General features: G+C 42.0%; 3 protein-coding genes and 1 pseudogene across 43 annotated transcripts in view; 2 read left to right on the forward strand and 2 right to left on the reverse strand.

Moving 5' to 3' along the window:
• Positions 1-377: 377 nt before the first annotated feature.
• Positions 378-7,324, reverse strand: Commd6 (COMM domain containing 6). 4 transcript variants are annotated; one of them, XM_087586424.1, is made up of 5 exons: positions 7,059-7,115; positions 6,958-6,969; positions 4,053-4,168; positions 3,671-3,823; positions 378-1,218 (listed from the first exon to the last, which is right to left on the reverse strand). In XM_087586424.1, the coding sequence occupies exons 3-5, from the start codon at positions 4,134-4,136 to the stop codon at positions 1,168-1,170; spliced, it is 288 nt and encodes a 95-aa protein (XP_087442550.1). In that variant the 5' UTR covers positions 4,137-4,168; positions 6,958-6,969; positions 7,059-7,115; the 3' UTR covers positions 378-1,167.
• Positions 7,325-18,231: 10,907 nt separating this feature from the next.
• Uchl3 (ubiquitin C-terminal hydrolase L3) lies at positions 18,232-60,273 on the forward strand. Of its 9 annotated transcripts, XM_087586428.1 has the most exons (10): positions 18,232-18,369; positions 18,475-18,486; positions 30,053-30,181; positions 30,866-31,022; positions 31,399-31,484; positions 32,961-33,008; positions 50,202-50,393; positions 55,027-55,102; positions 59,069-59,127; positions 60,048-60,271. In XM_087586428.1, exons 1-10 carry the CDS (start codon positions 18,328-18,330, stop codon positions 60,129-60,131), a joined length of 885 nt encoding a protein of 294 aa, XP_087442554.1. In that variant the 5' UTR covers positions 18,232-18,327; the 3' UTR covers positions 60,132-60,271. The 9 variants fall into 9 exon arrangements, with proteins under 9 accessions (XP_087442554.1, XP_087442555.1, XP_087442553.1 ...); XM_087586429.1 differs by lacking the exons at positions 18,475-18,486; positions 50,202-50,393 and adding an exon at positions 37,937-38,059 and having other exon boundaries at positions 18,232-18,387; XM_087586427.1 differs by lacking the exon at positions 18,475-18,486 and having other exon boundaries at positions 18,232-18,387.
• Positions 60,274-66,727: 6,454 nt separating this feature from the next.
• On the reverse strand, positions 66,728-67,552 carry Hax1-ps3 (HCLS1 associated protein X-1, pseudogene 3; annotated as a pseudogene).
• A 38,788-nt stretch (positions 67,553-106,340) lies between these two features.
• The window catches only part of Lmo7 (LIM domain 7), a 202,842-nt gene continuing 194,430 nt past the window's right edge, over positions 106,341-114,752 (forward strand). For 9 of the 30 annotated variants that reach the window (XM_087586219.1, XM_087586222.1, XM_087586225.1 and 6 more), the window contains exon 1: positions 106,486-106,623. In XM_087586219.1, coding sequence (XP_087442345.1) covers positions 106,555-106,623 — 69 coding nt within the window. In that variant the 5' untranslated portion in view covers positions 106,486-106,554. 30 annotated transcript variants of the gene reach the window in all.

Genomic DNA, 114,752 nt, shown 5'->3' on the forward strand with positions numbered 1-114,752 from the left:
GAACCTGGCAAGGGTATTTAAAGCCTCACAGCACCTCAGTAACACACCTCCTCCAATAAGGCCACACGTGGTAGTCCTTCCCAAATAGTTCCACTAAGTGGGCATGGAGAATTCAAACATACGGGCCTATGGGGACCAATCTCATTCAGAACAGCACAGTACAGCAGCCTGGACATGGCAGAGATGTGTAGATACTACTGCGGGACGCTCCGGTGTAGATACTACTGCGGGACGCTCTGGTTTGTGCTGCCCTCTGCAAATTACTGGTGATGCATTTTCTACAAACAGCAGCAGCAGAAACAGCCGAATGCAAAGCTAATGTAAGGAGAACTGGTTTAGTTTAACCTGATTACAAATGTCTGAGGAAGAGAGCCTTATTCTTCTCATTAATTCAATAATTTCTTTAATTATTTCATGAGGCATGTCATAAAACTGAATTTGTAAAGCAGTTTTAATCGATTATTACTTTCTTAACTTCATATAAATTCTAGACAAGATTTTATTTATAGTTAGTTGTTATCAGTAAGATTTGAAAATTTTCTAATACACAGAACTGAGTTCGATTTAATAATATCCCTACTTATCTGTTTATGAAGATATAACACATAATTTACACACATTAGTGGTCAACGCACTCACTTTTAGCTCACTGACCAGGCTAAATATTGGTCAGCTCTAAAATAAGGGTTTATCTGATTTTTTTAAAACTTATTTTTAAAAATTAGAAGTGAAATAATTTTTTTAAAAAAAGATTTATTTATATATACACTGTAGCTGTCTTCCGACACACCAGAAGAGGGCATCAGATCTCATTACAGATGGTTGTGAGTCACCATGTGGTTGCCGGGATTTGAACTCAGGACCTCTGGAAGACCAGTCAATGCTCTAGCCCGAAATTCTTTTCTTAATTATTTTTACTCTATATGCATTGGTGTTTTGCCTGCATGTGTCGGGGCCTCCAGTACTGGAGTTACAGGCAGGTGTGAGCGTCCACATGGGTGCTGGAAATTGAACCTGGGACCTCCGGAAGAGCAGCCAGTGCTCTTAACCTCCAAGCCATCTCTCCAACCCGAGAAGCCAAATTTTCACCGTTTAAATATCCTGTGATCCATATGCAGTGCTCTTCTGGAAGGAAGAGTCCATCACTTTAGAATCATGAATCAGATCTCACACAGTCTCAATTACAGCAGCTATTTCCTTGAACTGTCTGTAGAAATTCTGGAGACAAAGGAGAAAATATTAATTTTGCTTTTAAAGGATATTTATGAAGTTTCTTTAAGTAGATCTAATCAGCAGATATATAGTCAGTATTTTAATGTTACATTCTTGGTAAAGACCATTGGGGAAAAAAAAATATTCCTAGGCAAGAGGGGTCAGAAAATATAGCTTAGTTGAAAGTTGAGACAAACTCCAGGATGACCATGTCTACAAAACAAACAAGAACTGTCTCCTCAAGAACACATTACACATTACACGTGTACATGCTCCTGTACACGTGTCTCAGTGTCCATGGGGCAGATTCAGAAGACCACGAATATCAAAATCTACAAATGTTCAAATCCCTTACATGTATACATGGTAGTCTCACGTAACATCCACATGTATGTGCTATTTGCCACATTGTAGGCACAGGCATATACACACAATGAAATCACTCAGCTATGAAAGAGGAAAGCCTGCTATTTCCAACCCAAGTGAAGCCAGAAGTTCGCTTGCTAAAGACCAACCAGACACAGCAAGGCAGACACTACATGGTCTCAGTCATATTAAAGACACTGAATTCACAGATACAAAAAATTGCAGGTGGTTGTCGGGTGCTGGGGTTGGGGCAAGAGAGAAGATTTTGAAAAAAGGGTGCTGACTTAGCTGTAAAAGTCCTGAGGATCTAATGTGCAGAATGCCAAGTATGATTAGTAATAGCATATTGCTGTGAGAGATCACGACCATAGAATCTTCTTAAGAATTTTTAAGATGTGCATTGGTGTGAGTGTGCCAGATCCCTTGGAACTGGAGTTACAGATAGTTGTGGGCTACCATCTAGGATTGAACCCAAGTCCTCTGAAAGAGCAGCCAGCGCTCTTAACCACTGAGCCATCTCACCAGGCCCTGAGAGCAAAGACTTTAAATGTTCTCAGTGCCTACACATTACACACACTATGGCTAGTAATGCATATGATAATTACCTTCATGGACATGGTCACTGAATAACACATATTTTTTAGTCAAATCACATTGTGTACATTGAAAACATAAAATTTTTATTTGTCAATTATACAACAACAGTGCTTCAGGGGACAGGTGATGAATTTACTTATTTATTTATTCCTGAAGAGAAAAACCTGTAGAGGTAGAATGAGGGAGAAGGGCCAGCCTTCTGAGGTACACGTGCATACCTGAGATGCTGAGCTGAGCTCTTTAACAGTCAATGACTACACAATCCACTTCCTTGGCCCGTGGCCCATTCCTTCAAACACTTAGCAACATTACTGAGAACAGAGATGTGTGGTCTTGTCTATCAAGAGCCCCTTAAAACCCAGTTTATAGAAGAGGAACTCAGAAGTCACGCAGTGGTATGGGAAAGACTTTTCCAGAGTTCATGGTGGGGAGGGAAAGCCTTGGCTTAGTGGTAGAGCATGAGCAAGCCTCTAGGTGTAACCCATGTCACACACAAATACAAAATAAAGCTCGGGGCTGGAGAGATGGCTCTGTAGCAATGAACCTGCTCTACCAGAGAACTGGGTTTGATTTCCAGGGGCGCTGACACAGTGCCCATTACAACCTCCTAAAACTCTAGTCCCATGGGGTCTGATGCCCTCTTCTGGTCACTGGGTACTGCATGCATACATGTGGTGCACAGACATACTAGCTGACCCATATATCCAAAATAAAACAAGTAACAATAAAGGAATTCCGTGACCGAAGCATTTCTATTCTCTTTCAAAAAAGTGACTTTTTATTTCCATTTCATTTACTATGGCTGCTTTTCTAGAGCATTCGACTGTCCTTTGAGAGCTAACTGCTTTGCTACTGAAGGTCTCATAGCAAACCAAACCCAAATTGTTAAATCAGCTAACAATGTGCGTCTCTCAGCATATACCCTCAAGAGGACATCAGACTTGATACTCACTCCCATTTCCTGCCTGGGGAAAAAGGTAAAAACGATAGCATGAACGGCCTAAGTTTAAGAATAAACTATTGAGTTACTTAAGTCTCTGGCTAATAAGACTGGCCAGTAAGTACTTGATCTAAACTGTGTTTGTAAATGTCAGCCTAAGACTTAATGTCGATGTTAGTCAAAGAAAAGATTAGTTTTGTTTAAAATTATCAAGCCTAGGGGTTGGGGATTTAGCTCAGTGGTAGAGCGCTCCGAAAAAAAAGAAAAGGAAAAAAAAATTATCAAGCCTAAAGAAAAATAATAAAAAGTTAATTACAAAGTAGATATCCTATAGAGAAGGTGAAGTATTCCTAAATATATCCACTGAATGCTGTTACAGTAATTAAGTGGTAAAAGAAAAAAAAACCCTTAAGCTCCCAGAGAAAATAACTTTAGAAATGACTACATGTAAAGTACATCAACTTGCAAGTGAATGAATTTTCCTTTAAGAAGGGAGAGTGCATACAGCTTTTGAACCAGCGATGACACTTAAATTCAGTGAGTTGAACCACAAACCTGAAACTGTGGGATTGTCATTTCGATGGACTTGCTGCTCACTTGGCCAGAATGATCTGCCACCTTCAGCATCACTGCCACGTACGGATACTTGAGAGATCTGCAGCTGTCGGAGCTCACAGCCATGCCCAGTTTCCACTGAAAATCTACAAGCTTTAACACAGCAGTGCAAATATCCCATGAGAAACACCTCTGCCCTGAACAAATGCTGCCCTCTGTCCCCAGTCTTGTATTCGCTTCGGTACTGGTCACAGTACAAGAAAATACCTTCCTTTACGTGGGCGAGCAATGGTCAAATGGCAAAGGAGAAAACACAGGGCATAGCAGAATCAGAAAACAAGCGAGAAAAGCAGAAAGTCAAACAAAGAAACCCGGTGTCTACCTGATGAGTAACGGAAGTAAAAGGGGTAGAAAGTGGCTTTTGCCACAGGCTAAATGTCTGCTCTGCTTCAGCGTTCTGGAGCATTTTTAACCTTTCTTCTATTCCATAGCCAAGTCCTAAAACAGAAGTGGGAGATACGGTCCTACAGTTGCATGAAACCGGACCATTGCTTCCTTACCACGGTATCCAGGTAAAACCCACTATTACAATGGAGTGATGTGGCTTTAGATTGCATCAGCCCTCATGACAGACACATGCCAGGTGACACACTATGCACGTGCTCAGTGCCTTACCACAGGATCATAGGTTATTATTTCCATTTTGCAGATGACAAAACCCAGTTTCCAAGAGCTTGGGTGATGGGCTCACCGTCACACATTCCAGGAGGAGAACAGAAACCCAGGTCTGTTGGGCGCCGAAGATTCCAAACTTACGGACTACTGATTTAATCTAGTTCCTATTACACATTCTTCAGTGTTGTCCTGGCATCAAACAGAACTGGATAAATGCAGCTCTTGATACTGACACTAAAACACGGGTGGAAAAAAATCGTCTTTCTTATTCCAAAGATGAGGTGGTGCCTGGCACTCAAACTACACTTACTGATTGATTCCATCTTTTGCAGTAAAAATAATGAGTGCCTTGTGACAACACTCCTTTGACAAACACAAGCAGTGCTAACTTTTTCGTTTCTAATTATTAGGACTAAGTGATAACTTCCAAGGTCCCTATACACCAAACTAGACATTAGAAGTTCATTGCTTTTCACAAATAAAAACATCTTTTTTTTAAACTCCTATTTTTTTTTTTTTTTGGGTGCATGGACGTCAAATGTCAAATTGAATTAAGTTTGTTTTCTGTTTCACCATGTGTTCCAGGGATCGAACTCAAGTCATTACGCTTGGCAACAAACACCCAGTGAGTCAACTCCCTGGTCCTCCAATTTCCCTCGTAATTATGTGAAACTGTTCATTACATGGTGGTTTGGTTTTTGGTTTTGGAGACAAGATTTTTCTATAAAGCCCAGGCTGCCTTTACAATAATGGTGGCCTTCTGCTTTAGCCACCCAGATACTAGGACTGCAGGTGCATACATGGACCTTGGTAGATTTACTTGCAACATACTGTATAGTTTGGTTTTTGTTAAGTTGTGAAACTTGTTTAAAATTATATTTTTCACCTCTTTGTGCCTGAACTATGCACATACACGAAAAAAAACTTGAATCATACTTTTAAATTTCATTATTAACTCTAAAAGTCTTATAAATTATCTTGGCTTTTCTTGTGTGTATATGACCAACCACTGGTGAATGAATGTATGGAAGGGATTTACAGCATACTCATCACTCAGATACGTCCATGTCCTAATCACAGAGACTTTCTCCATGTGAGAAAGCAGACATTAAAGATTTAACAGAATTAAGATCGTGGGCTGCATTTTCCTGGGTGTGCTCCCAATGTAATAACAGTTTTTCTGGAAGGAGACAGGGTTGGAACCATGCAGAGGCCACAAACCAAGAGAGGAGGCAGGCTCTAAGAACAGGAAAAAACAAACAAGAGACCCTCCTCTGCAGCCACACCACAACTTTCCTTCACCTTGGCCCTGTGAAACTTGTTTTATACTTCTGACTTCCAGAACTGTAAGAGATAAATTCATATTGCTTTAAGGTGGACGTTTCCTAATACATACATACATACATACATACATACATACATACATACATACCTATCTACCTATAGCACAGTACAGTTCAGTTCCAGGGCCTCTTTGATGGAACATATAAAACGAGAGGACAAAATAACTTGAGATTGAATAGTAATAGTAAACCAACACAGTTAGTTCTGGCTGGAGACATGGCTCAGCGGTTAAAAGCACTTGCTGCTCTTCCAGAAGACCAAGGTTCAGTTCCCAGCACCTATATGGCAGCTTACAACCATCCATAACTGCCATTCTAGAGAATCTGAGGCCTCTTCTGGTCTCTAGGGACCCATGTGTTATACAGACAGATAAAATCTTAAAACAAAAGCAAAACAACAAAAAGCCACTAACTCATACACTGTTAAGCAAAGCAGAGCAGGTTTATCCGTGTCACAGAGTTCCCTTGCAAGAATCTCGCAAAGCAACAGCAAGATAAGCAGGAGAGTTCTAAGCTCTAAAACCAGCTACTTGTGAATGCCGAGGTTAGAGGATCACAAGTTCGAAACCAGTGTGGGCTACAAGCTAAGTTTAAGGCCGGCATCAAAAGAGAAAAAAAAATCATTTGGAGACAAGTACTAGTCAGTTGACACTTCTCCCAGCCCCTGCATTCTCATAATGTTTTAACGTCAGCATTTTCGTATATTTATGTGAACTTAGGTAACCCCTGACTAAAACTCCCAATTTTCCGTCTTGGAAAAACTGGTAGTATTAATTTAGAAAGCCAAAAATCTTATTTATCCCTAATGTAACACAGGAAAGGTTAGAAAGGTTATAGTTCATCTTCAAAGTAACTTCTTCAAAGAAATGGCTGAGCTTGATGTCTCACATCTTTGATCCCAGCGCTTCAGAGGCAAAGGCCGGTGGATCTCAGATAATGTTCCCGGCTAACGAGGGCTTTTCAGTGAGACCCTGTCTCAAACAATCAAAACAGTTAAAAGAAAAAGGAAGGACGCTATCTTTGCAAATGTTAGCAATGTCTCTTGTAGCCCTCACTTTGTAAAGCGTCTTATTCCTACCTTGGAATAAAGGCTGCCTAATAAAGGTGGAACAACGCTCGGGCTGCACTCTAGGGGCAGGGCAGTTTAAATTACAGCCACAGCGGCTAGCCCTTCGGGTGCAAGACAGAAGCGCAGCCCGGGGAAGGGTCCGCGAGCAGGGGCCGGGACCGCGCGCACGCAGCGGCGGACCAGGCGGGGCGGCCACTCACCTGGCCGGTGACCTGCAACGGAAGCAGAGACACGATTTAGAGAAACGCCGTCTGAGCGCCAGAGTCCGCCCCAGACACTTCTCCTCCTAGCCCGTACTTACCTCCGACTTGGCGTCCAGCACCGGCTCCCTGTACTGAGATCCCTCCATGGCCAGAGTGGAAATCGCAAGCACCGGCCAGCACTTCCGCTTCCGGCCCGAGGCCCCGCCCATTCACGCTAGGTAGAGGAAAATAGGTTTCTATGTAATTCTAGTTTGTTCCCATTTAAACATCAGTTTTAGGAGATACTGGAGAGAGGGGAAGTTCTGTGGGGAGACAGGCCAAAGACGTGCAGGGAAAGGATGACGGCTCCCCCACTCTAAGAAGTTGCCTCCTCTCTGCGCAAGCGCAAAGTCACGGTGCCTATAGTGATTCTGTAGTGACAGCCATAGGCTTGCGGCCACACCCCTAGTGTGGACTCTGGTGTGACCATAACTGCAGTTGTCTGGAGAGGTCTTTCGATGGGGCCGAGTTCACCGGCCTAGCCTGACCTGAGGAGGGTGGAGCCTTTTTAAAATAGTAACAGACTATTATTCCAAATTTCGACCCGATTTCAGCAGCACCCTCTCGTCCTGTTTTCTCTTCTGTTGACCCCAGATGCTTTCTGCATAGAATATCCACGCTGGTTTTTATTCCGCTACCAATATTTTATTTAGAAAACAACTTGTAAATATTTTCAGACAAGTTGCAAATAATAACCATCCACATTTACCGAGGGTTACCGCGTCACTGTTTGCTTAATGCTGACTACAGACATAATGAGTATTTCTTACATCCACGAGCACCTGTCTCTTAAGAACACTCTAACCATAAGTCAGGAGACTTAACACCGGCCAATTCTTTTTGATCCTTAAAGTTCCACAAGTAAGGCATGAACATAGCTGGTGTTCCCTCAAGGGCTTGGGACAGAATCTGCTTTAAATTCATTGGAACTGTTGGTAGGACTTAGCGTCATATTTTGCTAAGTTTTTTTTTTTTTAAGGGATTCTCAGTTTTTAGAGACTATTCATATCCATTTCTTTGTGTCTTCACCACCACTTAAAAGCCAAATAGTAAACCACGTCTTCCTCATGTTTGCTAATCTAACTAGCCAATTTCTCCTTTGCTTTGCTTTTACCTACATTCTCTGTTTTTAAGGTTTCTAATGGCTAAATAAGGCATACTCAAATGATCTAGAATAATTTCTGTAGGCATTAAAGTATATGACTGAAGTTACATATTCTGAACAATATCTATTACAGTTTTGTTGACCAGAGATGATATCTTTGCAGGCTGAACATCTTTGGAGTTCCACTTGCCACGAAACAGCTCTCACAGGGTTGTTGAACTGTACTCGCTAAGATACCTGCAACGAACACCATCTCTGGCTAGTGTTATTGGGCTTGCTTAAATGTACTAATTAGCTTAGGGAAAGAATCCCTGAATGAAAGCAAGCCTTCACCCATGGAAATAGGATGAAAAGATAGAACAGTATTATAAAGCCAGCTGACCAATGCATTGGTTCTGGTTATTAGGATATTTTCCTTTTTTAAAAGTCACAGGATTTTTAAATCACTAGGAAACCCTGGCTAGCCTGAGATTCACTATGAAGACCAAGCTGGTCTCTAACTTACAGCGACCTATCTTCCTCTGCCTCTTGAGTGTTGGAATTAAAGACGTATATCACCATACCACAAAACATGCCCTATACACATATAACCCCGAGAGGCCAAGTCTTTTAAATCCAGACTTCATTGTAGAGAACCTGACCTAAGTTTGAATTCAGACAAACTAACAAGCTAGCATTAGTTTCCAAGTTAACCCCCAACAAAACCCTAGCCTAGCTCCAATCTCTAGGCTAATCCCCAATAAGACCAGCGTCTTCAGGTTATTGCCCAACAGATCTGCATCCCCAGGTTACAAGCCCACCCCCTGCCTAACAACCACCAATGCAGAGGGAAGCCAGAGTTAAGTTTATGATTGACTCCCAGCACCAGCCAATCATGTTAAAGGCCATGATAGCTCTTCAATTAGATGCTTAAACATCCACCCCCCTGCTTGTAGCTCCTAATAAAGCCTTGCCCTGATAGATACTGGGAGCTCCCCACCACCAAAAACATCCTGCGTGATAGCAGTGCCCTGGGAGCCCTCGAGCTAGCTGGAATAAAAAGGCCTTACTGTAATTGCATTGGATTGGCTCCTGTCTATTTTGGGGGTATTTCAACCCTTCCCTGGCACTACACTCCCACCTGATCCTTACAAAATGTTCCCATAGCAGAATGGACGAATATAACAGATAACTTCTGTTAGTTTACAATATTTTACCTGGATCTTTTTAAAATCTTTTTATTTATTTTTTAAATGTATATGAGTACACTGTAGCTGTCTTCAGACACACCAGAAGAGGATATCTGATCCCATTACAGATGGTTGTGAGCCACCATGTGGTTGCTGGGAATTGAACTCAGGACCTCTGGAAGAGCAGTCAGTGCTCTCAGCCCCTGAGCCATCTCTCCAACCCCATGTGGATTCTTTTTATTTTATCTTAATTTTTTGAGGCAGGGTCTCACTTTGTAGCCCATGCTGTCCTGGAACTCACTATTTAGACCAGGTTGCCTCAGACATCATCACACATGGCCAATGAATTTTTGATGATTATTATTCAATATGAGTGCCTCTTTCTGAAAATGAAACTCTTGAAAAGAAGCTGTGTCTGCAGAAACTGACTGGCTGACTAGAATTCCAGTACTGTAGAGAGATTGGAATGGAGCAGTCCAAAGGCTAATTGTCTTGGACTAGTTCTAGCCCCGCCCCCCCTAAACAGCCGTTCTCCACCCACTTCTGTGTCAGAAGGAACAACTTATGACTTGACAGATGGAAACCTTGTAGAATCTATTAATTTAGCACACTCCTTGCTTCCACCAATCAAAAAGCTAAGAATGCCGTCAGATAGCATCTTGAGGCAATAGAACAGCTTCTCTCATCTTCACGTACCTACTTTTGTGATGTAACCATCCATCAATGTATTCTGAACTTGCCTTGATTCATGGCATTGTTGTTGCTACAATTGTTGTGTTGTTGTGTAACACTATGGGAACCCCATGGGACTTCTTTTACATTGGAACATGGAGTTTGGGTTAAGCTAAATCTGTGTTACAGGGCTTGGCCACTCAAAATGGCTCCAGAGTAAAGTAGCTTTTATTTCCTTTAAGACAAGAGCTGTGTGTATGTACACTGCATACACACACACATACACACACACACACACACACACACAGAGAGAGAGAGAGATCTGTGATCTAACGGCTCTCTTTCTGTCTCTGTCTCTGTCTCTGTCTCTGTCTCTCTGTGTCTCTAACACACACACACACACACACACACAGAAAGAGAGAGAGCCATTAGATCACAGATCTCTCTCTCTCTCTCTCTCTCTCTCTCTCTCTCTCTCTCTCTCTCTCTCTCTCGGGAATCTGGCCACATGCTCCTACAGCCTCTCCACTGGCTCAGAGGCCTGATAAAACAATGATCCCATTTGGCCTTGAGGTTCTCTCCCTCCCTGTGCAGCGGTGTGCAAGCTTAAGACAACCTTGAATTGTCTCTATCTCCCTGCCTTGTGACTCCTGGTACAAAGGCCAGGCCAGGTCACATAGTCTGCAGTTTATGCTCCCTCTGAGCATTCCCCACCCCAACCTGCTCCTGAAAACCTACACGATTCAGAAATTCCCTTTGTCCTACTGGAAATTCCTGTGGCATGATGACATCTATGCTAATGCTCTCCCACTGGTGGACCTTATCATGGCCGGCTATGATGAACCTATAACTCTCCTGATATAATCCTTCTGAAGGTCTCCTTTCCTAGAAATCTCATTTCCTTTTATAAGTTATAGTAAACACATGGCAAACTGCTGTTTTCAGAACCTACATTTTCCAAGATAGCAGAATTTACACAAGACTTCCCCTTACAAAATGCAAATTTTGGGGGTCCGTGACATGACTCCTTTGGTATAAGAGCTTACTGCTGAGCCTTTCGATTTGAATTTGCTCCTTGGGACCCTTGTAGTGGAAGAAAGAGAACTAACTGACTGTCACAAGTTGTCCTCTGACCTCCACAATCACCTATGGCACTAATGCATATAATGTACACATTCACTCAATAATTTATTAAAAACACAAAAATGCAGATTTTCATAAAATGAAAAAAATCGCCATTATGTATCCATTGTTATAGCTTTTTAAATTTTATCTTGATGCAATGACATTTATATAGCTAGGATATATAAATCAGAAGGCACTTTTGGAGCGTTCAATAAGCCCCCTCCCCCAGTGTCATGCACTCTTGATGTAATGAAGGCTACTGTGGGATGGAGAAGACAAAAAGACATTTTCCCTTCTGGTTAAGCATTTATTTTAGTTGTTTTTTAAGTCCCCAGTAGTACAGATCTAAATCCAAATAGCCTAACCCAAAATAGCAGAAATTACTATCTCAACAGCTGTGGCCCTGAAGCGTGGGGTGAAACATACTGTTGTGCCAAGAGAATTGTGAGACTTGCATAGCAAAAAGAGCCCAACCCCTTGGCTCCCACCCTGGTTTGGCCTCCTGTCTGTGTCTTGGCTCCATTTTCTTTGTCTTCTCCCTTGGTTCTTAGGGCAGAAGGATGCGTCTGTAGACAGGGATGACCAGTGTCTTCAACATCACAGTCATGTGACTAATATTCCAAGAGGAAAGAGGAAGCCCTAAGGGGAAGCGGAAGCTGGCCTTGAATCTCAATTCTGAAAAGAAAAAAAAATCTGATGAACAAACCGAGTCGCATACCCACTCCGTGGCCCACTATTAGGTGCATTAGTTTACGTCTGCTTTGCGGCCCCTGCTGTGTCTAGAAAGCATATAATTACATGACTATTAAAGTCACTAGCGTACCAGAGATGAGAGATGGCACCCTAAGGAAAGATGAGGATGACTCAACCCAACTTAGGTTAGAAGATGTTAGGGAAACAAAACCACCGGAAGCCCACTAAACGCATCCACTAGAGTGTGCTGTGGTATCCTGAGCTGTCGGTATATGCAGTCTAAGTTGTCCACTTCCTAATCCATAGTCCGAGTAAGTTACATTACAGCATACACAGGAGTGAACACTGCCCATCAGCTAGCCAGCTGTTACTCAGGTGACAGCAATGTGATGACAAGTGCCCTTCAATGGGGAAGAAGGAGGTGATGAGCTATAGTCACAGGAAGAGTTTGTCACCGTAAAGCAATGTGACAAAGACTCGCCTAATTTGCTGGCTTTGTAGACAGAAAGGAACTAAGAGGCAAAGAATGCAGGTAGCTTCCTGAAGACAAAATAGGGAAAGAAAATGGGTTGTCCCACACAGATTACAAGAATATGACCCTCTGGACACTTGAAAGGCCAGCGATGTCTATTTCAGAATTCGGACCCTCAGTCTAGAGTATAGAAGCTAGCCCTGGCTTGTAGGATTAATGGGGTCCCACGTCCGCTCCATGAGTTTGACTATCTAATTATTAATTTGCATTTTTAAATCATCCCTAGTAGCTTGTAACTTGTATTTGTTTTAATCATCCCTAACAGTCTGTGATAGCAGCTTAAAAAAGCACTAGAACTTTATATAATACCTCTAAGAATTATATAAGTATAATGCCTCAGGTAAATGTTAAAAACACATACACTATCGAGTGTTAAATTCTCGTTGTTTTAAATTAGGAACTCCCGTGATGGCTCAATGGGTAAAGTCCTTGCTACATGAGCACTTGGGTTTGGATCCCCACTGCCTATGTAAAACAGACAGGCACCACAGGACACAGCTGATCCCCAGCTGATCCCCAGCAGTAGGAGGCAGAGACAGGAGGATTCCTGGGGGCACACTGACAACCTACTCAAATCTGTGAGGGCCTGGCTCAAGGAGAAATGCTGCCTCAAAAACACAGAGGCTAGCGATTGAGAAAGATATCTGATGATAATCTCTGGTCGGCCTCTGACCTCCACAAACACACACTCGGGGTTATGCACAAACACAAATTTTTTTTCAAGAGAATTAAATCGTTTATTGAGTGAGTACACATGATAATGGATGATACACAAGCTTCATTCCCATCTGTTATTTTATCTGAGACCATTATTCAATTTTGATATTGCATAGGGTGTGCCAACAACCATTTTATAACCAAATTGTGATCTTGCTTGGATGACCCTTTAAATGGTGAAACTCATTAAGTTACAACAGTAACTGGACAAACACAAATTTAAAAAAGAAAAAAGTCATCAAAGCTACACAATATTGACGGGAAGCCAACACAGTGTGAAGAATTACTGAAGTGCTGGGGGCTTCAGAGTTACTTAAGCCCACGCTCAGGTCTTTTTTCAACCATTCAGCTGGGTGACTTGGTAGATTATCTGAATGGTTAGCTCTCCTGCCTGTAAAGAGAGGGCTGTTAATGTTCCTCACAAAGTTTTTCTTTCACGTGTGTAAATGAGATCATATACATAAACACAGCAAAGTTCCTTCATGCCACAGGTACTGAAGAAACACCGGGAGTTCCTACCAACAGCACGCCACTCAAACTTCCAGAGTCCATATGATGCCCAGAACAAACATCCGCTTTATTTCAAATGCAAGGGAAGTGAAGTCCAGGTATGTTAAACCGTATCACTTTCCTCCTAAGTAAAACTTCTAGTAGTATCGCTTAATTTGCAGTTGACATTCTAATTTCAGAGGCCTGCAGAGGGATTCCACACTCCCTGAGTGCCTTCTGGAATCTTCAATTGGCTTTTTTATGGATTGAATATTATACTTCAGGCTATTCAGGGATATGATGTGCATGTATATAATCAGTAAATAACATAAACAAAGATGGATGCCTTTCATTAGACTTGATTGGTATTCCTTACATCATAAGGGATTTACAGTTTAAAGAAAGGCTAAAAATTCTTAACTCTTGAGCCAAATCTGACCGACCGACATGTTAAATTAGCAACAAAGAGAAGAAAATGAACAGTATTATAAACACAGGAATTCTCCTGGCCAGTTAAGGTCCAAATGTCAACATTTCACTTCTCTCGCTGTGATAAATACTCAGATAAAAGCAACTTGGGGTGGGAGGTGGGGTTACCTTAGCTTGCTGTTCTGGGTTGCGGTCCTTCCCCGTGGGGAATGATGGAGTCCAGAGACTGACAAAGCTGGTCACATTGCACCCACAGTGAAGAAAGCAGAGAATGAATTAAGGTGTGCATGTTAGTACTCTTTCTCTACGCGTTTCTCATCCAGAGTCCCTGCCTAAAGAAAGATGGCCCCCATAGTGGATGGTTCTCCCTACCATAAGGTAATTAAGATAATCCCCCACAGACTTGGCAAGAGGTCTGCCTCCCGGGTGATTCTACATTTTTGTCAACTTGACAATTAAAATAAACCATCACAGTTGTGAACCTTTGGCTAAATGGGACTTCCATGGTTTGGTTTGGTTTTCTTTCTTTCTTCCTTCCTTTCTTCCTTCCTTTCTTTCTTTTTCTTTTCTTTTCTTTCTTTCTTTTTTTGTGAGACAGAGTCACTAAACGTAAAGCTCACTGATTTGGCTGGCTGGCCAGGAAGCTCCAAAGATTGTACTATATGTCTGCCTCTCCAGCACTGGGGTTATAAGTTCATGACACCACACCAAAAGTTTCTGTTTTGTCTTGCTTTATTTTTGAGACAGGCCTCACTATGTAGCCCTGGGTAGCCTGAAACTAGCTATGTAGACCAGGCTGGCCTCTTAAAGTGCTAGAATTAAAGGTTTGGTCTCTCAAGTCACACACATTTTTTTTTTTTTTACATGAGTGCCAGGCATTCGAGGTCTTCATGTTTGCACAGCAACAGTGTACTCAACTGTCCTCCTGGATTCCTAGCGTCTCCTTTAAAAGAGATATAAAGGGGTGAATTGTCTGGCCTACGGGAACAGCGCCATTTTATTGTAGTCATCCTCTCTGATCATGTGTTGAGAATTATTACCTCATAGCGAGCACAGATGTTTTCAGACCGGGTGAGACCAGCGTGTCTTTACTTGCAAGGCTATGTTCAAGTTGACAGTTTGGCAGTACAGATGACATGGTACTTCACAGGCATCACAACGACAGCTGGCACCATTTCTTACAATGGAAAACAATACAAGCTGGGTGATAGTGGCGCATGCACTCAGGAGGCAGAGGCAGATGGATAGCTGTGAGTTCAAGGCCAGCTTGGTCTACAGAGTGAGTTTCAGGACTGCCAGGGCTACACAGTCAAACCCTGTCTTGAACACACCCCTCCAACAAAAAGAAAAAAAGGAGAATAGTCAAGGTGTTGTGTCATGGATGAACCGTGGTTAAATGGAGATATTGATCTCCTTGGGACAATTAAGACCTGAATCTGGGATGATTATAACTGTGGGCTAAACTTTGATCAGGTGTTGAAAAAATACCAAATTTCATTAATCTCCTCCCCCTCGGGCAGAATGGAGCTTATCTGTTGCTCAAGCTGGTATCAAATTTGCATTTCTCTTGGTTTAGCCTCTAAGTTGCTGGTTACAGGAGCAAGGAAGGCACTGTGCCCAAACTATATTTAATCAGTTCTTGAAAGCTTTTAATTCTACACTTAAAAAAATCTCAAAAAATGTTCCTGCTCATGCGATACGTTCTTCTACTGATGGTTCCCTATGTGGCATCGTGACTCAGTTGTTTTTCCAGAAGCAAGCACGAACTCGCTCATAGCTCTTTAAAATTACTCCTGAGTGATGAGAATCACAGCCTCTGTAGGTATCATATGTAATTGCCACTTAACCTGTCTTTTAAAAGATTATGCTGTGACTTGGCATAACAAAAGACTGCTGTTGGTGGAAAAGCGTGAAGACTGGATTTTAGGATACTATGGATTCCTGAGAGAATGAACCTCTCTCTCCCTGTCCTTTCTTCCGTCCTCACCTCTCTAGTCCATCCCTTTCTCTCATCATTCCTCTCTTCTGTCTCTTTCTCTCTTTGATCGTTTCTCATTACATAGCTAAGACAGACTTGGAGCTCGCTACGGAGCCCTGACTGGTCCTGAGTTCCCAATCCTCACCATGATTCTCCTACCTTGACTTCTCAAGTGCTGGGGTTACAGGTGTGCACCATCCCTTACACGTGGAAACTCATTTCAGGGGTGGGAGAGGTCTGTGCATGTCTGTGATTGACTGCAAAAACACAGCAATGTTGTAGTTACGACATTCATGTTGAAGACAAAGAAATCTTAGCAAGGAGAAAACCCCCAATCAATAAATAAGGCATATGGATAGGACTTTGTCCCCTAGGAGATAAAAAAAAAAAAACACCTCAAAATCATATGACATTGGGACATTCAAACATTGGAGGCAATGACACTAAATCTTGAGCCCCACTTTATTCGTAATGAATCAAAATCAGTGCTTCAGATTCAAGCATTCATATGTGTGGTCAAGTCTGAGGATTAAGGCTCTTTGTACTATGTAGGGACATCCATGCCAATGTGGGGTTAACCTAACAGACTGGAAGTAAGGAGACCGGAAGCCTGATATGTTTGCAAGGGTCTGGGCAGTGGCAGTTCTGTGGGGTGCTACGACCACTTCTCTATGGCAAAGGACCCGCTATTGCTATCACCCATGCTTGGAGAAGACTTTCCAGTGTGGATGCTTTGAGGTTGGCCAAACTCTTGCTAACAAGTCCCTCCTCCATGTTGGGTAGCTAAGTCCAGTTATCTCACTGGTTTTTCAAAGTAAACTTCGGTAGGATTGTATTTTGGTTTGCCGTTGGGATTTTATGAGGTGGCAGCCACAGTTTGTGTTTACCCAGGGAAGAAATTCTCATGGCAGGGGGATAAGGGTGTTGTGAGGAGTATTAGTCAAGCAGTAAGAGGAGAAATACAGGGCAGAACTGCAGGAGTCTGGAGAAAAGCAGGCTATCTGAAAATTCCCCTGGCACGCCAAAGAGCTCCAGTTGAGACTGAGAATGTAGCAAGCACCACAAGAAACCAGACAACTGCAACTACCGATCGTGAGCCCCAGGTTGCCAGATTTACCAAGTCACGATGTTGGGCAGATATGGCATCAAGCCATCAGACAGATAGGAAGGAGTCAAAGGATTGGAAAAGTCACCAAGTTATAAAAATAATAGCCAAAGCATGTGTGGGAGAGCTGGAAATTCTCCAAGAAAGACAAATTCGGCATAATAATATTTCCCCCACGTCTTAAGTGATCTCTCCCTGAAATCCTTCTCTCAGGTACAGAATAGTAATATGTCAGATCAATTTCTGGAGTCTTGATTCCTACCTACATATCAAAAGGATGGCCTCTTGTATCTTCTGCTTCTCTGTTTTCATAAATGCTACCTTGTGTCAACTTTCTGTTTTGCATTTCCCCACATAGCTGATAAATGATATTCCTGCATAGATGATTATGCCATTCCTCTCCTCTTTGTGACACTGAGATTGGGCCCAGGGCCTTAAGCACGCTAGACAAGCACTCTACAGCTTCCCAAAAGCCTTTGAGAATCTACTATGCACTAACCATTAGGTTAAATCCTGAAAACTAAACAAACAAACAAAATCATTACATCTGCCATCCTGAAATTTAGTGGGACAGAGAATGGACGTCCAAAATGCTGCTTAAAGTTTTTCAGTTTGTACCCAAACAGTATATTGCCCGATTCATCTTTGTAAGTGGTTCCATATTGTTTCTTAAAGCAGAACTGAGTATCTATCTACCTATGGCCTGTATCCATCATCTGCCTATTACCTGTATCTCAGGCAGTGCAATAACAGATAAGGCCAACATATCATTTCAGTAACCTCACAAAGGAGCAAGAGGACCATGATTCATTGCAAGGAGTCAACCTCTGGCTTGGCGGCCTTAAGGCTAGCAAACCGGTCCCACTCTCACAGAGTAGGAATCCATAACGCGCCCCCTAGAGCTTCTGGCTGGCATTGCAAGGAGGTGAGGGCGCCTGCAAGCACGCGGCCCTGGCCAGCGTGTGGCGCATGCGTAGAACTCGGGTGCTCCCTCTCAGGAAGGGAGAGTCCAAGTGTGAGGGGGATTCCCTGTTGATTCCGGCTCGTTTGTTTTCTCATGAGATAGGACATGGCTTCGGTTTATCATCTTAATCCGCTTTTTGATTTAATTAATAACTCTGTGGCTGCGTCTCCGTAGGGAACGATTAAGCATCCTGGGGGCCGTGGAACCTCACTCGTTGGTTTCCCCCGCGGGACGGCGTTAGGATGGTGCCGGCCAGAGCGCGCGGGGGCGGAAGCAGCGGCGGTGGTGGTGGTGGTGGTGGTGGCGGCGGCGGCTGCTGTCAGAGCTGGAGCGCGGCCGGCTGAGCAGTCATGGAGGGTCAGCGCTGGCTGCCGCTGGAGGCCAACCCTGAGGTGAGCGCGGCCGGCCGGGTTCCGCAGCCGGGGGCCTAGCGGGTCGGGAAGCCGGCGCCAGCCCGCATGCGCGCGTCTCTAAACTCCTCTACTGTCTCGTTTCAGGTCACCAACCAGGTGAGTGCGGTGTCTGTCACCCCGGACCCCGGAGTCCTCTCCGCCTTCCCCGCCAGCCTCCCCGCTGGCCTTCATCTCTGCATCCCCACGGATCCAGGGATCGCATCCCGGGAGGCCCCGCTCTGCGGCGGTGGGCGGCTCCGCCCCTCTCAGGCCAGCACCTGGCTCCGGGAGATGCGGGTGCAGCGTCCTCTGTCCCTCCGTCCCTCCGTCGGACCCCGGGTCGTCGCCGGCGCTGCCTGGGGCCTCGGGGTCTGAGGTTTGGTTGCCTCTCATCTGGTTCCCTCCAGCCCCCCGTGCCTTTCCCCTCTTCGTTCGTCTCCTTGCCGTTGCGGGTTCCATCCTGTCCCTTGACCCTGTCCCTTCTAGGTGACTAATTTGCCAACACTTCCTGACTCCCGGCTTTGTAAACTTGCCCACCCAGTTCTGGTAATTCCATCCACCTCCTGTACAATGAAATCACCTTTCAGTCATCTTCTCTTGCTCCATCAAGGTCCTGCTCTTCCCCGCCACGCCCCCTTTCTCTTCCCGTCCTTAAAAGGTGGACCTGGTAGTCGCCTCCTGTACCACACAAAACCCGGTTTAATCGTTGTCATTGCAGTTCATAGCCACCTGATAACTCTTAAAAGGAAGATTGTTTTGGATTCTGAAGGTTGGGGTTGGGGATGCCTTTCAGCCTCCAAATTAGGTGGCGTGGGGGTGGTGCTCTTGGCTATAGATTTTTTTTTTTTTAATTTGCACGGGTATGTATTAAGTAGCCTGTTTTTTTCTGCTCGCAAATTTAGTTCACCTTTGACCGTTCTCTTAGTTTTCTTTTCTTTCCTTCCATCTTTTTTCTCATAACCGAAGGATAAAGAGTTATTACCTACATTTAAAAACGTGTTTTGAGACCAGACATGGAGGCACATGCCTGTTGTATCAGCCTCTGGGAGGCTGAGGTAAGGAGGATTTCGAGTTCCAGCCCAATCTGGACTGAGACACTATCTAAAAACCTGCTCCCCTCCTCCAGTTATTTATTTATTTTTTAATGGTTTTTGGTTTTCAAAGCATTTTAGCAATTTTTTTTTTGTATAAAGCACACTTTATGTTAGAGGTGACATCCTTTTGGAATTTTTGAAAATGTTTACATTTATTTTGTGTGTGGACACTTGTGAAGGTGGGAGGACAACTTTCAAGATTCAGTTCTCACCGGCCCTCAGGTGGGTCCTTGGGATTAAACACGGGTCTTCATACCTGCTGGTGGGAGTCGCCTTTACCCACTGGCCTGACTCCCTGCAGCTTATGTGGGTTTCTTAGGTGTTTTTGTTACCTTCAATTCTTGTCTTAGAAAGGTGAACTGTGTAAAGTTTAAATCACAGCACTTCCCGGTTACGCTACTGCTCACAGCACCCTTTCTTGAGGAGACCAACTTTCTTTTGTTCTCACCTCTGTGGAATTTGCTCATCTGCCTTTATTTTATCTGTCAAGAGAAAAATCTTAAGGAATTTGCCCAGAGAAGTGTCTATTTTAGCTATAATCCAGCCTATAGCCGTTTCTTAATATATGTGCATAGCTTTTGTTCCACTGACCTGACTGTTCATTTTAACATTATCGTCCTATTTATTGTGGTTTTATAAGTCCTCAGATAGTAAGAATCCAAGAGTGTACCTTTTCTGAGTTGTTTAGGCTTTTCTAATAATTACTTTACCTCCCAGATAAATTTTATCATGCTTGTCAGTCTTTACAGAAACTTGATTGGTGAACGGTCCACTGGATAGATGTATTCTGAGGACTGAGCCTTTATAACAGTGGCTCTTGTAATCTCCGACCAAGGTGCATTGTCATCTAATTAGGCCTTTCATTTCTTCATCAGTGTCTGATAGTTTGAGTACAATCTTGGGGAAAAAAAATTGTTGGATTCCTACAAATTTGATGATTTGAGGTGCTCTTGAAAGTAGTAATACTTTAAAATTTCATTTTCGAGTTCTTTACTACGGATTGAATATAGTTTAAAAACGGGCCCATATCCTCAGCCTCGCTAAAATCAGGGAGCAGCTGCATGCACCTCTGTATTTAGTGACTTCTCTGTAGGTCCTGAGGATTTCCTGTGCAGACAGAAGTGCGCTCTGCAGTCAGATGCTCAGTCCTAGTCCACACACCGCTATCTTTTTCTCGTCTTACTACGCCTGCCAGTGTCCTAAATATGAGTCTGAAGTGCTGGCTTCTGGTCTTCGCTGGAGACGCATAAACTCCTCCACTCTACAGTGAGGCAGTCACTACAGTGAGGCAGGTACAGGTATCTTGTAGAGGCCTTTTCTCAGGCTAAGGAAGTTCTACTTTTTCCTGATTTGTAACGATTTTTATTATGAATTCATGTTCAGATTCTCCAAGTGATTTTTTTAAAAAAGCAGTCCTTGGTGATGACCATGGAAAGAATTATATAGAGTTATATGTAAAGATAAAGAAACAGATATTACCAATATTACTCTGGCACCCAAACTAGAAAAACAGTAAGAAAAAAATGCACACATACACATAATACACATATATATTATATATGAAAAAACTGGACACTTAAAGTTTGTGATTCGGCTGATACAGAACCTCATGCCTAAATAATTTTGATACATTATAAAATGCTCACTCTATGGGCTTGTATCCCTTGTTAATATGGCTCTAGAAGCCTTCAGCAATACATGTATTTTAGATTTATTTATTTTTGTATGTGACAGTGAAGACACTGTCCTGTCTTCAGACACACAGAGGAGGGCATCAGATCCCATTGCAGATGGTTGTGAGCCACCATGTAGTTGCTGGGATTTGAACTCAGGACCTCGGGAAGAGCAGTCAGTGCTCTAACCACTGAGCCATCGCTCCAGCCCAATACATGTCTTTTAAAAACATAAGAACATAACCAAGGGCAACCTTTTTCATATTGAAGATTGATTTACCATTTAAAAATCTATCAATGTAATTAGCCTTATCAGTTGATTTTAAAAAGAACCTTTTAAGGAGCTGTGGGAAGGCAGAAAGTAAAGCTGACAAGTAAACCGTTAGCCATTGTTAGAAGCACAACGAGGACATTAACAAGGTGTTGGGGTCCGAGCCTAGTCAGATGGATAGCGACCGGAGGCTTTTCTGGACTGACTGAGAGATGTCAGTGGATGCCGCATCTGCCCTGCTGTGGTGTGACTTGGTTTACTTCTGTTTTCTAGCCACATATGGTGGCACACACCTGTCATCCTAACACTGGGGAGACTGAGGCAGGAAAGAGTCAGAGACAGCTTGGTCTACAGAGAGAGAGAGACACTGTCTCAGTTTTTCATGTTGTTTGTTGTTGGGGACTATGTTTTTACTTAGAGAATGGGCAAGCATCTTAGAAGGAGTTAGTTTTAACCAGAGTTTGTGTTTGTCTAGTGCCCATGCTCTATATATGACTGAGGGTAGACAGTGAGCACCTTTGATCAACTGATTTGTGATTTGGAGAATTTTCCCAGCAGGCATGTAGGTGACAGGCCTGACACCTGGCCCAGCCCTGGGTTTTCTTATTTTATTTTTTAGCCTAATGGGCTCACAAGAGGAGCCTGATCCCGACTTAACTGTGCTACCATTTGGCAGTTACGGGTCTTATTAACACTTAGTTTGAGCAAGTACTGTTTTATGCTGTGACGATGCCTGCTGTTATGTAAGAACAGTCGTCATGTGTCTGTAGCATGAAGATTAGTAAGGACTGCTAGGCATCGTCTGGAAGAGTGTGTCATATACTACATCTGGTAAATAGTGGGTGATTTTTGTTAATATCCTGTCAACCTCCTTTAAGATACTTCATTTTGCTGCAGATTTGACTTAAAATAAAATAGTTTAAAAATAGAATTTAAGCTCTACCTTGTTTGCATATATGTTTAAATGGGTAAAAGTAGATGATTGAAAATTGCAGGTAATTGAGCATTAACAATTACAGCTCTTTAAAGAAGTATAGTTGATCTGGGTAACCATATACAAATGAGTGTACTAGGGTGTAATTTTTTTTTTTTTGATTTGAGTATGGTCAGTTGATTATCATTGGAATATATATGTGTATACACATATACATACATACATATATACACACATATATATGGAGAGAGAGAGAAGAGAAGAGAGTTATAACTTAGAAAAATTATGAATTTTTAAGTAGGGAACCTCCCTAGAATTATTCTTAGCGTGATGTTACTGAGGAAGTAACATTTTCTTATCTCATATCTAAAGAAAACCTAAGCATACCTTGACATAGTTTTGCTACTTATGTAAATGATTAAAGTTAGAAATAGAGCTGGGCCATCTGCGAGATTATTACCAAGAAAATAATATAGTAATTCTCTCGTAGGTGGATCCCACTTTTGGGAAAGAAACAAGCAGGCCTTGTGCCCTGTCTCTTGTAGCTTCTGCCTCACTTCTGTTTCACCAAGGAATCGTCCTTCAGTACTGTGGCTAGCATCTCATCTCCATCCTCTTGGTCTTCCTTGGTAACTTGCCCCCCCCCCCCCACCATTACCCAAATGGTAACATCCATCCCCACCATTTCCTAGTAACTGCTTTCATCAGTTCACACGAGACCACCACTCCTCTGACTTACCCACGGGTATCTCATTGTACCTCTTGGCCTCTTAGTGGCAGCCTGCTTTCTTGAGACAGCATGCTTTCTCATTTTTACTTTCCTGATAATCCTGATGCTTCTAATTCCCCAGTTACTTCTTAGGCTGTCCCCGCTCTACCTTCTCTGGAGTTCCTGGGGACTTCTCTGTGAGGTTACCCTCGATTGTCAACTTGGTGGGTATATCTGTGTGAGGGGCTTTCTAGATCACTATTTTGTTGGCGGCGCCATTCTGTGTTCTGAAGTCTAGGACTGAATGAAAAAGCGATGTGGTAGGTGAGGTGCTACAGCAGCGGATGGCGCCTGCCACCAAGCCTGGTGACCTGAGACTGCTCTGTGGGACCCACCTGATGGAAGGAGAGCACCAGCTCTTGCAAGTTTTCCTCCAGAGGTTGCCGTGGCATGCATGTTTTAAGTAAACAATTTAAACAATAATGTTTTAAAGTTTAAAACCAAAACCAAAACCAAAACCAAAAGGACAGCGGACAGCCAGCATTCTCCTCTCTGGTTCCTGAGCCTACACAAAGTGAGCCTCTGCCTCACGCTCCTCTACCAGGCTTTCCTACCTCGATGGACTGCAGCCTCGAGCTGGGGGCCAAAATAAACGCTTCCTTCTTTAAGTTGTTCTTGTCGGGTTTGTTCCTAGCATCAAGGAAAGCAATGCCCTTCCTTCTAGAGTCGTGTACTCCTCTGTGATATTTCCTGTTCTCCTGTTTTGATAACATTTGCATCACAGACGGCCACAGTGTCCCTCTGAGCTCTTCCTTCTTCACCATGTTGGAAACTGTGTATTTAACTACTACTTTGATAGTTCCCTCTGGATATTATCAATACCTCAAACAATATAGCTGCAGAAGGTGAATTTCTATCTGCTAAAGCGATCTCTTCCTCCGTCTTCCAAAAGCATTGCAATGCATCCTATGGTCAAGCCAGTGCTAATGACTCTTCTGCCTGGCCGTGCCATTGTGAAGATGCCATAGTGTCCCTTGGTTCTCTGAGTAAATATCTCGTCTACCGTATGTGTGTCTGAGACCATGGCTGTCTAGCCTTTTCTGTAGTCTTTCTAATCGTGTAGGTCATCTTCACAGCTCAAGTCCCTCACCTTGACCTGGTCAGCTGCTGTGGACTAATAATTAGTTGTGCTTATGTTTTCCCCTAAAGTCATCATCCCTGCTTTTATTTGGCTTTAGAAAAATGCACACAACACCTTGTGATTTCTGCTTCAGACACTAATGCTTCACGGGTGGTTTTTAGATTACAATGCAAGCTCTTCACTGAGTCAGATGAGGACTACTGCCTGTTTCTACCCCGGCTGAACTCAGGTTTTGAATGCTCCATCTCTTCTTGTTTCAGAGTCTTCAGTCTTTTATCCTCAACTTTAGTCACTTCATTTTAGTTATTTTATGGCAGTGTTTTTGTCTTTTTTGGGCATGTGTGGCATACTAAAGTATATACCTCAAGTCTCCCTTTCCTTTACCTGCCTTCCCCTCTCTTTCTCTTCTTGTTTGGTTTCCTTCTCCTCCCTCACTCCTACTCTTTCCTTCTCCCTGTTTTTCTTTTTGCACAGGGTTTCGTAGTGTGATTGAGGCTGGCTTTGAACTCTTGCTTCCTGTAAGCATGAACAACCATAATACAGTTAAATTTGTTCAAAATTTGCATAAATAATTTGTGAAATTATTTATGTTCCCCCACCTCCTCCCCGTCTCTCTCTGTCCCTCCCCCTCCCCTCTCTCTGTCAGGAGACTTGCTATGCAAACCAGGCTGGCCTTGAACTCAGAGCTCCACCTGCCTCTGCCTCCCGAGTGCAGGGATTAAGGGCAAGCACCACCACTGCTGCCACCACCACCCAGCTCTCCCTGAATATGTCAGTGAACAAAATTCTGTCTTCTAGGGTGCTTTAATTTTTTCTTTTTTACAGCAATGAGAATAACATTTAACTAGTAAAGTGATATTTATTTGTTTTTGCTGGGATATTTTGCCTTCTTAAAACTTCCTAAGTTGTTCCTCAGTCCTTCCATTCAAAGCATGTAGAGCAAATCCAATTGCTCTTTCCTGATACCAACACTCCCTTCAGCCAAGGTTCAGCCCTATCATCTTACCTGAACATGCGCACATGTGTTCCATCTGCTCATCTTCCTGGTGCTGTGATAAAGCAGCATTACCAAGACAACAGCTCAAGGAAGAAAGCTGGTTTTGGCTTCTAGATGGATAAGAAGCCATGGCAGTGGGGAAACATTAGCTGTAAATGCTAGGCATCATGGCTGGAGCAGCAAGCTCATGCTGGGCCACAGCACAAAACAGAATACAAAACAGAGGCAGGGGGAGACTGTAACCACTGAGAGCCTGCTTCCAGCGATGTATGTCCTGGAGCACGACTGCACCTCCTAATCTCCCCAAACAGCACCACCTCCTGTAGACCAGGAGGTCAGACAGGTATATAATGACTGTCTTTATTTGTTTGAGACTGCTTATGTCTATGTAGCCCATGTGGCCTTGCACTGTTGGTCTTCCGGCCCCAGCTGCCCAAGTGGGGACTTCAGCTGTGTGCTGCAATGCCTGACTTTAGCTGTCCCCAATCTGGGAGCAGGTTTGTGATTGGACTGGAGAGTACAAAGTTATTTTTTTAGTATTACTAAATTAATTATGAAACAATGATGCTAACAGTATACTTAAATGTACCAGTACCACCTAGATTTCTTTTATACCATCTTTTAAGAGCAGGCATGTTTTTAAAAAAATACAAATGTTTTTATGGCTGCATATTGTAATTTATAAATTATATTTCTTAATTAAACAACAATGTAAAGTTGTGGGATTTTAATGAACTAATCAGATCTTTATTGTTGATGTTATTTTATTATCCAGTATTTAACCCCCTTCCTGCTCTATCTAAACATAGTACTTCAGTTAAGTAGAGATAGTTTTATAGATACACATGTGGACAATTTCTTACATCGGTAATTGTGAGAACTTTTCGTGGGTCTTGTTAGTTTCATGGGGTTTTTTCTTTTTTCTTTTTTTTTTTTTTCTTCTTTTTTTTCGGAGCTGGGGACCGAACCCAGGGCCTTGTGCTTGCTAGGCAAGCGCTCTACCACTGAGCTAAATCCCCAACCCTTTTTTTTTTTTTAAAAAAAACACATTTTTTATTGTTTATTTATTTTATGAGTACACTGTCACTGTCTTCAACACACAAGGAGAGGATTCCATTACAGATGGTTGTGAGCCACCATGTGGTTGCTGGGATTTGAACTCAGGATCTCTGGAAGAGCAGTCAGTGCTCTTAACCACTGAGCCATCTCTCCAGCGCCAGGGTTTTTTCTTTGATTTTATTTTTAAACTGTAACTCACTGGTTTCTTTATACCGCCAGCAGAGACCTGGGATTCATTTGCCTGTCAGCCTGTTGGAGTGGCATTACAGTAATGGACTATACCCAGGTTTTTACTGAATTCTCAAGGATCGAGCTTAAGTCCTCGAGCTACAAGCACTTTTCCACCTGAGACCCCCGAAGCCACGAGTCTAGTTTTTAAGATTATTTTGCGTTTCCTCATAGTTTTGCAAATTAAAGTAAAAAGAATGCTGTGGTTCTGTAGATTTTGTTATTTACCTTTAAGCTGGACTATGGTAGAATACCACTTTTTTTTAAATGAGACAATAAAACTGGCTGGGTTTATACTATTCAACTAATCGTGGTTGACCGTTTACAAAATGTATCTTTTTAAATTTTTCATGTTTGCTTTAAGTACAGATCTGGTGTTCGTTTTGTATAGAAGCAGGACATTTTCATGATTCCTTTTTGTCTTTTGAGACAGGGTCTCACTGTGTCTGGAGCGCAGTTTGGCCTTGATCTCATAGAGCTCCTCCTGCCTCTCTCTGTCTCCCAAGTGCTGGGAGTAACAGTGCCTGCCACCATGGCCAGCTGTACTTATTTTTAAACTGCTTATTTCTTGTATTATGTGAGGCTCCAACGAGTGACTCATGGCAACCTGGATCCAGAGGATAGAGCTAATATATTTAATAGTTATTAATTGAATTGAATTTTTATAGTCTATCATTTCATGATAGGAGTCAAGAGTTAAGGTAAATTATAACTCTTGTTAAGATTTAATGATTTTTATGATTTATTACAATGTGCTTTTTAATCATTGTGTTCTTAGTGTGATCTTAATCAGTGTCATGATAATTGATGCCTTAAGATCTTGAATTTTGCTTAGTGCTTACTTTTGTTAGCTTTGCTTATATATTTGATTTATACTCAAGTCTCTTTAGAGTAACTTAGCAGTTTTCTCCAGGTTGCATTTTGTATAATTTTGTAATGGGTATAATTTTATGAGTATCAAAATTAACAGATCCTCTGATCAGGTCTTACAGTTGGAAACGTTACTAGTTGGGTACAGCTTGGTGTTTCAGATTCTTGACATCGTATTCAAAGCCCTGAAGCAATGCTCAGAGGTTTGCAAAGGTAGCAGGAAGACTTACCTACAGTGGAGTGGTGGAGTAAGTCAGGTTCCCTGTTGAGGAGACAGTGAGCCATGTAACTGAAGCCCCCCAGGACCCGTTGATGCTGGGACTTTATATGTTCAAGTAAGGGCAACATTTGCTTGCTAGGGATGGAATTGGGATGGCTCTCTATTTTGATTGACAGATGTTGTATGATCATTTTTGTACTGTATATATACCTTTCTACAGTGCATCTGATTTTAATCATATACATGCCCAGTTGTGCATGGACAGATAGTAAACAGGGTTTTCACTTTACCTACACACTTGCTTTACTGCACAGGTACCCCAGACCAGTTCAGACTGTACCGGCCTTTCTATTCTTTGCAGTGGGCTGTGCATGCTAACAGGTTGCTAAGTGCATTGCTCAGAGAAAGGGGTATGTGCATAGTACGTGTAGATAAGGGTCCCGAGCTGTCAAGTTTGTTTTCAGAAGAGGGGTGCTTAGATAGTCCACACCAAGTAGAGTCCCGGGTTTGCTAAACCCTGTGTGCTTGCCTACCTCAGAGATGCCAGTTATACCTTAATAATATGCAGAATTGATTTAATGAACATCAGACTGTAGATAAAGGAGTTGAATGTCTCAGTCTTCTTTAACTGGCAGGAAAAGGAGTATACCTTGAATGTGTATCATAGACAAGCTTGTGTACCATGCAGACATATAGATGGCAAGGTTATCTATTAAAGTGTATCCATCTCAGTTCAAGCACTGTAACTCGAGTGTCTGTGGTTTGGTCAGGTACAGTGCTTAGCAGTGGAGAAAAGATAAGTAAGAGTCCCTTCCTTTAACACTGAGCCTTTAAAAAAAAAAATCCTTCTCTGGTTTCCAGGTAGGATTGAATATTGACTGACCTAGACCAGTAAATTTGGAAGAAGAAGAGATTTTAAGATGTGCTTGTGAACCCTGAACTCCTGTGTAGTAATATGGTGATGAATGACATAGTGGAGGTGCCCTCGCTCCCTGTAGTTCTAGACCATGCACTTGATGGAGAGTGGGTGTAATACATGTTATGTACTTCTGCCCAAGAGACATTCTTGTCTGCCTTTCTGTCCATCCATCTGTCTGTCTGTCTGTCCGTCCATCCGTCTATCTGGGAAGTATTTGCCTGCATGTGTATCTGTGCACATGTAACTTTTTCTTATTGACAAAATGCTTAGCCATCTGTCTTTAAACTCCAGATGTTATTTTTGGATATCAGTATAAGTTGTTTGTTGTTGTAATATAAAAATAAAAAAGTAAAGGTGTCTTTTACCCGGCTGGGTCTGCACCACGGTGCCCAAGGTATCTGCTAGATATCTTGGCAGAAACACATCCCAACTCTGCGGCAGCCCAGTGTCTCTTGCTGCCACACACTTTCCTACATTCAAACCGTCACATAAAAGAACACACAACGGGGTTGGGGATTTAGCTCAGTGGTAGAGCGCTTGCCTAGGAAGCGCAAGGCCCTGGGTTCGGTCCCCAGCTCCGAAAAAAAGAACCAAAAAAAAAAAAAAAAAAAAAAAAAGAACACACAACACAATAATCTTTGACCCAATTGGTAAGATATAATTGCCCACTTAAACATACAAAGCCCAGTACCATCCATCCCTTAAGAACATTGATGACAACGTGTAAATACACAGAGCAGAATGTTAACATCACCTGCCATGGCTTCTCCCCTGTCTCTCTCCTCTGTCCTGTCTCCTCTTCCTCCTTCAAACTTCTCTTCCGCCCATCCTTCCTTCTCCAATGACAGGCTTCCTTCTATCCTGTACCTGCCCCTCTCCTGTACTTTACATATTCAATGGGGAGGTGGTTTTGGTGAAGTCATCTGACTTCTGAGTATGTGACTAGGTAGCTGTCCTTGGGGCAGTGGAATTAGCATCAAAATACAGATAACTTCAGGGCAAACCACAACAGTTGTTGATGTTGATGTACTAAAATAATAATTTGTTGTGTAATTGATGCATTAAGGGTGGAAATAAATCCCCCCCAGCTGGGGACCGAACCCAGGGTCTTGCGCTTGCTAGGCAAGCGCTCTACCGCTGAGCTAAATCCCCAACCCCGGAAATAAATTCTTAAGGTGACTTGTATGTCTTTGATGAAGTCCTGGCTAACATTTAATGCCAAAGTTAGGGATTTTGTAAACAGGTTTGTCTTCTCTGTTGTGGGTTTTAACTGTTTGGTACGTGGTATACATTGCTCTGCTCCTACCGTATGCATTGTAGACTTGCTTTACTGTGTTCTTGACCTCTCAGGCTCTGGTACACTGACAGATAAGGACTATATGTACTTCTGTGGTGCAGTCTGTGTCTGGTAGTGCTGCTTTCTGCGTTCTTACTGAACATTAGTAATATTTGATCGCATTCCTTCTTATATATTAGACACGTGATACACACTTGTTGGTCATTTCCTTGTTAGCACTCTGCAGGTTTTCTCTCACCACTTAACAGTTTGCTGCTTTTTCTTTTACTAGTTTCTCAAGCAACTAGGCCTGCATCCTAACTGGCAGTTTGTGGACGTGTACGGGATGGAGCCTGAACTTCTCAGCATGGTTCCGAGACCAGTGTGCGCCGTGTTACTCCTCTTCCCTATCACAGAGAAGGTAATTGTAAAGCAAGAAGTGCAGTTTTGGATAAATGCGGATTTTTGATGTTGATAAAAAAATAGTCTTTGGGTTGGGGATTTAGCTCAGTGGCCCTGGGTTCAGTCCCCAGCTCCAAAAAAAAGAAAAGAAAAAAAAATAGTCTTTAAGAGCAAATGATGCATTTGTTACATATAATCAGCAAATTAAAAAGGAAGAAAATCTTAGTTTCTTATTAAAATAAAAATATATAATTATAGATTGACAATAAAGCTTTTTCTGTTAGTCTTTTCCTTCAGCTTTCTTCTTAAAACCTTGGTTAGCTTGCCTCAGCTGGCTGCCGTTAACACTGGTGAGTGAGGCTGAGGGCCATGGAGTATGCCTGCCCCCTTTGCTTCCCGAAAGGTTGAGGCAGGAGAATCATTTGAGCTCAGGGGTTGCAGACTGGATTGAGCAATGCAGTGAGACCCTCGTATCTCACAGGCAAGCCCTGAGTGAAATGACATGCCTTTTCTCTCTCAGCCCCTACTGTAAGACAGTTACTGCTTCCTTTCAGTCTTCTGTCATTCTGGTGTACGATAATGTTATGGTCTTACTTAAACTCTATGTTACACCAAACCGCTTCGTTCCATGCCCTTCCTTCACAACTTGTCTTGTTTATTGTGTAGTTTTTGCACGTGGACTATTGACTTTTTCCCCCAATAGTATGAAGTCTTCAGAACAGAAGAGGAAGAGAAAATAAAATCCCAAGGACAAGATGTTACGTCATCAGTGTATTTTATGAAACAAACCATCAGCAACGCCTGTGGAACCATTGGACTAATCCACGCCATCGCGAACAACAAAGACAAGATGCACTTTGGTAAATCCCTTTCTGTTCCAGTTTCCCCCTGCAGATGCGTTAACTGCATTACACAGTAGGGGGCGCTCGAACTCTCTCAACGCTAAAGCCATGCTTATGGGAATGTATGTATGTATGTATGTGTGTGTGTATGTGTGTTTGTGTGTATGTGTGTATGTATGTATGTATACGCTGCCAGGAGAGAAAGACATCCTTCCCATTCTTCATATTGTTGATGAACAGGTTCAGCCAAAGAAAGTTTGACTTAATTACTTATCCCGAGACTCTTAGATTCTTACCAGTTAAAGAATTTTTATCTAAAAAAAGCTATACTATGTTTACTGTTAATTTTTTTTGTAATTAAAGTTAATTTTTTAATCGTTTTTGAACTTCTCAGAATCAGGGTCAGCATTGAAAAAGTTCCTGGAGGAGTCTGTAGCAATGAGCCCTGAAGAAAGAGCCAGACACCTGGAGAACTATGACGTCAGTACCTCCCTTCTCTCCCACCTCGTCAGGGCAGTTCACAGGACTGCAGGTTCTGTTAGTGGTTTGCTGTGAGGCCATAGCTTGGGGAAGCAGCACTGTCCTATCCATAAGAAAGGACTTCTGTTCTACTGAGGTAGCTGTACCCGGAGTATCTGCGATGTTGCTCAGTTGACAGTTCTGTGTCCAGAGTGGATGAATTACAAATTAAATCCTGGACCCTCTAATCCGGTTTGCGGTGATCGTTTTAAACATTCGTTATTTTTGAAAATCATTCTTCTGAAGCCTCTTGCCTTTTAATAACATCAATAGATGATAAGCTCTTTGAACTTGGAAGGAATACGATGTATATTTTTCATAGTTTGTTTAGTTTTCCAAAATAATTTATTTGCTTTAAGTTTAAAAATATCTGGAAATTTATAAAATATCCTTATTTTGCTTAGAAGTAAAGTAAGCAACATAATAGTTGCTAGTGATTACACCAGTGAAAGGCAGCTGTCACTGATGGTTTCATAGGAAACATGTATATATATATACACAATAGTTTTTTTATTTGATCACACTGTAATACTGTTTTATAACTTGCTTTTTTCACTTATCACAAGCGTATTAACACCAGTAAGTATATATTTAACATTATTATTTTAATGGCTGAGTAGCTTTTCATTGTGTATTTAACTAGTAAAATGCTATTTGAAATCTAAGAGTTTTCTCTCTCTTTTTCACTACTTAAAATTATTACAAGTGTATATTACTGTCCGAGGTTTTAGAACCATTCTTAATTTCATATAATCATTACATTAAATATATCAACATATTAATGCCTAGAAGAGAAATTGCTGATCAATTTGCATGTCTAAGGCTTTAATACTTATCACCAAATTGCTATACATAACAATTATACTTTTACCCCTGACTCTTTACTCTGTCCATCTCTCTGCATCTTTGACAGTAGTGGGTATGACTGGAGCACTTTTAAGTTTAGCTAACCGGATTCCCTAGCTTCTCATAAGTGCATGCCTTTTGCACCACGTTTTTAAATTGCCGACTGAAATGCATGGTGAAACATAAATACAGGCAGAGCTGCAGGAGCATGCCCTGTGGAGAGACAGATGGCTAAGCATCTTCAGTCCCTGTGAGATGCTCACTTTATTGCAGTCTCCAGTGAATAAAGTGTTAAATGTTGCTCTAACAATTAAGGAAGCTAAATGACCCTCTCCCTGCACTGTGCAAATTAGGAATGATGAGCTAGTCAGTTTCCTAATGCTTAAGGGATTTGTGGCTAGAAAGGACGGCAGTTGGTTTGCTTCCTGAGACACAATTCTGAAAGGTTTCCTGCTGAACTGCTCCTAAAGTTCTTCCAGTTTCCCGCCTCATTACAGGATTCTAGCTGGTTTAAAACTGAGCTTTGTCGCTGTTTTCATTTAAAAGATCTTGTTGTTTTGTTTTTGTAAATAGTTTATATTCTTATTACAGGCTATTCGAGTTACTCATGAAACCAGTGCACATGAAGGTCAGACTGAGGTATTTCACATTTCTTTTCAAAAATGTTGCTGTGTGTAAATTTGACCTTCTATTGTAGGACTTGTGGAAAAGTATTTCGCCATGTTTGTTTTCCTTTTGTTTTTCCTTAGAACTTGTTTGTTCAACAGCAGCATCCGTAGAGTGATAGCAAACGAAATATTTTGTCCAGGCCGCTAACATGGGCATTAATGGGTCCACTTTGCCAGATCTGTTTACAGGTTTTCGGTGGCTTGCTCCTTACTTTACGTAACAGGTGGCCTGCTGCTCCCCTGTCAGACTCCTGAGACTCCTGCATGTCCATTTAGCCTGTCTGGTCTTTGGACATCGTGGTCATGCCAGCTCCCAGAAAAAAATGGTGTGACTCTGTCCTGGGCCACCGTGATCTTCACCAGCTTCATGCTGGTCGGGAGCCCCGCTGGGTCACGGCTCTGCTCCTTCAGTTGCTTCTCTTTCTTTATGGACTTGTCCCATCCATTCCTTCTTTCTGCTTTTCTAAAGCACTTACTCTTGTGGGAACTTTGTCAGAAAATACTCAGTTAGAATGACTAAAATTTAATTAAAGCCAATGATACATTTAGAGCACCAGGCAACTGTACATTTTCCTCATATGTGACTTGAAATCACACTTTCCAGGGTGGAGACTATTTTGGAAGAAGAAGGGAGCCAGTGAAGGGAGAAGGCATAAGGACAAGAGGACAGTGAGGGACCGTATGATTCACTACATCATATAAAGTGCTGTTATGAAGATGCCATGATAAAACTCATCATTTAATACACTCAATGTATATTAATAAGCAGGAGGAAAAAGACACATTTCACACACAGGATGATATTGCCTATTCAAAAATACATGGACATTTTTTATAACTAAACTGATTTTAGATTAGTCTTAAACCCATTTTAAGGCTGAAATTCTTTGATACTATGATATAGCTGTATTATTCTTATCAGACTGTATGGCTGTGGGCGTTTGACTAATTGAAACACTGAGGTCCTTGTAATTATCCCTTCTAAGCTGCTCTTGGGTTTGTCTTTTAACGTTGTAAACAGTTGGTTTGTACTCAGTTTACAGTGGACCAATGTAGTGGGCGGCTTTGAATTAGTTCAGTGCTCTGCTGTTTACAGTGCTTGTTGTGAGCCTTAGGAAGTGTGGTTGGCAGTGTTGTTGGGTTGAGCTAAAACTAGTGACGAGGACCAATAGAAGATTATTGTAAGATGCCAGTTGCTTATAAAGCAACTCATACATAATCACTTCCAAGAATATTTGTCTTTGTGGTGCCTTCCTTTCGAGTCCCTTCTGAAGCTTCATCCAGTTTATTGGTTTCCCATCTAAATGACAGACAGAGCTCTTTTTGTCCAGACTGAAACTTCATCATACTTGTCATGTGATCCAGGAATGACCCACTCACATTTTAGAATACCCTTGTCCTTGTTCGAGGTTATTATCTGGGCCTTCTTTTCTGTCCCTTCATGTTTTTACAGTTCTATCTCCGTTACATTTTCCAAAGCCTAATTCACAGTTGTAACTCAAACTTTTGTTTTTCTAGTGCAGTCATTCTCAAAGTGGAGTGGAAGGTAGTATTTTTTAGAGGGCTTCTCCCAAGCCTTACTGCCACAAGGATTCATTTCTTCTATTGCTCTATCATGCCTCACAGTTGAGAATCACTGTTAGAGCTGTAATAGTTTCTGTGCACTGTAGCTCTGAGATACATCGGGTTGAAAACAGAGTTTGGGGCCATTCCCACATGGTCCTCTGTTAATGTGGTCCTCTGTAGCCTGACTGTCTTCAAGTCTTTTCTAATCCTGACTGCTTTGGCTATTTCTCTCTAGCAATCTCTTACTTTATTGCTATTCTTTTTTATAATTTCCTTTTCTGAAAATATTTCATATCACAGCATCTGCATTTCTCATTTCTCCTCAGCCTTCAGAATTATCTTCCGTGTGACCCTCTACATAAAGCACTCTATTACCTGGGTATATTTTATCTATGCTATGCACTCATTCATGGGACTTCAATGTTTTGCATTTATTTAATTTTCATATTCTTTTTTAGCTACTCAAATATATATTCTTAAAGCCACATTTGGTAGTATAACCTTAAAATTTTAGTGCTTCAAAGACTGAAGCATAGGGATCAGCAGTTTGAGGTAACCTAGTCTACTCCCTAGTTCCAGGCTCACCTACGCTGCACAGTGAGACCCTGTGTAAACAAACCAACCGTGATGCACATGTTCCTGCATTTTAACAGTTCTAATTCATTTGTTACTGTTTCTACCTTGGTATATAAAATTCCTCCTATAGTAAATAATTGCACTTTAGCTTATAAGGCAGGGAAATTTTACCTCTTCTTGCGGTTTTTAGGCCTAGGATTCATATCTGTTTGTTTGTACATTTCAAATTATTCAGAACTCTTTTTTATACATAAGGCTCACTACATAGTTACTGTTTCCAGTATTGAGTTAAAAATGTCTTTTTGTGCTATGAAAACTTTAAAAAAAAGTCATGAGCTAGGGATCTGGGTCAGCAGTAAGAGCACTTACTGTTGTAGAATAATTCTCCCAGAACTGAACCTGGGCTCAGAACCGAGCACTCACATGGGCCAGCTCATAGCTTCTCCTTACTCCAGTTTCAGCTTGTTTGAGGCCCTCTTCTGGCCTCTGTGGGCACCATGTGCATATGATACAAATACACAGTCAGACGCAACACTGTCACTCTCAGCTCTTAGGGGAGGCAGAAGCAGGGGAGTCTCTGGAAAGTCTAACCCAGCCTGGTCTCTGTAGTAGCTCTGACGAACTACCGATACCCAGTGAACGCACTTGCCCCTGTCTAAGGTTCGTATCTGGGCCTTCTTTCCTGTCCCTTCATGTTTCTACAGTTTTAAAACTCTTTCTACATGTTTTGTCTTTAAAACAAAAACAAAAAGACAAAATCTTAGATTTGTTGGAGTTCTACGGTAAATATTTTAATTAGAGCATTTTTATATGAGGTCAGTCTCTTGTGGAGTTGGTAGTTAATAGATTCCAAGATCATCTTACTACTGTCCCCTAGTAATTATATATTAATGTCCTCTTGGCACTGAAGAAAAAGACCCACACTGTATATATATTTTCAAATCCATTTTACAGCCAGCTTAAACCTCTACCAAGGATAATTTTTTTCTCTTAATCTTTCATTAATCAAGAACATGCTGTACAGGGTGACTGACCACGAGCCCAGCAGAACGAGGTGTTTCCCAGTTGCAGTTTCTCTTCCCAGATAATTCTATTGTGGCAAGTTAACCCACCCCCCCCCAAAAAAAAAAAACCAACCAGGACACTATCAAATGATAGAGATTTGGTAATAGAACTTTAGTTTTAGTATGATGATCAACCTAATACCATATTTGGACTTTCCATAACATAGTAAAAGCAGGAGCCTTCTGGTCTACCTGTTGTCAGTGCAGAGACGGCGTGGCCCCTCTCTCTCTCTCTCTCTCTGCTCTCGCCTTCAGTCCTTTCCCAGGAGGCCTTCTTTCACCTTCTACCTGTACTGCTGCTCCTCAGATGCCATCTCCTTCCCGGTCTGTCTAAAGGGCATAGCAAGCCTGTGCTTCCTTTCACTTAGTTTTCCGTCTTGCTCACTTATTAAGGTGTGGGCTTCATGAGAGCATGGACCTTGGTTGTCATACATGCTTCACGTTTCCAGTGTACGGCTGTCTGAAACAGGCTTCAGTAAATGCTAACATGGTATACAGTTTAGAGCATAGGGTGTAGGTTTCCATACTGACTCCTCTGCTTCTTCATGTGGGCAGGCTATTTCCCTTGTGTAAGCTAAAGCCAATGCTGCCTACCTTATGAGAAGACTGTAATGACTAGTGAGTTACTCTCCAGAGTTGCTTAAGAATGGTGCCTGGCATCTAACGGGCAGTCAGTGAGTGTGGATGGTGATGCTGTTTTACTAGGCATGAAGAAAATTCATCTGAATGCCAGTGCGAAGGAAGCCAAACCAAAGAGAGCTTGGACTTTACAGCAGAGGGACCAGAGACGCCATGTCTAGTGTTGTCAAACTGAGGTTATGAATTGAGTTTAGATCATGAAATTGTATTTTCTTTGTAATGGAATGTCGTGTGCTTGTCCTATGAAAGACATTGAGTTTATGTGTCTATGTTTTAAATTCTGGCAGATATTTTTAGGCTTTTGTGTTTGGGTAGGAGCTTGTGAACTCTCAGTAGACAATAATAGGGAGACAAATCTAAACTCAGGGTCACTTGGGTGTTAAAAGGAGTGGACAGAGGAAGAGGAGCCAGTAGTTAATAGTGTATACGGAAGTTGCTCATACACCCAGATAGCATCATTTGTACACCCAGAACATCATGGGAATGGAGGGGCCAGGGGGAGGCAGTATTGAATGTTGACATTTGTGAACTAAAGGAGAAATCCGTTAGGTTGAGCTGCTGATATTTCATGGTTTGGGTTTTAGAAGTTTTGTTTGTTTTCTTTTCCAGAAGACTGGCTGTGGTCTACTGCCTTAGCTGAATTGTTCCATAGATGTTTTTCACTATATCACCATTATTGTCTGTCAGACACTGGCTAATTCTGAAATTTGGACAGTAGGCCCACTTCACTTAGTTTTGTTTACTTGCTGAAAGATATTGCTTTTGTTTTTAAAACTAAACAACAACCAAAAAAAAAAAACCAAAACAAAACAAGAAACAAAACAAAACAAAAGCCTGGGAGAATGAGATACTAGTCATTAAATTTTCATCGGAGGAGTCTCTTTATCCTTTGATCTTTCACTTGCTACGTCACCATTTTGTATTCTATTCTAGATAGCCACAATAAAAGTGTATATAGGTTGCTGTCCCTTTAACAATGGTACAGAAGTGACTCAGTGTGTGCTGTTTGATCTGTAGGAGCTTTAGGAATTACAGGTATTATCTCCCTTTACAGATGAAGCAGCTGCCGCAAGGCGAGGTTCAGCCTCTGTCCCCAAGGCTTAGCCAGAACTTGAACTCGGGCAGTCTCGCTGCGTGGTCCACTTCTAGTCCTGCCAGCCAAGTGCTGGGATCACAGGTGTGTGCCCCCGTGCCAGGCCACACAACACAGTAGAAAGCTGATAGGCTGGTTGTGTAGCCACTTTATGCTCTGCACTAAAGTGACGATCATCCTGCCTTGGGTGGGAAATGGACTGACTGAGAAAGTAAATTGATGGCCCTTCGGTTGCACTCGAATTTCATCTCTGTAGTGATTTTGTGATTTTTGTCTTTAAAGTGCCATGTTAGAAAATTCACTGAGATTATATTAAACAAAGTTTTGATCAACAAAAGTTTGTTCTACATATGTGCTACCATAGTATATGGCTTCAATGCTAAATGTGTGGTCAAACATCTGAATAGTTACTGCTGTGAGAGGACTGTTATCAGATATAAGCATATTTGCTTAATTTGAAAAGGACTGTAAGTATCCAGTCCTGTCAGAATGCTGGCAGGTGGTTCAAAGATAATATAGTCTGAGCATCTACCAGATCACCTGGCAGAATAGAAGATTCTTTTTAGGCACAGTGACTCCGATAGCATGAACATTTTAATTATTAATGGATAGTCCACAGTGCGACAATGCACAAAAATCTGCAAATCATACATGAAGCTGAGAAAGGAAAACTCCAAGTATGTTTTGCCTTCAAACTCTACTTTAAGTCATTTGCTAAAATAAAAACCCTTGTAAATTATAGTAATTATTACTTTTTTTAGCTTATAAAAAGCATACTCTTTTAAATAAAGATGCTAAAATTGAAAGTATATCAAAAAATACACTTAGTATTAGTTACATATTTCATTCCAGTCTTTTGGAATAAGCTAAACAGCTCTTACTCAACCTTATTAGAAGTAAATGTGCATACTTTCAGATGAGTGAATCATAACTTACTCAACCTTATTAGAAATAAATGTGCACACTCTCAGGTGGGTGAATCATAGCTTACTTTCCAGTTCCTTAACCTTGATGATTTGATTTTCAGTTTTTCAACTTAAAAAGAGACTTTATTAAATACCCTTCTTTACCAAATGTTGATTGCAGGTTTTTCCAAAGAGTTTCCTCATAGCTGTGAGTACTGGCTAAAGGGATAGATAGACACGCATAGGGATTTCAACCCGCAGGGTATTGTCTTTCCTTCACTGGGTCAATTAAACAAGCGAATTGAACAGTTCTGTGCTAGAAGCTGTGCATTGTAAACAGGATACGAAATGTTTTTTCTTCAAAGGTCTTTTATTTCAGTCACTAATGGTATTGAGCATAGCCATTGCTAGAATTAAATTCTTAAATCTTCCCCCTTTTAATTGATTTTTTGACAGTTTCATAGTATATTTTGATACCAGTGTTTAAATTCTGTTTGAAAATTTTTCATTGCTGGGCAGAAGTAAATAATGTTTCCTTGCTAATGACTATTCAAAGTTCTTTAGTAAGTCTGTGAAGTGAATTTAAGTCACAAAATAAAATCAAATTTAATGTATAATGAAATATGTAATTTCATATTCACTGAGATTATATTAAGCAAGGTTTTGACCAACAAAAGTTTGTTCTACATATGTGCTATCGTAGTATGTGGCTTCAATGCTAAATGTATGGTGAAACATCTGAATAGTTACTGCTGTGAGAGGACTATTATCAGATATAAGCATATTTACTTAATTTGAAAAGGACTGTAAGTATCCAGTCTGGTTAGTGTTGTTGACGTCTACACACAAGTTTATTTAATCGCTGAGCAAGGTTCTGATTTCAAGTATATAGTCACAGATAGGTATATATAATTAAGGATCTATATATTATACACAGTTGGGTCACAGTATTTCTGGTGTATAGATTATTCCAGGAATACTCAAAAGAAAAACATTTCTTGCATAAAATGTTTATTTAACTTTTATTTATTGTTCATTTTATGTGTCCTTTGAATAGATTGGTTTATCGTTTGCATATAACCTATATATATATATAGCCTCTTGTGTTCTTAAAATCATTTGTAGATTTCTTATTGGCAGGTATTACATGTTAGGAAATTAAAAGAAAAACTATATTTTGTCAGCACACATACATAAAATGTAATAGTATTTGCAGCCTTTGATTAGTTAAATCAACATATTGAGTGTGTCTCTGTGTGAGAGAGACCCTCTTAGAATCTAGTTATTAATTGTGTAGATACAGTTTATGCTTTCGTTGCGAACTGAAGTGAAGATGTTTAAATTTTTAAGATAGCTCATTCATTACCTTTATTTTGTGTGCATCTTCATGCATGTGAGTGAATACCAGGGCATGTGTTTGGAGGTCAGAAGACAACTTTTTGGAGACGATTCTTCCTTCCTTTGGGTCCCAGGACCCTACATCTGTAGGTCATTGGGTTTGGTGGCAAGAGCCTGTGCCCCTTGAGCTGTCTCGCCAGCCTTGAGGTGTAGCAGAAATCATCCCACTCAGCGCAGAGCAGCTACTGCACATGAGGGGAAGCTCATTCGCATTTATAATCCTTTCTTGAGGGCTTTTCTGTCTCCTTCCCTTTGCTGTGAAGGAAAGGGCTGCTAGGAAGAACTCAGTTCTGTGTAGGACTTAAATTTCTGATTAAGATATGTCAGTCCAATTTTGTCAAAAAGTTTGAAATTGTAGAGGCTGGAGAGATGGCTCAGCAGTGAACTGGTTTGGTGCCCAGCACCCATGTCAGATGCTCCTGACTCTTGGCAACTGCAGCTCCAGCTTACGAAACCCTCCCTGGCCTCCTTGAGTATCTGCACCCTGTGTGCACGCCCACACAGACGACAGATACATAATCGAAAGGTCTGGAGGCAATTTCATTTCATCTTGTTTTCAAAATAAGAAACAGCGGGACTTCCTGGCTGGCTCTGTGTGGGCTCTCTCCTTCCACTGTTTCTCCACTGTGGTCCCTGAATGGAGGGAGGCCTTGCCTTTCTCTGACCTCTCTCCCCCTTTTCCAGTGTCCCCCGTTTAGAAATGGGAGTGGTAAGCTGTTCCTTGAAGGGAAACAGCTACACTGACCTCAGAAAATCCGCCCTTCACGTCTGACTGGGTGCTGTTCTCCCATGTGAACCTGCCTTAGCTACAGAAGCAGAAGTGACGTATGGAGACGGTGAGGTCTGAGTGTGCTGTGCTCTAACTGAACAGGTCAGAAGGCATTTTAGGAGAAAAGAACTTTGTACTTGAGAACTTATCTGGGGCTACTCTCAGATTATATGAAAAGAATTTCTGAGGCTTAGTCTAGGTAGCTGGACAACAGTAAGTTCACATTTCATGTAACATCAGAAATTAGGAGCTGAAGTGAGAACACGACTGTCGGCTGGGCGTGGGCGTCTGCCTCATGGTGAAGAGATGGCGCCTGTGGTCCGCGGTGCTGGTTCATGGTTTCTGGCCTGTGCTTGACTTTGCCATCTTTCCCAGTAGAACAGGAGAAGTTTTCATCTTTTGCATGGATCTGACTTTATTTTTCTATTTTAAATTCCAACTTTAAATTTCCTCTCATCCAGTGTATTGTGCGGAATCAAACCTACAATTTGCAGAAATTTGTTTAAAATTAAATTATAGTGCTGATTTTAAGGTCGGAAGCCTTATATGATGAGCATATGTTTCTCCACACATACACATATATGTATCGTTAAAAGAATATATGTTACAATCCCTTTTACGGTATTCAGCATCCCTAAAGAGGCTTTTGTTTCCCTGTCCATGTTTTAAAGACTCACTCAGTGGACATTCTAGTGTTAGAAGAATACCCTGTGAGGCAGACAGACGATGAGTCAGAGGTCAAGAGCAGTCGCTCCTCTTGCAGATGACTGGCAGCTCACAACTATACTGCACAGCTCACAGCCTGTACGTAGTCTCTGAGAAGCAACTGCCTCTTCTGTCCTCTGTGGGCACTGCACTAGTATGACATACATTCACACACATAGAGCACACACATGCAAATAAACATACCAAAAGGAAGTCTTTTATACTCAATTATGGGTGAGCGCATATTTTATTAATGACTCCTAATCATGGTATAAAGAAAGGAGTTCAGTATACTCTGTTTGGTTTATGGTCTTTATTTCCATAATTATCCCTTTTGAGGATCCAATTAGCTTCTCTAAGACTTCTCTGTAAATCAATCAATCAATCAATCTTAAAGCAAATCAGTCAGTGTCGGGGATGTGACACGGTCATAGAGCTTTCCTAGCACCAAAAAGCAAAGCAAATAAGTAAATAAAATAACTAAAATTTTACTCTTTAAAACCATTTCTTTGTTGCTTAATGTATGTGAGTGTTTTGTTTGGCATACGTCTGTGGACCACATGCATGCTTGGTACCAGCAGAGGTCTGAAAAGGGCACTTGAGTGCCCTGGCACTGGAGTTACAGGGCGGTGTGTGCTGTCATGTGGGCTGGCAATCAAGCCCCGATCCTCCCAAGAGCGCAGGTGCTCAGCACACAGGAGACTGAGGCAGGAAGAGTGTGAGGACAGCTCAGGTATGAAGTGAGACCCCATCTCTACCTCCCCTCTACTCCCACCTCCCCCAGATCCCCAGGAAATCTTAACCTAGGCTTAGTCCTTCAGTAATTATGTTGTATCTGTTGTGGACAAGAGTAATTGTTTTAAGTTATCTTTCATGTTCATCATGTTTTGATGTAATTATAAGCAGTGACAGGTTTCAGTGAAAAAAATGCTTTGGCTATAAGCCAAACTATACTTATTTTATTGTAGCATTTTATGATAATTTAGAATTCACTTACCAAGCATTTGGTTTTTAACAGGGAAAATATAGTAGAGAATCTACTTTTAGGCAGGTTCTCTGGCTCTGTTTTAAAGTTCTAGGCAATTTTTTTTGGCCTGGAAAGCAGTTCTAATTGCTTGGTGTTAAATTATCTGAAGAATAATTTTGTCATTTTTTTTAAATAAATAGAGTGTGTGCATATTATTTGTGAAAGGAAATTTTCCCTTTTAGAACCTGAGATTTTCAATTTTATTTACCTTCTTCCTGCAGATAGTTATGCATTTGACAGTCAGAAAGGAAATCAGAATTATGTTTGGGGGGGTACATGATGATAAAGATGCATCTGCGAATCAGTTAAATTATTGACAATGATGTGAAGTAGCTACCTGTGTTATGGGAAATACTGATCTTGGAGCCAGCTCTTATAAACCCAGTTTGGCGATTGATAAGCTCTACTTATATGGTATTGGCCCAGCTAGATACATCATTATTCTTAGATTAACCAGAATTATACTAATTATAGTCATCATCATCATCATTGTCCTCACCCTTTCTGTTTATTTTTTCTGTTGAGTTTAAATAAGAGTCTGAATGCTTGGTTGTTTGTTTGTTAGTGTCTTTAAGGCCATTCTGCTTGAAGAGTAGAATGCTTTCATCTCTGTAGTATCTTTGGATGTCCAGAAGGTGTCTGTTGGGAACTCTGAGGCAGAGGTTTACAGCTCACCTTGTTCTGTTTCTCTCCCCGTAGTGTTTTTGACAAATTGAAAGTGCCTGATAGTACCACTACCTGCCACTTCAGATGACTGTTAGCATTTCCATAGTAAAATGTTTTAATTATGATCTGTATGCGATACTTATAGATATAATATATTGTATAATTAATAGACTGTAGCTAGTTAAAACATGGCACTACACGTACTGAACAATTAAAAATTGCATGACTTTCTATTTTTATTTCATCACAGTAATCTGGAGTCAAACCCAATATCCTTAAAGTGTACAGTATCATTGCATGTTCTGTGTAGAGTGCTGTAGGTAGTCTCATTCCCCCATCAAAATACCAGTGTAGTTTGCCAGTGGGACATAGGGTTCTGTTAATGTCTTGGCAACCGTTGGTGCTTGTTACTAATTTTAATTGATGATTGCTTATATCTTTGGAATCCTTTATGTGAGAGATTATAGATATGAGATATAAGCAAGTATGAACAGAGTGAAAATTTAGTTACTAACTTTAAATATTTACTTATTAGCCAGGCATGGCGGCACATGCTTTTAATCCTAGTTAGTACTCAGGAAGCAGAAGCAAGATCCCTGAGCGCAAGGCCAGCCTGGTCTAAAGAGCAAGTTCCAGGACAGCCAGGGATACATAGAGAAACTCAAAACAAAACAAAAAAGTCACTTACTAAACCTTAAGACTGGCATAGAGGCAACAAGACCTGAATAGTAAGTAGCTTCACTGTCTAGGAGTCATTTAAATATAGGTTGAGCATCCCTAATCCAAGTTCACACTCTAAATGGCATGCTAACTTGTTTTTTTTTCTTTTTGTTTTTTTTTGTTTTGTTTTTGTTTTGTTTTGTTTTGTTTTTTGTTTTTTTTTTTTAATTCCACAGTGCTTGAAATCTGAAATACTTTGATAAGGGCCACTTGAACTGCTGTGACATTATGGGGAACAAGACAGTATAATAATACATCATCCACATTTAAATACTGTAGAATGCTAGCCACACATACAAATGTAGAATTCTTATGTTTGAAATATACTTAGCCAAGATAAGGACTTTGTTTTCCCCGTTCTTTCCTCTGTTACATACACTTACACTGAAAAGCATGTACAGAAAGAGAGCTAGAATTACACATAAATAATATGGCAATATTTGAGGAAAAATGCTATCTTCATGTTTAGAAATAATCAAACTTTTCATCGTATGGGATTGCTGTGGGAATCTGTAGCCTTAGTATCATTGAATGTCTAGTATGCAATATTGACTATTAGCTGTGGTTATTGTTGCCTGATCACGATATAGAGAGGTTTCTATAAATATTTGTTGGAAATCACTTAGTGTTGTAGAAAACTAACAACACTCTGAAAACACCTTGGTGTCTTCCCAGTGCATCATCTCTGTCACCGTTTAAAGAGTAGTGTGCTGCACTGAGAAGTGTGGAGATGCAATTATTGAGGTGTATCGGCACCCCAAACATATGACTGATGAGAAAGGAAACACAGAGTACCACTTTTTATTAAACAAGAGAAAAAGAAAGAGGTATAAACATTTGCAGATTTTGAAAGGCAAACTGCTATAGGCTTTCAGGTAACTGTAAAGTCCCTGTGAGCTCTCCGAAGAGCAGAGTTGCACCTACTCTCCACAGAGCTCATTGGATACTCAGGAGTTTGACTGCAGGCAGACAAGGCAGGAAAGGTCTTCATGGGACGGCATAGAGGAGGCAAACAGGACCACTGTGGGAAGGCACTCACCTGGGCTCCTCTCTTCCGGAAAACAAAGCTGAAAGACCCTGAACAAACTCCTTCTGCAGTTTCTCTATGAGAGATCCTTTTCTAATAGATGGAATCCTTGGAAACCCCCTGTGCTTGATAAAGAGGAACTAAGGAACTACGTGTTGGTTTGTTGAACAAGAACAGAGAAAGCCTTTTGTCACCACCATTAGCTTAGGAAGCGTTCTAAGTACTGATGTGACGGCGAATGAGTACATGAAGAAAGACCTCTGGGCACAGGCTTTAGGCAAAAGCTTAGAACTTTCCGCGCAACAGAGCTGACAAAGGAGGGTTCCATTAACCCCCTTCTCTCTCTTTACACACTGGGAATACTGGATCTTAACCTACTCTTACACCAGGAGCAACTGTACCAAAAGCAAAACCAAACAGCTCTACCTCTGCATGGATTAGACTCATTGCTCTACGTTAAGGTTTTGATGGGGCATGCCTAAATGTCAGTACTATTTGTCTTAGATACTATACAAGGTATCTAACTTTTAACCAAAAATAGTAAGAAGAAATATATAAGAAAATATTTTTTAAAAAAAGAAAAAGTAAGAAAATATATTAATATCCTGTCAGGAGACAATCAACAGAATTAAGCCCATATGCAATGCAGACGTTCAAATATCATAGAATTGTAATAATGGCATTAAAGGTTCAAGTAGGCAAGATGGACAGAATGTATCAACACATGGAAATTGTTAGTCGAGTTGAAAAAAATATAAGAAAAAACTAAATGGAGATGCTAGTGTTGAAAGTCACCGGGGGTGAAGAATGCCTGGAACAACTCTTCAGTAGGTAGAAAAAAAAGAAAAAAATTGCATGTAGGTCCTGGAGATAGCTCAGCGGCTTATATAGCACTTGCGACACCACAGAAAAGCTAGCCGTATGTAAATGTCCCAGTATTCATATGGTGAGATGGGAGGCAGACACCTTAGAAACCCGAAGATCATGAACCAGCCAGCCTGGTTTGTGGACAAGAAGACTACAGGAGAGATTGCCGCAAAAAAGGCGAAATATGTGGACCAAGATCAAGGTTTATCTTCATCCTCAGTCTTCCAGATACACAACATGGCACAAGTGTGTCTGAACTCATGCACATGTTTTTTAAAAGGCTTGGTGAACTTTTTGACAAGGCAATGCAAGTTTTTTACACCTACAAAAGAAATAAAAATGTGCTAGACACAAAAAGACAGAAGAGTATCTAGGAGTTGTGAGCAGTCCAATGGCTGATCCATGGAAGTGGGATCCTGGAGGAAGGGAGGCAGAGATGGAGTGGGAAAGAGTAGGCGAGGGAGGCCTTTGGATTTAAACCATTGGAAGACTTGATGGTTAACTGTTTTCAAAAGGAAGTGAAAACAGCAAACCACATCTTGAAGAACCTCAGAGGTACTAAGGCAGAACAAATATTCTTGTCATCAAACACCCTCTCAAATATTAAATGTGTGCTCGTATGGGAACAAAATATGTGTAAAACTGTTCGAGCTACTCAGAAGACCCAGAAGAAGCAGGTGTATCAGATACAGATAAAGAATTATAACAGATTTCTCATCAGAAACTATGCAAGTTAGAACACAAGATACTATTTTGAAATAATGAATTCAGAGAAAAAAGGCATTTTGAATGGAGAAATAAAACCTTTATAATGAACAAAGATGAAGAGAACTTAGTTTATTTTCACTGTAAGATATATAGAGGAATCTTTCTACTCAGAAACATTGTGATAACAGGAAAAAATTTGGACTAATGGAGAAAGTGGGAAGTCCTGAAGGTGAGGCAGGTAAAGGTAAATAAATATTTTTAAAAGATTGATTTTATTCTTGAGTGTATGTATGCATGCATACACGTGAGTGCAGTGCCCACAGAGGCCAAGGCATCAGGTCCCGCCTGGAGCTACGATTTCAGGTGCCTGGGACCTGTGTGATGGATGTGCTGGGAGTCAAACAAGACAACATCTGCTGGAACCATGATAAATTATGAATTCTACAGTAGTGCCTGACCTGTTCCATTTCTGACCCTCCTTAGAGAAGTTGATGGTGCTTCACTCGAGGGAAGTCATGCTGGTGCCAAATTTAATATGGACATCCTATCAGCACAGCACACTGAGGCCCAGAGCTTCTGAACTCAAGTGATCCTCCTGTGTCAACTTCCTTTATGGCGCTACCGATGTGCGCCACTGTGCCCAGCCTCCTACAGACCTTGGAGGAATCAGCTAAATGAGCATGTAGGTTGGAGGTGGATGAAAACATTTTGCTGGTAGAAAAGCTTGGGTGATGTGTGCACTGCTGTAACTGAGGGGTTTCCCTGACTCTCTACTCAGTGGACCTTTGTATTCCTCATACCTGCATCTGTAGATTCAACCAGTCATGGGTCAAGAATGTTCTTTAGAAATATGTGTCACAGGGCTGAAGAGATGACTAAGGTTGAGACTCCTCCAGAGTACCCAAGTTTGGTCCCCAGAACCCACTTCAGGCAACTCAAAACTAAGGTTAACTCCAGTTCCAGAGATTCTGATTCCTCATTGGCCTCCAAAGGTACCCGCACTATTGTGCATGTACACTCACACACAGTGAAGAGGGAAAATATATGTATATTAATTAAAGTGTGCCCGTGCTCAACGTCTATAGGTATATTTGTCATTATTCTCTAAATGACGCAGTATAATAACTTTCCATGTGTTGATACTGCATTTGGGTGTTAAAAGAAATAATTGAGGTGACTTTGAGTATATGGTAAGATGCATGCAAGTTACATAGAAATATTATTATAAGATTTTATATAAGAGATTTGAATATCCACAGATTTTTCCATACCAGAATTTCTGGAGCCTGTCCTTTATGGATATAAAGAGATATTTGTGCTTACATGTGAATATATTAGATACTATACCAATGAATGGGTTTTAGTAACCTCAGGAAGAAAAGCTAGGAGGGCAGACAGTACAAGGGCAAATGATAAAGCATAGGGGGCATCACAGACATAACTGGATATTTCCTTTAATTGTGTTTTTTTGTAACTTTGTACTTTGGAAATTACAAGTTTTACGAAACTGAAGAATAAGACTGTCATCACCTAAAGGCATGCTTATAGTAAGCAACGTAAAGGGATGAGAGAGTGTCTGCCTCCAGGACAATGCTGGTTTGCCTACTGCCTGTTTTAAAACAATGGCTTCCTCCAGCTTGACGTTCTTCTCCAGCCATATAGCCCAGTGCATATGCAGTATCCTTCTGGACCTTTTACAATATCCTTGAGTGACTTCACATAACTGTCCATCTTCCTTGTGCTACACGTAATAAAATTACATCTAACAGAAATCTGTCTTCTGCCAGCACCCGTGGAAAGATAGCAATTAACTTTTTAGATTTAAAGATAAGAATCAATCCTAGACCTGGTCTTGAGCATGTTCTACTTGTTCCTATTTGTGTGGGGATTTTTCTTACATGAATTCTTGATCCAGAAACCTCCTCCATTTCATCTCCTGACCTGCCATAATCTTCTCAATGTGTAACTGTCACGATAGTCTGGCCTCCCCAGACTCTGAGAAGGTAGTTTGTCTCCACCCCTCTTCAGTCTCTCTCTCCTTCCATTTCTCTCTTTTTTCCATTGCTTCCCCACTTCACTGGTTTGCCCTTTGTCCTCTTCCATTCGCCCCTCACTTGAGTGAATTCAGACTGACTGTAGCAGCCTGTGCGAGCAAACACTGTTGTATTCCTTTGTGTATTTCTGATGGGTGATTAATGTGAATGCTGACATGCTGCTGAACATTTCTTAAACCCTCATGGTGGAAATGCCAATTTTGTTTTTGGTTAGTGTGTTATTTACATACACCAAGAGTAACAACAAAGGCTTTTAAGAGTCAGAAGAGTTTCAGGCTAAAGTCACTTCCTTAATGTCATGGCTGGTGAAATGTATTATCACCAAAGAGCTGGTAACTCTTATTCTCTGTACTTACAGAGATGGTGGCTTTGTCAGGCTAGAAATAAATCGTATATATGGATGCTACCTGTTGAATGTGATGATTATAAGAGGACCTGGAACAACAGCATTTGGAAAATTGTCCCCCAGTATCCATCTTAAGAAAATTATCCATGGGTTCACTATAACCCAGTGTAAATAAAAACTGACAAGAGAAACATTCTCTTGGCCACATAGGCTCTGTGATGGTAATAAGACCACTGAGCTCTAGAATCTCTTCTCTTGGGTGCAGCTCCAGTCCGCCAACATGCTGGTAGCATGACCTTGGTTCTGTCATGTGGCTCATCTGTGCTCTGCTTCCTCTGATTGCAAGCTGTATGCATAGTTGTAATGATCTTCCCTAGGAGGTTAAATGAATGGATAGATGTAAAGTACTCAAAGAATACCTCAAATAAGTGGTACACATTCTATTTAATGTTACTATTTACTCAAAAGGCGGACAGCAGACTATGATGCCTTCCTTATAACTTGTCAGCTGATGACAAGGGCAGTTGATTCGGGTCATAATCTCCAGAGAGATTAGCTTTACTCTTGTTTATAATTGTAAGGGTTTACTCCTCTCTTATTAGAGTTTATACTCTAAATGATTGTTTTCACCAGTGCCTATTATGATATGTTTTTTTTTCATTTTTTCCTCTATGTTGTCTTGTCTGTTGTGTAATTTTTGTGTGTTACATTTTAAAAACCAGATATATATAAATATATAGTGATACTATTTTAGTGGCTTTTAAATCTTTAATTTCATGAGTCTGTGCAATGAAAATGAGGATATGTAAAATTTCAGATGAACCCTTAAAAGTTATGGGATATAACCTTGTGCTTGGTTATAAATTCCCATTTTACCCATTATAGCCAACATTCATATGTGATCTTTTACTAGAATAAAATTATTGACAGTACTCAACCATATGAATACAAGTATGACCATACGTTGCTTTTAAAGATACACGCTCACCCAGTAACGTGGTCTAAGTAAAATATTCTCTCTTTTAATTATGTAGTCCTCCTCGCCATCCTCATCACAGCCTCATTCTAGCCACTGCAGAACGAAGGCCTCATCATTGTGTCACCATGCATCCCTGCCCTGGGTCAAACGTAACCATGTAGGCCCTGCAAAGGCTACCAGTCCATCTCTCCGTCTGCGTCGCTGGCGACCCTTCTTACGCCTGCCATCTTTGGGTCTCCATGCTGTTGTAAGTGTAGTCAACCTTCCATCTCCTCTCCCAGTGACAAGGGCAGTCTCTTGTTTGTGTGTTTGCTTTTCCTTAAACGTCTTCAGTCTTTACGGTGCTTTTCTCTTGGTTCACTCAACCATTTAGCTTTCTCTACTCCAATAAATTGCAAGCATACCTCCATGCTCTGCAGTCTGGCTTGACCTTTGCCTGCCCCTTGGTGGATATCCATCTCTGCACTCCATAGTCTGTGAATGTAAGGGTCCCTGCCTATTGTTGAGTACTAACTGGCATTTGTGATAACACTAAGTTTCTGGGAATTGGGAACGTGAGTGCGTGTTTCTTTACCCATCACCGTTCTGATCTCACCTAGATAACTTAGGTCAGCAAATGCTAGGTCCTCCGAGTCCTTTGCCATCTGTGCCTTCATTGTTATGTTTCATGTTTCTGAGCATGACTAGTCTCTTGCCATGCTCTGGATTGCTTCACTTAGTCTGTCCTCCGTCTAAACCCTTAATGTGTAGTGTGTTGCATCTAAGCTATTTTATTCCTTGATGGGGCTCAGGTATTGGGCTTAATCTTGATCCGATCTTTCCTGCCAGCTCAGTGTCTAAAGATCTTTTCCAATTAGGAGGCAGAACTTTGTTCCTTGTGTGCTGTTCTAGGTGTCCAACAAGTTTTATTTTTTCTCTTGTAAGCTAAAGTTGTCAGTCAACTATTATAATATGCATATATATTGCCGTAAATATCAAAGTTAATAGAATTCCAATAGTTCTCCCACATTAAAATAAATAGCAGAATTAAGCAGCCAAGCTCTTATCTTCTGACGTTTTAAGCTCCTGAAGGCAATGGGTGTGCTTTGATAGAGCCCCTCTAAACACGCAGTATCTGAATGCTTCAGTGTATACCGTACATCCACAGATACTTGCTGTCTCTATAAATTGTTTTGGCATTTGAAGCAAGAGGAGTTTAATTATGCATACATTTTAACATTTACAAGCAGTGAAATGTCCCTTTCTTCACCTCATTTACCTTTTGAAGCTGCCTTCAAACTATCACGACAACCGTTTCTTCAAGCATTTGCTTCTACCAAATATCAGTATGGTCCTTATATACCTTCCGTTTGTACTGAATGTCAAGAGTGCTTGTTATTACTCTCTCCCTCTCCCCCTCCTCCCCCTCCCTCCTCCTCCCCCTCCCTCCCCCTCCCCCTCCCTCCTCTTCTCCCTCACCCCCTCCTCTTTCTTCCTTCTTTCCCTCCCCCTCCTCTACCTCCCTCCTCTCCCCCTCCCACCTTCCCCCTCTTCTCCCTCCTCTCCCTCTCCTCCCCCTCCCTCCTTCTCTCCCTCTCCTCCCCCTTCTCTCCTCACCAGATTACAACATTGATTTGTCATTTTTATTCATTCATCCATTTGATATTTATGCTTCTCTGCTGTGCTATGTACTGTTTGGCCCAGTGAAAGATACAGGGTGAATTGGAAGGACAAAGTACAATCTAATTTTGTACATTCCGACCAGGGGACAATTCACTTAATTTTTTTTTTTTTTTTTTTGGTTCTTTTTTTCGGAGCTGGGGACCAAACCCAGGGCCTTGCGCTTCCTAGGCAAGCGCTCTACCACTGAGCTAAATCCCTAACCCCAATTCACTTAATTTTAAGTATGAAAAATTTCTTCTGCGTTTAAAGATTCTAAACATAAATGAAAATGTCATAAATTTTGCCATTTCTAGTTTTATGTTTTTGTGTATTGTTATTGCTGCATATTGATTCCATTGCTTTGTTGCTTTGCAAACACTCCATAGGGTAGAGCTTAAGGACACGGACTGGAGCTATATTGCATGAGCTGTGGTCCGGGGCCATCATGTGTTAGCCATTCAACATGTTACTTCAGGCCTTTACCACCGTGTCCTTGAGTGTAAGATCATATATAGCCTACCTGACTAGATCTGTGTGATTAATTGGTCAGTACAAACATAGCATTCTGTCAGTGCCTAGTATAGATTAAGTACCCTATAATTAATTATATCTTAAATCTTTTCTGAATGTGAAATTTATATTTCATAGTTAATGAATGCATTGATAATTGATTTATATTACTTTTCAATTCTTTGGCATTAATGAGAAGCCTTCTAAATTGGGGATTTAAAAGATACAAAAATGTAATTGGTAAGGCAGAATTTACCAGTCTATAGCTTCTGTTTTTCATCTTTGCTATGTTGTTTGCTATTTGGACAGGCAGACATGCTGGGACTCACTGCTTGCTTACTTTTGGTTTTCCTGGAATACTTGTTGAGCGGTTGAATGATTGCAGGCTTAAACTCTCAGACTAATGAAGTTAGTCAAAGGATAAAGCTTACCAGAAATAATGAAGTCTTGAAGAAAGTTGACATTTACTTTTTATGAAAAGTTGGAAGGCTTTCATATTGTTTTAGAGGGTTTTTGCTTTTTGTCTTAAGACAGGATCTCACTGTGTAGCTCTGGCCTCATGCTCCTGATCAGCCAACCTTATCCTCTCAAGTGCTGGCATTATAGGCATGTGCCAGCACACCTAGCTCAATGCTGGCATTATAGGCACGTGCTATTATATAGCACACCTGGCTTGATATTTGTATTTTAATTTCCACTTTGAGTTAAAAGGGACATTGGTGAATAATCTTGATATATTAGATTTGATACTTGCTTATATTTGTGACAATATATTAATATAATAAATAAAGCTTATATAAAACTTAACAGTTCATAAATATTTTCACAATGTCATTTAAACCTCAATGGAGTAGGGCTAGAAAAATGGCTTAGTGATTAAGAACACAGGTTGTTCTTTCAAAGGCTCTCAATTCAGTTCCCAGCTCCCACATGGCAGTTCACAACCTTCTGGGGATAGTTGAACCTTCAGTCCAGCCTTAGGGGATCTGACATCCTCTTCTGGCCTCTGTAGACACTGCATGCACTTGGTACACAGATATGCATCAGGAAAAACACCCACACATATGAAAGAAAAATTAAAGTTTAAAAACAAAAAACAAACTAAAAAACCAGATGTAGTAGAACAAAACTATTAGCTTAATACTTAATACTTCAAACAGATAAGAAACCCAAAGCTCCCAGGGACTGGGTGCATATTCAGGTTTCCAACTCCAGTTGAAGTTTCTTAACCTCTAGTGACCTTGCACCTTACTGGGCAATATGAAAACTGGAAAGGGAATTAAGGAAATTAAATCACTGTCACACATGTCAAGTATTTGAAGGACTACTAGATTAAAAAAAGATTGGGCTTTTGTCCAGCACAGTGGAAAACACAAGATATTTTAGTATCTTTAGGAGATAAGACTTTACACAATTATCAAATTAGTGGACTAGATTGTCTTGAAGTTTGATGTCAGTTCCTATCGTGAGATGGTCTGCAGGAAAGAGTTGTACAGGAATGGAATGATGATAAAACTATAATGTTGTCTGTGGAATTCTTTAGTTCTAGATGGAATGGACAAGAGTTAGTTTGCCCTAGCAGTTAAGAAGACTTCCTTTCACTCATATCTCAAGGGAAATAATTTCAAAAGAACAAGATTAAATGAGTCATTATGTCAGTAAATATTTGGAGGCATTCTGGATGCTGTATAATATACAATAGTAATGAGTAAAAAAATAGTGTTTGTTCTGTAACTTTAGTTTCTACATCAAATGCATTTATATTAAACTATTGAAAAATATAAAATTATTTGATGGCGAAAATAACACCTTTTGAGTTACAAGCTATTGTGTTGCCTAAAAAGATACTAGACATCGTGAGACATAATTTGATTTGAGCTACTTCAATTAGCGTTCCATATGTATTAAGCTGTGATTACACTTCCTTTCAACTTACTTAGAGTTGGTAAATAGCTAACACATGTACTATCTGTCATAAAATGCCAGCTGATGTAACTACCTAAGTCGTTCAACTGTCTAAGAAATGTGAGTATTACTTGTGTAAATTGAGTTTGATAAAAGGAAATGCAGGTATAGTTCAAATAGTTTAAATGTAGGTGTAAGTAAAATAGTTTATTAGGAGTTAATGAAAAGGAGGAAGAAATAGAAGTTCCATTTTTTGTATATTAATTTTTTCTTTTCTACAGTTATAATCATCAGACTTTCCTTTCATCTCTTCATTTATGAGCTGTTTGGATCTGAAATGATTGTTTATACTGCATTGTTCAAAGCATGAGATTTTTAAGCTCAGGCAGCAGACAACTTACTCTCTGGTGTCCTAAAATTTAAGTTCAAAAGAGTTGCTAACTTTAAGAGTTCTGACAAATGTTTTAACATTCATAGTTTAAAGTTTTATACTTCATAAATGAGCTCAGTCATACATTTCACTGAACAATGTGCATTGTGCATATGCTGTGCACATGTAGAGCATCTTATGCTGGGCACTGGAATTTCCAAGTTAAGCAAAGTGTTCAGTTTCCAGTGTAGGTGAAACTAAAACATGTCTTCCTTGTTGATGGGAACATGGTGTCACAAACATACACATGGCCACTCTGTGCTCACATCAGTAATTGGCCTTGAATTATATTGGGTAAATGTTGTCTTCTGTCATTTGAAATTGTTTATATACATTGACTTGACTGATTTGTTTAACTACTAATGTGTATAATACATTTTCCCTCCTATTCCAGGCACCAAGTATAGATGAAAAAGTAGATCTTCATTTTATTGCGTTAGTTCATGTAGATGGGCATCTCTATGAATTAGGTAAGAACTGTTTTAATTCCTCCTGGGGAGAGTAATGACCAGGCTCTTGTTGTTGTAAATGGATGTTCTCACTTTGTTTCCCGAAATTGATAGCTCTAAAATTGGGTTGGCAGAATAATTGTTTTCTTTTTTAGTATTTTTTTTTAACTATGAAAAGATGTTTTTGATACTCTAGCAAATTATAATTCAAGAATGTTTATACCTCTTTTGCATTTTGGTAAAGCAGAAAATCAAACAAGAAACATTTATGAATTACTTTGGCAGTGTTTGATAGCCTATTAAATTAGTTGTCGTAGCTGAATGAACGGTCTTTACCTTTAAAATGTGTACGTTCAGGAATGAGTATCTTTTTCAGGCTTTTGTACTGCACTATGTAATCAGAATCACACTAAACTTAGAAGCAGTTGTTGTTGGGCATATAAACTGACCTGCAGCACCCTTAGAAGGTTGCTGCGTTGTACTGATTATTTCTACAAAGTCTGCATGGAAATAGTTGCAATAGTCACTGAAGACCTCATATGTCTGGTTCATTTCTGAAAGCAGAAGTTTGTCATACACATTCTGCTGACTTCAAGGTAAAGAAGTAGAACGAGGTGGTCAGGCTCTTCCCTGGCCTAAGCTAGGCTCTGGGTTCCTTCCTTGCATGCAAGGATGAAAAACAAAATAAGACAAAAGGAAGGAGGTTTGGAAAAGACCAGAGAGACAGTTTATTTAATATATAATCAGAGACCATAGAGTGATGGTAGCATTGAAAATGAGAGAATTTACAGAGAACACTGATAGACAGGATGTTTAGAAATAGCATATGTCCCCGGCAGTTATATCAGACAGCTCGCAACCTCCTGTCACTCCAGCTCCAGGGCGAGCAGCCTGCCCCATTAGCCTCTAGGCAAATACACAGGCACACACATTAAAATTTTGTAAAAATATGTAAGATTAGAAGCCTATGGAAATTAGAGTTTTAAAGGGAGTGTAAAGACATTCAGAGATGTCAAGCAAGCCACAGTCCTGGAGGTGTTGTAGAGAACAGAGATAGCTGCAAGCTGTAAATATATATGCACAGTTACTGATTCCTTATCACAGACTGGCTCTTACCCCAATGTGACTGACAGTAGCGGTCCTAATAGACGCAAAAGGAGTGTTGAGCAAGCTGAATAATTCAGACTGAACTCATGAATTAAAAATAGAGATTAAGAGGATGCCAATTTTAAGAAAACAACAAATTAAAAATCACTGTATTTATTGGTTCGCGGGATTGCACCTAGGGCCTCATGTACTGTAGGCAAGCAGTCTGACCGCGAGTCCCACCTCCAGCCTGTGTCATCTTGGTTCTAAAGCCATCTGATTGTGGGCAGTAATTCCTACAGGACAGTTGCTTAACAGGCTGGTGGCAGTGCTTAATTATTTACTTGTTACTAAGTTGTGGAGTTAACTCATAAAAAGGACCTAGTTATTTCTGGTTTTCTTTTCTTTGGGGCCTCAGAAAGTTTCTAGTATATGTACAAGGAAGTCCTACAAGTTTAAAAATGAATCATCACTCTTTCTGGACAAATTAGCAGATTGGAGTTCAGTGATGAATTCCAAGTAGACAATAAACAGACTTTAAAAATGTTAAACAATGAATTATTACCTGTTTAAAAGTAAGCTTGAAAAGCTTGTATTTTGGGATAATTTGAGATATTTAAGGAAACTAGAAGAGTCTATAGCGCTTTCATTTACCTTTCTCCTGGGTTTGTCAGATCCTGTTAGTGTTTCTGAAACATTTGAAAGTAAGTCACAGACATGACCCTGTATTGTCCTTAACGGCTCTCTGCGTCATAGAGCTGCCACATGTCAGCAGCATTGATGCAGCATCATGGGGGTCTGGCTCAGAGCATGCTTGGTATGACTGAAGTCAGCCGGGGTCAGCTGTGGAAATTAGGGGGCCCTGGTCTGGAACGTTGTCTTCCTCAATCCCTTTTATTGACTTTTGTGTTAGTGACATTTATCTTTAAGGAGCTAGGACATTCACTTTGAAGTGTCTGCTATTTCATCATGTTTTATGCACGTGGGGCATAAATACTGTGGCACTGATGCTCCGTTCCCTCTGTGCACTGTGTCAGAAGGCCACTTGCCCACTTGTACTGGTTTTGGTGATAGTAACGTTTGTCATTTAGTTTAGTTAGTATTGTTTTGGGAGATCCTTTGAGACTATCTATGTAAAAATGTAAGTTTTCATCAAGTTACTCTCCCCCTTTTTTAGATAGGGTTTAAAACTATATAGCCCAGCAGTCCTTAAACCCACAGAGATGTGCCCGCCTCTACCTCCCAAGTGTTGGGATTAAAGGTGTGTGTCACTGTGCCTGGCCAGTGGTTACCATTCATATAAAAATTGAACCAAGATTGTGTTACAGGCCTGTGCTCCTAGTGACTAGTGAGGCTGAGGAAGGATGATTTTAAGTTCAAGTCTTATCTGGGCTAGGAGGAAACTCAAGGCCATTCTGATCAGTGTTGTGAGTTTCCCCTCGAATTAAAAAGTATAAAGAGAATAGGGCCAGGGCTGAGTGAGAGGAGACTTTTCTAGCATCTCTGGTATACTTGGTTCAGGGCCCAGTACCTCACAACATCAGTAACAAAATCCAACTGAAGGCGGGCTCTCTAGCCTCATGGTAGTCTTTGCTCTAAACTGCTCTTAGAGTGGAATATGTATAGTTTCATTTTGCTATTTTCTTCAACATCTCAAGAACAGTGTTCAATATCTACTCTTAGTAAGGGGGGTTGAAATTCCACATTATGCTAAACTCCTGCACCCAAAGGAAAATTGTTCAGGAGGTTATTGCTTCTTAGAGTTTAATCAGAATATAAATGACAGAGCCCAGGGAAATATGCACATTAATTCTTTACTTAGCTAAGAAGGGGAAGCCTACATAGTTTTGCCTTTACATAAAAACTACAACATAAAACAATGTAACTGTGTGGGGTAGACTATAATGAATATTATCTATTCTTAGAACAGTAGGGCAAAGAGGCTACTGAGGAATGTGCATCCGTCATAAAAGAGTATTTTATTATTGTATTTATTTTATGTTTGTTTTTGAAACAAGATCTCATTGTGTAGGAGGTTATAAGGTTTGGATATGGATCAACTCACTTTGATTAGCATTGACGTCTATCATTGTGCTCATTTTCATAATAGAGAAAAGACTAGCTTACTGAAGATTATTGTTAATTCGCATAAGTATTTTAGTCAGTAAATAGTTCTCTGCTGAATTGTTGCCTTATGGTACTTTCATTGATAGTACACAATTAAACCACAACAGTACGGCTTTTCGTTGATAAAATCAATCATTCTTATGTAAATAAGATCCTCTGATTTAGCTTTAAAAGTGAAAAAGTGTTTATATCTCTAAGAGTAAAAATGGTTGCTGGGTGACTGCAGCTTCTAGTCCCAGCACTTGGGGGGCAGAGGCAGGGGATCTGTGAGTTCAAGACCAGCCTGGTCTCCAGCGTCCAAGGCTAAGTCATGTCTACACAGAGAAAGCTTGTCTCTAAAGCAACACAAAAGTAACAGGAAAGATTTCTTACAAGCCAGTTGGGAGTTCTCTTTTGGAGGGACCTGTACATAAAGCAGGAGACTGACTGGAAGATAAGGTGTGCCCCACCCAGAACACGTGTGGAGATTCGAGGGACCCAGAGAAGGGCAGCCCTGATGCATAGCGGACAGAAGGTGCAGCTGCATAAAGTACTTATTGAATGCAGAAACCTGCTCGGGTTGGTGTTAATCCAGATGTGTAGTTGCTTTAAATGTAAATGGCTACACGTGCCAATTGCCTATATTTGGGGGAAGTGAAAGCCTAGGTCGCATATTTGACAATCCTTATTTTAAGATGTCTTACTTAAACTATGTAACTTTCCTTGATTCACTGTTAAGAGGAAATGGAAGGTAAGAATAAGAAAGAATTTAAACTATGTGTCTATTTTCCACAGATGGACGGAAACCGTTTCCAATTAACCATGGGAAAACTAGTGATGAGACATTGTTAGAGGTAACAGTAAACAACTGGACAATTTTAACCTTTACTCACCTTCTTGTCGTCTTTAAGGGTGACTGTGTGCTTTCTTTCTGTACCTGTTTCTTGGTCCTTGGCCATTTTAGAACATCCCCAAACAAAATTGTGAATTCCTCTTAAAACTATACAAGCCAGAAGCTTTGCTCCTGAGCCCTGTGTGAACAGCTTAAATTTGAAAAAGGCAAAAGACTTGCTCATTATAGGCCATCCTTGTTGAATCTATGATATCATCAGTTGTGACTCGATCCCAGCTTTAGAGATCGATCTTTTTTTTTTTTTTTCCTTTTTTTCGGAGCTGGAGACCGAACCCAGGGCCCTGCGGCTTGCTAGGCAAGCGCTCTACCACTGAGCTAAATCCCCAACCCCTTTAGAGATCTTTTAATGGGAACAAATTGTGTGGCTTATTATTGAGGCATTATATAATTTGTAGGTTAAAAGTTGATTTTTAAATTTAGTCTTGAGATGGCCTTGCAATGTAAACACAGACTGACCTGGAAAGTGTCTGTGTGGACCAGCTGGTCTTGAACTTGCAGGGTTCTGCCTTCTGAGCAAATCACAACTACTTGGAGAAATTAGAGAAGAGGAATGGGAAATTACTTGCCTGGCTACACAGAGAGTTTATCTACCTAGGCAGCTTGAAACGGGGAGGATCGGGGCTTGAGTAGAATGCTTGCCAAGACTCTGGATTTGATCCCCAGTCCTGGAAGCAGGCAGAGGAACATGGCGGCAGTCTCTACTCTATTTTATGCTAAGCAAATTACTTTGCCACCTGTTTGTTCTTTGACATTTTTAGTTGTCATTTCATATTGGAAAAAGAAGTCTCTAGAATTAGTGTGAATAAAAAAAGCTACAGAATTTATAACTGAAAACTTACACTTTCCCTTTCCCTTCCATAGGATGCCATAGAAGTCTGCAAGAAGTTCATGGAGCGCGACCCTGATGAGTTAAGATTTAATGCAATTGCTCTCTCAGCAGCATAGCATCTTGACAGAAACACCAAATACTGTATTATTTGCAACAAAAGTTAAATTTCTGATGCCATAACTAACTCAAAATTTTTAATATTTTCATTAACTTGACTAATTAAACTTTATGTGAATAAACTTTGACTTTACCTGTATTTTGTGTTGTTTTTGCTGCAACTTAAAGGTCAATTCTCTGCCTTTTCCCCCTGAGTAGATCTCTTAGTGCAGTGCTAGTGAATGCTCTCTTACTCTTTTGATATTTTAAGAACATCGTGTATTAGAACATGGCTGGTCCAGAATTTCACTCCCAGAGCGAATACACATTACATGCTATCTTTCCTTATCTATGTAGGAAACAGTTGTTGAGCATTTACTTACAGCAAGATGGTAACTCTCCTAGACAAGAGGAGTTAGCAAGCTGTGAACAGTCGGCTGATGCCATGGTCATGGAGTTCGTGTGATCAGAGATAGGTAACAAGCACACAGAGAACACACAAAGCAGTGGTGGGGGCTAGACAATTAAAGTAGGGTTGTGCTGGACAGTCACTGAATGGTCTTTAGATGTCCTTGATAAAGAGGGCTTCTGTGAATAGCTGACCAAAGCTGAGACCTGAGTGTTAGATAATTGTAAAGTGGGAAGGAGCAGGCAATAGTTTTTTACAGCAACTCAAGTTCTATGTCCTGCTAGAAGGATCAGATGACCTTCACACAGAAAGCAAGAGATTTAGCAGGAAGCGGGTCAGAGAAGGAAGACTGCTATGAAGAGGACATTTGGACATACGGCCAGTGTGATGTTAAGTAGAAGAGTGAGGACTTAGAACTTTGGAAAATTGGACAACCATGAATGAATATGTAGGACAGAGGGGCTTCAGAATATAGACAAAAGGACTTATAAGAAGCCCACAGTGGCAGTTCAGTGAGTGGATGGTGTGCTTTGAGGAAGGAAGTTTTTAAAGACAATTATAAGACTCTAAAAAAGCAAAAGAACACCTATAGGGTTGGATTAAGACCCAGGGTTACAGAAGTGGAATGTTTTAGGTATTTGTGGGGGAGGGCCACTTGGCTGTGTACATTTCTCAAAGCTCACTGACTTTCACACTTAAAGTCTGTATTTCTCAGTATGCACATTTCTTCTCAAATGCAAGGCAACAAAAGCAGGTTAGGGTTGGACTGAAAGGGGTTGGGGATTTAGCTCAGTGGTAGAACGCTTGCCTAGGAAGCGCAAGGCCCTGGGTTCGGTCCCCAGCTCCGAAAAAAAGAACCAAAAAAAAAAAAAAAGAAAGGGTTGGACTGAAGAAAATAGGAAAAAGCCAAAAGTCCTAAATGAAATTCTGGACCAGCCATGGGTTATAGTTTATGGATGATCCACAGAGTGACTGTGGATTCCTGAGGCATTTATATGACAGAAATGTCTTTCAGCGAGTGTCATGGCAGTATGGTATAGAATGAACAGTATATTTATTACTAATGTCTAGTTGTATCAGCATCTCAAAACTTAGAAGTGATGTTTCTGACTCTGTCCCACAACCTGCATTTTAAACTAGGTCCAAGTGACTCATGAATGTTTGGGGAATCCCTAGGTTGGAAAACACAAGGTATAATCAGGGCCACAATAGAGGGTGGTTTGCTATTTCCACTCGTGTTAAACTGTAACTTTAAGTTTTCAGTGAAAAACTCATCTGTTTGAGGATCTATTTGCTTTCTTTTTTTAAGTTCCTGTTTGGTTATGTGCCATTTGGCATAAGTGACTCATTTTGGCTTGGTCTGTTGAGGCTTACTGCAGGAGGAGCTCAGTCTGAACAATAGCCTATAGTTCAACAATCCCTTATGAAACATCTTGAAAAATTTCCCTTCTTTTTCCTAAGTGCTTGCCACATCTTCTCTATACTCTTAAGTTCTGTGCTTAGTTGCTTTTTAAGGTTTGGCACTTGTGGGACAGATTAATGGTTTACTGTCGAAATCTGCAGAGACTAAGGCCAAGCAACTTGTGGCCCACTTCTATAAAGTGACTCACCATGATAAATCTGGAGGGATGGTATGTCTTAGTTATGGCTTCCATCACTGTGAAGAGACACCATGACCAAAGCAACTCTTATAAAGAATAGCATTTCACTGGGCTGATTTACAGGTTCAGAGCCCACGCCCACAGTGACATACTTCCTTCAATAATGCCACACTTAATATTGCCACTCCCCGGGCCAAGCATATTCAAACCACCACATTCCACTCCCTGGCCACATAGGCTTGCTCAAACACATGAGTCTATGGGGGCCATACCTAGCCATAGCATAACAGCCCCCATAAGCTAACAGTCGACAATGTTAAAAGTCTGAAGTTCAAGGTCTCCTCTGAAATTCATGCAATCTCTCAACTGTAATCCCCTATGAAATCGAATTATAAAAAAGCAGATCACATACTTCCAACATCACAGGATATACATTCCAAAACGTCATAGGGAGGGAGTACTGGAGCAAAGCTAGACAGAAACCAGCTGGGCAGACTCCAAACTGCACATTCCTGTCTGATGTCAAAGCACTCTTCAAATCCACAATTTGCTTCATCTCTGTTGGCTGCAGCAACAACCTTCTCCAGCTGGTTCTACTCCCTGTTACCAGCTTTCCTCAGCAGGTATCCCAAGTCTTTGGCATCGCTAACATCTTGGGGTATCCAAAGCAACTTCAGCTTCACAGCCTCTTCAATGTCTGGGCTGCTCCAAAGCGCCTGGGTCACTTCTCCAGTTCTGCCCTCTGTAGTATTCCAGGCTCTGGTCAATTCATTCCATTGCTGCTGTTCTTGGTGGCATCCCATGGTACTGGCATCTCCAATACACTGGAGTCGTCTGCTGTAACTAGGCTTCACCAATAGCCTCTCATAGGATCTCTTCATGGTGTCAAGCCTCAGCTTCTTTGCATGACCCCTTCAGTCCTGGGCCATCAACTATTGGCTGCACCTTCACCAGTGGCCTTTCCTGGCCTCTCAGTGCCAAACCTTAGCTGTTCTTCATGACCTCTTCATACCTTCAAAACCAGCATCTGGGTGATTCTGACAGCATTACCAAGTACAGCTTCTATCTCTGGAATGCAGATTTTTTGTGCTGTCAGAAAACAGTTCCCAGATTTTACCTCAGTGATGCTGGTTTCTTCTTAATTACTGCCAATCCCCTAGCTCCAGCTAGCCAGCATCAATTGCCCCAGTGTATTTTTGACTCTAAAGCCAGAGCCACATGACTGAAACTGCCATGTTCTGCTGCTAGCTGGGGCTGGAACATGGCTACTTCTTCTACTACATAATCACCAGCTCTCTGTTTCCCAATGGTTTTCTTCACTGCATAAGCGTGGCTCTTCTGGAACTTGCTCTGTAGACCAAGCTGACCGTGAACTCAGAGATCTATCTGCATGCCTCTGTCTCCTGAGTTCTGGGATTAAAGATGTGTACTGCCTCTCCTAGAACTAAACCTTTCTTTTCCTGGAACTTGCTCTGTACCAGGCTGGCCTTGAACTCAAAGATCTTGTTTCAGCCTCCTGGTACTAAAGGTGTGTACCACAGTGCATGGGTGTTCGTTCACTTTTCATGGCCATTATGCCTCAATAGAAGAAAAACTAGGGAAGCATCTGGAACACATGGGCACTGGAAAAAATTTCCTGAACAAAACACCAATGGCTTATGCTCTAAGATCAAGAATCGACAAATGGCATCTCATAAAACTGCAAAGCTTCTGTAAGGCAAAGGACACTGTGGTTAGGACAAAACGGCAACCAACAGATTGGGAAAAGATCTTTACCAATCCTACAACAGATAGAGGCCTTATATCCAAAATATACAAAGAACTCAAGAAGTTAGACCGCAGGGAAACAAATAACCCTATTAAAAAATGGGGTTCAGAGCTAAACAAAGAATTCACAGCTGAGGAATGCCGAATGGCTGAGAAACACCTAAAGAAATGTTCAACATCTTTAGTCATAAGGGAAATGCAAATCAAAACAACCCTGAGATTTCACCTCACACCAGTGAGAATGGCTAAGATCAAAAACTCAGGTGACAGCAGATGCTGGCGAGGATGTGGAGAAAGAGGAACACTCCTCCATTGTTGGTGGGATTGCAGACTGGTACAACCATTCTGGAAATCAGTCTGGAGATTCCTCAGAAAATTGGACATTGAACTGCCTGAGGATCCAGCTATACCTCTCTTGGGCATATACCCAAAAGATGCCTCAACATATAAAAGAGACACGTGCTCCACTATGTTCATCGCAGCCTTATTTATAATAGCCAGAAACTGGAAAGAACCCAGATGCCCTTCAACAGAGGAATGGATACAGAAAATGTGGTACATCTACACAATGGAATATTACTCAGCTATCAAAAACAACGAGTTTATGAAATTCGTAGGCAAATGGTTAGAACTGGAAAATATCATCCTGAGTGAGCTAACCCAATCACAGAAAGACATACATGGTATGCACTCATTGATAAGTGGCTATTAGCCCAAATGCTTGAATTACCCTAGATGCCTAGAGCAAATGAAACTCAAGACGGATGATCAAAATGTGAATGCTTCACTCCTTCTTTAAATGAGGAAAAAGAATACCCTTGGCAGGGAAGGGAGAGGCAAAGATTAAAACAGAGACTGAAGGAACACCCATTCAGAGCCTGCCCTACATGTGGCCCATACATATACAGCCACCCAATTAGACAAGATGGATGAAGCAAAGAAGTGCAGACCGACAGGAGCCGGATGTAGATCGCTCCTGAGAGACACAGCCAGAATACAGCAAATACAGAGGCGAATGCCAGCAGCAAACCACTGAACTGAGAATAGGTCCCCCGTTGAAGGAATCAGAGAAAGAACTGGAAGAGCTTGAAGGGGCTCGAGACCCCAAAAGTACAACAATGTCAAGCAACCAGAGCTTCCAGGGACTAAGCCACTACCTAAAGACTATACATGGACTGACCCTGGACTCTGACCCCATAGGTAGCAATGAATATCCTAGTAAGAGCACCAGTGGAAGGGGAAGCCCTGGGTCCTGCTAAGACTGAACCCCCAGTGAACTAGACTATGGGGGGAGGGCGGCAATGGGGGGAGGGTTGGGAAGGGAACACCCATAAGGAAGGGGAGGGGGGAGGGGGATGTTTGCCCGGAAACCGGGAAAGGGAATAACACTTGAAATGTATATAAGAAATACTCAAGTTAATAAAAAAAAAATTATATTTAAAAAAAAAAAGCCTGTGTGTTCCAGTCTCAAGATCTGCATCACAGGTGTGTCCTCCATTTCTAAATTGTAATTCATTTCAAATTAAAAGTTCAAGTGAAAATAATAGCCAGGTCATAATAATGCTTAAATATAATTATCCCTTGTTCAATTGTAAATACATAAACAATAAAATTAGCCGGTAGAAACTTGCCCCAAGGTCACCACTCCCTTAATTCAATTTAATGTCCTTGATTTAGCTCCATGTCACTTCCTGGCATCCCTTTATTTAAACCATATATTTTGTATTTTTTCTTTCTAAGCTTGCTATGTATGCTTGATCAAAACACTTCATGAGAGTAAACCAGAGGACAAAGTCTATGTTGGGCTTTTTTGAAACTTCCTTTGTCAATGTAGTTAATATAAATCTCTTTACCTTAGCATCAGGCAGATTCTTTGAACAAGGGCAAAAGCAGCAACATTCTTTATTAAAACATCATAAGAACGATCTCCAGAGTTCAAATCACTCTCAGGGTCAATGTCTTCCATATCCCTACTAGAATGATCCATTAAGTCCCACTTAAAGCATTCGATGGCTTTCCAAATCCAAAGTTTCAAAATCCACATTCCTCCAAACAAAATCATGGTTAAGCCTACCACAGCAATATTCCACTCCCTGGTACCAACTTCTGTCTTAGTTACAGTTTTACAAGTAACACAGGGACTATATGTATTTGCATGAAGGGCTTTGGAAGTTGACTAAGCATCTTTCATCAATGGTAATTGTTTTCTTTGAACTCCCAGCACTGCAAGAAAAAATTATTTGAAATACACAGAGGTGCTTTAAGCGAACACCATGGTTAATCTGTTATACTTTGCATGCATGTTTGTGACTAAAACAGAAGTTCGACATATTCCATGGCAAATCAAACATTAATAATATTTTCAAAAAATCTGTAATCATTATAATAGTGAAGTAAATTTATTTTTATTCATTTAGATTTCTATATAGTGATTATTAAGTAAGTCTTATCATTGGCCATGTGTAACATGTATTCTCTTATTTATTGATAATAATGAATTTTAAAGATACTTCTATCAACTAATGCTTGTCTGCTTCTATAGCCACCAAAATAAGCATCTGCAAGCTGTCCATTCCTCTACCAGTGTTTGTAAAAATTAAAGAGAACATATTTCTAGGACCTACAGAAACTTTACTTACAGAATGTATTTTAGGTAAGGTTCTTTTTAACATAAATAAACACTCTATTGGTCAGCTTGGATGAATGACAGACTGCCAGAAGTTCAATTAAATGTTTTATACACTCAAGACCCTAGGACGATAGAAAAAGCTAAGCTTATTGGCAGTGGGCAAGGGGAAGGGAGTGAAAAGGATCTGAAGGCTTCTAAAGGTTAACAAAGTTACCAGAACTGAAACCACCATCTTAGGAACAAATCCACTATGGAAAAGGGATCATCCAAAGCTGAAGATCTTTGAGAGTCTGCATCGCTTCTCAAACTATCATGTGCTTCTTGATGGGTCACTGTGTTTTCTCTCTGGCCCTCACTGTCCACCACAGTACAGTGCCCCTCCCTGTCCCATGTGGGACTAAGGCTTAGTGACCTTAGTCACAGAGATGCTCTTGAAGTATGATTTGACTGGGCTTGAAGAAGTGGACAGATCTTCCTGGGAAACCTTAGCATCAAGATCATTGTCCTCTCAGGCTCTAGAATGGGGGAGGGGTGTCATAGGCCATATGTTATCCAATGAAAAGGTCCGTGGGACTCCTAGTCTGGAGCTGGTTTGGGGGATTCAGGTCTTGCATGACTCAAAGATCCTGGGTTGGTGACTATCTGGGTACTTAAGCATTGAGTCCTATAGTGTTTGCCCTTCCCACACTAGGTATTTCTGTCTCAAGACTTGGAAGTTCAGAAGAGTGGAAAGGCAAGTTCCAGGCCCCCATCTCGATGAAAATGCTATTGAAATCTTGTACTAGATCATCAAAGCCAAAGTAGCCATAAAATCAGATCCCTCTTCCAGAGCTGAGCTGAAATGGAATCTCTCCAGAGTCCAAGAACCATCAAGCCTATAGCTCCCTTGACCCCATGTGCCTCTTTCTTCCTCTCCTTTGTCATCATCATTGTCATCATGTTGAATCATTCCTCCCAAGGGAAAAAAAAAAGATCTCTGTGGCTCCAAGGTCCAGGAAAGTTGTGAAAGTCTAAGAAAAGATCAAAGAAGCTCATTACTGTAGGAAGACTAGAAACTTTGAACTTCTGCAACCTATGGCACTATGAAACTGCCAGCTTTCACTACCCTATTGAATCTATTTTAGATAATTCTTGCACAGGTCTGTGCATATGTTTGTATGTATATATCCTGTACAACCAGTCTCTATATGTAAGTTTCAAAGGTATCCTCAGACCCAACCAACTGTAGATGGGAAACATTTAAAAACATTAACATCCTTACACAGACCATGGTCATTGCCCTTACCCAATCTAACATCTGTATGTCATATTTGCATTGTATTAGGTATTCCTAATGATATGAAGTTTACTTGAAGTGTTCAGGAGGGTGTATATAGATGATATGAGCATACTGTGTCATTCTGGGATGTGGGTGTTCTGTAGTTCATGTCAGGTGGTTGGGATGAGGGCCAGAATCAGTCCACAGATGAAATAATTTGTCTCTGGCCCATACCCCAGACTCACTCCCTAGCAACAGCCAATCAAGATTAGTTTGATAGTTCCAGATGCACTCAGACCATTTGTGATTGTTCATTATTGCTTCGAGCACCCACTCGCTGGCTTTCACATGTTACAATAGTCATTTAGTTCAATGTCTTACAGGCTGGACGCTCCCTCACCTGTTCAACATTTCCTTTTTCTTTTCTTTTCTTTTTTTCTTTTTTCCGGAGCTGGGGACCGAACCCAGGGCCTTGTTCCTATAAAACCTTGCCCTGCTGAGGGCTCCGGGCTTCACCCGTCCTCCCATCCTGCTTCGTCATGATCAACGGTGAGCCCAAGCTCGAGGTTGAATAAAAAAGACCCTAATGCTATTGCATCAGAACCGGCTCCTTGGTGGTCTTTTGGGGTTCAAGAATTCTTCCTGAATGTGCACAACAAGGAGGTGCCTAGTCCATCTGCAACTTGATATGCTATGGTTTCTTGATATCAATGAGGAGCCTGCCTTTTTCTGAAGACAACATGGCAGGGGAGAGGGAAGGTTGGGAGGAGAGATCGGCAAGGGAAACTGTGGTCAGGATGTAAAAACAAACAGACAGATTGGTTCCTTGTATCATGAAATTATTATCAGGACCTAAGTATGCTCTGTTCAGATAGCAGAACGTGGATCATCGATTCCTTTATTTTGACATGAAAATTTGACCTTCTTAAAATACATAAATATAGTAGTTTCAACACTTGAACACTGAGCCAGACAGTGATGGCACATGCCTTTAATCCTAGCAGAGGAGCAGAGGCAGGTGGATCTTTTTCTGAGTTTGAGGACAGCGTGGTCTACAAAGCAAATTCCAGGACAGCTAGGGCTATGTTGAGAAACCCTGTCTTGAAAAACAAAAACAATAACAGAAAGAAAAAAAAAAAAGACTCTTAAGGCATACGTAGACACTGCCAGGGGGTCATAGTTATTTTGATTTTATTTCTTACTTTTTTTTTTAATAAAAAGTTACTCTAAGGGTTTGGAGAGATGGCTCAGTGGTTAAGAGCACTGACTGCTCTTCCAGAGGTCATCAGTTCAAATCCCAGCAACCACATCTGTAATGATATCCGATGCCCTCTTCTGGTGTGTCTGAAGACAGCTACAGTGTACTTATATATAATAAATAAATCTTTAAAAGAAAGTTATCTGTGTCTTTGGGTATTCTGAACCTGGTGTGTGTGTGTGTGTGTGTGTGTGTGTGTGTGTGTGTGTGTCCCCTCATGGTGACATTTCTACAGTCAACAACTACATACTCCAAAACAGTGAATGCAGGCTGTTGTCTGTAGTTTCTTGTCTAATGGACAGTGTGGTTGAGAACCCCTCACTTCATGTAACCTATAGTGGAAACTGTCCCGAAATGAACTAAAATTACCCAGAAAATTATAACAGATTTCAGATATACAAAATCCATATGGCTGCAATGTGAAACACCTCATGCTCTTAGGTGTTTGGATACTTGGTCCCCAGTTGATGGCGTTTTAAAAAGGCTGTGGAAACTTTAAGAGTTGGAGCCTGGCTGGGATGAGTCAAGTCTCAGACCATTTGTCATTTGTATAGGAGGGCGACTGACTTTTGTGAGTTAATTTTGTATATTGCTACATTATTGATAGTGTTTGCTAGTTGTAGCCAGACGTACATCCTGGTTGATCTTGGTGACTTCCTGACTAGAGATCTGATGTGACCAACTACCTCATACACTTGTGGTCCTGCCTCCCCAACCATAATGGGTTAAATCTCTTTCAACTGTAAGCGTCTTTTAGGCTGTAATTTGGTCTGAGAAGAATCATTTTATACAGACCACAACAATAACAATTATTTTAGTTAGGGTTTTATTGCTGTGAAGATACACTATGACCACGGCAACCCTTAATAGGAAAACAGTTAATGGAGTTGGCTTACAGACTCAGAGGCTTTGTCCATTGTTGTCATGGCAGAAAGCATGAGAGCATGTAGACAGACATGGTGCTGGAGAAAGAGTTGAGAGTTGACATCAGGACTGACAGAGGAGGAAGAGAGAGACCTTGAACCCTTCAAACCTCAGAGCCTACTCCCTAGTACTCACTTTTTCTGACAAGGTCACACTAACTCCAACAAGGCTACACCTCCTGATAGTGTGTCTCCTTGAGCCGATGGGGCAATTTTCATTCACATTACCACAGAGGCTATTTATGAATGGGCTGTTGCCTTGAGTTCTTTCTCAGACCATTTGTCATTTGTATATAGGAGGGCTATGACTTTTGTAAGTTAATTTTGTATATAGCTACAATTTCGATAGTGTTTAGTTTACTAGTTGTAGGAATTTCCCAGTGGAATTCTTGGGGTCACTTATGTATGCTATCATATCATCTGCAAATACAGATAACTTTGACTTCTTCGTTTCTAATTTTAATTCCTGTGATCTCCTTCAGCTGTCTTACTGGCCTAGACTTCAAGTATGTATTAAATAGGAATGGAGAGTGGACAACCTTGTCTGATTCCTGATTTTAGTGGAATTACTTTGAGTTTCTCTGCACTGAAGTTGACATTGGCTATGGGCATGTAGTAAACTACTTTTATTATGTTGAGATATTCCCTTGTATCTTTAATCTCTCTATTATCATGAAAGGATGTTAAAATTTGTGAAAGGCCTTTTTTCTTCTAATGAGATGACATGTGGTTTTTGTCTTTCAGTTTGACTTTATAGTAGATTATGGGGTTGGGGATTTAGCTCAGTGGTAGAGCGCTTGCCTAGGAAGCGCAAGGCCCTGGGTTCGGTCCCCAGCTCCGGAAAAAAAAAAGATATAGTAGATTATAAGTATTAATTTCTGTTTGTTGAACTATCCCTGTATCTTTGGGATGAAGCATAATTGATCACGGTGAATAACCTTTTTGATGTATTCTTAGATTCAGTTTGCAAGCATTTTATTGGGCATTTTTGTATTTATGGTCATAAGGAAAATTGGTTTATAATTCTGTTTCTTTGTTGGGTCTATATGTGGTTTGACTAGCAGGGTAACTGTAGTCTTGAAAACTGAATTGGACAGTGTGCCTTCTGTTTCTATGTTGTGGAACAATTTGAGGAGTATCAGCATTAACTTTTCTTTGAGAGTCTGATAGAATTCTGTGCTAAAACCATCTGGTCTTTGGCTCTTTTTTTTCCCCCCATAAATTAGGGTAATTTTAATGACTGCTTCTATTTCACTAGGGGCTATAGGGTCTATTTAAATTGCTTATCTGATCTTGACTTAACTTTGGTAAGTGGTATGTACTGAAAAAATTATCCATTTTTTCCACTTTGGTGGAGTGCAGGTTTTTTTTTTTTTTTTTTTTGGTTCTTTTTTTTGGAGCTGGGGACCGAACCCAGGGCCTTGAGCTTCCTAGGCAAGCGCTCTACCACTGAGCTAAATCCCCAACCCCGGAGTGCAGGTTTTTAAAGCATACCTTTATGAGTCTCTGGATTTCCTCAGTGTCTGACGTTATATCCCCCTTTCATTTCTAGCTTGGTTATTTTGAATATTCTGTCTCTGCTTTTTAGTTAAGTTGGATAAAGGTCAATCTTATTGATTTTCTCAGAGTCATCTCTTTGTTTGATTGATTGTTTATATTGTCATTGTTGTTGTTTCTATTTGTTGATTTCAGCCCTCAGTTTGAATATTCTATTTCTGGCTGTCTATTCCTCTAAAGTGTGCTTCCTTCTATTTGTTCTAGAGCTTTCAAGTGTGCTTTTAAGTTTCTTGTACGAGATCTTTTAATTTATTTTTTTAATGTAGGCACTTAATTTTGTGAACGTTCCTTTCAGTGTTGCTTCCATTGTGTCCCACAGGTTTTGGTATGTTGAGTATACATTTCCAACAAATTCTGGAAACTCTTTGATTTCTTTCTTACTTTCTGTCTTGACCCATTTTCATTCAGTAGTGAGTCGTTCAGTTTTCCATAGAGTTGTAAATTTTCTTTTGTTTCTGTTGTTGTTGGTATTCAGCTTTAATCTGTGGTAGTTTGATAGGATTACAGGAGTTATTTCAATTTTCTTACATCTGTTGAGACTTGCTTTGTGTCTGAGTATGTGTTCCATTTTGGAGAAAGCTCTATGAGATGCAGAGAAGAAGGTGTATTCCTTTGTGTGAAGGTGAAATGGTCTGTAGATATCTATAAGGTCTATTCGGTTTATAGCATCAGTTAACTCCAACACCTATTTAGTTTATATCTGGATGACCTGTCTTGAAGTCTCCCACTATCAGTGTATGAGGGTCAATATGTGATTAGAGGGGGGTATAATAATGTTTCTTTTACAAACTTGGGCACCTTTGTGTTTGGTGCATAGATATTAAGAATTGAAATGTCATCTTGGCAGATTCTCCCTTTGATAATATATAGTGTCCTTCCCTCTCTCTTCTGACTAGTTTGACTTGAAATCTGTTTCATCAGTTATTAAATGGTGACACTAGCTTTTTTCTTACATTCATTTGCTTGGATTATCTTTTTTCAGCTTTTTACTGTGAGGTGAGTCTATCCTGGATGTTGAATTTTGTTTCTTGGATGCAACAGGAGAGTGGATCATGTTTTCTTGCCCATTCTGTTAGTCTGTGTCTTTTTATTGAGGAGCTGAGACCTTTGCTGCTGAGAAATATCAATGACCAATATTATTGGCTCCTGTTATTTCCTTGTTGTTGTTGTTGTTGTTGTTGGTGGTGGTGGTGGTGGTGGTGGTGATGGTGGTGGTGGTGGTGGTGGTGGTGGTGGTGATGGTGGTGGTGCATGTGTTTCCCTTGTTTTGATTTTACAGTTCTGGGATTACTTATTTCCTATGATTTTTTTGGATCTAGTTAACTTTTTAAGGTTGGAGTTTATCTTCTAGCACCTTCCACAGAGATCTATTTGTAGATAGATACTGCTTAAATTTGATTTTATCACAGAATGTCTTATTTTCACCATCTATGATGGTTCAAAGTTTTGTTGGGTATAGTAATCTGGGCTAGTGTTTGTGGGCTGTTAGGTCCAGCAGCACAACTGTCCAGGCTTTTCTGACTTTAGAGAAGAGAAAACCTTCAAAGTATTTGAATTTTTAAGTTCATAAGTTTGTAGATGTGGAACAAGGCGGTGATGATGCCTGCCTGTAATCCCAGCACTCGGATGCAAAAGCAGGTGGATCTCTCAACAGGTGTGTTGGCTTGTTCTATATTGTGATGTCTTCATAAATGTGTGGCCTTGGGGATTGTTTTAGTTAGGGTTTAGTTGCTGTGAAGAGACACCATGACCATGGCAATTCTTATAAAAGAAAACATGTAATTCCTGCTGACTTGCAATGCAGAGGGCTAGTCTGTGATTGCCATGGTGAGAAGCATAGCAGCATGCAGGCAGACATGGTGCTGGAGAGGCAGATGAGAGCTCTACATCTTGATCTTCAGGCGGTAGGAAGAGGCAGTGACACGGTGTACAGGTTTGAACATTTGAGACCTCAAAGCCTTCCTCCAGTGACACACTTCTTTCAAGGCCACACTCACTCCAGCAAGGCACCACTCTCCATGAGCCTACGAGGGCCATTTTTATGCAAACTACCATGGAGATAAGCAAAAAAGAAAGCTTCCTGACTTAACAGTGATCTATTTGTGCGCTAAGTTGACGAGGGTACATTACATTGTGCTGGGTAGTTTTAGGTGAACTTGACATGAGTCGCTGGGGATTGAGGAACCTCAGACTCCATTAGAGAAAATTCTTCCCTAAGATCAGGCCGTAGGGAAGCCTGTAGAGCATCTTTAAAGTTAGTAATGGGGGAAGAGGGGGCAACCCATTTGGGGTTGTGACACACTTGGGATGGAAGGTCAAAGGTTCTCTAAAAAAGCAGGCAAAGTCTGTGAAGAGCAAGCCAACAAGTAGCATCCTTCCACCCCCTCTGCATCAGCTCCTACCTCCAGATTCCTGCCCTATTTGAGTTTCCGTCCTGACTTCCTGCAGTGATGAACAGTGATATGGAGGTATAATGGAAACAGATCCTCTCATCCCCAAGTTGCTTTAGTCATTTGACCATGCGAGTTTATCCCATGCAAGTTTATCCCATGCAAGTTTATCACAGCAATAACAACCCTAACATACTCTCCTCAATCTCTCTCTCTCTCTCTCTCTCTCTCTCTCTCTCTCTCTCTCTCTCTCTCCCTCCCTCCCTCCCTCCCTCCCTTCCTCCCTCTCGCCCTCGTTCTCGCTCCTCTTTCCCTTTTCTCTCCTCTCTTCCGGACGCACCCATCTCTTTAACAAGATTTCACTCTCTTACCTAGACTGACCAAGAAGTTGTATAGCTTAACCGATCCTTGTACCCCTGACTTTGTGTGTACCTGGAACACAAGTATGGCTTAACATGGTTTTAAATAGAATGCATTGGGGAGGGGGTTGTTTCAGGGGTTCCTGATGCTGAAAAAAAATTATCAAGGGGGTCCAATAGCTGTTGATCTGTATATACCAGAGATTAAAAACCATATTTTTTTTCCATATCCTAAATTTTTTTTTTATTAACTTGAGTATTTCTTATATACATTTCGAGTGTTATTCCCTTTCCCGGTTTCCGGGCAAACATCCCCCTCCCCCCTCCCCTTCCTTATGGGTGTTCCCCTCCCAACCCTCCCCCCATTGCCGCCCTCCCCCCATAGACTATTTCACTGGGGCTTCAGTCTTAGCAGGACCCAGGGCTTCCCCTTCCACTGGTGCTCTTACTAGGATATTCATTGCTACCTATGGGGTCAGAGTCCAGGGTCAGTCCATGTATAGTCTTTAGGTAGTGGCTTAGTCCCTGGAAGATCTGGTTGCTTGGCATTGTTGTACTTTTGGGGTCTCGAGCCCCTTCAAGCTCTTCCAGTTCTTTCTCTGATTCCTTCAATAGGGGACCTATTCTCAGTTCAGTGGTTTGCTGCTGGCATTCGCCTCTGTATTTGCTGTATTCTGGCTGTGTCTCTCAGGAGCGATCTACATCCGGCTCCTGTCGGTCTGCACTTCTTTGCTTCATCCATCTTGTCTAATTGGGTGGCTGTATATGTATGGGCCACATGTGGGGCAGGCTCTGAATGGGTGTTCCTTCAGTCTCTGTTTTAATCTTTGCCTCTCCCTTCCCTGCCAAGGGTATTCTTTTTCCTCATTTAAAGAAGGAGTGAAGCCTTCACATTTTGATCATCCGTCTTGAGTTTCGTTTGTTCTAGGGATCTAGGGTAATACAAGCATTTGGGCTAATAGCCACTTATCAATGAGTGCATACCATGTATGTCTTTCTGTGATTGGGTTAGCTCACTCAGGATGATATTTTCCAGTTCCAACCATTTGCCTACGAATTTCATAAACTCGTTGTTTTTGATAGCTGAGTAATATTCCATTGTGTAGATGTACCACATTTTCTGTATCCATTCCTCTGTTGAAGGGCATCTGGGTTCTTTCCATTTTCTGGCTATTATAAATAAGGCTGCGATGAACATAGTGGAGCACGTGTCTCTTTTATATGTTGAGGCATCTTTTGGGTATATGCCCAAGAGAGGTATAGCTGGATCCTCAGGCAGTTCAATGTCCAATTTTCTGAGGAACCTCCAGACTGATTTCCAGAATGGTTTTACCAGTCTGCAATCCCACCAACAATGGAGGAGTGTTCCTCTTTCTCCACATCCTCGCCAGCATCTGCTGTCACCTGAGTTTTTGATCTTAGCCAATCGCACTGGTGTGAGGTGAAATCTCAGGGTTGTTTTGATTTGCATTTCCCTTATGACTAAAGATGTTGAACATTTCTTTAGGTGTTTCTCAGCCATTCGGCATTCCTCAGCTGTGAATTCTTTGTTTAGCTCTGAACCCCATTTTTTAATAGGGTTATTTGTTTCCCTGCGGTCTAACTTCTTGAGTTCTTTGTATATTTTGGATATAAGGCCTCTATCTGTTGTAGGATTGGTAAAGATCTTTTCCCAATCTGTTGGTTGCCGTTTTGTCCTAACCACAGTGTCCTTTGCCTTACAGAAGCTTTGCAGTTTTATGAGATCCCATTTGTCGATTCTTGATCTTAGAGCATAAGCCATTGGTGTTTTGTTCAGGAAATTTTTTCCAGTGCCCATGTGTTCCAGATGCTTCCCTAGTTTTTCTTCTATTAGTTTGAGTGTGTCTGGTTTGATGTGGAGGTCCTTGATCCACTTGGACTTAAGCTTTGTACAGGGTGATAAGCATGGATCGATCTGCATTCTTCTACATGTTGCCCTCCAGTTGAACCAGCACCATTTGCTGAAAATGCTATCTTTTTTCCATTGGATGGTTTTGGCTCCTTTGTCAAAAATCAAGTGACCATAGGTGTGTGGGTTCATTTCTGGGTCTTCAATTCTATTCCATTGGTCTATCTGTCTGTCTCTGTACCAATACCATGCAGTTTTTATCACTATTGCTCTGTAATACTGCTTGAGTTCAGGGATAGTGATTCCCCCTGAAGTCCTTTTATTGTTGAGGATAGCTTTAGCTATCCTGGGTTTTTTGTTATTCCAGATGAATTTGCAAATTGTTCTGTCTAACTCTTTGAAGAATTGGATTGGTATTTTGATGGGGATTGCATTGAATCTGTAGATTGCTTTTGGTAAAATGGCCATTTTTACTATATTAATCCTGCCAATCCATGAGCATGGGAGATCTTTCCATCTTCTGAGGTCTTCTTCAATTTCTTTCCTCAGTGTCTTGAAGTTCTTATTGTACAAATCTTTTACTTGCTTGGTTAAAGTCACACCGAGGTACTTTATATTATTTGGGTCTATTATGAAGGGTGTCGTTTCCCTAATTTCTTTCTCGGCTTGTTTCTCTTTTGTATAGAGGAAGGCAACTGATTTATTTGAGTTAATTTTATACCCAGCCACTTTGCTGAAGTTGTTTATCAGCTTTAGTAGTTCTCTGGTGGAACTTTTGGGATCACTTAAATATACTATCATGTCATCTGCAAATAGTGATATTTTGACCTCTTCTTTTCCGATCTGTATCCCTTTGATCTCCTTTTGTTGTCTGATTGCTCTGGCTAGAACTTCAAGAACTATATTGAATAAGTAGGGAGAGAGTGGGCAGCCTTGTCTAGTCCCTGATTTTAGTGGGATTGCTTCAAGTTTCTCTCCATTTAGTTTAATGTTAGCAACTGGTTTGCTGTATATGGCTTTTACTATGTTTAGGTATGGGCCTTGAATTCCTATTCTTTCCAGGACTTTTATCATGAAGGGGTGTTGAATTTTGTCAAATGCTTTCTCAGCATCTAATGAAATGATCATGTGGTTCTGTTCTTTCAGTTTGTTTATATAATGGATCACGTTGATGGTTTTCCGTATATTAAACCATCCCTGCATGCCTGGGATGAAGCCTACTTGATCATGGTGGATGATTGTTTTGATGTGCTCTTGGATTCGGTTTGCCAGAATTTTATTGAGTATTTTTGCGTCGATATTCATAAGGGAAATTGGTCTGAAGTTCTCTTTCTTTGTTGTGTCTTTGTGTGGTTTAGGTATAAGAATAATTGTGGCTTCGTAGAAGGAATTCGGTAGGGCTCCATCTGTTTCAATTTTGTGGAATAGTTTGGATAATATTGGTATGAGGTCTTCTATGAAGGTTTGATAGAATTCTGCACTAAACCCGTCTGGACCTGGGCTCTTTTTGGTTGGGAGACCTTTAATGACTGCTTCTATTTCCTTAGGAGTTATGGGGTTGTTTAACTGGTTTATCTGTTCCTGATTTAACTTCGATACCTGGTATCTGTCTAGGAAATTGTCCATTTCCTGAAGATTTTCAAATTTTGTTGAATATAGGTTTTTATAGTAAGATCTGATGATTTTTTGAATTTCCTCTGAATCTGTAGTTATGTCTCCCTTTTCATTTCTGATTTTGTTAATTTGGACGCACTCTCTGTGTCCTCTCGTTAGTCTGGCTAAGGGTTTATCTATCTTGTTGATTTTCTCAAAGAACCAACTTTTGGTTCTGTTGATTCTTTCTATGGTCCTTTTTGTTTCTACTTGGTTGATTTCAGCTCTGAGTTTGATTATTTCCTGCCTTCTACTCCTCCTGGGTGTATTTGCTTCTTTTTGTTCTAGAGCTTTTAGGTGTGCTGTCAAGCTGCTGACATATGCTCTTTCCTGTTTCTTTCTGCAGGCACTCAGCGCTATGAGTTTTCCTCTTAGCACAGCTTTCATTGTGTCCCATAAGTTTGAGTATGTTGTATCTTCATTTTCATTAAATTCTAAAAAGTTTTTAATTTCTTTCTTTATTTCTTCCTTGACCAGGTTATCATTGAGTAGAGCATTGTTCAATTTCCACGTATATGTGGGCATTCTTCCCTTATTGTTATTGAAGACCAGTTTTAGGCCGTGGTGGTCCGATAGCACGCATGGGATTATTTCTATCTTTCTGTACCTGTTGAGGCCTGTTTTTTGACCAATTATATGGTGAATTTTGGAGAAAGTACCATGAGGAGCTGAGAAGAAGGTATATCCTTTTGCTTTAGGATAGAATGTTCTATAAATATCCGTTAAGTCCATTTGGCTCATGACTTCTCTTAGTCTGTCGACATCACTGTTTAATTTCTGTTTCCATGATCTGTCCATTGATGAGAGTGGGGTGTTGAAATCTCCCACTATTATTGTGTGAGGTGCAATGTGTGTTTTGAGCTTTAGTAAGGTTTCTTTTACGTATGTAGGTGCCCTTGTATTTGGGGCATAGATATTTAGGATTGAGAGTTCATCTTGGTTGATTTTTCCTTTGATGAATATGAAGTGTCCTTCCTTATCTTTTTTGATGACTTTTAATTGAAAATTGATTTTATTTGATATTAGAATGGCTACTCCAGCTTGCTTCCTCTGACCATTTGCTTGGAAAGTTGTTTTCCAGCCTTTCACTCTGAGGTAGTGTCTGTCTTTGTCTCTGAGGTGTGTTTCCTGTAGGCAGCAGAATGCAGGGTCCTCGTTGCGTATCCAGTTTGTTAATCTATGTCTTTTTATTGGGGAGTTGAGGCCATTGATATTGAGAGATATTAAGGAATAGTGATTATTGCTTCCCGTTATATTCATATTTGGATGTGAGGTTATGTTTGTGTGCTTTCATTCTCTTTGTTTTGTTGCCAAGACGATTAGTTTCTTGCTTCTTCTAGGGTATAGCTTGCCTCCTTATGTTGGGCTTTACCATTTATTATCCTTTGTAGTGCTGGATTTGTAGAAAGATATTGTGTAAATTTGGTTTTGTCATGGAATATCTTGGTTTCTCCATCAATGTTAATTGAGAGTTTTGCTGGATACAGTAACCTGGGCTGGCATTTGTGTTCTCTTAGGGTCTGTATAACATCAGTCCAGGATCTTCTGGCCTTCATAGTTTCTGGCGAGAAGTCTGGTGTGATTCTGATAGGTCTCCCTTTATATGTTACTTGGCCTTTTTCCCTTACTGCTTTTAATATTCTTTCTTTATTTTGTGCGTTTGGTGTTTTGACAATTATGTGACGGGAGGTGTTTCTTTTCTGGTCCAATCTATTTGGAGTTCTGTAGGCTTCTTGTATGTCTATGGGTATCTCTTTTTTTAGGGTAGGGAAGTTTTCTTCTATGATTTTGTTGAAGATATTTACTGGTCCTTTGAGCTGGGAGTCTTCACTCTCTTCTATACCTATTATCCTTAGGTTTGATCTTCTCATTGAGTCCTGGATTTCCTGTATGTTTTGGACCAGTAGCTTTTTCTGCTTTACATTATCTTTGACAGTTGAGTCAATGATTTCTATGGAATCTTCTGCTCCTGAGATTCTCTCTTCCATCTCTTGTATTCTGTTGGTGAAGCTTGTATCTACAGCTCCTTGTCTCTTCTTTTGGTTTTCTATATCCAGGGTTGTTTCCATGTGTTCTTTCTTGATTGCTTCTATTTCCATTTTTAATTCCTTCAACTGTTTGATTGTGTTTTCCTGGAATTCTTTCAGGGATTTTTGCGATTCCTCTCTGTAGGCTTCTACTTGTTTATTAATGTTTTCCTGTGTTTCCCTAAGTGTGTTCATGTCTTTCTTGAAGTCCTCCAGCATCATGATCAAATATGATTTTGAAACTAGATCTTGCTTTTCTGGTGTGTTTGGATATTCCATGTTTGTTTTGGTGGGAGAATTGGGCTCCGATGATGGCATGTAGTCTTGGTTTCTGTTGCTTGGGTTCCTGCGCTTGCCTCTCGCCATCAGATTATCTCTAGTGTTACTTTGTTCTGCTATTTCTGACAGTGGCTAGACTGTCCTATAAGCCTGTGTGTCAGGAGTGCTGTAGACCTGTTTTCCTCTCTTTCAGTCAGTTATGGGGACAGAGTGTTCTGCTTTCGGGCGTGTAGTTTTTCCTCTCTACAGGTCTTCAGCTGTTCCTGTGGGCCTGTGTCTTGAGTTCACCAGGCAGCTTTCTTGCAGCAGAAAATTTGGTCTTACCTGTGGTCCCGAGGCTCAGGTTCGCTCGTGGGGTGCTGCCCAGGGGCTCTCTGCAGCGGCAGCAACCAGGAAGACCTGTGCCGCCCCTTCCGGGAGCTTCAGTGCACCAGGGTTCAAGATGGTCTTTGGCTTTTTCCTCTGGCGTCCGAGATGTGTGTGCAGGGAGCAGTCTCTTCTGGTTTCCCAGGCTTGTCTGCCTCTCTGAAGGTTTAGCTCTCCCTCCCACGGGATTTGGGTGCAGAGAACTGTTTATCCGGTCTGTTTCTTTTAGGGTCCGGCGGTGTCTCTGGCAGGGGTCCTGCCGCTCCTGGGCCCTCCCCCACGAGGCCTTATACAATTTCCTCTTGGGCCAGGGATGTGGGCAGGGGTGAGCAGTGTTGGTGGTCTCTTCCGCTCTGCAGCCTCAGGAGTGCCCACCTGACCAGGCCGTTGGGTCTCTCTCTCTAAAACCATATTTTAAAATATTAACTTATTTAAATTTTTAAAGAAGTTTGCCTTGGACTGCAGTGATGGCACACGCCTTTAGTCCCAGCACTGTGGCTGCTGGCACACAAAGCCACCAAGCTGTGCCCCAACAAGGTCCATGCTCTTTGGCAGCAGACACCAGCTTGGGCAGAGACCAGCCATCCCCACATACACTCATCTCCTACTCATCGTAGCTACCCTTGGGTCTACTGCACCGCGCCCTGGAGCAACGCTGTTCTTCACTGAGCCAAGAGGAACAGGAATCACCTACTATCAAAAGTTTCTGTTGGATCATCTCCATTCTCCCATGGGAGAGACCCTACTTTGTCACCTGTGCATCCTGGTGTCACCAGTCCTGGCACCTGAACTGAATACTCTAAAGTACAAGTAAACAACTTTGACAGTTGTAGCAGAGAGCATGCAGTTGGGGATGTGGCTTAGTTTGAAACAGACATTTGACCTGTTGCCATGTAGTCAAAGGACTCAACAGGCCTGTGGGCACGCACGGGACAGAGAAGCATCGGCTCACCCTTCTCTCCCTCTGGGTACCAAATGATGGGAGAGGCTCTCCATCCGACCCACTCTTCCCCTGTCTCCTGTGTCCTGCTCCCTGCCCATTGAGGTTAGGTTGAAAGCCCTTGGATTATCATTCTGTGGCACTGAGCGATCCACAGAGAAAGCTGTCGCCATAGCTTCCCTGATTCTTCCTATCCCCCTACAGATTAGCCCCAGATTTAGGGGAGTCACTGTCCCAGCACTGTGGCTGCTGGGAAGGGAAGGAGGTTTACTACCCATCACCACTCCTGTGCTCTCTCCTGTCTTCCTCCCTGCATCCCATTGGTGCTCAATGTGGGATGTTAAACCTGTCAGGAGGAATAATAAAATAAAGTGAGCTGTTTGTCCCAACACTGGAGGTGTCTGTTCTCAGTGTGTGGGCACGGCTCCCATATCTTCTGTACCTCCTGTACCTCTGGACTGCATTTCTGGGACACAAGACATCATCATCCCCTCCCTTTTGTCTGAGAAAAAGGCTTCTGTCTTGGATATAATAGCTCATTTCTCCATTCCTTTAGCGATTTCATTGGCAAAGGTGTTCTTTAAGCCCCTGGCAACCAGTTGGTCTTTGCCTGTCTGCCATTTTCCCCGCCTTCATTTCGCTGGCAGAGTCCACTTTGCTCTGAGATACCCAATGAAGTCTGTTCCCAGAGTAGTCATCTGTGGTGACAACACTTGGGCTACTGTCTGGTCATAGCATCTGCCTGAGGATACCTGCCAGCCGCCCCTGAAGAAGACTGAGCCACACAAGGAGCCAGCCTCAGCAGCCGTGGTTTTGAAACCCAGTGGATCTTTGCAGGTTTGGTGTCCTGAAGTTTATCATCTTTTCACTTGAGTGTTCTTAGAAAACAACTGCATCCCCTGCTTTGAATCTGCTGAGGTCAATACGCATGGGCTGAAAAGGGTGTGTTCCTTCCAGTTTTCTCACTCTTCCCATTGTACTCTGAATTCCTCTTTCTCCTTCCCTCCCTCCCTCTCTTCTTCCCTCCCTCCGTCCCTCCGTCCCTCCGTCCCTCCGTCCCTCCCTCCCTCCCTCCTCTTTGCTATACTCCTTTTCCTTCTTGTTCTTCTACCAGGCCATTTTCCAAATCTGTATCAAAGATACCTCACATGCTGGTCTGATCGTATCTGTCGCTCCTCTTATCAGAGGAGAGATAATTTATTTCTAGGATGACTATAGACCTATTTTTAGGTAAGTTTTCAATACAATTTTGAACTGCTCCCTTTTTAACAAAACATCGTCTCATGTTAGGAAGGCCTTAAGAAAACGTTCCCAGGCAAGTCTGCCTTAGACGCTGTCCCTGTTTTCCCATGGCTCCTTCGGAGTGCTTCCCTGTGCTCTCACATTTCGGGGGCTATTTGGAGCTTAGAATGGTTGCTTCCTGAAACAGGACTACTCTGCCTTGTTAGGAGTTGTTGGAGAACGTTTCTGGGCTGGCTAGTCTTATGTCACCTTGTCATTCAAATGTTTATCTCCAAATTTCACTTCACGGAATCTTGAGAAATCCTAAGTCGTCTGCTATTGGCCTAAAAATCTTGCTCAGGACCTCTGAACCAGAGTTTGATTCTTCAGGATCAAGGCTTATGATTCTTCACACACTGGTGGTAGACTCTGACTCCAGCTGAAGGGAGGAGGTTGTGAGTTCAAGAAGAATATCCTCTTCCTCATCGGATCACTGTTTATAGCATAGTGGCTTCCTTCTGCACCCACAACTGGGAATGAATTTGAGACGTGGAAGTTGGGTAGAATCAGGAAACTGTTTCCCACAATGCACTGAATGCTTTTAATCCCAGCACTTGGGAGGCAGAGGCAGGAGGATCTGAGATAGAGGCCAGCCTGGTCTACAGAGTGAGTTCCAGGATAGCGAAGGTTACACAGCGAAACCCTGTCCTGAAACAAGCAAACAAACAAAACGAAATGAAAACAAGGAAACAAACTGTTACCCTTGCTTGCCACCTTGGAGAGTATGCCCATCCCCCACCCCCAGCCTACAGATTCATCTCTGGTATTCCATGAAGTGTCACCTGTATGACAAGGAGCTTTCTCTCCTTGTGTCCTCTGCCAGGACCCTTAAAGCTTGAAGCAGGCATTCTCTGAAGGCCACCCCTAAGTGGCCTCCGTAAGTGAGCATTTTAAGATAATTGCACCAGACAAGTAGGCTTCCAACTGATGACATCTCGCCATGCCTCTTGAGCCATTTTCTAGTAAGCAGAGTCTAATGCGGGCTTCACCTCTGGGTGTTGGAGAGCCTCACGGCTGGAGCCCTGAACGCAGGATGTGTAATGTCCTAATCTGACAGCCTCCCACCTAGGTGAGGCAGCTGTTAAGGTCTTAGTAACTAACTGTCTGTGCTGTTCATATAAAGGCCATGTGTCTGCACTTGGGATACACCCAGCTGTGTTCTTCCTTTGGAGTTCCTGGCCCTCATGCTCTGCTCATATAGGTGACATCATCCTCTCCAGGACACAGGAGTGAAAAGGCCAGCACATAGGCAAGAGTTCTTCCTTCTGCTTATACTGGTTATCTACTGCCTTGTAACCAATTACCTCCAAGCTTAACACCTTATAATAGTAAACACAGTCTGTCAATGTCACTTGGGTAGGGATTCTAGGGCTGCTTAGCATGATCTTGGGAAGGAGGTGGACAAGGAGAAAATTGTGGCACCTTAAGTCGCCACATCCCCAGAAGGAGAAAAACTGGTCCTCGGGGAGGTGGGGACAATCCCAGTCATAAGCTGGGTGCCCAGTGCTATAAAAGGAGCCCCCTAAGATGGGACCAAACTGGGAGGGAAGACAGAACTCCCTCTCCTCAAAGCTACCCACTTAGGAGAGGTGACAAGAAATGAAGATGACCAAGCCTGTTGCATTCTCCTCTGACTACCTGCTCAAGAATGCCTACGTTCGCAAGCTCTTTCCTGGGCTCTTTATGGATCACTTACCCCTTCTGTTTTCCTTTAGCTAAAAATCAACAAAAGAAAATAGGGTCTTCCAGTGGAGCCACACAAATAGGGTTTTTTTTGTTTTGTTTTGTTTTTAGTTTTTTAGTTTATTTTGTTTAGATTTATCATGTACAGTGTTCTGCCTGCATATATGCCTACAAACCAGAAGAGGGTGCTAGATCCCATCACAGGTGGTTGTGGTTGCTGGGAATTGAACTCTGGACCTCTGGGAGAGCAGTCAGTCCTCTCAACCTTTGAGCCATCTCTCCAGCCCTTACAAGCTTTCTTAGCTGGAGCAGGGCTTGTCAGGCAGATGGAGCAAAGGAGTTAGATGGTAGGTTCGTGAGGTGCAGAACAGAAAGGAGTTTCGGGTTCCAGGTAAAGCTGGTGATGATATCAAAGCCAGGTGCCCACCAGAGTCAATTCATGGGCCAAGGTCTCACACCCAGAAGCAGTGTCTTGCTGAGTCAGGGAACGCCTGAGATTATCTGTATGTGCTTGATCGTCCTGGTCAATGCGGCATAGAAGTTAGCCCATCACCTCCTGGGCACTTTGATGGAAGTGTACTGCTAAAAAGCTTGGTGCTCTGGGATTTGCTAGCATTTCTTCTGTGTTAGCCACTCTTCTTAGAGTGTACGTGAGGTACTAGTGAACTGTGGGTTTGCTCCTGATCTGAGGAGGTTCCTGGGTGTGGGGTTCCAGTCTCCTTGGGCCTCGGAGACCTTCCCAGTTCCCACAGTAAAAGCCCCACATTTTGATCTGATGTGGCTCAGTAGGTTTCCACGGAGAGTCATCCATCCAGCCTGTAGAGAGAGCCACTGCGGATTGGAATGCTGGTCTACAGGACTCGGGGGTTGGCAGCCTTGTCAGTGTCGTAACCTTCTGTCTTGGTTGTCTGCCTCCTGAGGAGGGGGTAGGATCACCCTTTATATTCCCGTGAGAGGAAGCGCGCCGCCATCTTCAGGTCTTCATGCCTCTCTTTGGTGTGTTTTTTGCATGCTGTGCTCATGGCAGCCATTTATTAGTCTGTGAAACCCAGTGCTGACCTATCCTTACCACGAGGATCTGTAGTGAAGGAACACCATTTGGAGGGTTCTGTTCCAACTTTGCGTAGGGCGTGGTTACCCATCACCGCTAGTGCCTCACCGTTCATTGATAGGAAATAGGGTCCCTGCAGTTCAGTCACAGGTCTTCTCTCTGCTTGTTCAAATGCATACCCAGTAAAAACTGAGCTGAAACATTTCCCAGTGGATGCAAACTGCCTGTTCACCTTCCTGAATTGAAAGGGTGAGAGCAAGAGGCTGCCAGAAGTCTTGTGAACACGTGGCTCGGCTGATATTTCCAGAGGGCACTCCTGCCATTGCTTCCATTCCAAATTCCCAAGTCGTGCAAATTAGACAATCCCACGATTCTGGCACACAGTGCCCACCCACTCTTGCCTCTCTATGCTCCTTTTCTCTTCATCCCAGTCTTTCAGAAAATTGCCCAGCCTGAGCCTGAGGTGGGGGAGGGGAGGTTTATGACTGGACAGTCAGCAGGAGGCTGGGGCCAAAGGGACTACATGAGCTTATGCCCCACCTCATACCCCCCATCCCCCATCCCGTGAGGATGTACTCTATGGCTCCAGTAAGCCTTAAAGGAGTCTTAAAGAGCCCTAGGACTCTGATCTCCAGTTGTCCATTTTTCAGCATCCTGTGTGTGTTTTTAATACATTTTGTCCTGGCTGTTCTAGCTATGTGGAACAGAGGCCGGCAGTATTTGCCCTTTATCCCTTACTGTGCTGTCCTCTCCTCTTCCCTTCCATTCACTGTCAGGAATGGACACCAGAAGGTTCCAGACAATCCTAAGAGCGTCCAGTATGATTCCATGACCATCTTACTTTCTGACTGTCTTCCTAAGCCAATAGGTGTTTGGAACTAGGTGGTGGTGGGGGATTAAATTCTCACCAGGGGTTACTAATACAGTTAAAGACCTTGGAAAGAAAAGAGGCAGGGTCTCAGTTTGTAGTTCTGGTTGGTCTAGAACTCTCAGTATAGCCCAGGATGGCTTCAAATTCCCAGAGATCCATTTGTCTCTGCCTCCTGAGTGTTGGAATTAATGGTAGTTGCTATTGCACATGGTTTTAACACGACCAGTTACCTTAGTTGCTGTTCTATTGCTGTAAAGAGACACCATGACCAAGGTAGCTCTTATAATAGAATTTAATTGAGGAGGTGGCTTACAGCTTCATTGTCCTCATGACCAGGAGCCTGATGGCCTGCAGACAGACATGGCACTGGAGAAGAAACGGAGAGTTCTACATCCTGTTCTGCAGGCCATAAACAAAGAAAGACTGACTGGGCCTGACACAGGCTTTTGAAAACTCAAAGCCCACCTCCAGGGACACACTTCCTCCAACAAGGCCACACCTCCTAATCCTTCAAAACTAGTGCCACTCCCTGGCGACTAAGCCTTCAAACCTGTGAGCCCATGGGGCACATCTTATTCAATTCCCCTACTCCATTTTTATATAAAAATGATTTCTTTTAGAAGGGCGGCACTATTTTCTACTTAGGTAAAATCTTTAACATCTCACATAAGGATGATAACCAGATTCTTCTATTGAATAATAACATACATTAGAATTGGAAACACAGGATAGCATCATCCACCTCTGAGACCAGCTTTAGTTATCATCATGAGAGGACAGAGCCCACAGAACTTCAACCTCAGAGTTCTGTACCATGCATGACTCATAGTCACAGCCAGATCCCCTCTCTACAGTGTACTGAGACCTGAACGGGAGAAGACATGCTTCAGGGAGTACGGAAATCTTGCAAGCACTTAGTTGAGGAAGAGAAATGAAGTCTTAGCTGGGGCCATCACCAGAAGGATTTGACAGTTCTTTAGGAAAGAAAGAGATAACGGAGAGATCCAGGATTGGGGGTGGGGGACATTATCCAGCTGAACATTTTAAGCCTCAGTGAGCACATGAAATCCTAGATCTTGTTAATGCAAATTCTGACTCAGCTGGTAGGTGCTGGAAATTGTGCTATTTTTAGTCAGTACCCTGATGATTCTAAACTTGTAGGTTCCATGACCACACTTTGAGTAGTGATTTTTTTTTGGAGCCCAGTTGAATTGTTGCTGACCTTGGACATGAGAAGGGGTACATTTTCCACAGAATTTGCAGATTCTAGCTGATGATGTTTTAAGAGAGAAAAAGAGTTTTCCTAATACCCAGTAAGAACTATTTCCCACTGTAGCGCTGTCTTATGTGGTCAATAACACATTACCATAATCTGCTTAGGCTTTGAGGAAAGAGATTTCTTTTTGGTTCATGGCTCAGGAGTGTAAGGTTAAGTAGTTGGTGATGGCCTTCTTGCTGTCAGAGCCTGGTAGCCAGTGGAGGGACCAGTATGGTGTATTAGTTAGGGTTGTTTAGTATAGCAGAACTTACATACACAGACACACACACACACACACACACACACACACACACACACACAAGAAGATTTATTAGAATCACTTACAGACTACTGTCCAACTAATCTAACAATATCAGGCTATGAACAGAGAGTCCAAGAATCCAGAAGTTGCTCAGTCCACAAGATTGTGTCTCTGCTGGTCTTCAGTAGATGCTGAAATTCTGAAGAAGTAGGCTCTAATGCCAGTGAAGAGATGGACTTGCTAGCCCAGTAAGAGCGAGCAATGAGCAAAGGCGTCCTTCCATGTTCCTATATACAGGCTCCGAGCAGAAGCCTATTTATCTACCTATCTATATCTATATCTATATCTATATCTATATCTATATCTATATCTATATCTATATCTATATCTATACCTATACCTATACCTATACCTCTATCTATCCATCATCTATCTATCTATCTATCTATCTATCTATCTATCTATCTATCTATCTATCTATCTATCTATCTATACACACACACACACACACACACACACACACACACACACACAAAACCTGTGGCCCAGATTAAAAGTCTGTCCTGCGGCCTCCAGATCTGGATCAAAAGTGTGTGTCTTCCTACCTGAAAGGTCTGGACTAGAAGTGAATTCACCTGAGCAAAAATAGTCTCTCACAAGAGTTCGGGATTGTAGTCCATTCCAGATATAGTCAAGTAGGCAAGCAAGAAGAGCCATCCTATCTTGCTTATAAAGATACCAGTCATGGGGATGCCATGCTAAGGATTTTAATCCTTGTCACCATAAAGGCTGCACAGCTGTGCACATCTGGACAGAGTATATTCAGGTCTCATTTTACATCTCACAATGGAGTTAAATTTCCAATACACGAAGCCTTGGGGAAGGCCATGGCACCGAAACTATTTCCAAACCTGGGTGTCCCCTAAGTGAATGTATTATGGGAACTCCCTCATTCTAAAACTTCTGACCTTCGTAAATGGAATTCTGCCGTTCTCAGCGCTTCACGGATGACATACATTGCTATTATGATGCAAAATGCGATTCTATTAAAAGAGAGTTTTCAATATCTTCAACAATGGATTAAATTCAGCCCGTTGTAAACAGAACTCAAGCTGCCCCCCCATTGTGTTTATTTAGTGGGTAAGAAGGCACACATATTTGAAAGGTCAGAAGACAACTTGTGAAATTTTATTGTCTCCTTCTACTGCGTGGGCCCCAGGGGCTTTAGGCTGGTAGAAAGGACATTTTTTTTTTTTTAAACTCACTGAGCCATCTGATCAGCCCAGAGCTCAGATTTTCCTTGAGAGACCTTGTCTCATTCTTGGCACGGAGTAGTCTAGGTACAATTCAATACCTTAAGCAAAAGCCCTTTGATGCAGGTTTTGTGAGAGAATTATAAGTGGAGTGCACAGAAGCCGGCATTGATTTGGCCTTTATCATTACTCCCCTCACACATACAACAAGAGACTGCATTGAAAGTAGTTTCAAAGTTTATCTCCGGGATCACCAGATTTACCTTGGAGAAGAGAATTTAATAAGGAGATGGAAAGAATAGACCACCTTTCATTCCCATGCACCACGGAGCCCGGCACACTTCTGTTTCTTAGAAATGATTTAACTGGAAAAAAAGAAAAACAGCTGAAGTTAGTAGACATGAAATTTAGCAAGGATGATTGGAATTTTGATTTTCTTTTTCTGTAATAATCCTATACCTACACACATTGCTTACAGGAAAACATTTTTTTTTCTTTTTTCTTTTTTTTCGGAGCTGGGGACCGAACCCAGGGCCTTGCGCTTGCTAGGCAAGCGCTCTACCGCTGAGCTAAATCCCCAAACCCCACAGGAAAACATTTTTAAGTGAGTCGTTTACTTTTGTAGGTGAAGAATATTTATATGTGTATATATTGTACATATCTTTGAAGCTACATTTACAGGATGGAAATCACCCTGAGCCATTATTTTAATATTTCAAATTATTAGTATTATTGATGCTTCTTTTATGGATATTTAAATTTGGGTGAATTTTCAGGTGGTGTTAGAATGGCAGGGTTAGCTCAAGTTCGTTAATAGACAGGTGTAGGGTAGAGCTATTTTAATTTTTTTTTTTTAATGAGTGCTTTGAAGACAAGAATAATATGTGAGAGCCTTGCTCTTTTGCAGTTGGAATTCTTATACTGAGAATAGCATTCCGGGCCCTGGAATTTGGAAGCCACTCTGGAAAGTCTGTGTCTCTGTTGACTGTCCATATCTTCCCAACAGGGACACCAAGAACGGTTCTTTGCACACACACACTCCTGCTTTAAAACAATGAAGGGAATGGAGCTCCACTAGGCTTTTCTTTTGGAGCTCATGTGGGCAAAATGAAGGAAGTTAATAGAAAAGCAAGAACTAAATTCTGCAACCAAAATAAAATCAAGTCAATTTTACACACCCCCTCAACTTGGAGTTTGATCATCAATGACGACAAGACTGTCAAGCTTGGGTCTTCTCTTACCAGTCTGAGTCACTCTGTGCCTGGCACTGGGAGGTGACAGCACGAGGCATGCTTCGAACCGTGCTTTCCAAGTCCTGGTAGAAAGGCATGCACAAATGTCACCCAAAACATCATCCAAGCCACTCAAAGCCATGGCGCTTTAAATATGTGTACAATTCATTCAACATGAGGATCCTGCTGGACTTTCCTTTGAAAATGTTTCCTCCTTTCTTCTCTAAATCTTATAATTGTCTGTAAGTACACATTTAAATTAAAATGCTCCTAACTCAAATTGTGCTTTTAAGAGCCCTAAAAAAATGTGAGCCTGGAGCTCCTTTTAAGAGATCAAACCAGAAATGATGCTTTGGGCGGGGATCACACTGATTTACAGCCTCTATTGTAACCCGGAATTAAGTCTACTCAATACAGCAGTAAACAGAGGCAATACTGGTCTTTGACTGTGAGTGATTTATCAATGCATAAGGAGAACGTTCCATAGAAGGAATTGGGTAGCATTCCTTCTGTTTCTATTTTTGTGGAATAGTTTGGACAGTATTGGTATAATGTCTTCTATGAAGGTCTGATAGAATTCTGCACTAAACCCTTCTGGTCATGGACTTTTTTTGGTTGGGAGACTTTTAAAGACGGCTTCTATTTCTTTATGAGTTATGGTACTGTTTATATGATTTATCTGATCCTGATTTAACTTTGGCACATGGTATCTGTCTAGGAAATTGTCCATTTCCTCCAGATTTTCAAGTTTTGTTGAGTACAGGCTTTTGTAGTTGGATCTGATGACTTTTAGAATTTCCTCTGATTCTGTTGTTATGTCTCCCTTTTCATTTCTGATTTTGTTAATTTGGACACACTGTCTGTGTCCTCTCGTTAGTCTGGCTAAGGGTTTATCTATCTTGTTGATTTTCTCAAAGAACCAGCTCCTGGTTTTGTTGATTCTTTGTATAGGCTTTTTTTGTTTCTACTTGGTTGATTTCAGCCCTGAGTTTGATTATTTCCTACGTTTTACTCCTCTTGGGTGTATTTGGTTTGTTTGTTTGTTCGTTTGTTTTTGTTTTTGTTCTAGAGCTGTTAGATGTTCTGTCAAGCTGCTGATGTATGCTTTCTCCTGTTTCTTTTTGCAGGCTCTCAGAACTATGAGTTTTCTTTTTAGCACACCTTTCATTGTGTCCCATAAGTTTGGGTATGTTGTGCCTTAATTTTCACTAAATTCTAAAAAGTCTTTAACTTCTTTCTTTATTTCTTCCTTGACCAAGTTATCATTGAGTAGAGCATTGTTCAGCTTCCACGTATATGTGGGCTTTCTGTCCTTTTTGTTGTTATTGAAGATTGGCTTTAATCCATGGTGATCTGATAGGGTGCATGGAATAATTTCTGTCTTCCTATATCTGTTGAGGCCTATTTTGTGACCAATTATGTGGTCAGTTTTGGAGAAGGTACCATGAGGTACTGAGAAGAAGGTATAATCTTTTGTTTTAGGATGAAATGATAAGTGGATATTAGCCCAAAAGCTCACATTACCCAAGATACAATTCACAGACCACGTGAAGCTCAAGAAGAAGGAAGACCAAAGTGTGGATGCTTCAGTCCTTCTTAGAGGGGGGAACAAAAATATTCATAGGAGAAGATATGGAGACAAAGTTTGGAGCAGAGACTGAAGGAATGGCCATTCAGAGCCTGCTCCACCTGAAGATCCAGCCCATATACATACAGTCACCAAACCCAGACGATATTGCTGATGCCAAGAAATGCATGCTGACAGGAGCCTGATATAGCTGTCTCTTGAGAGGCTCTGCCAGAGCTTGACAAATACAGAAACGTATGTTAGCAGTCAACCATTGAACTGAGAATGGGGTCCCCATTGGAGGAGTTAGAGAAAGGATTGAAGGAGCTGAAGAGTTTTGCAACCCCATAGGAAGAACAACAATATCAACCAACCAGAGCTCCCAGGGACTAAACCACCATCCAAAGAATACACATGACAGACTCATGGCTCCAGCTGCATATGTAGCAGAGGATGGCCTTGTTGGGCACCAATGGGAGGAGAAGTCCTTGGCCCTGCCAAGGTTGGACACCCTCAGTGTAGGGGAATGTCAGGGTGGGAAGGCAGGAAGGGGTGAGTGTGGGGGGATACTCTCATAGAAGAAGCAGGGGTGGGGTGGGATGGGGATTTATGGATGGGAAACCAGGAAGGGGGATAACATTTGAAATGTGAATAAAAATTATCTAATTAAGAAAGAGGAGGATGAGGAGGAAGAGGAGGAGGAGGAGTTCTGCCTTTCCAGAGTGGTTGTACCAGCTTGCAATCCCACCAACAATGGAGTGTTCCTCTTTCTCCACATCCTCATCAGCATCTGCTGTCACCTGAGCTTTTTATCTTTGCCATTCTGACTGGTGTGAGGTGGAATCTCAGGGTTGCTTTGATTTGTATTTCCTTGATGACTAAGGGTGTTGAACATTTCTTTAGGTGCTTCTCAGCCATTCGATATTCCTTAGCTGAGAATTCTTTGTTTAGCTCTGTACCCCATTTTTAATAGGGTTATTTGCTTCTCCAGAGTCTAACTTCTTGAGTTCTTAAATCAGTTTGGCAGTTCCTTAGAAAATCGGGCACTTTGCTACCTGAGGATCCAGCTATACCACACCTGGGCATATACCCAAAAGTTGCTCCAACATATAACAAGGACACATGCTCCACTAAGTTCATAGCAGCCTTATTTATAATAGCCAGACACTGGGAAGAACCCAGATGCCCTTCAACGGAGGAATGGATACAGAAAATGTGGTACATCTACACAATGGAGTACTACTCAGCTATCAAAAACAATGACTTCATGAAATTCATAGGCAAATGGATGGAACTAGAAAATATCATCCTGAGTGAGGTAATCTAGTTACAAAAGAACTCACTCACATGGTATGCACTCACTGATAAGTGGATATTAGATCAAAAGCTTGGAATACCCAAGATACAATTCACAGACCACATGAGCTCAAGAAGAAAGAAGACCAAAATGTGGGTTCTTCAGTCCTTCTTAAAAGTGGGAACAAGGGGGTTGGGGATTTAGCTCAGTGGTAGAGTGCTTTCCTAGCAAGCACAAGGCCCTGGGTTCGGTCCCCAGCTCCGAAAAAAAGAAAAAAGAAAAAAGAAAAAAAAAAGAAGTGGGAACAAAATACTCATGGGAGGAAATACAGGGACAAAGAGTGGAGTAGGAATTGAAGCAAAGGCCATCCAGAGATTGCCCCACCTGAGGATCCATCCCTTATGCAGCCACCAAACCCAGTCACTATTGCTGATGCCAAGAAGTGCTTGCTGACATTAACCTGATATGGTTGTCTCCTGAGAGGCTCTGCCAGAGCCTTAATGATACAAATTAAGATGCTTGCATTTAATCATCAGACTGAGCATGAGGACCCCAATGGAGGAGTTAGAAGAAGGACTGAAGGAGGGAAGAGATTAGCAACTCATAGGGAGAACGCCAATATCAACCAACCAGACCCCCTCAGAGCTTCCAGGGACTAAGCCAGCAACCAAAGAGTACACATGGAGGAACCCATGGCTCCAGTTGCATATGTAGCAGAGGATGGCCTTATAGGGCATCAATGGGAGGGGAGGCCCTTGGTTCTGTGAAAGCTCTTTCCCCCAGTATAAGGGAATTCCAGGGCATTGAGGTGGGAGTGGGTGGGTGGGAGGGGGAGCATCCTCAAAGAATCTAGGGGGAGGGGGATGGGAGAGGGGGTTACCTGGAAAGGGGATAACATTTGAAATGTAAATACATAAATCATCCAATAATATATATAATAGTTTCTTCAATTTAGCACCTCACAAACATCTTTGTAGGTACTAGTGCTTTATGGGTAAGCGATAATTTTGGTAGCACCAGTTATTCCTGTACATTATTTTTCTGAACACTGGGTATGGTGTCACATGATTTTTAAAGGTCCGCCGACTTAAAAAGCTGAGTTAGAGTGAGTTCCCAGCCAGTCTGGGCCACACAGATTCCAAAAGAAAAAAAAAAAGGTATAATTGTTGCAGTTAAAAAAAAATGGTGGGCTGGAGAGATGGCTCAGCGGTTAAGAGCACTGTCTGCTCTTCCAGAGGTCCTGAGTTCAAATCCCAGCAACCACAGAGTGGCTTACAACCATCTATAAGCAGGTCTCGTGCCCTCTTCTGGCCTGCAGGCGCATACATGCAGGCAGAAAGCTGTATGATGTATATATACATAATAAATAAATAAATGTTTTAAAAAAAATGGTTTGGCTACCAGTACCCAAGCGCTCCCACTCCTTGAGGATCTGCTCTGGCTGTCTCTCTGCCAGCCACTTTCTCACACTGTCCCCTTGGCAGGTTGTTACCATGCCTGACACACACATCCATTCCATGGGCCGTTCTAGAATGGCACCATGCCACACTAGTCCCAGGCATTCTATAGCCGCCCTCTCCAGGCTGTCTCTCTGCCAGCCAGGAACTTTGCTCCGATCCCCCGTAGCCTGGTAAAATCAAAGTTCTAGAAACTTGTAATTTATCAATCAGATTTATATGTTAAATTCTCAATCCACAATACATCCACACAATAAACCCACTGCCAATAATTAAAGATATAAACCGCCCACCTAGGCAAGATAAAATTGACCTAGTCCGCCTGGATCTGGATCATTCTATTCCGTCGTCTCCATCTTGACTTTTTTTTCCGTTCTTCTCTTCTGTGTCACAAAAACTTTGTTCCTGCCTTATTCTTTTACTGTCCAGTCGTGGCCTTGACCTAGCTTATCTGCCTTCACTTGCATACTGACATCAACCTACATACAGTGGTGATACAGTTTGAAGAATTTTTAAATCACTTAAAAAACAAACCTGCAACATGAGGGGCTATGTACGTGTGAGGATACGAGTTCTACCCCCCAGTACCCATGCACAAATCTGGGCCTGGTGGTGCATGTCTGGAAGCCCAATGCTGGGGAGGTGAAGACAGGATGGTCCCTAAGTTTTCCTGTCAGTCAGTCTAACAGCTCCAGGGTCAGTGAGAGACCCTCTCTCAACAGTGAGGTAGAAAAAGATAGAAGATGATGACCAATGTTGACCTTTGACCCTCCGGATACACATGTGAGGCACACAGGCACGTCCCAACATTATAACACATACAAAACACAAACAAAAACACAGCAGAGGGATTTTAATCCAGCAACTTGGCTGCTTTGGCAAAGGATCGCATCCAAAGACCTATTTGATCTGGCTGGAATGCAGACTCATTAAGGATTACAGCATGATCTGGCTGGAATATAGATACCCACTAACACTTATCCTTGATCCCTAACCATAAAGATAAAGTTAGTTTGTAGAAGGAAGCAGCCATGTTTGGAAGAGATGAATCAGAGAAAGATTTGACAGAATGAATCAAAGAATATGCTCAACTCTCATGAGAACAACACAGAAAAGAGGCTACTTAAGAGGGGGGTGGAGAGAAGGGTGTCGGTGTGTGTGTGTGTGTGTGTGTGTGTGTGTGTGTGTGTGTGTGTGTGTGTGGCAGTTTTGCTGGGGCAGTTTTACAGAGACAGGTTGAAGAGAAAACGAGCGAAACAGAGGTGAAGACAGAATGAGACAGAGAATGAGAAGGACCTGCAAGATTAGAACGGATTGTCAAAGTCAGTTTGAAGCCAAGCAGAGCAATTCAATCGGAAGCCGAGAGCAGCCAGATTGAATCAGTCCTCTTGGAAGATTAGCTTCCGGGCCTAAGCCTAAGGGTAATTAGAACCGAGAAAGAAAGGCTCTGAGCTCTGCTCAAGCTCTGGGTTTGCATGGCTTGAGTACAGCTCTCATCTTGTCTCTTCATCTGGGGGAAAATACTCACCTCATCCTGGGGAAATAAAAGCAGTATTTCCAAAAAAAAAAAAAAAAAAAAAAAACCAAAACAAAAAGCAAAAAACAAAAACAAAAAACCCACAAACACCCAAAGCTTACAATATGAAATTAGTCTTTCATTATAATGTTTACAACAAATTGTTCTTCTTCCACCCCTGCCCTCCCTCCGTGTGTCTCCCTCTCTCCCTCCCTCTACCCCCACATTTGTTCTTTTGATAGCTTAAGTGTAGTTCAGATTTGACTCAACCTCAGTTCTATTCTGACCTCCCACGCTGTGCTACCTCCTGATTTTTTCCCATTGCTCATCTGCCTCCCTATAGCCTCTCCAAGCCTTCTGAAGAGCATGCATCTCCATTCATCTTGTTCAGTTGTTGGCTCCAGTCTCCCCATCTGTGATAGCCAGTGGGCCTGCCCAGTGGTCCTTTGTCTCATGCTGGCCATTAGTCACTCCTCAAGTGCCACGACGGAAAAGCTAACATTTACCCCTTACCCAAAGTTTCTACAACTGAGCAGGATATTAGTTTTGGACTAGAATGGATTTTACCTTGTTTCTTCACATAAACTATTTTATAGATCTTTCAGAGGGCCTGTTTTCCTATTTGGAAAACATTCTACTTACTACCTGTTAGGAGTAGGTTTTACTCTGACACTCATGAGATGGAACGAGAAGCCTCCATCTGACGGCGCTTGCTTCAGAGTCTGTGCCATGGCGGAAGTGATTGGCGAATATCTATAAGTACATTGTAGCTGTCTTCAAGAGCTTGCTTCAGAGTTTGTGCCATGGTGGAAGTGATTGGCGAATATCTATAAGTACATTGTAGCTGTCTTCAAGAGCTTGCTTCAGAGTTTGTGCCATGGTGGAAGTGATTGGCGAATATCTATAAGTACACTGTAGCTGTCTTCAGACACACCAGAAGAGGGCATCAAATCTCAATGCAGATGGTTATGAGCCACCATGTGGTTGCTGGGATTTGAACTCAGGACCTCTGGAAGAGCAGTCAGTGCTCTTAACCACTGAGCCATCTCTCCAGTGGCGAATATCTATAGTTGCAGAATGAAATAGTTGTCAGCATCCTGTGATGACAAATGCATCCTAACTTCAAACTTTCACCCTTAATTCTTCTGATTGTATGCCAAAAAATTATTATTCACATTGCTAAGATTTAGTAGATTATGTATATGTGTAGATGCATGTGAACGTGTGTGTGTGTGTGGGGGGGCTGTGTGACTTTGAGTCATATCAAAGTTTTAGACTCCTCCCCCACTTAATTGCTTCACTAACAGAATTAAAGCAGTAGATAGACAGATGTCCTCTGTCTACAGAAAGCTCTTGTTCTGTGGATTTTTTTTTTTAACTCCAATGACAATGGAGTGGACTTCTTTGGTCTGGTATGTTTTGGTCAAGGTAACATTGAGGTATAGAATAGAGGCATTTCTTTTTCTAGTCTAAGAAGTCACAAAACACTAAACAGAGACCATATGACTTGGGTTCTGATCTCTTTGAACTCTAACTGATCCCCAATTTCTGAAAAGCACCTCACCTTCTTTCCTAGAGAGACTTCTGACTGAGCTGGTTATAGTGCAAGCATGTTCTAACTTTTGGGTTGGGAAGGCCTGTTTCCCTAAAGGCAAATTTTCCAGTCACACTGGAACAATGAATGAAGTCAGGAAATCCAGTACAGAGTGTGTGTAGAGGTTCTTCTCACTGAGCAGAAGTGATAGAGTCCTTGATATCTTTGTGATCGAATGGTAAAGACAGGTACAACCTGAGCCCCTTGTTTTGAGGACGAGTCGGTTCTGTAGCTTAATCTTTTAATTGTATCATTTTCTTTTTTTTTTGTTACTTTTGATCTTTTGGGCCAGGGCTTCAGTACAGCTTAGATTGACCTCAAGCCTATAATCCTCCTGCTCCAGACTCTTGAGCACCTGAGATTACAGATGTGTACCCAAATACTTGGCAGTTATCACAGTTCTAGTGTATAAATAATATTTAAGTCTTTGCCCATCTTTTTAGGAGAACAAACAGAGGCCACAGGAAGGTTATTTCTCCTATTGAATATAGTTAGTGGGAGATTAAGTAGAAATTCTCTGCCCAAGCAGAAAAACACAAAGAAAACCATAAATAAGTTGCAGGGGAAAGGAGACTTGCTTATTTTTGGCTTTGAGTATCCTTACTAAAAATATCATTCTAGAAAAAATGTCGTCTTTATTTTGCTCATTTCACTGAGCTTCAGGGAGAGAACTTCTGTAAACACATGCTCATTCCTTCTTTCCCAGGAGCCCCAATAGTTTATTTTAAGGCTAATTCTAGGGTAAGTCCTTTTGATGCCATTGCTCTCTGAGAATTACAATATGGCCATCCAATTCCGGCTGTAATGAGAGACCCTGAGAGAGAGAGAGGGAGAAAGAAATGCCTTAAATTGTGAATTATGTGAATAATTTGAGTGTGATGGTGTAAAACTCTTCTTTAGGTTCAAAAAGAAAAAGAAAAAAGAAGAAAGGAGGGATTCCGAAACATCTTAAGATCTTCACTGTTGGCAGAAAATAACCCACTGCTCTTTAAATTGCTGGTTTGGCCCCGTGTTTTGAAAGTTGCCATCTCAGTTGATCTCTTAATGACATGTCTGCCCATCCAGGGGGGAAGGTCGATAAGAAACAGGAGCTTCTCGTCTTGTCTCCTCTTCTTGGCTGGCTAACCATTCAACAGACTAAGAAGATACATTTAGGAACCCTGCCCTAGTGCTCTAGGGCACAGCTCCCCTCCTCCACAGGCTCTCCTGAGAACTATGGTCTGTTTGCTGGCGAGCAATGCTGGATGGAACACACCTCATGAATTCCTTCCTGGCACTTCCGTTTCCCTGATTATGTTCATTTTTAACCATTATCGATGACGTTGTGGCTTCTCTCCCTTGCCTGGCTTTCATGTCCAAATACAGAACCTTCCTGTCTGAATACCTTGACGTCAACACCATGATCCTCTCATCATTAACCCTGAAGGATCTGTTTTTTATGGGTTGACACGGAATAATTAGAGATGGGATAATTATAATTATTGTTGTGCATATTATAATCTTTATCTACTTTCTAGCAGAGATTCTTCTCGTTGATTATGCTGCTAGAAAGCACAGGAAATGCACGTGCGATCCAGATGTTAGCTGCCTGTGAATTCACAAGGGTTCAGTAAGAGTTTGAATGATTTGAATGGGCTAATTCCCACTGTTACCTGCTGTTTTCAACCCTGCCCAGCACCAGATCTCTTCTCCCTTTGCTCCGAACATTATTCAGCTTCCTTCAAAGAAGTTTTCTACCCCACTCATCTTAAGTCCTCTCAACCATCCTCAACTCATATGTGGCAAGAAACATGGATCTAAGATCTTCTTCTGATGTACTGAAGAGTTTTCTAACAAAGTCAGTCTATCTTTGAGGACCTAGAATAAGAGAATAACCAACATGGGTGATTTGCCCTGAGGGACACTCAGCAGTGAGTATCTGAAGACTTTGGATTGCTACATCTACAGGGACTATATTGTCATTTGGTAGGAATAGGAAATGGAATACTAAATAAACAGTGTATAGGACTGACCCTTCTAACAAAGAATTATCCATATCCAGTTCAAATCTTTTTTTTTAAATACTTCTATCAAGAACCCCTACAGTAAAGTAATTCTTGTATTGGCTGCAATAATAATCAGTATCTATCTTTCTTTTTTTTTTTTCCTTTTCTCATTTCTTGTTTTTGACTTTGAGACAGGATCTTCTGTTGTAGCTCAGGTTTATCTTGAGCTTAATACATATCCAAGTATAATACCGAACTCCTGACCTTCCTGCCTCTACTTCCTAAGTGCTAGAAATACAGGTGTGAGCTACCATTGCTGGCTAATCGGTGATGATTTTGTTCTTACACTAGACATACTTTGTCCTATATATTGAGCTATAAATCAAGAACCAACCAGACGCCTGGTTCATTGAGGAAATCAACAACATGAAGTCTTGGAAATGCTTGCATAAAGAAGATATATCCAATGTAACCAGGATTTGCCAAGATAGCTTTAAGGTTTCTGCAAGGAAAGAAAGGAACGGCGTTCAGGAGAAAGGCAGGCAGATAAAGCAGAGGAGATGCACATTATATGCTTCAAGGGAGAAGCTCCGTGTGGTAGGTTGAATGAGAACAGTCTCCATGGGCTCACATCTGAGTACCTGGTTCTCCGTTAGCAGAACTGTTTGGGAAGGATTGAGAAGCGTGTCCTTGTTGAAAGAGGTGTGTCACTCGGGGCAGCTTTAGGTTTGAAGGATTGGAGCCGTTTGACACGTGATATCTCCACTGTTCCTCCTGCCATGCCTTTGCTCCTCCTTCATATACTTAGCCCTCTGAAACTGTAAGCCCAATTAAATCCTTTCCTTTGTAAGTTATATTGTATTGGTCATGGTGCTTCATTACATTAATAAAAAAGTAACTAATATAGAAGTTTGAACCAGGAGTTGGGTATTGATCAGACAGACTTTAAGCATGTATTTAATTAATTAATTAATTAATTAATTAATTTAATGGTGGACTTTGGAACTTTAGAAAAACAGTTGAACGCTAGAAACTGGGATTGATGAGCCATCCTAGTTTGGAAGACAGTGCTGAGAGCTGTGTAGCTTGTGGAGGTCCAGCTTAGCAGGAAACGGAAGCAAGGACTTTAACAGTCCACCTACACTAGAAATCAACTTTGTGATAGTTGGGAAAGAAATGTGGCTGCTTTTTGCCCTTGTCCTAAGAATCTGCCTGAGACTAAAGTAAAAAGTGATAGATTAATTTTTTTAAAAGATTTATTTATTCATTTATTATATATAAGTACACTGTAGCTGTCTTCAGATACACCAGGAGAGGGCATCAGATCTCCTTTCAGATGGTTGTGAGCCACCATGTGGTTGCTGAGAATTGAACTCAGGACCTCTGGAAGAGCAGTCAGTGCTCTTAACCGCTGAGCCATCTCTCCGGCCCGATGAATTTTTTTTTTTTTTTTTGACAGAGTAGATTTCAAGACAGTCTAATGTTGACTCTGTTGTGTGCCTATTGGTAGTAACTCTTATGAAGGTTTGCAATGAAAAAGAGAAAGTGAAGCGAAAAGAAATACAAAATGCATAGTTTAAGGAGAAGAGGAGCTCCAAGAAAATAAAAAATACACATATATTTAATTGATGGGGATGGTGAGGAAGAACTATGTGAGACCTACATTTTAGCAAAGTCAGACTATTTCTGAAATCTAGCAGAATGCTGAGGAACTGAACCAAAGGAGGAGCGATGATGGGAAGAAAAGAGAAAAATAAGGAAAGCAAGATTAATGGAGCTCGGAATGGGGTAGACTTAGAGAAGGGAGATGAAGTCCAGTATGATTCCCCAAACTGTGAGCTCCACACCATTCACCATCACAGGGAAGGGAGGAGGAAATTAAAGCTTGTGGCGTGAGATGCAAATCAAGTTTGAGTATATCTTCGTGTCATACGAGTTTTCTCATTTATAAACAGAGGGGAAATAAAAAAACAACCTGGCATGGTGATGCTCACCTTTAATCCCAACACTTGCGAGGCAGAGGCAGGTGGATCTCGGAGTCTGAGGGCAGCCTGGTCTTCAAAATGAGTTCCAGGACAGCCAGGACTACTAGTAACAGCCATTGTTAAAATTTCCCAATCTTTACTACATGGTAAAATCCATGAATCTCAATAATATTAGCTGTTAGCTGGTCCTGGTCGCACATGGTTGTAACCCTTCAACATGAGAAACTAAGACAAAGTCAAGAGGTCAAGTCCAGCCTTTGCTACAGAGCAAGCTTAAGGCTAGTGTGGACTACATGAGATTCAGTCTCAGGAAAATGTATTCCTGATTTAAGGGTGCTGCATAAAGGAAAAAAATATGGTATTTTTTCTTCTAGAAATATATTTAATCGATTTATATATTTGTAATAGGGTCTTACTAAGTTGCCCCATCTGGTCTGAAATTTCTGACTCAAATAATCCTCTTGCTGTACTCTCTCAAGTAGGTGAAACTCAGGGCTGTGCACCCTATCTTGCTCTTTGTAGTATAATTTAAGCGTCTTTCTGCACCATTGACTACCTCACCGTTTTAATGATGGTATGGTATCTCACTCCAGGGAGAACGCCTATTTATTCTACCTCGTCAATTAGGGGAGGTCTTGACTTCTTTGGGATTCTGATTTTGTAACCAGTCACCCTTAGGTTCTGACAGCTGAATCCTGTAGAGTGGAGCAAATTCTGGTTTTTGATGGTGCCAGGCAGGAGTAGGGATCGGAGCCGGTGAAAGGAGGAGTGGGATTTCATGGATAGGGGAAGCTAAAGAGAAGTTTACATAAGACGGATACATCGATCGACCCCAGGATCCACTGGAGAAGACCAACTAGCCTTGTCCCTCGCAACATTGAAACGGACGGCTGAGGTTTTCTATCTCGAGTCATTCAGTCCGTAGAGGAGGCAGCTGCTCTGAGAGGGCCTGACCCTAGGTGAGGAGCTGGGAGCGTCACACACCCTGATGTGTGACCATACTTCCCACTGTTGGGCTGCAAGTGTTCCTAAAGAGGAAGGTTTGGGTGGGGCCTGTCTGCATCCGTGGCAGATTTCAGTCTGGATTTCGTCTTTGCTCATATCTTTGGGATGCATTCCCTTGAATGGACCATGGGGATTTTAACAGTGTTCATTAAATGCATTTACAGAAAGATTATGGCCCTCTTTTCACGGATTAAATGAACATTGCATTCCATTGTTAATGTATAGGAAACAGGGCAACTATGTAGCTTGTTTACTTATTTAATTTTTCTGTAGCCTAGGTTAGCCTGGGGCTTCCTGCCCTCCTTCATCAGCCTCCTGAGTGCTGTGACTAAAGGTAAGGGCCACATGCCCTCCTCTATGTTTTCTAAATATTGAGAAATACCCTAACTTTTCTTGGAATACACTTTTTTTTGATGCTTAACTTTTAAAAATCTTTAAACATTCAGTCTTATTTTGTGTGTGTATGCCTGAGTGTGTGGATGTGCACCATATGGATGCAGGATGCTTCACTTTTTATTGTGTTTGTATTGGTGTGTGTGTGTCTGTGTATGTTCTACAGCACACATGTGAAGAAGGAATCTGTTTTCTCCTTCTACCGTATGAGCTTCGGGATCAAATCCCGGTAGTCAGGCTTGGCCTCAAGCATCTGTACCTGCTGAGCCATCCCCCTGGCCCCACATATTTAATTTCCATGAAATAATGAAGCCAAAGAATTATGCTTATGTGTTCTGAATTGTGACCCTGCAGCCTTCAGGAGGTTGAGCAGTGTGTCTGAGTTGACTTTAAACCATTTTCAAGGTTCTAAACCACCTGCAATATCTTCATTTGAACAAGTAATGACATTTCCATTCAGTAGGAAAATTCTGAATGGGAAAGCAAATACACACACACACACACACACACACACACACACACACACACTCACAGTGTGCCCACAAGAAAACAATTCCTCTTTTGTGGTAAATATACTCATTGGCCTTTACAACCACCATCATATCTAATTATTATAAATCAATCCTTCCGAGATGTTTCTTATTCCACACTTTTCGGACGATGATACTGGAGATCTGGTAACGGTAACATAAGTTGTTCAGCTTCCCAGGTCTGTGCACTTCGCATCCTGGGCAGCTGTCTCCACGGTGAAGTATCAAGCTCCAGGCTCCGGGGCATGTATTAGTTACTTATTTTGCTGTGAGAAAACACCATGATTAACCATGATTAAAGCCACTCCTGGGAGAGTTTATTTTGCCTTACAGTCCCAGAGCATTAGGGTCCATCATGGCTGGCAGTGGGGTCAGGGGGAAACAGCAACAAGCGTCCAGAGCAGGAAGCTGAGAAAGGACATTTCCAGCCACACCCAGAAAATAGAGATAGCAAGCTAGAAGGTGAAGCTCTAATCGTCCAAAGCCACAGCTCCCAGTGACGTGCTTCCCCAGCAAGCCTGCACCTCCTGAAAGTTCTGTAGCCTCTCCAAACAGCTGCGGACCAAGTGTTCAGATACTTGAGTCTGTGATGGGCATTTCTCATTCAAACCATCATGGCCACAGGGGATGCTTCAGATAGTATATGCTATACATATATTACACGGTAATCCTCAGAACCTCCGTTCCCACTGCACTGGTACTGTAGAAGTGCTGGTGTCTCCGAGTATTTCAGTATGATATTTTGTGTTTTTATCAGGGTGGTGGCTCACCCTTGTAATTTCAGCCCCGGAGTGGCCTACCAAGGTAGGGGGACTGGCATGAGTTCCAGGCCATTAGAGGCTACATTAATGAGGGCTTGTCTCAAAACAACCGCCCTTCCCACTCCCTTAAATAAAACCATTTCGCTTTATATTAAGGTTTTACTCCATGTTTACTAAAGACAGAGCAGTTCTGCGATAGAGAAAAGGAGGGAAACATCCTCCTGGTTTCTTTAACCCTTCCACTCTGCTCTTGGATTTGGCCTTGTAAGAGTATAGGCAGCAGACAGAGATGGCCCAGTCAACGGCCTCCCACCACAGCAGGAACAATTGTATCCCTGAAGCTTGTCAACCTTCTCCTCTAAACAGACCCACTGATTACAGCCGGTGCCAATAAAAAAAAAAAGGATTGAACAAAAATAAAACCTCGGGATAAACAGAAACCATCACCCCAAGCCAGATGGTCTTCATTCTAAGAGCAAATGGGTTCCAATCCAGTCTTTAGATCTAACTTCCAGGGGGCAGGAAGTACTGAGGGAGAAATATGTTGAAGACACCACAAAGAGGCCATAAGACAAATCCAGAAGGCAGCCTGTTTCAACACACAACGCCATTCCAAAAAAGGAAGAAGGGGGTAAGAAGGAGGCCCTTCTAGGGTAAAAAATCTGCAATCAGATGGAATGCAGATTCTCTGATTGCCTCTAGGTCTAGGTAAGTCAGAGGCAAACAACATTTTGGCATTGCAGGGAAACCCGAGCCCGAGTTGATGATGAATTAGCAATTTTATTGGCTTTATTTAGTTACATGTGAAAATGGTATATGATAATACAGGATAGAGTTCTTTATGAACTGTATCCTGGGATATTCAGGGGTGAAATGTATTTGACTTTAAACCTCTCTATAATGAGGTAACCCTAGGTGCTAATGATCATTAACACAGAAGCTAGGCTGTTTCCATAGAACAGTTTCTCCGCCATACGTTTGAAAAAATTTTAATTACACACACACACACACACACACACACACCCACACCCACACACACACACACACACACACACACACACACACACACACACACACACAAATCAGCAACCAATTAGGAAAAAAAAAAGAATGAAAGGTCACTTCTCCTCCAGAAAAGAAGGGCTGATCTTATCTGTTCCGGAGGTGAAGGACTGGGTACCCTGGCTGGAGCCCCGAGTGAGTCCCCAGAGTAGCTTTGGAAACATCACAGGCGTTGGACAACCTGTGTACCTTGCTGGCCTGGCGCTGAGCATCTAACTCTGGCCCTCTGCTCACACTGAATAACCTGTCACCGTTGCCACACCACAGGTTTTGACTCTCCGGGTGAGGGCGGCCCAATGTCCAGAACTGGGCCAAGCAGGCGGGCGAGGTGGGAGAAAAGCCAAGTTCCTTCGGTTCACCGAACCCGTTGTAGCGAGAGGGGAAATGAAGCCGCAGGTCTTCCCAACCGACCCACCTGTGATCGGGGAGGAGCGATGCCAGCGCCCAGGCTAGGGGACCAGCCGCCAGTGCACCCTCACCTGCGGCCGGAAGCCGGGGCGTTGACGGGGACCGCGCAGCGTCTGGGACCGGTCAGCCGGCTTAGTGGAGCCGGAGGGTAGTGGCGGGGAGGCCAGGCGGCTCTGCGTCCCCACGGGGGAAGTTTCTTGGCCCGGAAAGGTGCAATTGTGTGCAGCTATTCCTGGTATGTCAGGCCGCAGGCAGAAGGGGCGCCGCCTCCCGAGAGAGCCCAGGACAGGGAAGGCGGGTAGAGGAGGGAAGGATGCGGGCTGGGGCGCATCCCGCCCAGACTTTCAGACCAGAGAGGTGGCGGCAAGGACCCTGGCGAGGGGCAAGGACGGAAGCTGGGACCGGCCCGCAGGGGGTGGGCCGGGGCGGGGCTACCGTCGAGGGCGGTGACAGCGCTTGCGACTTTTGAAGTTCCCAGGAGTCCCGGCTCCCTCTGCTCACCGCTTCCAGTTGCCTCTTCACCTCCTCCTGCTCCAGTCCTGCTGGATTTGAGCGGATTTCAGGAGTTTCGAGAAAGCAACTCCCGCAAGTTCTCCTAGGTTCCTGAACTTAAACTGCACATCGCTACAAAGCGAGGGGGACGCGTGGGGGCTCGGAGTCCCGGCGCGCACCCACTGAGCTGCTTTCTCCCTCTCTTGCCCTAGTCATGGAAGGGATGGAGGACGCTGAGGCCGATTGCTCCATTGCATTCGCGGAGGCTCAGAGATGGGTGGAGGTGAGTGTCTTTCACAGCTCTTTGCAGATGGATTTGCACTTTCGGTGCCGGAGTCTTCTTGGGTTTCCAGCCAATCTGAGCTTACGTCTGGTGCCCTAGCCTGAGTAAAGAGGCAGTTTTGGGTACTGTGCAGATTTCCCCTTTCCAATCTCTTGATGACTACCCTCCTCGGACTTTTCGGCAGATCTCCATTAGGTTTGGGTACCGCACATCCCAGAGGTCTCCGCGAAGGCACTTCCCAAAAGGCTGGGGACCTTGGGTGCATTTCTTTGGGATGCTGATGCCTACCACGCACCTGGATAGCCTGTGTATTCAGTACGGAGTGTGAGCCTAGAGAGTTGGGGGCTGCCATGTTTCCCTCTCCCCCTCTCCTCCTCTCGAGTTGAGGAACTAAAATATCCTAGGCCTCTTTACTTGCTACTCTTCCAGCTGTGCCTCGAAGACAGGATCTTCTGTTCCTTTTATTCTCGTGAAGGAGAAACAGTCTCTACCCGATCGCCTTCGGACTAGCCTGTTTTAGTCTGTTGTTGACGACCTGGGAGGTCGGGTGTGCATGTGTGTGCTTGTGATTGAACTCAAGGCACCGCACACCTGGGTTCTGGTACCGAGTTACAACCCTAGACTTATAAGGTGACTTTCTGGATGGGTCAAAAGAATCCTCAGAATAACTGCTTGTTATAAAATTGTTGCCTACAGTGATGTTGACATCATTTTGGAGTTATTAGAGCCACATGGTGCTTTACCCAACAGCTAGGAATTTAATTCAGGGCCTGGGGCACGCTACTCCTGATAAAGAGCGCTGTACCCCTGAATCACACCTGCAGCCCCTCAATACGTCTAAAAGTTCAAATTAGGCTACTAAGCCTATAAAGGAAGCTATTTCTTAAGTCATTTTATTTTATTTTTTTAAAGAAACACATGTAGGATTGGAGAGAAGGCTCACTAGGTCTTACTCGCTTGAGGACATGCATTTGGGTCCCTAGCATCCATGGAAAAAAAGCCACTGCAACTCCAGGACAGTTGGGGCTGCTGAGGCAGAAGTATTCAGTTTGACTTAGCCAAGATGGTGGCTTCCAAGTATCTGTCCCCACCCCCATCGTAATCTGCATCCACAGACCTACCTAGAAACACACACACACACACACACACACACACACACACACACACACACACACACACACACACTAAAAAACACCATGTACTTATGAGGAAATAGTAAAATTGATAAATGTTAAGTGTTACACTTCTGTTTAGTAAGAAGGCATAAGATGAGAGTGACCATCAGCTTCTAGATGGTAGAAATGTCTCAGAAGTTAGCTTTTGCTGCCTTTAAAGGCTAGAACTTTGAACTGTGCCAAAGTGACTTGGAGAGATGTGGGGAGAGGGTATGGAAGGTTGGGGGGAAGTTACAAACACTGTACTCGAAATAGAAACGAGAGTGGAAAAATCCCAGCAACGGAGTTAAGAGAAATAACTTTGCTCATTCATAAACCTGGAAAAGTCAATGCTCACCTGTAATTTTCCATTAGTGGTGTTTGCTCTGCATGATTTCAGAAAGCAAGCTGAACTCGACACTCACTTTTTTTCGTTTGAGTGTGTGTGTGTGTGTGGTGGGGGGTGGAAGTGATACCGGGCGGGGCGGGATGTTTTCATTCACACCCAGCTTCTGGGTGGTATTGTTACTTTTGGGTCATTCACAGCTCCTAGGTGGTGTTGGTATTTGCAAGACTTATACTAGTTTCTGAATCTGTGCATATGGCCTTTTTTTTCTTTTTAAAAGTTTTTTATTGGATATTTTATATATTTACATTTCAAATGTTATCCCTTTTCCAGGTTCCCCCCTCTCCCCTGTCCCCTCCCCCAGGTTCTATGAGGATTCTCCCCCAACCACCCACCCACTCCTGCCTCCCTGCCCTGGCTTTCCCCTACACTGGGGCATTCAGCCTTCACAGGACCAAGAGCTTTTCCTCCTATTGATTCCAGACAATGCCATCCTCTGCTACATATGCAGCTGGAGCCATGGGTCCCTCCATGTGTACTCTTTGGTTGCTGGCTTAGTCCCCAGGAGCTCTGGTGGAGGGGTCTGGTTGGTTGATATTGTTGTACTTCCTATGAGGTCACAAACTCCTTCAGCTCCTTCAGTCCTTTCTCTAACTCCTCCATTGGAGTCCCTGGGCTCAGTCTGATGGTTAGCTGCAAGCATCCTCATCTGAATCAGCAAGGCTCTGGCAGAGCCTCTCAGGAGACATCCATATCAGGCTCCTGTCAGCATGCACTTCTTGGCATCAGCAATAGTGTCAGGGTTTGGTGTCTATATATTGGATGGATCCCCGGGTGGGGCAGTCTCTGGCTGGCCTTTCCTTCAGTCTCTGCTCTACTCTTTGTCCCTGTATTTCCTTTAGACAGGAGCAATTCTGGGTTAAAATTTCGTAAAGGGTGGGTGGCCCCATCCCCCCAACCGTGGGCTTGGCTAACCTCTGGACATGGTCTCAACAGGGTCTCCCTCCCCCTTGGATCTTTTCTTGCCCAGTGGTTAGTATCTGGATCTTAGGAAAGCCAGTATTAGTTGTGTGTCTAGCATGCTTACAATTGTGTAAGACTTCTGGGAAAAACTTGCATGCTACAAAGTCCTTGCAAGTGTTGTGGTATAAAAGATAATCATTATGTGGGTTCATCTTCCCCCTCCGTCCCAGTCTATGGAAAGGCTCAGCAGCAATGGTTTGCCAAGTCGGTATGTTCCTTTTTCATGAAGACTTTCTAAAGCTGCCCTCAGATCCCTTCAATATAGTTAGAGAAATTAAAGTTAATTTTTTTTTTTTTACTTCTCACACTAGTTAGACTACTGTTAAGTGTTTCTGAAGATACTTGAATGGCTTTTGTATTCCTATTCATTCATTCATTCATTCACTTATTTATTTTGAGACATGATTGTATTACGTAGCCCTAGATGGCCTGGAGCTCATTAAGTAGACCAGGCTGGATTTTAAGGCTTGGAGATCGCCTGTTCTGGTTCTAGAGTGCTGGGACTAAAGGTACTCAGCATCGTGCCTAGCCTTACGTTCTTATTTAAAATTCTTGTCATCTATTCTTTAGGCATTTGATGTCATGCTAGTTGGTTCTCTTGGCTTTTTGGTTCTAAGGCACACATTTAAGGTACTCCTTTGCCCAAAGAAGCAGAGCGTCTGACTTCCATCAACACAACTGACTGCTTTCAAGAACCCTTAGTTTGAAGATAAAGTGTTAATTTCAAGGTATTTTTCTGAAGCATTTCAGACCATGAATGAGACAGTATCATACCAGTTCTCTTGTTAATATTCTCTCGTTTGTTCTTTCTGCGGGGTTTCCTCTACATGGTTTCTGATTCATTTATCTCATGTATGTGTACAGGTATGTGCATGTGCTATTGCCTGTACTACTGTATAGAATATAGCTGTCTAAATCTTCACCTAGTGTTTTATATGGAAAATATTTTCCTGCTGTGGTGCTGGGGACTGAAAATAGCCACCTCACCTAGCTACCCGCCCCACCCCTTCAGCTGCAGTTTTGACTCTCCCAAGGTCAAGAAAGTCCCATAACCTGGTAAAACTTTAAATGATGACCAGACTCCACGTCGGTATGAACCTTCCCATTTCTTACTCGTGATTGCAAATGCATTGATCGAATATTGTGTTATTCTGCAAAGAAAAAATGAAGTTATTTAAATTTATTTTGGGGGAGTTTATGGAGCCAGGGGCACGTGAGGGCTCTTGTCACTCTTCTGGTTTCTCTTCTGTTTCATGTGAAATTATACTCAGGTCCGTAAGAAAAAGGAAGATACTAAGCAGGCCTGTCTACTCCGGGATTAATTCTGCAGTGAAAAAACGAACGTAGAACTGGATCCCTTTAAGATATTGCAACAGAATGACATCAGATGATTATCTAGGTGGAAATGTTGTTTGCAATATTAATAATGTAGCAGGGCTAGTTTATGATTAAACATTGGTTTAAAACAGTGAGGCAGTGGTTTGCAGGCAAAGCCCTCCTAGCAAGGTCATAGAAGGGGATGGTGGAGTGCTTGAAAACGCCGCCTAGACTCACTAATGTTAGTTCGCTTCGGCTGCACCTTTTAATTTCCTATACCTAATAGTTTCCTCTGTCTGCTTAGGGACAAACCCTTAACTTAGACAGATAAAGTACTGATGAGATTAAAAACCAGGGATGCTGTTCATGGCTTGATCACTGGTTTCCAGACTGTGAGTTCTTTTTGCTCTCTAGGTATGAGAATTAAGCAGAGCTGTGTTTATGGCTGGCAGGAAATAGGCTCACTTGATTGGCTGTTTCCCTGCTCCCGCCCCCATTCCTGCTTCCCTGCCCCCGCCCTCTTCTTCCTATCTCTGGGTTTGAGGCTTTCGGTATCACTCTCATCCTGTCAAAGCACCGAAGGGTGCCAGCGTGAGTACATTGCCAAGTCTGGCACCAGAATAAGAGTCCTGGATCTTTGTCTACTTCCCATTGGTCTGGTCCTCCACCTGTCCCAGAAGGTCCTTTACCCTTCTAAGATGTCTGTCTCTAGGCCTACGTGGTTTGCCTCTGTGCTAAGGAAGTTTAGAAATGTAAAGAATCCCTTGGTTTTAGACAATGGTACTCTCTGGGTCCACCAGTGGTCTAAGCACAATTCCACCCCTCATTCTCTCTAAACTGTATCCTCTCTAGCCATGGCTGTGGACCTCAGGTCTGTAAGGTACTGCTACCCGCACACCAGTGTAGTCAGGACAAAAGAACACTCTTGGATGTGTGCTGCTGCTTTTGAAATGCAGAGTGACAAATATTCATTTGAATAATGTTTCTAAATTCAGAGAAGCCTATTTGGTAACTTTCTTTCTTTCTGTCTGTCTGTATGTCTGTCTTTCCTTCATTCGCTGCTGCTTCTTTTTAAGATTTATTTATTTATTATATATAAGTACACTGTAGCTGTCTTCAGAAGAAGAGGGCATCAGATCTCATTACAGATGGTTGTGAGCCACCATGTGGTTACTGGGATTTGAACTCAAGACCTCTGGAAGAGCAGTCAGTGTTCTTAACCACTGAGCCATCTCTCCAGCTCTCCTCCTCCTCCTCCTCTTCCTCCTCTTCCTCTTCTTCCTCTTCCTCTTCTTCCTCCTCCTCTTCCTCCTCCTCTTCTTCTTCCTCCTCCTCTTCCTCCTCCTCTTCCTCCTCCTCCTCCTCCTTCTGTTTTATTTTTTCAGGATAGGGTTTCCCTGTGCAGCCCTCACTGTCCTAGAACTCACTCTGTAGACCAGGCTAGCTCTGAACTCACAGATCCACGTGTTTCTGCCTTCCAAGTGCTGGTATTGAAGGCATGCACCAACACCCCCAGGCAGTACATGTACTATCACTTGCCAAGTTGAATTGTAAAGATTTTTGGTATAGTGAACTTACTGAGGTGTGTAAGTAGAGTACTTGTAGCAAACAGCTATGTCTCTGTCAATCACAAGCAACCTACTGCTTGAGCCATGTTCAAATATGACAAATGCCAGGCATAACCAGAGGGGCTGCAGTTCTTCACTTCCATCTCCTGTGCTACTTCCTTTCGCTGTCTACAGATATGAGTACTCATGGTTGGTGGAACAGTCCCCAATTCTTCTGGTCTATATGGGTTACCATAAAAGCCACTTTATTCAACACTCTGTTTGTCCCTGCTCATTCAGAGGACCTAAGTATAGGTCCCAGATCACAGTCAGCTCTAGCTCAGGGGATCCAATACATTCTTCTGGCTACTTGTGTGACAATGGAAATGAATCCCACCCCATGCATACATGCACCCACACATGTATATACATACCCACATGCATCCACACATTAAAAAGAATGCACACATGCATACACACATGCATACACATGCATGCACACATTAAAAAGAATGCATGCATGCACACACATGCATACACATGCATGCACAGATTAAAAAGAATGCACATATGCATACATACACATACACATACATACACACATGCACACATGCATACACATATGCATACACATACATGCACACATTAAAAAGAATGCACATATGCATACATACACATACATACACACAGATACACACATGTGTGCACACACACATTAAAAAGGTACACATGTATACACATGTGCACACACATACATGCACACACATACACGCACATATACATACACAGGCATATACATACACACATATACCACACACATTAAAAGAATGCACACATATATAAATATCTAAGCATACACATACACACATGCATACATATATGCACATGTACGTATACAACTAAAAAGAATAAAAAATGTCACGTCGTCAATTTTTTTTTTAAAGATTTATTTATTTATTTTATGTACAGCATTCTGCCTGCATATGTGACTGCAGGCCAGAAGAGGGCACCAGATCTCATTGCAGATGGTTGTGGGCCACCATGTGGTTGCTGGGAATTGAACTCATGACCTCTGGAAGAGCAGTCAGTGCTCTTAACCGCTGAGTCATCTCTCCAGCCCCCACATAGTCAATTCTTATACTAGCTATTTTACAGAAACTTTCTCCAAGTATAAGCCTTATTAATAATTGCTCACTTTTTAGGCAGTCATATGAAAATTATTTATGTTCATTTTTATAAATGTGTTTAGTGAGACCATTTTAAAAGTCCACATTGTCCTTTGCCATCTGCCCCTGCCCTATTTAGTTATCCTATTTTTTGGTCGTTTTCCTCATAACTACTTGTGCAGCTCCTACTTTCCACGTCGGCAGCTATGGACCAGACGGTTACTGAGGGACTCCTTGTTTCTTCATATTCAGGCTAAACCAGCCTTATGTGAAGTCTCTTCACTCAGACTTCGCTTCTGCCATTTCTTCCTTTTTCTCATAGAGACTGTCCCTCTTCTTACTATCTGGTACAATAGCGTTTGCTTTCCCATCGGAGACAAGTCGCTGAGGGCACGGAAGTATTCTTCCCTTGGGTATGTGGCCTGGTGCCTGGCACTGCTTGCTGAGCACAGGGATAACGTTAAGGCTACAACTGTAGCAGACTTAAGATGTCGAGCTTTAACAGTCAGAGCTCACTTCTCCCAACAACACGCTGAGTCGCGCAGAATCTGTTGCAGTAATTCGAGGACTCACTGTAGGCCTGGATTTCATCCGAGTGTCTGTGTGGAAGTTGTGGGTCCATTCAGTGTGTCTTCTTGGCTCTGCCCCTGCTCTGCGTCACAGACACATTGGCCTGCCTCCTGTCTTCTGCTTGATAGTCTCTTTCAGAGAGTCTTACACTAAGCCATCCAGGAAACATAACGTGTACTAGATGCCTACTGTGTGCTGGGCACCCGCCACTGTGATTACTTCAATGGTAAGTCCAGTCCCTTCCCCAAACCTGTCAGAGAGGCATGCCATGTGAGGCATATGAATTGACAGCATGTCCCGGTCACTGCTGTAAAGCCACTTTCGCAGTGTGCGATGGCACCGAGGGACAGCTCAAGTGGGCCTACTGAGTCTGACAGGGTGGCATTTGAGACACTAATACACTGGGCTATTGGGCTAAGGTGTGGCGGCTTTCAAACACATGAGCTTTGCATGCAACGTAACTTCAAAGTGTGGCTTTACAGCACAGTGTTCTTTCTGAGAAAATGTATACCCAGTGAAGCACATAGACTTTGCGTGCACACCTATAGGAGTAAGGCATCTGGAGCACATTAGTCAAGGTACTTTTCCCACTCAGGAAAGTTCCCTAAGTGCCCAGTGGGCTGCACCTCTCTAGTGAGCTGTCACTGGGGACTTTTAGCTGCATAGATTTATGTGTTTGAGTAGCCAAGAAGCATTCTAGTTATCTTTTCCCCTCTCCCGTTCCTTTGCTGTGTGACATTCCACTCTTTCTTGAACAAAATATCTGTTTGGCAAATAAAGGCTCCTAGAAACCAGGTGGTGATGGTGGTGCTTGCTTTAGATCCCAGCACTTGGGAAGCAGAGGCAGGGGGATCTCTGTGAGTTGGAGGTCAGCTTGACCTACAGAGCGAGTTCCAGGACAGCCAAGGTTACACAGAGACCCTGACTCAGGAGAAACAAAAACGAAACAAACAACAAACAATGAAAGCTCCTAGGGAAGAAAGGGGTAGTGCCAGGCCAGGAATTT

This window comes from Rattus norvegicus, chromosome 15 (assembly GCF_021556685.1).
Source record: "Rattus norvegicus strain SHRSP/BbbUtx chromosome 15, alternate assembly SHRSP_T2T, whole genome shotgun sequence".
Lineage (NCBI taxonomy): Eukaryota > Metazoa > Chordata > Mammalia > Rodentia > Muridae > Rattus > Rattus norvegicus.

Excerpts from the sequence above, each read along its gene's own strand:
- Commd6 (XM_087586423.1), bottom strand. The coding sequence starts at position 7,106 with ATGGAGGGATCTCAGTACAGGGAGCCGGTGCTGGACGCCAAGTCGGAG. Across the intron at positions 4,169-7,054 it reads GGACGCCAAGTCGGAGGTAA|GACTTGGCTATGGAATAGAA; the intron begins GTACGGGCTAGG and ends CTTCTGTTTTAG. Across the intron at positions 3,824-4,052 it reads TTACTTCCGTTACTCATCAG|CTTGTAGATTTTCAGTGGAA; the intron begins GTAGACACCGGG and ends GCTGTGTTAAAG.
- Uchl3 (XM_087586427.1), top strand. The coding sequence starts at position 18,328 with ATGGAGGGTCAGCGCTGGCTGCCGCTGGAGGCCAACCCTGAGGTGAGC. Across the intron at positions 33,009-50,201 it reads CACATGAAGGTCAGACTGAG|TCCTCCTCGCCATCCTCATC; the intron begins GTATTTCACATT and ends TTAATTATGTAG. Across the intron at positions 50,394-55,026 it reads CTTTGGGTCTCCATGCTGTT|GCACCAAGTATAGATGAAAA; the intron begins GTAAGTGTAGTC and ends CTCCTATTCCAG.